The sequence below is a fragment of the Grus americana genome, chromosome 3 (assembly GCF_028858705.1).
Source record: "Grus americana isolate bGruAme1 chromosome 3, bGruAme1.mat, whole genome shotgun sequence".
Lineage (NCBI taxonomy): Eukaryota > Metazoa > Chordata > Aves > Gruiformes > Gruidae > Grus > Grus americana.
Window position 1 is genome coordinate 108790787 of NC_072854.1, and position 121896 is coordinate 108912682.

Consider the following 121896-nt stretch of genomic DNA (forward strand, 5'->3'; position numbering starts at 1 on the left):
ACTGAGCCAATGATTTCAGTGACCTGCCAGTGATGCCTGCAGGAGTCCTTTCCCGAGGGCTCTAACTGCCTGTTTTGAGCTCAGTATCACGTAAGCATGTCTTAGATATACCAACTATACTTTTATCTGCACTGAAGCATATCTGCCACCTTTTCGAGCCCTCACTCAGTTCCCCATCATCAGTGCATCGTTTGACAGCAAAATCTCCATGAACTCGGAGATTTTGCTGTCTGCCGCCCTCTCCAGGTCACTGACAAAGATGTTGAATGAAACCAGCCTCACAGACAGTTCCTGAGAGACACTACTGTTGACCCTTTTCCACCCTGAAAAGTGACAGTTTTACCTTTCCTTTTGCTCCTTATCCTGTAATCAGATTTCAGACCATGACAGGACCTCTCCTCCAATCCCATGAAAATTTAATTTCTTTAATAGCTTTTCATGAGGAGTCTTGTCAAAGGCTTTTTGAAAAGCCAAGCATATTATGTCCACTAGCAATCTTTCCTATAATTCACAAAATCCTCCTTGTCCTTGTAAATCATCAACATACGGAGTTACCACACGAGAATTAAGCACGCTCATCATTTGGCTTCGGAATTAAAAGCACCTTTAAGTTGTATGCTTTTATTCCTCAATTGCATTGTGCAAGGAATAGTCAAAGATCCTCTCCCATGTGATGTATCTGCTAGCAGAAGGTAAGTGATAGAGCCTAATTCAAGCTGCATTTTGTATATTGGTAGCTCAGAGCAATTTCTAAAATGAAATGTGAAGAAAGAAATATATTCTTCATTTAAATAAAGTAGCTGAACAAATACATGATTTTAAAAAGCTAATTGTTTAAGGTCTACTCAAAAGAGAAGTCTGGGGTTTCATCCTGATCAAAATAGAAAGTAACAATGATTGCTAGGTCAGACTAAATAGTTTTGAAATCTAATATTATTATCTCATTAGATTTTAATATACTTTCACGCCATCTTAAATAGTTAACTCAATTTTGAAATAAACCATTTTAAAATGAAGAAGTGGTACACCTCATTATAAAATATTATGTTAAAACAAACTTTCACATTTTAGGGCATTTTCTGTATTTGTTGGCTGAAGCTTACTGGCTAAATTCTGGTGTGAATTTGCAAGTAGTTCCAGTTGATCTAAAAGTGCATTATCAGCAAATGAATTTTTTGTATGAAAAATTTCAGCTAACTTTATATACCCATCTCTCCATTTGCAATCATAAATAAAATGTACTGCATGTACGACAGTATCATGTGTTCTATCTATTACTTGACTGAATATCAAAGTAGAATGTTGTAATTAATGCACAGAGAAGTCTAGTTTGAGAGTCATCCATACTTCTTACTCTCTAGACTGCATAAAGTCAGACTTTCGAACTGCTCGTCTCACATACTTGCTGACATATCGTTCATGTTGTTTCCATACTATTAAACAGAACTAAACTTGAATCTAACTTGGTAATTTGTGGTAATTGTCTCTCAGATATCAATCCTCCTAAAAGCAGAATGGCTTTATGCCATACCTTTCTTCCTGTCCTTACATCTGAAAAGGCCTAGAGTGTCACCTCTGAACATGCCTCATATTACATCCACCTTTTGATAATTTTTACTTGTAACCTCCTAGGTGTCCAAGTTACAAAAGGTTATTGTCAACATGCAGACCAAAAAGTCAGTCGGAAGGGGATTTGCACAGGGCATAAATCTGGTATGAAATCATGATCAACTATGTATGAATCACTCTTTCAAAAGACAAACGCAGGTACTTAATGATCTAACCACATGCCTCAGGGAAATTTACATGCCAGTGATGTACTCTTCAGAATTTAATAATGCATATGCATCGTTAATGATGTGCTACGTAGCAAACCTAGGGAATATCATTTATCAGTCAGGCAGAATTTCTCCTAGCTTCATTTTTTTCCTGTTACCTCACCCTACAATTCAAAACGAATAATCATCTAACTTTTACTTAATAAAAATACATTTTAAAAAAAGATCCTTAGTGTTGGTAGGGGAGCTCTTATTTATCATACAGAATTTTGGAGATACATTGAGCAGTAGAAATACTAACGGGCCTGCCATTCACCAAGAGCAATAAGACTAGGGAAAGCGGGGACAAAAAGTTAAGGGTGTCAAAATGTGTAAGACAATTTCACCTTGGCAAAAATGAAAAACATTTATAAGAACCTGCTACTGACTGTAGTTACTGGCAGGATCTGAAAATACTACCAACTACAACAGCCCCCTCCCCCCTTTTCTTTACAATCCTATGTAAACTTGGAATTTTCCTGAAAAGCGATCTTGTATTAGAGCTTTGTTCAATTTTACAAATGACCCCAAAGGTTACAAAATCTGCAATATTACTGGATTTTTTTTTGTTTGTTTTAACTTAACAAAAGCTCTGGAAGAGGGGAAATAATGAGCAATCAGGCTAACCAGATTCTGTAGTCTCAATGTATTATGTAGGGATATAAGAAAGTACAATTTATAAACTCAGGTAAAGGATCTCAAAATTCTAACATCTTTCTAGAAGTAACTTATTGTAAAAGTTAGGTTCAACACATAGCTAGTCATTATTTTTAAATTATAACATTGTTATCAGAACATAAACAAACTCACTGTATCCTGAATCTGCAGTGTGACTCCAGTGACTTAAGCTTTTTGTTTATATCATCTGATATACCACCTAAGATACAGTTATAATCTGTTGGTTTCATTTAATTTTTTAAACCCACATTATTTTCTTTTCCCTTTGAAAGTAAAATAACCATCCTGGGTCCAGTTTATCAAACTTTCAATCATAAAACCCAGAAAGTTGAAGTAATCTGAACTCAGTTATACTTTTAATGTTAGGAAAATATACTTCCTCCATCTCTTTGATATTGAAACAAATTAGTCCATCCTGTGCATTAAGCAAAAGTGAAAATCTAACAGCAATGACATAAAATAACATTAAAAAATAGAAAGTCTTGAAGCAATAACATGCTGCAACCTGTTTTTAAAATGCGCTTTTTTCCAGGCAATAAAACCAAACTCTAATAAAACCCCTTCAAGTACAATTTAAAAACATGTGAGAGACATGTAAGCCTAACCCTGTTTCCAGAAGCGAGTGGGCAGCCTTAACAGAAGCCCTTTAAGAAACAGATAGGTACAGATAGGAGAAAGCACCATTTCACCCTCCTGTTTGTATTCTTTGATCTTTAAATGCCTTTAGAATTCTGGCTCTTGAACATTTAAAAAAACCCCAACAAAACCACCAACAAACTTTTTTCCTGAAAATCCTATCAGGTCAAGATTCAGCAAGTAACTATGTTAAACTTTATTTGCTCTGTTGTAACAAAGCCATGATTAATACTGTATCATCCTGCCACAGTTGCATTCAAAGACAATAATGCCTGGTGGTGATGCTAAACCTTTACCACCTGGAGTTAGGAATCATTTTTCTAATTAGGTTATTTCTTTCAATTTATCTTACTGCATGAAGAACATGGAGGTATCCAGTGTCCTAACACGCAGAACATCATACTCCCGGAAGAGAAGAGATTAACCGAAAAATCGTTATCATAAAACCAATGCAAAGCATGTTGTGTCCTCTTGCAATTATTCCTTTTTCTTCAGAGCTTTGGTCATTGCAGCAGACATACATATTTACATAAACACAACATTGCTGGAAAGTAGTTGAAAAATGTATCTAACCTGTTAGCTGAGGTAAAGTGGCCCACAGCCATCTAACAGAATAAACCCTTTTGGGTGGGGTTCCGTGCACAGACTTTCCTCTTTGATTATGCTTCTTACTGGAATAGCTCTGATTTTGTATTGGTTAAATAAATTGGTCTTTTGTAGTGATTGAGGAGGCCTGAGCATTCAGTACACAATTTTTTCTACGGATCTTTTTCTACCCAAGCAAGCGAGAGTTCACTTGGCTAACAGATGTTCACGGAGGAGCAAGGTAAGTGTAATGTACTTACATTATCGATTATGGATGGTGATGATGTGGCTCCCTCTACTGCAGTATCCTAGATGGTGTTGCTGGTCCCTGCCAGGGTTCTCTGGCTTGGCTATGAGAAAAAAGAAACAGTCCTTTTAAATAAAAACAAACCAACCAACCCCAAAGACTACACTAATAAATTTGGCTCACTAAAAAATAGCTTTACAATTCTCTAGAGTAAGTCATGAAGATATACCTCATTTCAGATAGTAGAACTGGCAGAAAAACTAAACACACCACCAAAAGAGATACAGGTCCAGTTGGAGCCTTGGAGCTCCTTTTAAGGTAGGGAGGTGTCTAAAGGAGGTGGAGTGTTCCTCCAAAAGGGCTCCAGATACAGTCTCGTGTCTCTTAAGGTTCCTTTTCCTCCTGCTTCCATTGATTACTCTTCTCCTTTTTCAAGTACTTTTCTTTTTCTCTCCTATGCCCTGATCCTTGTTATTTCCTTTTGGCTTTTTTTCCTCCCCTTATTGTTTTGAGCTTATTTTCTCTTTTAGATCTTCTATGTCTCACCACTTCTTTACAAGGCAAAATTCTTGGAAAGGAGTTGTGGGGTTTTTTTCCTGACAATAGCATCGACCGTTGTCACAAAATCCTTAAAGTGGAAAAAAATGCACTGGCAGCCCAAAAAGAAACTGGTTCAGCATCCTGATGCTGCAGTATTACAGTGTACCAGCACCATGATAACTAAGCGTTAACCACCTTTTGCCACCCACACAACCACAAGAGGAAGTATGCTGGGGACCGTGGGGCAGATCTGTGCCCCATCTCAGACAAAGCTGGTCTGCTCTCAGTTAATCAAGTAGAACCAAATTACCGGGGACTGGGGACTACATTTTGAACTGATGTGGAACATGGTTGAATGGCCATTTGCACTTATTCTAAGCATACTTATTTGAAATCACGATGTAAATGTACATTTACTTTGCAGACACCTGGAATGACTGTGGTGCTTGCGCAGGAGGTCACCACCTGGTCCCTCAACGGCAGAGTAACGCTGTGTAAGTGTTATTCCTTTGTATCTTTGCAATATCAGTGAACATCTGTGACTTGATCTCACATCTAACTTTGCAGTGGGCTTATCTGGCACTGAAGTTTTCACGTGGTCGCCTCCATCTGAAGGAGATGCGGGAGGTAACGCCCAGCTGGTAGATGGCTGTGAGTACCTAGCTCTTGTGCCATTTTCAACCGCTCCAGCTAGGTCCATTAAAAAATGTACATCCCCCCCCTCAGACTCTGCCTGACTACTAACAGGTACTTTCTCCTTCTCAGTGGACAGTTCATGAAAACAGACTACCCTTCATGCACTACCGGAAAGATGATCACTTCAGGAAAGACAGCTTTCTGAATTTAGCACCCCGTGTCTGTGTGCATACCCATTCCCATGGGCACACGCACTAGATACACACTAGTGAGGGTGCAGAACTGCCCTGTTGTGTACCGGCAGCTGCACGCTGGCAAGTCCAGGGGTTTTTTCCGTGAAATTCAAAACACACGATACCTTTCGTGAAACCCCAGTTTACAAATCCCCAGGATTACATGAGAATTTAAGGTTTTTATTTGAAAGGAAGGCAGGTTCTTAGCTTTCATCCTTCCAGAGAATATTTGAAAATTAGACCACTTGGAGCTTGAAAAATCACAAGGCAAACTTAAAAGTTCATTACATTTTAAAAACTTGTTATTTTTTAATGCCTGAAGCTGGCAATAAAGCATAAGTCCTATCCTGCTGTCAGCTCACAGATTTTACTTAAATTAGATAGTAAAGGAGTTCAGCAGTCCTCACCAAAAAAATATGGGGCCATCTGTTTCCAAGAGTTTCTTCTAAAATTATGAATCCCTGTTGTGAGTGTTGCCCAGCTGTAATTGGCTGAGAGGTAAGTAAGCCACCGCCTGAGGGGAGAGAAGATGACAGTGAATGGAAACTTCACCCAGAAAATTAAAAAAATCTGTACTTCAGCTATTTAGTAATTTTTCAAATACAGAAGTGTTTCAAATTAATTAAGTGCATTTTCCATTCACGGAAAAATAAATATGTTTAAAAAGTGCACGAATTGGCTGAGCTAGTTTAATTACGAAGCAGGGTTTTCTCTAAGAGACCCTGTGTTAAGATTTAAGGAAGAATGTGGGAGGAGACAGCAGATGCTCCAAGACAAGTGAAAATTATTTAGGTGTACTTCTATTAGTACAAAAGCTGCACTGTATTATTACTATGAACGCAGGATATTCAAGACACGCGGTAATAGACAAGTTGAGCAATGATGTGGGAGTCTTCCTGCTGAATTTACCTTCCTGAAACTATGAAGAAAAGAGAATGTGTCAAACAGAAGACCATTAAATGTGAAACAAAAAAACAGTAATGAAAAGGTAGTGTGTAAAATGAGACCTGTCTCCTGGTAACCCTGTGGAAAAGTCAAATTTAGTGATAGAGATTATACCTTAAATTATGCATGAATGAATGTCACAGCTAGAAGCTTTGACTTCTGAAGTTCAGGCAGCACTGAGAGCAGACCTGCCGTGCAACCAGTCCAACCTCTCAACTGCTCAGTGTCAACACTGTGAAAATGCCAGTACCTACAGAATGAGCAATATAGGTATTTTCTGTCTGGCACAGGCACATGAACTCACATTTCTGGTGAAAATCACAGTTCACAGGTTATAGAGTCACACAGGCAAGATGCTTATCATTCATGGCTACAGTTCTGTTCAGAGATGGATAATTATTCCCCTGCAATTTGACAAAAACCTCTAAACCCGTGCACTTTTTCAGTGTCCCTTTAAAATCAGAACTATTTACTTTATACGTTTTTGACACCTGTGTTACATGTAAAAGGCATAGAGGTGGTGTCCATCATTTTTTAACACCCATCAATGTTCTAACATAAAGGTTAGTTGGACTTGGTTCTGCAGAGCAATGTAGGAAGCCCACGGGCAACGTAGAAAGCCCTTGGATAGCGAAGAGTACCACCAAGGTCATCCAGTATTTGAGGAGGGGGACCAGCTATGGGCAGCTTGCAAGTGCTCTGCATCACACAAAGGGGGTGATGACTGAACGTCAGTCTCACGATGAGCACATGATGGCTGGCTGCACATCCTTTCCATAACTCCATGCAGCCGGCTACCTGCTCCATCCTGGCAAAAAGCCTGACACGCATCTCTTCCAAATTCCCCACAGGAAAACAGAGAAGAAAATACTGCAGTGATCCTAAAAATGAAGCTTCAGATAACATTCTTGCTCAGTGCAGACCACCAGGGTTGCATAAAGCCCCACTGCAATCGGCAACGCAGGACTGCGGGGTTCCACAGCAATACAATTGCTGTCAGACCACGGCTGAATTGTTGGCTTTAGCAGGCAATTAAAGGAAGGGGTGGAGAAAGACATCTTTATATAGTAGCTTATTTTAGATATCAATAAATCTTAAGGTCTTTTAAATTAAAATAGAAACTTGCTTGAGAAAGGAAATGATTTTTAGAGCTTGACCTGTGGAAAGAATTAGTGTATTTGGCACTACCTCTAATTTGCGAAGATATACCTTTGTCCGTACCTGAAATTAATTTAGTTTTAAATCCCCTGCCTCTCCAAGGTATGGATGCCAGCTGCACAAATATATCTAATAATTCTGTACTGTAGGCAAATTGCCCTTATATCACTCCTTGCCAGGTTCTCCAGCCTGCTTAATTGCCATATTGTATCGTGAAATAGCATGCCATCCAGATACATTTAATGTACTTTTATTTTATTTTAACAACTACAATAGGAGATTACTAAACTGATTGCAGGTTATAACTTATCAGCAAACAAACTGTGTACCCAAACGATTATACTAGCAACCAATTTCAGTGATAACTATTAGGTACCCATTAGAAGACCAGTACCGGTTGTATTATTTGATGCTCTGATGATATTTTGCCCTAACTTTAAAGCAGTATCAAAAAATAACGAACTGGACTTTATATCCAAATGTGGTGATATTTGTCTGCAGGGTTTGCTGCTGTTTCTGTTCAGTTATGGTGGTCAAAACTTTGTAAAAAGTAGGAGGGGAATGAGGACAGATTGATAACCGCCTACAGATCGACACCTTACAGCATAACATTGCCCTTACGTATGTCAGTTTTGAACAGCAGCTTGGTGGAGCATATAATATTAGCACCCTGCATGGCTTCCTTCTCGAAGAGAAAGAAAAGAAAAATAGCACCAAGCAGAGCTCTTGGCAGGGAGTGGAGATGTCTGTAGAGAAAAGGAAGGCTTACAGGAAAAATAAAAGAATGGGAAACCACGTGTCCCCAGCATGTGAAGAGAGATATGATACACACAGCAAAAAAAGGAGATGACCACAGAGAGGGTCCTGAGCTTGTGAGGGATGGCAAAAAAGGTATGGAGAGGAGCAAGTGAGGTGACACAGAGAGCCACTGCCGTGTACGGGAAGGGGAACAGCACGGCACAGACAGTCTTTGCCATCACGGGGACGAGCGGGACAAGAGCCCTGGTAACCCCATGGAGAGCTCTCAACCTGTGTGTTTCCCCAGGCTTATATTCCACCACACACACCAGGGAGTGATCCCTGCTCTACCTTGGGCCACACACAAGTTGTTTCTCCGAGTTTAAGGAGAGGTCACTACTGACATCTCAGAGATCTCAAGCCCTGTCTCCCTGGAAGCTTCATGTTATGTGGCTCCCAAGTCTGGCTGCTGAAATATAAATTGATAGTGAAAACCAAGCTACATTAAAAAAGCAGTGTTCTAAAACTGAAGCGTCTTACAGTGTGAACTACTAGGTTAGAGAAATGTGCATTGAACCAGCTCTCTAGTGCAGCCACAAGCATACAGGCAGTGATTTTCATGAAAACAAACTCTTGTTAAACATTTGAATTCATGTTCTGAGCCCCTTGGGCCTTTTGCCCTTTGTGCTACTTTACAAGCACTAACCTGGCCGTTATGGGGAAAACTAATTTCTAGACTCACTTCAATCAATAAACAGTTGACTGTCACAAACTGAGTGTATGCACACTTTAAAAATAAATCCACATAAAGCTGCTAACAGACCAGAAACCTCAGGAAAGAGACCACTCAGAGTATCTGTATTAAAGAGAAGCCTGTAAAAAAAGGGCTCAGACTAGAAGCTATTAATTCCCAATATTATTTCAGAGGAAAAGCATACTCATTCAGCAAAGGTTCATAGTTAAACTACATCTCTCTCGCTATGAAAACCAGTTGTCAACTGAGGTCTGAGTCAGACAATACACGACTCAGTGGGACAACACTCCTCCCGTGTGGAACTCAGAGCAGAACAGACCACCTTGCCCCATGTCACCTCATCCTTGTCCCGATCTGCACCCTCATCAGATAAACAACTTTTGGAAGACATTTCCCAGATACGGTGCCAATGTCACTTGGCAGGAGATTAGCTCCCCATAAGGAACAAAGTTACAGATTTAAGAAGGAAATCAAGAAGCCTCTTCTTTTTTCCCCCCGCATTTTAATTAGTAGGAACCAATCTTCCTTTGGCTCTCCGAGCAGAATCTGGCAGGGATGCAGAACTGAAACATTAAATTCTCCAAGCAGTGACCGTACTTGTTCTTCATCTCCAGGCTGCTTTCCCTTTGCCTCTCTCACCCTTCATCAATGCCAACAGGTGATATCTCTGAAGTAAGAGAACACCAGCCATGCAAAAACCAAATTCTTTTTGCAACACCAATTGCTAATTCAGTGCTGGGAAAAAACCTGGAACTTGCTTCACCCTATCCATCCAGCGCAAATTTATGTTCCCTGCCTCGACAGCTGCAAATATCTCATGGTACTTAATTAACAAACCATTGTCATGATCTGTCTTTGCAAACCTTTAAATCAAAGCTGTTTGTTTTCCACAAGAGATTATCTGATTTAAACAGGGATCGATTCAGGGAAATCCAATGCCCGGTGCTATGCAGGTGAGACTGTTTGATTACAGTAGGATTTTTTTCTGGATTTATGAGTTATTTTTTCTTTGCAATTTGAAATTATTAAACTGTATCATTGAAAAACCCACAAGCATTCATACTATTAATAGAAGCACAATAAAACAGAAGGCAGGAAGCAGGATAACTGTGGGTGGCTACTACACTTTCAAAAAGCATCTTGAGCCCAACAAAATCAGATGATGAATGTTCCTGCTCTGTGGGAACAGGATGGAACCATGGAGAAGAGTTTTATCATCTTCAGTGCTGGCCCATTTTCCTTTTGTTTCCTGCTTTTTTGTTTTTATTTTTTCTATTTTTTTAGGACATTCTATCATTAGGCACGGATCTATACTGTATCACACAACAAACATCTGAATTGGAGATGCAGTCTGTCTGCAGTTTTGAGTGTGAATCAATTTCATGGGTTATGTTTAGACTTTTCTTGATTTTTGAACTCTTGTTTCTGGTAGTTCTGCTATTTGCCATTCCAGCAGCTCTCATCTCACTTCAGACCTGCATCTAAAAGAAGGCACAGTGTAAACAAAATAGCCTAAAATGTCATTTATTCAGAAATCTTACAGTTTCATCTCTTCTTTTTGCTACTTTGTCATGTAAGAAAAGCAGTAAAAAGGTTTTAGTCATAGACTCTGTAATTAAAGGGACCCTAAATAAACATGCATTTCTTGCTTCATTTCTTGCTGCTGTACAAGCTCCTCTAAAACTGGTACAAGGAAGCTGCATGTATGCAGACATGCAAAAAGCAAGCAAAGAGGAAATTAGTTATCTTCTGTTACTAAAATAAAGGTGGTTTCTCAACCCAATTACAGAACAATGAGCTACTGAATAAACAGTCTCTGACTTAGTTTCATACTCATGCTTAGCCCTTTAAGTATGGTGGATGCTGAGGAGGAAACTGGAAATCGTAAACTTCAGCACTGGGGAAAAAGTGCCCTTTAAACACATTTTTACAACACCCTTATATATTAATTTTTCCAAGCCTGCACAAAATTAGTATATTAGGGTATCTGATTCTTACCAGCCTACCAGATCAATTATATTTAGGTCAGAATGACCTCAGTACTCATTAACATTTTGTCATGGTTCTATTTTTCTTAAAACTTAACCTCTCACTGGCTACCTTATTTACAGCGTACATCTCATGCTTAAACTCTCCTTTGGGAGAATTTCTGAGAAATGTCTTCAGTCCTGTCTATATTAGCATGATGAAACTATTTCTGTAAATCGTTCCACCTCACAATCTAAGCTTGGTCTGGCACCCTTTATCACCAAGGTAAGGCCCATAAAGCATTTAGCGCTGCTTTAAGGTTACTTCTGACCATCTCACCTCTACGGGTATAAAAGCAGCTCAAGTCAATCTCAGAGAAAGGACACACAGTAATCGAATGAAGCCATGGACTCTTCTTTCCACCACCCATTAAGCTATTTGCATGCCAGTTATTTCACTTGGTTTTGATAGAGTTACTGGGTATTTGCCGCAGCCTCATAAAAAACAGTGAAGACTCACGATCTTCCTCCATAGTCATGTCTTGTGCCAAAAAATGAAAATAAAAGATATTTAAAAATTTTCAGAAAATGTGTTTATACTAAAGGGGAAAAGTGAAAATTGTTACATTTGTCCCAGTGGGACAACTGCAGACTATTGGAATGAGAAAATCTTACAGTTTTGTTCAAAATGGAAAAAACCTACCTATAATAGCCAGTCTTTTTTTTTCTCGCTTTAAGAGCTTTTTGTTAGCTCTGGAAGACAAATTTTTTACTTTGCTCAGCAGACACATAAAGAGGGGTAGTGCAAGTATCTTGTACTTCAAACACCCACCAAAGTGAAATTTCGCAGACTGCTCTTGACATTAACTATCAGAATATATAGCTCTTTTGCTAATGGTTTAGCAAATTTTGCCTGAAGAGCTTTCAGAAGTTTCTTATTAACTATTTGTTTGCCCTGGGCACCCAGCCCCTGCCTGAGCGATGCTTGCTGCAGGTGTGCCTGTGGTGGTGGGTTGACCCTGGCTGGAGGCCAGGTGCCCACCAGAGCCGCTCTCTCACCCCCCTCCTTCACTAGACAGGGGAGAAAAGGCATAACGAAATGCTTGTGGGTCGAGATAAGGACAGGGAGAGATCACTCACTAATTATCGTCACGAGCAAAACAGACCGAACTTAGAGAGGGAATTCATCTGATTTATTACTAGGCAAAACAGAGTAGAGGAATGAGAAAATAAAATCAAATCTTAAAACACCTCCCCCCACCCCTCCCATCTTCCCAGGCTCAACTTCACTCCCGGCTTCAACCCTCCCCCCCTCAGCGGCACAGGGGGACGGGGAATGGGGGTTACGGTCAGTTCATCTCACGGTGTTTCTGCCGCTTCTTCATCCTCAGGGGGAGGACTCCTCTCATCGTTCCCTTGCTCCAGCATGGAGTCCCTCTCACGGGGTGCAGACCTTCAGGAGCAAACTGCTCCAGCGTGGGCTCCCCCACGGGGTCACAAGTCCTGCCAGCAAACCTGCCCTGGCGTGGGCTCCCCTCTTCACGGGTCCACCGGTCCGGCCTGGAACTTGCTCCAGCGTGGGCTTCCCACGGGCCGCAGCCTCCTTCAGGTGCCTCCACCTGCTCCGGTGTGGGGTCCTCCATGGGCTGCAGGTGGAATCGCTACACCCCCTCATCCTTCCTCCATGGGCTGCAGGGGGACAGCCTGCTTCACCATGGTCTTCACCACGGGCTGCAGGGGGATCTCTGCTCCGGCACCTGGAGCTCCTCCTCCCCCTCCTTCTGCACTGACCTTGGTGTCTGCAGAGTTTCTTACATCTTCTCACTCCTCTCTCCGGCTGCAAAAGCTCTCTCTCTAAGTGTTTTTCTTCTTCTTAAATATGTTATCACAGAGGCGCTGATTGGCTTGGCCTTGGCCAGCGGCGGGCCCGTCTTAGAGCCGGCTGGCATTGGCTCTGTCAGACACAGGGGAAGCTTCTAGCAGCTTCTCACAGAAGCCACCCCTGTAGCCCCCCTGCTACCAAAACCTTGCCACGCAAACCCAACACAGCCTGCCTGCAGCCCTGCCTCCCCGATGGACCCTGGATCTGATCCATCCCCTCGCCTTGTCTGGAGCTGTTGTGGTTATCAGTACCCTGCTCTGTCCAAGTGGAAACCAGTAACAAGTGGTGTCCCTCAAGGGTCTGGACTGGGACCAATAGTATTTAATATCCTCATCAATGATACAGGCAGTGGGATTGAGTGCACCCTCAGCAAATTTGCAGACACCAAGCTGAGTGGTGCAGTTGACACACCTGAGGGACAGGATGCCATCCCCAAGAAGGATCTTGACAGGCTTGAGGAGTGGGCCTACGCAAACCTCATGAAGTTCAACAAGGGCAAGTGCAAGGTCCTGCACCTGGGTCAGGGCAACCCCCGGTATCAATACAGGCTGGGGGATGAAGGGAATGAGAGCAGCTCTGCGGAGAAGGACTTGGGGGTACTGGTGGACAAAAAATTGGACATGAGCCAGCAACGTGTGTTTGCAGCCCAGAATTGTATCCTGGGCTGCAGACAAAGAAGTGTGGCCAGCAGGTTGAGGTGATTCTCCTCCTCTACTCTGCTTTTGTGAGACCCCACCTGGAGTACTGTGTCCAGCTCTGGGGTCCTCAGTACAGGAAAGACATGGACCTGTTGGAGCAGGTCTGGAGGAGAGCCACAAAAATGGTCAGAGGGCTGAAGCACCTCTGCTATGAATAAAGGCTGAGAGAACTGAGGTTGTTCAGCTTTGAGAAGGCTCCAGGGAGACCTTATTGCAGGCTTTCAGTACTTAAAGGGGGCTTATAAGATGGAGATAAACTTTTTGCCAGGGCCTGTAGTGACAGGACAAGGGGCAACAGTTTTAAACTGGAAAAGGGTACATTTAGATTGGACAAAAGGAAGAAACTCTTTACTGTGAGAGTGGTGAGGCACTGGAACAGGTTGCCCAGAGAGGTTGTGGATGCCCCATCCCTGGAAGTGTTCAGGGCCAGGTTGGATGGGGCTTTGGGCAACGTGGTCTAGTGGAGGGTGTCCCTGCCTGTATGACGTGGTTTAGCCCCAGCCGGTAGCTGGGTGCCACGCACCACTCACTCACCCCTCCCCCGGCGGGCTGGGGAGGAGAATGGAAAAACAACGGCAAAGCCTCGAGGGTTGGGATAAGGGCAGTTTACTGGGACAGCAAGGGAGAGGGAAACAATCAACAACAGTGCTGATAACAGATATTCACAATGGGTGATAACAAAGAACAATTTACCGATCCGACGACCGACCGACCGACCGACCGACCGACCGACCGACCGCTCAGCCTGTCCCGGAGCCACACCAAACCCACCCCTGCCCGACCGGCCCCCTTTTATGGTGAGCATGATGTCACATGGTATGGAATAGCCCCCGGCCAGCTCGGCTCACCTGTCCTGGCTCTTTGTGAAATTAACTCTGTCCTTGCCAGAACCAGGACACTGTGGCAGGGGGGATTGGAACTAGATGATCTTTGAGGTCCCTTCCAACCCGAACCATTCTGTGATACTAGGATTCTATGATTCAGATGCTGTGGGTCTGCAACATGCTCAACGAGGGCACTGCCTGTGCCAGGAGCACCCTTGCTCCTGCTGCTCCCTAAGCCTCACCTTGGCTGTACCTGGCAACTTCAAGATCAAGATCCCTCACCTGAGGAATGACCCTTCCTGCAAAATGTTTCTTCCAAAGAATATCAGAGATAGCAAACACTACAGAAGAGAAACAACCAGGCACCTGGCCTCAAGTATACTTTGCTTTTCGGTTGTGGTTATTGTTCTAGGTATCTTTCTTGATTTACATGATTTCATTTTTCCAGAAAGACCTCAAAATTACCTGGTTAGCATTTTCCTTATTCCAGCATCTAACAAGATAGAAATGATTAACTCCAAACTCTAGAGGAAAGCCTAGGTATAGTAGAGAATCACTGCACTGCAATTGCTCTTGGATCCTGCATTGCTCTTGGATCCTGCTCTACCATTAACATCAGTCCATCATCCTTTTCTGGATCGGCTGTAGAGAAGGTACTGTATGATCTAGTAAACCAAGGTATACCCAAAGTTGTTTCAATTTAAAAAATGTTTCAAGATATTTTCTTGAAAAAAGCCAAATCCTTGCCATTTCCAATGTTCCTAAAATGGAAATTGTTCAGAATCACTTAGGGAGCTAAAAAGCACAGTTGAAGGCTGTGTGGGAGTATTTGCGTATGCATTGGCAGGGGGAGAGGGAGGAAAAGAATTAAGATAAATACAGCACTTTTCAGTGTTCATCTGAGCTTGGTGTAAAGTCTGCACTACAGCAACTTAACAATTCCCTATGGTTTTCTCTTCAAAAGAGGATATTCAAAAAAACAAGGAAAGATGGAATTGTTTATAATGTTTTCAGTAATGTCACCTTTTATAGCCTCCTATCAAACAACTTCAAAGACTGTCATGTTTTAATTTTTCTATAACCTACCTTGCTGAGACTGGTAGAAAAACAAGCAGAATTATATATTTTACTAGGGAGAAACTGAAGACCATGTCCTAAAAGCCCCCTCTGTGTGAGTTTGTGTGAATGGCTCTATAGGCATGTGTATGGAGAAACAGGTACCAGAAAACAGCAGGCTGAAGAGAGGGAAGGCGCGTGCCAAGTGGTGGCATGCGAAAGTCTGCCAAGAACTGATAAGCTCCAAAGTCTAGCAGTCCTGCTGAATCCAGGAAAACAGGGCGCCTGACATTGGATCCTGACTTTCTAAAATACAGACTTAGGTATGTTTCCAATGTGGCATTTCTTAAGTGGCTGTCACCATAAATGGAGGAATGCCCAGACCCAGGCATGGGGACACCACAGTCCTGGAGAACTCGTATCATTGCATGGGACAAATTAAAAAGCTGCAAAGTATTAATCTTCTCACAGGTGCATACTCCAGGCCCCTCGCTCAAGCTTCTGGACCATGTGGTCCGTAAGTTCCAAGGACCACAGTCTCTTCTTGAGACCTCGACAGTTGTGCCAAATCAGTAACATGCCCCTCTTCCAGCAGAGTCACCAGGACTGACTCACGTGCTTCTGCCAGCCTGGAGAAATCCCAGGGCTAGCAAAACCAACCCCAACAACAAAGTGACTTCTGAGGTGCTCATACCATGATGACTCAGGCCACCAAATTCAGATGACCCTTTGTGTTCTTCTGTCACCTCCATTCCTCATATGAACTGACAACAGTCATCTCCAGGGTGAAACTACCAGGATCTATCAGGAATCTGCTCAAAACAGGCTTCATCTTTGAAGACTGGACCTGCTTTCACAGCATTCTCCCAAGTTTTCCCCCTTCCCGCCTCAGCCCATCTCTCCGCTTCTACCTGCCAGATGGATGATCAGAGTGTAATTTTCCAGACAGTTACAAATTTAAATAGAGTTGCCTATTTCCTGAAAACAATTGACAAAAACGTACTACCCAAACGCTTGTGGAGGTACCAGTTCTGGCGAGTGTTTTTGATAGGAACACCAACCTGCCGAGGGGCTTATCCTGCAGCGTGTTCCACTTCCAAGCGCTTCGCAGTCTGTGTGCTTTGGAATGCCCTGGACTGTTCTCAGGAAACTAAATGCAGTTTTCTACTTCAGTTTGAAGTGTGCATAGCTGACGACACATCATATCGTTTATGAAAGCAATAGGTGATAAGTTACACGGAAATTATGCTTTGAAATTAAACGCAAATAATTCTCTTAGAAGGAACACACTTAAAATCCTTCAGTATCGTTTGGGTTTGCGTGACCTCTTGTGGTCAAACCCCTAACTTGCAGTTCCACTTTTCTACTCACGGTGGGAGTGCTCCTGTGACATTTTCGGCTACAGGTGTGCTGAACGGTAGGAGGTTTTGGCTTGCAATATTAAACGGCAATTTTAGGGAAAGAAAAAGATGCTAACAGGCATCTAGTGACAGTAAATAATTTTTCTCTGAATTTATGCTGATAAAAATGTTTTGATTTTTGCTCTGTAATACTGTAGCTTAAACACAACAGTAAAGAACCATGAAATGGATTATATTCTAATGCATTAAAAAATTGCTTCCAAAGGACACAGCCTCACATACAAATATGAAAAAAAAACATGTAGGAAGAGCAGAGGAAGAGATCCTATTATTTTAGCCGCCATTTCTTAGCTCCACTGCGCACCTGGCAGTAAAGCCAGGTGATGTGGCCTGGCATGACCACGTACCAGCTCTGTTCCCGCCACAATGCTGCTCTTGCCCTCTACTGCAGCGGCGGGAAGGAGGTTTTCCAACGGAGGTGCCACAGCTTCTCCTTCCCTGAGGGCATTTTTGTGGGAAGGCCCCAGCTCATCTCATCGCAACAATAATCATAACAATCACTGTAGCCTCACTGCAGACAAGGAGCAGAGCTTGAAGGGCTGTAGTTATTAAGAACAAACCAACCTTGCTACGAGCTACTGAACTCGGGGAAGGCCTGACTGGGAGACCGCGGCGCAGCAGGCCAGGAAGCCGCTACACGGTTAGGCCCTGAGGCTCCGCAGGCCCTCAGCCAGCGGCGGGGAGAAGAAAGGCGGGGCGAACACGGAGATGCCGGTGGGGCGAGCTCGGGGATCACCGCCGGGGCTGGGGCTGAGGCTGCCAGGGAAGCCGCGGGCGGGCGGCTGGCTGGCTGGCTGGGAGGGTGGGAGCCGGGCCACACCGCCGCGACGCGGAGCCACCACAACGCCCCCACAGCGGTTCCCGCCAGCGGCTGCTGGTAGCGCGCGCGCGCGCCGGGGGGGGCGGGGCCGGCCACGCCCGGAGGGGAGGCGGGCCGTGGCGGGTTTGGCGCGCGCTGGCGGCGGGCCGCGCTTCTCGCCGTGGCCATGTCTCGCCAGAGCACCCTGCTCCGCTTCTTCCCAAAGGCCTCCCCGGTACCGCCTCGGGCGGCTGAACCGGCACCGGCCACTCCGCAGGCCGGCGCGGAGACCCGCCGCCGCGCTTCGGGGGAACAGAATGGCCGCGAGGCCGTCACCAGCCCCGCCGGTGCGGCGAGCAACGGCGCACCGGGCAGAGCTGCGGCCCGGCGTAAGGAGGCGGGGGAGAAGGGCGGAGGGAACGGCGCGGCCGCCAAGGCCCCCAGGTAACCGGCGGGGGGGAGAGGAGGCCGCGGGAGCGCGGCCTGCCTGAGGGGAGGGTGGGAGCGGCAGCGCGCGCCGCGGCGGGCGGGTGGGGGGGGACCGCGCGCGCGGATCGCCGCGGGAGGGGGGCGGGGCGGGCGCTGTCGCTGGTGGCGGTTGGAGCGGGACCCCTCAGGGAGCGGCGGCGCCGGCGTGTGCGTCCCGTCCCCGGCCGCCCCCCGGGGAAGCGGTGGCCGCCCGCCGCCGCCGCCTGGGCCCGCCGGGGCCTTTCCGGCGCTGGGGTCCGGTTTGCAGCGAGCCCCGCGGTTTTGGCCACCTCACGCTGCGGCGGCTGGCGGTGGCCGTGCGGCTCGGGGCAGTCGCTCGTTGGGAAGTGCCGGAAGGTGCGTGTGCGTCGCTGCGGGGGTGGGTGTGTAACCTCCGCGCTGCAGGCCGGGCGTGCGGCGCCCGACAGCGGCGTGTGGCGGTGATGCAGGGCAGCGGCCTTCTCCCCCAGCCAGGGTTTGGGGAGGGGGGCGGGATAGCGCCGACAGCTGCAGAGAGGGGATCTTCTCTTTAGTTTCTTCCCGTTTTGAAATACGCTTTTGCATTCGTACCTAAATATCCTTTCCGCTCTGTATCATGAGGGTAAGTGTCTCAAGCGTCAGCTAGGCGACTGTCGCTGATTGTTTGGGTACAGCCTGCAGCAATGCCCGCAGCCATCAGCGGCAGAGCCTGGCAGTGGCTGGGTTGAAATCTCGGGGGAGAAGGACTGGGCAAGTAAAAGCTGCATCAGGTGCTTTGCAGTGGAGACAGAGGTTTTATTCAGTTATTTTTTGTAGCTTGAGGGTTTTTTTTGAAATCTTACTAATTTCTTTTAGGTTCTCTGTTGAGGATTAGTCTCCACAGGAAAACTTGTCTTGGTTATGTTGGTTGACTGTTCGTAATATGTAGCCTGCCTGTGATCTTTTAATTACTATCTGGTTGGACCCAGTTATTCTCCCCTCCCTTAAGAAATCTGCTGGGAGTCCAGTTACACATGGCTGTAGGTGGCCCTGCTTGAGCAGAGGGTTGGACAAGGTGACATCCAGAGGTCCCTTCCAACCTCAACCAGTCTCTGTGACTATGAAGCTCTGTCAGTGTGGGGATCTCGTAGAACCTGGAGGAGCAAATCAGAAAAGTAATTTTCAGAGAAGTATTGATAAGCGATATAAAAGGACTATATAATCCAGGTTGCACCACCTAGGAGCCTTCCAAGACCTTCAGTGGGCAAGCTGTTCAGAAGCAGTGTGGAGTTACGTTTATGAAGAGAGCTGGTTTAACTCCTTATGTTTATTTTCCTTAAATTACACATCTGTTGTCTCTGCAGTGTCTCCTGTGAGTATTCACCTGGTGACTTGGTGTGGGCCAAGATGGAAGGTTATCCTTGGTGGCCATGCCTCATATACAACCATCCGACTGAAAGAACAATAGTCAGAGGAAAAGGAAAATCCACTCGTGTCCATGTACAGTTTTTTGATGACAGCCCTACAAGGGGCTGGGTCAGTATTAAGTATCTGAGGCCATATAAAGGTAAGAGATATAAATAAAACTTTTTGAAATGGGAATATGCCACTTGTTTTGGAAAAATAGGGATGGAGTATAGGGTATGGTGCTCTCTATAGAGAAAGAGCAGCAAAACCAAGATTACTATTGAGGGGGAAAGCATGTTTTGTACTTTCTAAGTTAGGGAAAGCAAGTCTTAGAGGGTTACAGGTGCATTTATGGTTATACAGTTCTTTAAACATAAAACACTAAACCCTCTTGTTTATTAGATTAAAACACAAAGCTTACTTATGTTTTGAAGTTTTTTCCCCTATTTCTCCCATCAATATAAAAAAAGATCTAAAAGATAAATCCACTATTTCAATTTTTAGCCCCCAAATCCTTAAAATATTAGGAATGTCAAACACAGTTTTTAAACAGCTATTTGGGAACTGCAGTTTATCCAGAATAAAAAGACTAGGCACAGGATGCTAGGTAACTAAAGTTAATTCTTCTGTGGTGTCATTTTTTTTTAAGCAATGCAGTACAGTTTTGTTAATAAAATACGTAAATTGATAATTTAGAGTGTTTGTTAGGATCGTGCTTGTAGTTATAGAGCAGAGTTAGTGTCTGTCATCCTGAAGAAATGACTTAGCTAACTAATGAAAATCAAATGTAATCAAGAATTAAAACAACATTTTGCATAATAACTCACCTTATTAATAATCATGATCTGTTTTCCCCTTGGTTTATAATTTTACTGTTGCTGAAAACTATAAATCATTGGTTGTAAACTGTCATGTGTAAATCATGTTGCTGTTAACGGTCTTGTTAGTCAAACAAGTGCTTTGGGTGTAATACAGTATTTTTGATACACTGTAGGATTTGCTTATGGTATCAGTGAAACAACGGAGTTCAAACAGTTTCTTCCTTTTTACAGAGTTCCATCTTGTGATCGTGTAGTCATTTTTCTGGCTTGTTTATACTTAAATGTACTGTACTTAAGCCATAGTTAGTTTTAAATTAAAATCATAATGTTATTACCTTAAGTGTTAGCATAATTTAATGCAAGTGAATTGGTCCTTGATTTATATGCGTCTTTCCTGAAGGTATTTTAAAAGACTCAGATATCTTTTAACAGCTTGCAGTTGCACTTAGAAGTAAATACAGGTAAGGAGAATTGATTTCTTTACTTAAAGAAAATTGCTGAGAAATAAGAAGTATTCAAGATGTTTAAGCACAGAAACACTGGTCTGTCTAAAAGAAATGTGGTTAATGCAGAACAGAGTAAGAATATTTAAAATACATGCTTTGCTTTTAAATTCAGACAAAAAACATCTTTGTATACAAAGTAAGAGTGTTGGAGTCTTTGGGTAAGAAAATGGAGAAGTTTCTTACATTGTGTTACTGTTTGTAATTGAATATAGACAGCACAGGGCTAGACTTATAACAGTTGGGCATGAAGAGGTGGAGTTACGTACAAGTTGGTAAAGTGAACATGCGGGGGGTTGCACATCTGAGTATGCAGTTAAATTACACGATGAGATTTTTCTCCTGCCATTGTTAAATTGTCAATATTACACAAAATACTTTAGGTTGTTCACTGCAGTTGCAAAACTAAAATGGAGATCTGGTTTGTTAATGTGTTGCTTTTGTGCTGTAGAAGCAGCTACTTGTAACTCCATGCTTTGCTACTGCAAGCTCAAAGAACTGAATGTGAGAGAATTCTGGCTTATTTCTGAGATAGGTAGCCTCCTACAAGTTAGCTGCCTTTTGTCTACCATTGACTTAGAGCTGAAGCTTCAGTTAATAGCAGCGTATGAAGGGATTCGCAAGAGCCCACATTAAGGACCTATTTGAGCAGATCCTACTGTCGTATGCAGCCAGATAAACTTATAAGAGCAGAAGAAGGAATTGCCTTTCCCCATCTATAGCATACTCTTATGCCCCCCTTCTTTTCTTTCCACAAGTTGAATATATACTATGTTATATATACCATTCATTTCTTGACTATGGCATTAAGATGAATCTCAGCATCTTTGGGGACCCTTTCTAGAAATCAGTCTGTAGATTGGTTGGCTTTGTTTTTGTGTTTATGTACAGGTAGTGGAATGAGGAACTGTGGTGCTCAAGGGGTATGAAAGAGGATGAGAGAATGGTGGGGTTATTAATAGTAGGCTTTGCTTGATACCCTGCAGTGTCAGGGTGAGTCGCCAGTGTGATTGATGATCAGCTTATCTGGCTAATAGGTTGGTGTTGGGTCTGGACATCTTGCTGCACTTACAGGAGCAGTTTGAACGACCAGAAGAGCTTTAGCCAAGAGGTCTGTGTCTTAGACTACTGATGCCCGTAACTTGAAGCTAACTTTATGGTTGAACTTACCTGTCCTTGCTAAAATAGCTGTGTGGTCTCAGTCAGGTCTGCCACACTGCTAGTATAAAGTGTTGCTTTTCAATAGTAACTAGTTGGTGTGAGGGTGTTCAGAGCTTAGCTTAGAAGTATTCAGATGGGGTAATGAGTTACAGAAATAGAAGCAGTTCTTCAAGTGTTCGTGTGCTAGGTAGGCATTTCATTTGGGAGGTTTTATACGTTTTCTAGGGGTAGTTTATCAGGCCGAATGAGTGATGGGTTGCTATATTTAAGACATGGTGGAAATGACTGGTAACAACAAAGAATGTTAGCTAATTATACTAATTGTCCGAATACATTTTAAAGTGAAGTATGAACACTAACTAAAGGACTGGCTAAATGCTAGATTAATTTCAGTTTCTGGCAAATTATTTGTGGTTTTACAGGTTCATCAGATGGGGAGACGCTGAAGGGAGGTATGTTTTACAGTACAAAGCCTGAAATCAAAAGAGCAATGGTTCTAGCGGATGATGCAATGAATAAAGATAAGACTAAGCGGCTCGAACTGGCAGTATGCAGTGAACCTTCAGACACAGAGGAGGAGGAAGAGGAGGAAATGGAGGTAAAATTTTTCTCACTTGCTGTCATTTTCAGAAATAGTGCTAGAACTTAGAAGGTGTCTCTTGGAACTAAGCATGGAATATCCTGCAGTTCTCTGGAACAGTAATCACAGCTTACCTGCTCTTTAATCATGCATCCATATGTATCCGTATGTCTTTTTTTGTACTGCTTCTGTGTTGTCAGGTCATGCGCTGGTCTCTCACCTTTTCTAGTTGAAAAGAACAAGTCTAATATCCTTTTGGTGTTCTGTATGGTAAGGACTGACCTCAGAAGTTACTTCTCTAACTCTCTTCATTGATTACTCCCTGGGTAACCCAGGTGGCCCACTTTCTGACTCATAAAGTACTCTTTTTTTTTTTTTTTTTTTTTTTTTTCTGGTTCCCCCAAGTTTGATCTGAAGTTATAATTTGTCATAAGGTAGAAATTTTTAACTATTTGAGTATTCTTCTTAAGGCGTTAAATTGGAGTTTTTGTAGCCTGCCCTCATCTTGTAGAATGGCACTAAAATACAAGTTCTTTTACTGCTAACATCAATCTGTTGGTGGGGTAGCTAAAAAGAGCTCTTTTATTGTGTTGTATTTGCAATGTATTGTGAACGATTCAAATATTATTTCAGTACCACCATATATGCATTGGAAGAGATTTCTTTGGAAAGGAATGGTATGAGGGAACTGTGGATGGGATAGTGGTTTTCCTTACCTCCTCTGTCAGATGGCCCATCTCCTCTTTCTCCAGTGTGACATTGCCCCAAGGGACAGGTGCCACTCCAAGCATTGTATTATGCTGGTGGCAGTAGTGCAGTGGGTGCGGGCACTTTGTACTCATTACAGCCCCTCCACTGCTGATTTTCTCCAGTGCTGGTGCTGGAGTTCTTGAAGTTTCAGTCTGAGAAGGCAAATAGTGGAGTTTCTTTTCTTTCTCCTAGACGTGCACAATCTTCTTGAAGGTTACTGTAAGGTAGTATGTTTGTAGGTGGAAATAGGTAGGTAACTCAGGGGGGGAAAAAAAAATCATGGGCAAAGCTAGTACTGAAAGGCTGTAAAACCCAATCACATTTCTGACATAAGGCAGTAGGAAAAAATTACAGCACAGAGTTAGCTTATGGAGGTGTTTCTTCTTTGTGCTGAATTTCATGTACTTTTGTCCAGTGTAAATGTTTTGTTTATCAGCATCACTTATGCAAAGTAATGAATGGAGGCTGCAAAGACTAAAAGGAGGAGTAATTATGCCACTGGCCAGTAGCAGTTTGTTATGCAGAAAAAAAATAAATTCTGTGAAGGTAAACGGAATTGGCTTTGGCTCTGTTGCCTCTTGCTTGAAGTGTCATAAGTACTGCGTTATTGCGCAGTTTTGTGCTTCTTTTTGCAGCAGTGATGCTTTGCTTTGCAGCCAGAATCTTCTATAGGTAAAATAATTTATTTTTCCAGCAGATGAGTGAAAGTGCATCAGGCAACAGTGATGACTGCAATAGTGAGGAGGATGTGAAGAGTAATAAGCGGGTAGCAAGCAGGGAAAGTGCCGTAAAAGCAAAAAGAAGAAGAGTGTTGGATTCTGACAGTGATCATGATGGCTCTGACGTAGAGTTCAAGCCTGATGTGAAAGAAGCGGCAAGCAGCGAGGAAGCTAGTAGTGGGGTGGATGAAAATGAATCTACTGACACAGAGACAGATGCAGAGAGTGTTGCAGAAAGTCCTGTAAAAGTCCCCTCTAAACGAAAGAGAAGAGAGATAAGCAAGCCTGCTAAAAGGACTAGCTTAGAAAATGAACGTTCTGAAACACCCAAAAGAGCAGTAACGGTTTCTTTAGAAGCCAAGTCTAAGCTGACATCATTTGCAGCACCTGAAAGTTTTGAGTCTCAAGCAAGTGCTTGCAATGGAGGAGGCATCAGTGGCTTCGCAGCATGGGAACATGAAAAGCTGGATTGGCTGCAGGAAGGGAAAAAGAAAGACGCACACAGGAGGCGGCAGGGTGACCCTGATTATGACCCGTGTACTCTGTACGTACCTGAGGACTATCTCAACAAGTGTACGCCAGGAATGCGGAGGTGGTGGCAGCTGAAAAGTCAAAACTTTGACGCTGTGATTTTCTACAAAGTTGGAAAATTCTATGAGTTGTATCATATGGATGCAGTCACTGGTGTAAATGAGTTGGGCCTGATCTTTATGAAAGGTACTTGGGCCCATTCCGGTTTTCCAGAAACTGCGTTTGGCAGATTCTCTGATGTTCTAGTGCAGAAAGGCTACAAGGTAGCCCGTGTTGAGCAAACAGAAACTCCTGAAATGATGGAAACGCGCTACAAGTCAATGGCCCACCCAACAAAATTTGACAAGGTTGTACGCCGAGAAATATGCAGAATCATCACCAAAGGCACTCAGACTTACAGCGTTCTGGACTGCGATCCCTCTGAGAACCATAACAAATACCTTCTGTGCGTTAAGGAGAAAGAAGACTCCTCTGGACAACGTGTCTATGGGGTCTGCTTTGTTGACACATCGGTGGGGAAGTTTTATGTAGGCCAGTTCTCAGATGACCGGCATTGTTCAAGGTTTAGGACTTTAGTAGCGCATTACACTCCTGTGCAGGTACTGTATGAGAAGGGGAACCTGTCTGTGGACACACAGAAGATACTGAAAGGCTCGCTTGTTTCTTGCATTCAGGAAGGGCTGATCTCTGGTTCCCAGTTCTGGAACGCATCTAAAACACTAAAAGTCCTTCTTGAAGAAGGATATTTCAAGGAGAAACAGAACTCTGAAAATGGATGTTGTCTGCCCTCTGTAGTCAAATGTCTGACTTCAGAGAGTGACTCACTGGGATTAACTCCTGGTGAAAACAGCGAATTAGCTTTGTCAGCTCTTGGGGGATGTGTCTTCTATCTCAAAAAATGTCTGATTGATCAGGAGCTGTTATCGCTGGCAAATTTCGAGGAGTATGTCCCTGTGGATATTGATACTGCAAAAACTACAAGTTCAAGTAGTTTCTTTGCCAAAACTGACCAGCGGATGGTGCTGGATGGAGTCACCCTGATGAACTTGGAAGTCCTGCAGAACGGAACCAATGGAACCACGGAAGGTACTTTGCTGGAAAGGATTGATTCTTGTTGCACGCCATTTGGGAAGCGACTCCTGAAACAGTGGCTCTGCGCTCCGCTTTGTAATCCTAAATCCATCAACGATCGTTTGGATGCTGTTGAGGACCTTCTGGCAGTACCACATAAAATGTCTGAAGTCAGCGAGCACCTCAAGAAACTTCCTGACCTCGAAAGGCTGCTCAGCAAAATTCACAGTATTGGTTCACCGCTTAAAAGTCAGAACCATCCTGACAGCAGGGCCATCTTTTATGAAGAAATCAAATACAGCAAAAAAAAAATTGCTGACTTTTTGTCTGCACTGGAGGGGTTTAAAGTAATGAATGAAATTGTTGATGTCATGGAAGAAATCGCCAGTGACTTCAAATCTAAAGTCCTTAAGCAGCTGGTGACCCGCAAAGCCAAAAATCCAGATGGCCGGTTCCCAGACCTGAGTGCAGAGCTTAAAAGATGGGATACTGCCTTTGATCATAACCAGGCTCGAAAGACAGGAGTGATTACTCCGAAGGCAGGCTTTGACCCCGATTATGATAAAGCACTACAGGATATCAAGGCTGTTGAGGAAGATCTTCACAAGTACCTGGATAAGCAACGCAAACTGCTTGGATTCAAATCCATGCTGTACTGGGGGGCAGGCAAAAACCGATACCAAATGGAAATACCAGAAAGTGCAATATCACGTAATTTGCCTGAGGAATATGAGTTGAAGTCAACGAGGAAGGGATATAAGCGCTACTGGACCAAGGAGATCGAGAAGATGCTGGCGGCAATGGTTAATGCTGAAGAGCGCAGAGATGCAGCACTAAAAGACTGTATGAGGCGTTTATTTTACAACTTTGATAAAAATAGCAAAGACTGGCAGACAGCTGTGGAATGCATTGCTGTGTTAGGTAAGAGGTTTTCTTCATTCTAACATACAGTCAAAAAAATAATCTTTTATAGTAAATAATGAAATCTGATCGGGATAAGCAAAAAAGGCTTGTTGCCAGCTCTTAAGTAGTACTTTAAAAACTCTGGTTGTGATAACAGCATTCATTGATAATTAAACAGTGATCACTTGTTTCCTTCCAGACAGTAACTGGCAGAAGAGTTGCTGGGTCTTGATGTTTGCAAGCTCTTTCTTCACTGCCATTGTGTGATTGTAGGTGTGCAGCTGAGTGTTTTTCAGAGTTCAGCGTAGCCTGGTGGATCCCTCGCTGCGTCTTAGGATTCTTGCGTATGGATTAGTAGCTTCTTAATAAATGAAGGCAGTGATGCAGATGGAGGTATAAAAATCTAATCTGCTAGTCATCATCTTTCCCTCTGAGCAGGCTGCTTTCTCAGCAGCCTTTAAAAATAAACAAGTGGTCGTTGTCACTACTTGGAAGAAGGTAGTCTAGTAAGACTTCCCCAAATCTTCCTCCAATTTCTGGGGTAGAACAGTCTCCTGTATTCCCTTCTCAGGACTGACATACTCATGTACTATGAATTTTCTGCTAGCAGGGAAGCACTTTGGGATGTCTTTGCTCCAGGGAGAAATGAAAATGCCAGTGGGGCAGAAAAGGGAATACCACTGGGCAGCGAGTGTTGTCTTGGGACAAATTCTCTGAGTGGGCTGCGAGAGCTGGGAAGCAGTCACACTAGTCACGCCGCAGTACCAGGGCAAGCACTGAAAATCAAGGGAGACTGAGCTTTCAGGCTTAGCTGTAGTAAAGTCTCTAAAATGACGTAACATGGTGTCATTTTGTTGGAAATCAGCTTTTAGAACCTTAGAGATAGGCTAATTGAGGGGAGTTGTGCTGCTGCTTTCTGCTAGGCCAACAGAATTCTGATACTTGTATACATTTATTCTGGTAAATTTCAAGCAGCGTTGTGATTCTTAACAAAGTAATTCACTGTCACAGAAGCCGATTTCCTCCTTACTTACCATATTCCAAATCAAAAATCAGTGCAAGAGAAAGAATGTTTTATTTGTACATGTCCCTTTAAAAAAAATAGCTTTCAAAGTGAAATGATGCAGATTTTAAAGACTTACAAACTAAAAACTAGAGGGGAGGATTTTTAATCTGATATCAGAAATCTGGAAGGAATGAGGAAAGACATTGTGAATATCCCCACCCTTTACTTGTTCTTCTGGAGTACTTCTTGAGTGTTTCTCTTAAATGAAAGGAAAATTCCATTCCAGGAAAATGGAATGAAAATGCAAAATTGTGTTTCCAAAAATGATATTCAAGGAGTAAATGCACTCCAGTAAATTAATAAAGAAAGGTGAAAGCGTGACTTACTGGAATTTCTTTTAATCTTCTAGATGTTTTGATGTCCCTTGCTAACTACAGTCAAGATGGTGATGGACCCCTGTGCCGACCTGTAATTCTACTGCCTGTGGATAGTGCGCCTCCCTTCCTGGAACTTAAAAACTCACGTCATCCGTGCATTACGAAAACTTTCTTTGGGGATGATTTTATTCCTAATGACATTGTGATAGGCAGCAAAGATGAAGATGGCGGTAGTGAAGCTTCCTGTGTGTTAGTAACTGGCCCAAATATGGGTGGCAAATCTACGCTCATGAGACAGGTGATTGACTAGCTACATGAGCTGGAATGTTCCAGAGTACCTCTGTGTTTTACGTAAAGGAATTAGATCACTAACTGTTTATAAAGGTCGAAGGAGGTCCCCGCAGTAGTCTTCCAAGGTGTGCAGCACAGTACCGTAATTCCACTGTAAAGACTAAATACAATCTGGTAGAAAATGCTCATGTTTAGGTAGTAGATTTTCTACTTACACTTAGGTTAGTGAGGAATAAGTTTTAATTTCTCTTATGAGAGATGGTTGGGAAAAAGTGATGGAGTATCTTTTATCTTTGTCCAAGTGGCCTTACCCAGGACTTGGCGTCATCTGGCAAAAGATGCTTCTGCAGGTTGAACAAGATGAAAATAGAGATCGGCAGCAACTGGGAAAGCAACAGGGAGTTTGCTTTATAACCACTGCTTGCTGTGATAACTTGTGTTTTGAAGGCTTTCGGAGTAGTTTAGCCCTACTTGAGATTATGATTCTGCAGCCTGGAGCTGTTAAAACAGTAGGAAGCTTTATGTACTCTAGTCTTTGTTTTAGGGGAGATAGTTTCATTCCCTCGTTCTCTGTGTGGAACTGAAGCTCCAAGCATGTAGTAAAAATGTAAATGTTTTAATGTTTGTTCTGCAGGCTGGTCTCCTGGTTATAATGGCTCAACTGGGATGCTACGTACCTGCTGAAGTCTGCAGGCTTACACCGATTGACAGAGTATTTACGAGGCTGGGTGCCTCAGACAGAATTATGTCAGGTGAGTTTCTGAAATCCAGCTGTCCAAAGCGCTTTTGCCACAAAGTGAGTTTCTTGTCTTGCTTTGAGTGGCAAGTTGAAAGGGATAGTCCGTTGATTTTGCAGGGAGAGCTGGGCAACAAATTTGTTGTCTTTCAGTGTTCAGAGTAGAAACAGGATTGTAGTTCTGCTCAATTTGTTTGATGTGCATGTCCTACATTATTTTTGACAGACACATAGGATCACTTTTTAATGAGTTTTAATATTAAAAGCCTGCCTTCCATCTGGATGCAAATCTGAGGAATAACTTTTTGGATATTGTACAGTTGGTTGTGTTCTGTTTACACAGGTATCTTTTTCTAAGTGTTCTGGAATAGAGATGTTCAGGTAGGTATTGCAGAGGAGTTGTTTTTGTACCTTCTCGCAAGGAGTATAGAGAGGCCCTTGTTTCAGTCAGAATGCCTGCCTTGGGTCTGAAATCCGATTTCTTCAGACAATGAAGAGAGAGGCAGGCTTCATGCTTGGAAGCAGTAGTTGACAATTCTTGGAATATTTTTTCTTCCACGGAGAGGAAGACAGAAGGGGAGGATGACACAACAACTGGAATAGAAAAGTCTGCCTGTGGGGGTAGGCAAAGTGTTGTGGGGCTAGAAAAACAAAGTATTTTTTGTGGTAATAAGAGTAGTATCACAACTGATTTAAGGAGGGCGCAGATTTTCTGTGATCTTTCTGCTGAAAAATGTGGGTCAGTGAATATGAAAGGAGTTAAGCCTACTGAAGTTGTTGCACATAAGGAATTTGGAAATGAATTGTTCTGAGTTCTTAATTAAATATTTACACTTCCCCAAATAAAAGCTTTTATTTGCAGCTAGAGAATTTTATTAAGGCTTTCTTTGCCCAGCAATTTTCCATTTTGTTTAATTTCAGTACAAAAAGAACTCTTAAGAATGGAAGAGTGCTCAAGTGCTTATGGTAGAAATAAAACCTGCCCTTTCTGCAAGAGAGAGTTGGTCTAGAAAAATGTAGCATTTTCAACTTTTTTTTTTCTTTTCTGTCAACTGAGAGCTGTTCTGTTCTCTTCCAAATATGTGCACAAATTTTTTAACACTTCACATCATGAAGATGAATGCTGTATGGCAGAACTAGCTTTGAAATCTGTTCTTGCCGCATTAGTTTCCATACTGTGTAGAAATGAAAGCACAGCGAAAGTTGTTTCATGCCAGTAATTTTGTAATGGATTTCAACAGGGCTTCTATGAAGTAAATTTTAAACAATATCATTTTAAAATTGCCTGTGTAACTTTCAGGGTTTATTTTCTAAAGTGAATAAATGGTTATTCCCAAACATTGTGAAAAACATAGTCCTGGAAATTTCTTTAGAGAAATGCAGAAAATCAGGATTGCAAGACACTGCTTAGTAATTCATGTTGAGAAACTTTTTAGCACAGCAGTGCTCATGCAGCATGAGTACAGGAAGTAAATACTTCCCTGCTCTGAAACTACATTAACTGCTGCTGGGTGTGATTATTTGGGATGAACCCTACAAAGAACTAGTCAATCTGTACTTTGTATGTATGGATTTATTGTATGCAAGGGTCTGAACAATTGTGTACTTCTGCTTGTAATCTGCTAAAAAACAATTTCAGGTCTAAATTTCAGGCCTTGTATTATTGGGGTTGCTGGAACTCCTGTAAGATGTTCAGTCTGTAGCAGCAATATATTTCTTTTGTCGCACTTCACTCAAGTAGAGTACATATGAGTCCAGCCTTAATTCTGCGTAATTTATTACCTGTTGACATCAACAATCGAACAAGTAAGTCTCGTGTCTCAGTCTTTTTTAAGATTTTCTGCTTGCTTTTTCCCACTGAAAAGCCCCACACCTTTGGCTTAATGCAACTCATGTGCATTTAAGAGCAAGAAGACACTTTAAGGAGCCCTAAATGTTACTTAGTTATACTTGTGCCCCTGCCTGTATCCTTAAGGAACCAAAACTTGCTTTTTCTGGCAAATGGAACCCCACCATTTTCATGCTGGAAAAAAAAAGCTTTATGTTCCTGTTCATAGTTTGCTGTCAAGCTTCATTTTAGCTTGACAGTGGCTTGAGTGCAGATTAAATGGGGTTTCAGTTGTGCTTTTCAGATCCTTGACTAATACTTTGTGGCTCTCGTTTCTTTTAAAGGTGAAAGTACCTTTTTTGTTGAATTGAGCGAGACTTCCAGCATTCTCCAGCATGCAACAGAGCATTCCCTTGTTCTTGTGGATGAACTAGGTAATTAGTCTATTTTGTAATAGATGGAAATGAAATCTAAGATAAAAGACTGCCTGTTGGACTGTCTAAATGGCAACCAAGTACACAGGGGTAGCTGTCTTAATGCTGCTGATGTTTAACTGGTCAGTGCCTGTGTAAATATCTAAAAAAAATGTTTAGGTGCTCTGGGAACTAATACAACACCTTCCCATCTCCTAACCATTATTAGCTAGAAATAGGCTGTTTTCCTGCTTTCCTTTGCACAATTACTTGAGCAAGCAAGGAGCAAGGCTCGGGAGAGCAGAAACGTCTTTTTCTGCAGTACAGAAGAGTGCGATTGTTGTGGGGCAAACACTCAGGTCACTTCACACTGGTGGCTCTGGCTACTTGCTGCCATTTGACAGTCTTCTGCATAGTGGGGAGGGAGAAAACCCAACATTACAAATTGATACATGGCAAACAATGCATTGCATCTGTCTTTGCTTTTCAATTTCTTCTCCAGGCAGGGGCACAGCTACTTTTGATGGAACGGCCATAGCAAGTGCAGTTGTGAAAGAACTTGCAGAGAAAATCCAGTGTCGCACTCTCTTCTCCACACACTACCATTCACTGGTAGAGGACTATGCACACAACGTGGCTGTGCGGCTTGGGCACATGGTAGGTGAGAGGGTAGGGCACGAGGTGTGTCACTGGGGTACGGGGCATTTCCTTCTGCCTGCCAGGTCTCACGCTTCCCCCCCACACTCACAGAGGTGTCCTGAGAAAAGGATGCAGTGTTTCATGCATTCCTTAGTCTGTAGGTAAGTATTACGCACACTGACTTGTAACTTACTTTCTAGGCATGTATGGTTGAAAATGAGAATGAAGATCCAAGCCAGGAAACAATTACATTCCTGTATAAGTTCATTGAAGGAGCATGTCCAAAGAGTTATGGCTTCAACGCAGCAAGACTTGCTAATATTCCAGAGGAAGTGATTCAGAAGGGGCACAGAAAAGCAAGAGAGTTTGAAAAAACAACCATTTCACTGCGAATATTTAGGTAAGGCTGTGGTTTTCCATTTTTAATTTGCACATTTTAAAAATCTGGGCAGTGGCTTTTGCAGCAGAGGGGGAAGATAAAACCATTTTTGTGAATATCAAATCTACTTCCCAAGCAGTGAGGGAGGGAAGTACTACAGCCTGGCTACACCATGGCAGATATGCTGAGTAACACGGTATTTTAAGCCATGGGTCACTGCTGGTCTCTAGGGGTGTGAGCTTAATTTGCTGGCTGTGAGCAGAGCCAAACCGAAGGCAGATGCGTGTGGGTAAGGCAGGTGCTGATGGCTGCTGGGCAGGGCTGGGGGGCAGCGGGGGCTGGGCTCCATATCTGGCATTGTGAGTGCTGGCAGCCTCCACACCCACCAGGAGAGGGCTCTGCAGGTAAGGGGGTGCTTGGGCTCTGCCCCTCTGTGCCACGGTGGGTAAAGCTGACCTTGTTATTTCCCTTAGGTATCTGTGCCTGGTGGTGGATGGTGCAACGAGTGATGCCAATGCTGTTCAGAAACTTACCGCTATGCTTGAGCATCTGTAACACAAGTGGTTTTGTACTGGCGGTTTGTCAAAAAGGTGGTAACAGACAACATTATGATCTAATAAACTTTATTTTTTAAAAATGACCATTTTTCCATTGTCTTTCCTAGGAAATTAAACCCTTTAATTCTTATCTACCCTCTACATAATGGTTATTGAGTACTCCACAATATATTAAGTCTAGATGTTATGGTACATGCATACACTTTCAGGCTGTTGATTACCCACTGTCACCAATACACATAAATGGAAAAAAGCTATGAAACTGTATAGGGCTGTATATATACTTGTCTCAGCTTCATTAGAGCAGGAAATTGCTGTGATTTCCAGCAGGTTATGTAAGTAATGTCCAGACTGTTCAAAAAAAACTATGAACAGAGTAAAGTACAAGACTGTTTTGAGGAGACTTTCTACCGTGTACTTTAAAACATAGTAAAATTTCATTCACAAAACTCAGTTACATGGGTACTTTGTTTTATAGTGCATTATAGTCTAGGAAGTCTCATTAAAACACTTGCTTTTTCTTTTTTTTTTTTGTTTGTTGTTAGGGTGGTTTGAGTACAGACTATTGCTGGGGCAGGGAAGGAGATCATTCTAACTTCAGAGGACACCAGAAAAATTGCTGGATATAATTTAAGATTAGTGTTTTCTCTTTCATAGAAAGAACGTACATACTGGGACATGAGTACAGTTACAGCAAGTCTAGGTGTGCTAACAAAACAGGACACATTCAAGTACAATAAGGTTTTTTTGCTTGAAATTAGAAACAAACTACATGAGATTAAAGCATTAAAATCATATTTCTCAATCTGAATAAATGTTAAAAAATCAAAAGAAATGCAGAAGTGCTAGCTCACATTTTTTTACCATGTTACAAAAGCAATTGGTACCCATGTCCATAAAGGCAGCAACAAAGAATGCTGCTTGTCTACAGAATAGTACTACTGCAAATTGGACTGCGTTTCAATGCTACTTGTAAAAACACCAGCTTTCAGAAGTTGGTATCTGTACAAAATTGCAGCTTATTTTTCTTCACTTCTGTCCCTTCAAAGTCTTTGTTTACACAGTAATGCTAAAACGCCCAGTTCTGTTATCCTGAGTCAACATATTGCCACTTTCTTTTTTGGTAGGTTGAGCTCCATAGTGTCAACACCTCACACATCCGCTTTAATACAGTCTCTTTCTGCAGAAATGGGCAAGTATAACTTCCTCCAAAAAAAAAGTTTTAACAGTTATGATATCAGAATGGCAGGACTTTCTTTCTGAAAGGAATTCAGTTGTGCTGCAATGTATTAGATTCTATAGGTGGAGCAGAGTCATATAGTGTATCTGTATCATGTGTAGGCTCTCCAGCAAGCGTACAGGGATTAGACAGTGTTCCAGCACCACAGTCACAGAAAAACCTAGGGGGGGAGAGAGAGAGAGAAAGAGCTCTTTAGTTTCCGCTTCACTTACGTTGTTGAAATTGCCCAACGTACTCATTTGAAACGTACCTATCGTGCCTAATGAATTCTACGTCATGTCCTTGATGGCACTTCTTAATGCAGTTCACACATATGGCGTTACGGTCTGTGGTGTTACAGGTGTGACATCTGAAGCAAAACGCATCATGTTAGACAGGGATCAAAAACTGGTGAGCTGAGTAAAGCGCTCGGGGAGGGTGCAGGGGCTGAACAGCATGGCAGCGAGGCTGCGTGTCCGCCTGTAAAACTCGAGATTCACGTGAGCTTGGATGTCACGTGTGCTTTCTGCTGCTTGTTTTCACAAAGCAGTTCTGCTGTGTAACCCCTTAGGCTCAGGTTCACTGAGACAATACGTTCTCCTCAAGCTCACAGCAAATTCAAGACAACGGGAACTTGTTTAACCCTCCTCTGTTGCAGTTGGGGAAAAGCACACGTTTGTGTTTGTTAACAGACAAATGGCAACCAGTTTAGGGGTCTTTCTAGAAGAGAAACTGTTTATTTGAAAACTTTAAGTGACAGAGAAGAACCCATTACCTGTAGAAGTCATGCATCGGATAGCTGGTGTAACTTGATATCTTGTATAAACACTGGCCTCTACTGACAGCTTTTTCTATGGCATCTTGATTGTTCATTATTTTGTTATCTGTTGGGGGGGGGAAAAGCCAAGAACTAATCACAACTGGATCAGTGATTTTTTTTTTCCCCCTTCAGATATTAAAGCAGAGGCCCCCACCCCTTCTTCCCCCTTTTTAATTACTAAACCTATTAGCAACAGTCAGTTCTGCACCTGCGTTGTCATTTTGGCATTTAAAGCACATCACATCCTCGATGCCAGATTATATGGCAGATGCCCAGACAGTGCAGTGCACACCTCAGACCAGAAAGACCGCTCCTCTCTGCATGCATCGCATAAAATACCTGCTAAGCTTTCACGTACATACTCTCTGTGAATAAACAGTTAGAGAAACAAGCCTTCCTATTGGGCTCAAGCTTTCTGTTGAGCAGTCTGACACCCAAATGTCTGAAAAAGACTTTGCTGTATGGACTTTGGCAGATCCCTTGGAAAGCAGGAAAGCATGGCTCTTCCGGCAGGGGAGTTTAAGGCACCTTCCAACAAACCAGCAGAAGTGGGAACTGGGTCTGACCACCTCCAGCACTTAAGAGCTGTGTCCAAGGCACAGTGAATTTGATAAACCTCTCGTGTTACTCAGCTACTGGATCTTCCGTTGTGCCCCAAAGTGCTCCTCAAACTAGTTCTGTCCGTGCCCAGTAGCACCACAGTGCTGACTGATGCGGCCAATAGCCCAGCAGCTGTGAAGCGGCCACCCAGAGCTTCTGTTTTAAGTGGTGTAAAGAATATACAGGGAAAGGCATAATAGGTACAGCCAAGCAGGTAAGAATTCCACAAACTGAGCCTTTTTCTTCTAGAATAACCCCCTGGATTTGTCTGGCATTCAAACTGAAACTCCGGTCTTGCCCAAGAAGATCTTGTCTAATGCACACTTTCCCACTAAACATGGGGATTTTATGTATGTGAACTGTTTCTATTTTCTGAAAAAAGTGACTTGGGATTGTGAATATTCATGCTTTTAGATCCTAAAAGCCAGTGAGGCATGCTTCTTCACTGGACACTTGTTTTCAAATATGTGACAAAAGACTTTCCAATTCTAAGTGTAATAGAATTTGAGATGGGCCAAAGACTGATTCAGAAACAATTTTGAGATAGAAGAGCTAATAACAGAGTTTTAATACAATAAGAAAACCTTAAATTACCTTTGGAAGTGTCTGTCTGTCTAAAAATCTAAGATAGCTGAGTTTGGCTTATTACCTTCAGCCCAAACTCTTAGTTACAACTCAGCTTAAGGTGGTACCAAACCTGAGCCCAAAATGGAAAAAACGGTACGACAAACCCAAACCCCAGCACCAAATGAAAAAATGCAAAGTGAACACAGATGATAGAGGAGGGCTCGGGCTCACCTTTCATCGTGACGTTGACACCAGACGCTAGAAATAAACCTCCAAAGCGGTTGTTGAAAATCTGATTGCCTTCTAATGTCGCAGTTGCGTGATTTGTTATTTCAATACCTTTATTGGGTCAGGGGAACAAAGGAGAGAAAAGAAAGTGGGAAAGTTAAATTCTTAGTGACTGCACATTTGTACCTCTCTTGTGATCTATAGTTTATTCATTTTTTGTTTTAAACCATCATAAACTCAGGGGAAAAAAGGAAAATGACACAGCTAGAAATTGCACTGTAGTTTTGCTATAAAACTGAGGTTGAAATACTTCTGTTGAGTCCTTTCAAAAAGCTATAGCTGGCATGCATGGTTTCTGGTAGTAACAATACACTACGAGTTTATCTGATCATAAGATGGTACTATGACCACGTATTTTCAAGGGGGATATGATTTTTGGGTGCTTAAAGCTGTCATCTTCACGTATATTCCAAAGTTCTTGTGCACATACCTTACCCTTTTTAAAACACCTTTTAAAAAAAGTTCTCAAGATAGACACCTAAAATTAATTTCTTTAAATCTTAGCTTTTATCAGTAACCCGTGTCTTCCAAGTCATTTGTCCAGGACTGCTCTTGACAGCCACCTATCCTTCCCCCCCACCACACTGAAACAACACCTTTAGAGGCTCTTCTCAGAAAACTTGCTTCTTCTGAAAGAAAGATGGGAGAAAACTCAAGAATGCAATTTTAGTTGAAATGGAATGGAATACAAGACGTACGGAACTGCGATCATTAAACAGTAAATTGCACAAAAATCACTACTAAACATTCTTCATATCTTTTGGAGTAAGAAATGCTCATTGTAATAATTCCTCAAGTTTGTGGAGTGAGAAAATTGAACTTGAGATGCAATTCAAATCTCTTTAAAGTGTGTATTTGCTCTGTTTTCTAGGTTTTAAAGCAGTGATAAAATATTCAAACCAGCATCCAGCAGATCAACTATAAATATGTCCTAGATAACTTTATCGATTACTTCTAAAATAAGGTAATGAAAAAATATTTCACAGAAAAATGGGAAGGCAGAATACGTGTAGTTTCTCTACATGCGAGTAATTGTAGATGCTGCTGTAAAAATACCCTGGCTACAATTCTGAATTCTCAAATGATTTCTGAAGGATATCCCAATCTCTGTTAAAATGTCTAAATACTGTGGGTAAAGAAACTCAGAGTTAGCTTCGTGAAGAGCTTACTCTAAGCTCTAACACTTCAAAATTTGAACACCACAAACCTGCAGCAAATCCATCAAATATTCGATTTTTCCTTAGCACAGGGTGGCTATTAGTGCTGATAAGAACACCGGCTTGGGCATTCCTGAAGATATCATTCTCTTCCAGAAGACCTATGACACAGCAAACAGGACATTTGAGCTTGTTAACGTTTCCTTACCTGTAACCATTTTGTGAAATATTTTCTAAAGATCTCATGTATCATCATCCTGCTAATTCCTTCCATTTGGGGAATGCCCACCAATAGCACTGAAGTTAGTGATACAAGTTTAAAGTCACTCTCTGAGTATAATCACGTACGTGTATTTTTTCAGTATACAGAACAGAATTTGGGATGGTATGCACCATTACAGAAAACTGGTTTTTTTTTTGAGGAAACACTAAGTCTTTTCACTTTACAAATTTTTTGAACATATTTCTGTTCCTATCTTCTAAAACAAGCAGCAGAGCAAAGCTTAACTTGCATTTTTGTTATTGCAGGACAGGATGACTTTAAAATGCTTCACTTAAAATTAAAGCTTATCTACAGCGAGTGATTATCTACAAAATATCAAAAGCTGTTACTGGGACACACATCAGTCAGGGGATTTCAGAGGAGGACCACTTCTAAATTTACAAGTATACAAAAGATTCCTTGAATATGCGTGGGTTTTTTTCCCCAAAAATCTTTGACACTGGCAGAACCCGAACTGTTCAGATGCACGATTCTGGCTACGTGACTTGAATTCAACAGGGTCTTTCAGTCAAATAGCAAAGCTTACGAAAGCAAATGGGATAAAAGGACTGTCCTAAGCAGCAAGCTAACGGTCGTCTTGGATGAGATTAATTACCTCTGCCTCCCACAGATTTCAGTATTACTGATGTAATTAAGGCTAAAAAGCATCAGTGTATGTTCGTTTAAACTATTTTATTACTTCAGAAGACAAGAGCTAGGCTTCTAAAGAGCACTTTAAAAAGGACACTGCTTAATCTGAAATTAAACTCTTATCCAGAATATTCAGTATATGCCAGTAAGGGAAAAAACTACCTCTTCCCCCGTTAAATATACAGATGCCTCCATCTCTTCCATCATGGATTTTATTTCTTCTTAGTGTAGGATTACTGTCTGTTTTAATCCATACACCAGCCATCGCATTATCAAAAATTTCATTGTCTTCTATAAATCCAAGCCCTAAAATTGAAGGAAGGGTGGAAAAAAATAAAAATCAAAAAGGGTAACAAACGAGAAGAGATAATACTGCAGAACATAAACAATTCTGAATAAACGTGAAAACAAACCTACCAGAATTATAGACAAGAATACCACCATTCTGACCACCCCAGATCTTGTTGCGTCTAATTTTGGGGTTGCTTCCAGTTCTAGAGAGAAACATAAGCAAAGAAGTCATTTAAAAGAGTTTACTATCTCCCAAGGCCAAACGTTTAAAATGCCTCTACAGAATTACCCCACAGATCTCACGGCTTAAAAATCTCACTAAAACCCGATTACTTCCAAACACGCAAACAGACTTTAGCTTTACAGACTTTGCAGGCCACACATTCTAGTTGATATCCAGGCTGTATTAGTAATGCCTTTCTTATAAAAATTGAAGCAGAGAATATTTGGACATATTTGATTTCAAAGCAGTTATTTTTAGAAACAAAATGACAAGAACAGTTAAAAAGACACAAAACCCCACAAAACAAGCCACATCTGTTTTGACATAAAATCAGAATGTTTTACCTTATCTGAACCCCTGAGTACATGTGATTATAGATGTCATTGTCTTCTAACACGCCATGTCCATTGTCATAAAAATAAACTCCAACCTAACACATCAAGAATTAAATTATTAGTTCCAAAGTAATGAAGTATAAAACCACAGAACAACTTTCTTCTCTACAGCCCCCTTGTAACCACAGAGCAAAACCCACCTGCTTCCCACTGTGTATTCTGTTTCTCCTCAGGACTGGAGTGCTCCCCGTTGTCACCCAGACTCCAGCCAAAGTATTACTGTAAACTTCGTTTTCCTCAATCACGCCTTGTCCTTTTTCATGCTAAATACAAGACAATTTCAGAGTTGAGAAAACCTGCTAACTGCCAGTACCATTTTTCTGGCTGTTTTCCCTCCCCAGCATGGCTTCTTTACTGTAGCAAAGTAATTCTTTTCTATTTGAGCACATATTTTCTTCTTCTTCTTTTTTTTTTTTAACACTACATCCTAGTTTTGAGTGTTTGCCATGAAATGGAGAACCCTCTCCATGTAAATCATAGTATTTCAAGGCTCTGCAGTAGTATTTGCAAATCTCTGCTAGCTGTTGGTAGAAGAGGTACCTCCCCGACGCCACGGAATGAGGCAAAAGCTGTGGCACCTGGCACTTAAACCTACACCCAGCCCTGTCCACCAACTGACAAAAAATTGGTGTGTCTCTTAAAGTAACTATATCTTTACTACGTGTTTGTGCTTAAAGTAAAGCAACAGTATTCTTGGTCAGGGTAAGCTGTTCTGGTTAGATTTACAGAACGAACAGATGCACACTTGCAGCATTAGCTGAACCTTAGGTAACTTTTGGCAGAAAGATACAGAAATATTTCTTAATATCTGTATTGCTTAAGGGAACCTGACAGCTCTTTCAGTTCAATTAGCAGAGCCCTTGTACACGCTGGAAATTGCGCTTTATTCCTCACTTTTACAATACACGACCGTACAGCAATTGCAATGTATATCATCCTGAAGGCAGAAAAAAAATATTTTCTGAGGTTAGTGGTAAACACATTACACTCCAAAAAAGCCGAACAGATTTCTAAGAATATTATTTAAAAATAATGACAAACTACTATGAAAACTGAGCCTTTAAAAAGCTTTTAACCAAGAAATGGTGAAATTCTGTCATCTATCTCATTTTAAATTTTTTACTTTGTAATAGAAATAATTTAGTGACATTCATAAGAGCCTTCATCTTTTAAATATCCACACCAGCTTCACTCTATTATGATTAACCTTGTTTATAACGTAAGAAATTCAGTCATTCTAAGTACAATCAAACATTTTACATAGAGTACCCTTTTCCAACGTTTATATGAACAGAAAACAAGTTTGTATGTTTGTAGGCAATACTTACAACATAAATTCCACCATGCTGACCATCATGAATCTTGTTGTGTCGAACTATGGGACAGCTGTTTGTTCGAATCTGTATTCCTGCTAATGCATTACCTGTTAACAAAAGTGTTATTTAATATAACATATACTAATTTTTCCTCAGAATTCAAGATGGAATAAGCAAATTAGCTTACCATAAATGTCATTTCCTTCAATAAGGCCTCTTCCATCACCAAAGATATAAACACCACCTTGATTCCCATTAAAAATTGCATTGCCCCTAAGAAACAAAATTATCGACATTATGAAATGATTCTATTACACTGTACAATACTATACATGTCTGCACTGTCTAGGTCTGTACAATATTCAGATTTAAAATGGAGAATTTATATTCTATCGCTTTGAGAAATACCTACTTCCAAGTATACATGCAAATTAAAAATACAGTTCAACCACACACAGACAGCAATTTCATTTTTATATATACAGGAGTATTTACAGTTCATTATAAATAAATGAAATAAAATTGCACTTTTCCCCTCCCCATAAAATCTCTTAAGTAGTAAAATATCAATGAGGAAAATGATACCTTATTGTTGGGTCACTGTTTGAGGTAATCCAAACACCTGCAAAATTGTTTGCATAGATTTTGTTCTCTATGAATTGTCCTCTTCCTTTTTCATGAACATAGATTCCTCCAGTCTGGCCGTGATGGATTTCACATCGAACTACTGTAGGATTGGCGTATGCTTTCACTTCAAAACCTGCTATCCTGTTTCTATGTATGTTGCAGCTTTCAAAATAACCCTTAAGACACAAAACATACAGTTTCCTGTAAAAGTCTTTTTTAAAGTGAAGGCTATTCCCTACCCTCTCCCCCCCCCAAAAAATACAATCCTCATTTGAAAGGAAACAGTACATATCAGTACTTATATAGCTAATTAAAACAGCTACTGCCACTATATCACTTTTTTTTCCCTCAAAAATAAAATACTGTTCTAAAGACGCAGTGTTTGCATTGCTATTTATTACTACCTATGGACTACCAAGAAAAAATGGCAACTCTAGCACCTCGAAGAGGACTAAGTATCAGATTTCCTTAGCAGCTCCTAAGGATCACACTCCTTTCAAAGGCCCTAAAGCCCACAGGTCCAATATAAAAAGGATGGTGCTGTGGAAAAGCCTGCCATAGAACCTTATATATTTGGTAAGAATATGATTTACTAAGAAGTATCCTAAATTTCTTTGAAATAACTGGCCAGAATAATGTGTATACATGGATGTGGGAGATGAGCAATTTTTCCAGGGCTGGATTGTTCTGAGCAGCCAACTGGTGAACTTCCCCCGCCTCTTTTTTTAAATAGCGTACACTTCCATTATAGACACTGCAATAGTAGTGGTAGGCCTACAACAAAACTGCACTTAAACAAATGCCTTATAAACAGCATAGCTATGGGGAAAAAACCTGACCCAACCCAAGAGACATTCCACAAAGCCACCCTAGGCATGCTCCTCCTGCTATGCCGACACGCATTCATGTAGCAGCACAATGAATCGGTCCATCTGAAAAGTCATCTGGCAAAATGGTTGGTTTCTGCCCAGTGATTTCTCAGGTTCTAGTTCATTCCATGGCCAGGCAATGCAACTGCGTCGGTCCTTGCAGAGTATTTTTCTGATGTGGTTGTAGAACGTTTTGATACTAAAATTCAATCTATTTATTATATGCCCATTTTGCCCAACTAAACCAAACAACTGAAAGAGAGGAAGCATCTCTTAGTGATTGTCTACCATGTCCAATAAGTGATGTGTTTTAATTTGTGGATGGTTTGGGTGCAAGCTCATGAAAGCCCTAACCCAGACTATCTCTAGCAGGCAGCTGTGGAGGGCAAGACTAAGAACAGAGCACATGGCATTCAGAGCAGTACTCTGCTGCTGACAAACAACCAAAATTGCACTGTCCTTTACATCCAAGAACACACAGTTGGAAGATAATGTGAACCAATCTTTAGTTTGTTCTTTTCTCCTAGATGTCTGTCTCTGTGCTCTGCAAAGCCATCTATAGTACATAAAAATAAACCTGTGTGATTCCAGCTATACTTTTAGCAACATCAGTCCTCATCACGCAAAAGATTACCTGTTTAATGAACGGATAACATGTATATATGTAAAACATCTGACCCCAAAGGAAAAGGGCCTGACTCAAGTCAAATGCAAAAAGCCTATTTTTTGTAAATATTCAGAATATATGTTTTTCAAGGACTTCAGATTAGATTTCTTCAGAGTCAAGATGTTTTCAGAGTTCTCAAGGAAGCATCACACTAACAGACAGGGGAATCTGAAGGACATCTCCTCAGAAATACACCTTCACACCAACAGGCAGTCTTTGGGACTTTTTATCCCAAAAAGGAACCACCTTTTTCCCCCCTCATTTTCGCTTAAAAGGAAGCCCTCAGAGAAACTTAAGTAAGATGATAATTTGGTATGAAGTACAGCTTAATCCTCTTAATGGAATACATATTTTCAATTAAAATATTACTATACATGGTCTGCTATCTTTTTAATTACTTTACACATTATCTTCCCTTTGAGTGCCAAACACGTTGCAAGTACAGCAACACAATGAAGGAAGAGAGCCACTTCAGATGCCGTATAGAAGCTGCAAACAAGCAGAACCTTTATCATGTTGTCAGCAGTATCTTTGTGAGCTTTAGCAAGCACTGTTATTTAGCAATATGGAAATTTTGGTACAAATACTTTTAATTCTTGAAAACGATACCATATACCGCGTAACTTTTAAGCTTGCTTGGAAATGAAGTGAAAGAGAAGGCTCCTTCCCTTCTGCTTGTCCCCACTGAATCTACATAATATGCAACTTCAGAGAGGAACAGAAGAGGTACCTGTAGATTAATTGTACTCTGCCCACTATGTCCCAGAATACTGTAACACCACTAGATAGCGGAGTACAAGTGTCAGTTCTCCAAAAAGTAGGAAATGGAGCCTTCAAAATGATTACTCTTCTACCTTCTTGAAGAAAGTAGGACTGCTGATTCAGAAGAAACTGAGAATTAGCTGTAGGCCTCTGAAGGAAGTGCTCCTCAAAAGGGGGAGAAGAAAAAAAATAAATCTGTATCTCAGATTCCTTTATAAGGCTGACAGCTGGGTCAGAAAGTCAAGGCTTTCTGCTAAGTAAGATCCTATAACATTCAATATTCATAAAGAGAAACTGCATTAAGAAGTCCAGTTCACCTCAAGCAAAGTCAGCTTAAGCTGAACAGCTGACTGAGCTGATGCGGTTAAACCCAGTGTAGTTCTGCACTTGTTGAGGCCGTGTCTGAACGCCACCTGTGCACAAAATTACTAAACTGAATTCAGTTAAACCAACAGAATTGCTGTTTGTCAGATACACGTGCTCTTCCACAGTCCTGAGCAACCACCTCATTCCCAGACTGCCTACTTCCTAGCCGCCCGCTGCTGAAACCAACTTCTCTGGCCCAAATTCACCCCCTAGGGAGAAGGGCTAAACTTATCTCAGTCTTTAAGATGCCCCCCGGCAATCCCTGGAATCTTTTCCAGCCACCACAGGTGCTCCCCTTCAAAAGGCATTGTTGTGCCTTTGAACTACATCCTCTCAAAGGCATCTTCCCTTTTAATCTTTTTTTAAAGCAATGAACTTCAGGATCCCAAAAAATCACGTATGGATTCAGACAGCATTTTCTTCTTGGAAAGTTATCAAATACTTTGATAACAAGGAAATAGTGTATGGAATTAAATGATCTGTGATCCACAGGGCCCACTGATACTGTTGGCAAACTCAAAGCTTACTGCCAGCTCCACCGTTAGAAACGGCCTGTTCCTCTCTCACACTTCCGTCTAACAGCGCACGCAGGCTGCCCAACCTGCAGCTCTTAAGCTCCATCCAGCTGTCAGGCAGCTCAACCCCAGATCCTCGATGGAGACTCTGCCAGGCGGCTATTAATGTCAGGAAGGTCAAATACTCCTCTGCACGGAGGGATCGCCAGTGTTATATTGCCTCTACCTCCTTCTAAGAAGGATTTTTCAAGTGTGCTGGGTATTTTATTTGTGTTTTGTGATGGTTTCTGGTTATAATTCATCAACTAGCTGTAGAAGAACCTGGAGGATGCAGCACCTGGCAGTGCCAGGATTGCTTAGTAAAAGAAAGAGGCCCCTGTGATTAATAAGGAAGAAGATATGCATGTGGAAAAAAAATAAATTACAATCTTACACAAAAATACCAACTGGAAGGAGACAAAATACCTTAGCAGTAGCTTTCTGCTTGAAAAATCCTAAATATTAAAGAGTACTCTGCACACCAAATGTATTTAAAATACCAGGCAAAGCATTAGCTGTGGGCACAAGATGACGGCTACAGTGACAGAAAGTGTGGGCAAGAACACACTGCTGCAGCCTGTGAAGATCTGAGCAGAGAAAATAATCACAAACAGACAAACACCACAGGAATGGTAACACTGATGTTTCCACACACTACTTAGTGTACAGAAAAAGTTGATGTGATGACAAAGAAGGGTTCCTGTGCAGCTGGACAAGCTCAGAAGGCTTTTTACATCAAGACTAACTCTGTAATTGAACTTAGACTAGATAAAATACAGAAAGAAAAAAAAAAATCCAACAAATACTGCTTTGAAATGCATTAGGGTTAAAACTTGTAACTGATGGGATTTTGTTGACTCCTTTTCTTCTCAGAGGAATTTTTTCCCCATGTATTCCTAAAAGGGTTTTTTTCCTTTCTCTGTCTCAAAGATCACAGCGTTACAGAAATGCAGAGGTATTTCATGTTTGTTTGAACAATACAGGTATATAAAAAATAGAAAAAAATAATTGTGCAAGCTTTAACACTTCCTAAATACTTATTGACACTCATACTCCCAACAAAGGAAGAAAAAAAAACCAAACCAGGAGGCCAAGATAGAAAGAATTGCACTGCTAAAGAGTATCTGGCTCTGTATCAACTCAATTAAATAGCAATAGTAAGTGTGACCGATAGCATAAAAAATATGTTTATAAAAATGTGCCTCCCAAAGCCTGAAATGGTCTTCATTTGAGAGTTGGTGGATTTTATAAAAATCCAAATGCAGCATAAAGAAAACCACATTCAAAACGCAAAACCCTTTATTTTTGGTGCATAGGAAAAATTTGCTATTGCAGCAAAAGGCCAACTCAGTTTTTATGTAGCCTGTATAGAAAGTGGCATAAGCTTCACTTTTATTTTTTGGACTTTATATACACACTTCTTTAAAATTATCTGATTTGAAGTATTTAAGACTGAGCTACCAACTAGTCACAGCCACCCAACTTAGGCACGTGCTACTATTCTTTCATCAAAAAGAAAAACACAGAAGCAATAGTGCTACGTTTCTCATTTGGGAGCAACAAAAATGAAGACTGCCTAGATCTCAGCCTTAAACCATAAAATTATGCTTGTTCTTACAGTAAATTGGAACTTCTCTGTTGTTTGTACACAACCACTAAATATAATTTATGACAAATGTCTGGTAACTCATCTCAGACAACTGGCAAGAGAGGTCAGCATAGGGCACCGAGGGCTGCCAATGCCATGCTGCATTTTTAATGCCTGCTTGTTAAACATTTGGCACAAGTGCCAAGACAAACTTCAGAATATTGCCAGTTTAGAAATAAGAGGTTAAGTTTCTACAAGTATCAAAACACAAAGAACAGTCTGAAAGCATGAAACTGAAAAACAAAGTACTCTTGAACCTTTCAGAGCCAGCACTCCAGCACAGAAACCCACGGGAAAAGAACACGTAGCGTAGGAATTCAGCACTGGAATGTACTTATCCCACTTCACAGTCACAAGCAATGAAAAAAAAAAAAACAACCCCAAAACAACCCACCCCCAAAAATAACAGAAGGGAAGCAAAAGAAGTGAACATAGAAAATTCATTAGTTCATTTAGGTATGTAAGATTTGTATGTGAAAGATACCATGTCACTTAAAGAGTATGTAAATATTGCCAATGATGTAATTTCATCAACTCTATCACTAGCATGATACAGAAGAGAGGATGCTGCCAAAAGCAGACTTTGTGACGGAAGGGAACCTTTCACGGGAGTTCATGACTAAGAAAGATTTCAGTAATATTTGCAGCTGAGATAAATATTCACATGTTCTCTTTAATGTGCTAGTGTTTCCTTTAAACAAAAAGGAAAACTTTATTTCTATTCCATTTTGCTTGTGATATCACACTGATCACAGCATTGGAACAGACATTCCACTGGTAAGAAAATAGATCAAATACATTTTTATTTAAAATGAATCAAGTGAATTCAGTCTGGCTTTTAAATTTTTTTTTTATTTCAATACTCATATTTAATATTTATATTTCAGTACTTAAACAAGCAGCAGCTCCTAGCCAGACTTTCCAATTAACCCTCAAGCCTAATCTCCCCTCCAGGACTTATCAAAGCACTCTCCTTTATTAGCTTTTCTATAGCTGAAATCATTTCATTACATGGTTCCAAGCCTGTTTAAGTCTTGGAGGGATGTATGGATATATGTATCCACTGAGGCAGATTAGGACTGCTTATACAATATGTTAATACTGCTTCAATGAGGCAGTGGCAGCGTCCAAACAATGAGGTAATATAAAACACAGATGTAACATCTTAAGTCTGCCACCACTCTTTGCAAAATGGCCAAACAGCTACATCTCTAGAGAGTAAGATATAAAGAAATCTGTCAGAAGACTGCTAGAAGGGCATTCTTCTGGGCTGGTATAATCTTGCCCAACACAGAACAAAGATGCTCCTTTGGATGTAACAAAGAGAGTGGAGAAGAGGCACCTAACAGAGCAGAATCCCACCACGTTTGACCTTCCACTGGCAAGAAGATTTTATGCCAGTGGCAAAAATAACAGCACTGCGTGGCCTGTTTACCTTCCACTGAGACCAGGAAACTGCAAGTCAAACAGCTACACCTAGTACTGCATTGGTCCTTTATCCCTGCCTCTCCAGCAACTGCGGTGGAATCATAAAATGGTTTGGGTTGGAAGGGACCTCAAAGGTGATCTAGTTCCAACCCCCCTGCTGTGGGCAGGGACACCCTCCACTAGACCAGGTTGCCAAAAGCCCCATCCAACCTGGCCTTGAACACTTCCAGGGATGGGGCATCCACAACCTCTCTGGGCAACCTGTTCCAGTGCCTCACCACCCTCACAGTAAAGAATTTCTTTCTAACATCTAATCTAAATCGACCCTCCTTCAGCTTGAACCCATTACCCCTTGTCCTGTCACTACATGCCCTCATAAACAGTCCCTCACCATTTTTCCTGTAGGCCCCCTTTAAATACTGGAAAGCTGCTATAAGGTCTCCCCAGAGCCTTCTCCAGGCTGAACAAACCCAACTGTCTCAGCCTCTCCTCATAGCAGAGGTGCTCCAGCCCTCTGATCATCACTGTGGCCTCCTCTGGACTCGCTCCAACAGCTCCATGTCTCTCCTGTACTGGGGCCCCCAGAGCTGGACACAGTACTCCAGGTGGGGTCTCACAAGAGCGGAGCAGAGGGGCAGGATCCCCTCCCTCGACCTGCTGGTCACACTTCTTTTGATGCAGCCCAGGACACGGTTGGCTTTCTGGGCTGCAAGCGCACACTGCCGGCTCATGTTGAGCTTCCCATCAATCAATACCCCCAAGTCCTTCTCCTCAGGGCTGCTTTCAATCCATTCCTCGCCCAGCCTATAGTCATGCTTGGGATTGCACTGACCCGCGTGCAGGACCTTGCACTTGGCCTTGTTGAACTTCATGCAGTTCGCACGGGCCCACCTCTCAAGCCTGTCAAGGTCCCTCTGGATGGCATCCCTTCCCTCTAGCGCGTCGACCACACCACACAGCTTGGTGTCGTCGGCAAACTTGCTGAGGGTGCACTCGATCCCACTGTCCATGTCGCCGACAAAGGTGTTAAACAGCGCCGGTCCCAGTACCGACCCCTGAGGAACGCCACTCGTCACTGTTCTCCACTTGGACATTGAGCGGTTGACCACAACTCTGAGTGCGACCATCCAGCCAATTCCTTATCCAAGTGGTCCACCCATCGAATCCATGTCTCTCCAATTTAGACACAAGGATGTTGTGCAGGACAGTGTCAAATGCCTTGCACAAGTCCAGGTAGATGATGTCAGTTGCCCTTCCCTTATCCACCAATGCTGTAAGCCCATCATAGAAGGCCACCAAGTTTGTCAGGCACAATTTGCCCTTACGGGAGCCGTGCTGGCTGTCACCAATCACCTCCTTGTTTTCCATGTGCCTGAGCATAGTCTCCAGGAGGGTCTGTTCCACAATCTTGCCAGGCACAGAGGTGAGACTGACCAGCCTGTAGTTCCCTGGGTCTTCCTTTTTGCCCTTCTTAAAAATGGGGGTTATGTTCCCCCTCTTCCAGTCGGCGGGAACTTCGCCAGACTGCCAGGACTTCTCAAATATGATGGAGAGTGGCCTGGCCACTTCATCCGCCAGTTCCCTCAAGACCCGCGGATGCATCTCATCAGGTCCCATGGACTTGTGCACCTTCAGGTTCCTTAGATATTCTCGAACCTGATCTTCTCCTACAGTGGGCGGTTCTGCATTCTCCCAGTCCCTGCCTTTGCATTCTGCGACCTGGGCAGTGTGGCTCAAGCACTTGCCAGTGAAGACTGCGGCAAAGAAGTCGTTGAGTACCTCAGCCTTCTCCATATCCTGGGTAACCAGGTTACCTGTTTCATTCTGGAGGGGACCCACATTTTCCCTTGTCCTCCTTTTATCACTAACATACCTATAGAAGCTTTTCTTGTTGCCCTTAACATCCCTGGCCAGATTTATTTCTATCAGGGCTTTGGCTTTTGGAAAGGACCTTAGAAAAAAAAAACAAAACCAAAACCCACAAAAAAAACCCTAACAGCTGCTTCTCTTCCTCCTCTTACCCCACGATTAAACTACTTTTTTTTTTTAAAAAGCTTGCTATGTTATGTATTAGCTATAATTGCATTAATCATTCATCAAAATTATGGAAATTTATTTCCCCAAAGAAATGTCTTATTACAAGAGATTATTATTTTATTCAATAGACATCTGAGACCTAGCCAACAGTCCTCCAACACATAACACAGTATAGAAAATCCTCATGTAGAAGTTCAGTAGGAAAGCTAAAGCTATTTAGTACCTGAATTAATAAACATTTTATATGAAAGTAAGATTACTTTAAAATGGTGGACTATAGTTTCCTTGGAGGGAGCATCAAATGAATCTAAGTTTAAAATGAACGCCTACTGTAGTGAGATCTCTGAACATACCAAATAGGGAGGTGGGGGGTGACAGCAAGATGAAATACAGGAGGGATACAGAAGAAACAGTGGATCCAACGGTCAGAAGATAAAGTGAGAAAATTGAAATGAGAAAACAGAGATCCAGTCTATACCCAAGCTATGTCTGCAAACGTGTGACTTGGGATTCATCTTCCGCAGCTACCCAAACCCCTTAGTGTCTAATGCTTGCATTTTTGCAAGTATTTTTTACAAGTATTACTTACCTTTCTCAGGGACTAAAGATCTACCAGCAAAACTACTACTTAGATGATAAAAGCCATTTACTTACGAAGAACATTCGTGGATGTAACACACCAGGTCTAATTATGGTTGCCTTGCCAAAGAACAGGTCCAGCATATATTTAGCCATAGCTAGGCAAAAAGTGTGTCAGGTAGTACGACTAGGAACAAAATGTATGGAGGGGGAATATGCACTGGTATCCCAGAGTACGTGAAATGTGCACTGGTTTGGCTGACCTCATTCTTCAGCAGCGTTCTGTCTGTTACAGTGAGGTTTTCATTACAGTAGCAGCACGGCACCAGAGAAGAGGCTCTTATTTACCTACAGCACCTTTAAAAATGCAACCCCCAAAGGAAGCGACTATATAGTCTATTATTCCCCATCACCGAAGTTATAGGCAATCCACGTCCTGCAGTATCCAACACCTACAGCAAGATAATCAAATCCTGTGGGATCCTTGTAAAGGCCAGAGGGAATCTGAAATCATGTTGATTTTTAGCATTACACTTGATCTGACAGCGAGCAGTATTAACTTCAGCATCCCTTACTTAGTTTGACATTTAGTTCACCATACCCTGATCACATTTTGTACTTTTTATGAGTGTAATTAAGAGTGAATAGAAGAAAACTGCTCATTTTGCCAGCTGGGTGGTGGGAACTGGGACTTTGTCATTCAAGCAGGAAAACAAATGATGTGGCACTGTTTGGAAGACATGCAGAATATTTTGCTAAAACAAATCAGCAAATAATCATCTTTTACTTCAGTGGCAAAAATCCATTCTATTTACTTCAAGGGCCATGCAAACTCATTACTCACTACATGTACAAGTTATCACCTTCATCCCAAAGAAACAAACATTGTTATGAAAGAAGGCCTGAATTCTGAAACAAAATTCTGTGTTAAAATTCCACAGCTAACTCCATGCTAGAAAAGTCCTCTTCCCAGAGAAGTTGGACATACCCCCTTTCAGAGATTTAGCATTAAAAGAAGACTGATTAAGTCTCCACAGAGCATTTAATTTTTAAGTCTTCCAGCACCTTATTTTTTTTGTTCCATTTCAAAGGAAAAAGAATGAAGCGATAGTGTAAATGTAAGCCTACCATTTACATCCTATTTCAAGAGGCATTTTGTCACTGCAACATAATTCAATGTAACAGACTGCCAATCAACTGCAAAAAGCTTGCTTAAACCTCTTTCACCTGAAATTGTCTTTAAAGTGAAGTTGCCCACTGAAGGGCAAGAGAAGAACAGCAGGCATATTTTAAAGTATCTGTTCACATGTAAAAGCATGTTTTTTAAAATATTTCTTCTACAACAGGCAAAATTTGAAGACAGCTATGCAACATATGTATTTATTTCTTCAAAAGAAAACATATACATTACCATGCCATGGTCAAAAGTGAAAACGCCAACATCACGTCCATGGTGAATGTGATTCCGTCTGATAATGGGATTTCCATGGTTTTTAACCCAAATCCCTGCTAATGCATTATTGGAGATCTCATTGTCCTCATAGATTCCCTGGGAAATAAAAGTGTAAATTAAGACAGGAACCAAGAACAGTAAACAATTTTATCAAAGTGAAGAAATTGATATCGAAAAATACCTGTGCATGGTCTGTAATATAAAGTCCAACATTTTCACAGTCGCTGATGTTACAGTGTTTAATAGTAGGACAAGCTCCCTGGCCACTAACACATACTGCAGAGCCAACTGGAAGAAAACAGTACAGTTACCATAGCTTCAAAGCATAGTGTATTTATAAATAGTCTGGCAGTGCTCTTGCAAGAAAAGTTAGCTTGAACTGATATTTAAAAGAGATTCGACGTGCACAGTGCCAAAGCAGTGCAAGCCACAGGCAGAAAAAACACTCATGTCATCATTTTGCAGATGCAAAAAACCAAGGTAGGAGTTGCTTTAAAATCACCCTGCCAAGGTTACGCAGCTGTGTATGATTTCCAGCATAGACAATAGTTTATATAATAATTCATGCTTGTGAAAGTCCTCACTCATTTATTTCCCTGCGTTAGGCCCACTGTATACTGACTGTTCACAACAGACAAAGGACAACAGAAAAATAATAAAATTCTATGCTAATTAGTGCCTTATTTTACTGCCCTTTAAACTTTCATAATCCAGTACTTCAAAGAACCCAAACAAATAACAATTTTGTAGCATACAGAAGACACACTGTCTACCTAAAGATGAGCAAGAGACAAATGGCACAATCTTGAGTACAGAACTACACATCAGAAACCAAAAGGTCTCTTCCCAGCTGAATTACAAAGCTCCTTGCTGAAGCTCCTTGGATGATTTCAGCTACCATACCATAACCCAGATAACAAACTCTTTTCAGGGAACTAAGACTCAAACTGCTCAGGACTTGATCAGATCAGTTCAACTCCCTGAAGTACAAAAACATGAAATTCTGCGGCCACTAAAAATCAATGGCAGATTCACAGTGATTTCAGAAAGGTAAGACCTCATCTCCGGGTACCTGGCCTATGTAACACACACATTCCCTGCAATTAAACTTCACTAAATAAGCAAGCCAGTACATGCTCTATTAGTAAGTTTTTATATTACCTTCTAGCATAGTACCACAAAGACTATACTTTAATAATTCATAGACTCATTTACAGAGGGTTGTTTTTTTTTTAAAATCCTAAAGAAATTATTTTGATTGTCTAAACTGACCTTATGAATAATACAGGCTATAATAATTCCTTGAATTAATTCCTGCTTCAAGTCTAAGTAGCAGGAACTTCAACGCATATCTTTTAGAAACACATTTAATTTTGATTTGAATACTTCCAACAACCGAGAAACCATCATAAAGCTTGTTAGCTGGTTACAGGGTTGTTACCCTGTTAATTTACACTTTAATTGCTCATCTGAATTCCTCCAGCTTTAGCATCCACTTACTGGTTTGCTTTATACCAGTGTATGACAATGCATGCATGTATTTAGTGCAAGCACTTTACTCCTCCAGCCTTCTCCTTGATAAAGTAACAAATTATAGTCAGTATGTTTTTCATTACAACTGAATTTTTCTGCTTTATCTTTTAGTACTTTTCATTGAACCTTTTCTAAATTTTCAACATGTTGCTATGGACACTAGGAAAAAGCACTTTATTCTGAAGCAGGACTAAGCAGAGGCATAATACAGTCTCTCTACTTCTGCTCAATATCCCCACAGGTATAACTAAGGATCGCATTAGTTCTTTTGGCCACTCGACTGCACGAGGGTTCATACATAGCTGTTTACCCACAATGACACTTTTAGCTGTTCCCAGGAATCCGGCCTCCCAGGAGAGACGTTTATCACCTAAAACTAGGAACAAAAGCCAGTTGTGTGTATAACTTCGCACTTGTCCACACTACTGTGCATAGTATTTGAGAGGCCACCTTCCAAAAAGGGCGTAGCAACCCATCCTCCTGGTTACCTAGCCTAAGTACTCATTGCCTACAAATTTAATCAATACGCATTTTATTTCTTCTCTGCAAATCATTGATAAAGTGGCTTAAAGTCAAGAAGTCATCTTTGAAATAGCCACTAAAAAGCCATTTATAATTACCCTGCAAGTTATTTTTCATCTATTTAATGTGTGCTCTGGTAATTCTGTAAAAGTCTGATGTTTTAAGGTACTGTAGGTTGAAGTCAAATATTTTTCAAGGATCTATGTAATTATCCTCTGCTACCTCCTTTTAGTCAAATGAAGTCATCAAAAATGCTAACTGTGTGACACGACCATTACAAATTTCTGTAAATACACACTAATTTGCTTCAATCATAAATTTTAAATTCTCGATCACATCATTCTACCCAGGATCAACAGGCAGTACTACTTGCCATGCTTCATCCTGTTTCGGCTCCACCATCCCCCCCTCCCCAGGAACAGACACCACCTCACCCAGGTTTCAAGTTACTGTTGATACATAATAGGAGCCCAGAAGATTTCTTGGCCAGTTCTTTTTAAACTCCTGCATGATTTTAGAATGTCTATTTTTACAGCTGTTTAACCTCATCCACAGTTACTGTCAAGAGTGGAACGTATTTCATTATCCCTCTAGGGTATGAGCACATTTATCACTCCTGCCTATTCTCATTAAATATGGAACAAAAATTACACAACACTTTGCCATTCAAATTCTTCCATATCTATGATGGATCAGCATCACTGCTAAAAATCCCTTTGTTCCCCAAGTTAAGACAATCACTGTGTCTCTTCTAGCAGACGTTATATCTTCTCTTGCTTTTCAAGTTCTTTTGGGCAGGGGTGTTTTGGTGGGGTGTTTATATTGGGGGGGGGGAGGCTGGGGTGTTCCCACAGTTTCCAATTTATATTAACTGCTAGTAACTTCTGTTTTCTTACATTTCATAATTGCTTTCACTCCCCTTTCCTCTACCTCTTTTGGTAACACCGAGGAACCGTAGATTTTTGGGAACCCAGTGTGATGTTCTAAAAGCATACCTCTATCACATTTTGCTTATTTACACGAAAGCAATCTTTATTCTGACTCACTTCACTGGACTTCACTATTGATTGTGTGAAACTGGTCCTTTTAGAGTACCAAGCACGTGTATTACTGGTTCAGGCTTTATTTTGTTTCCTCAGAATATAGTGATTGCAAAAACTTAAGCAATACTTAAAAAAGGCACATTGCCATCCATCTCTTGTTTTATCTATCAAGGGGAAGGCTTAATACAGATTTCCTCTACAATGGATGCAATAGAATCTCTAGACTCAGGATCTTGCCATTTAAACTTTATTTTAAATTATTTCAAAGATGCTTTGGACTGGCAGCAAGAGACCTCCAGCTTAAATCACTCACACTTACATAGCTCCATCTTTACATATTACATACATTAAGAACTTTACATATGACATAATGTAGAAATATGCTTTAATGCAATTAGGAGATCTACAGAAAAGGTATCAAGCATGTGCTAGGGAAGAGATTTTGAATGCTTATGGATCAATATTTCAGATGTCATTGACTTGGAAACAGTAAATGCCTGTTCTGGCAGGCTGCCATTCTTCCTCCCTTTTTACACATGCTTAGTACTTCCTGAGTAGGTTATGGCAAGGCTTGGTAGGATTAAAAGAGTCAATAAAATTAATAATCGATAAGTGATGATAGTACAGCCTACACACAGCCTCCAAAATTGACCAGAAATTTTAACTTTGGAAGGAGAAGCAACAATACAACGCAGCAAAAATTCACAAGTCCAGAGTATCGAAAGGGCAAAAGTCCGAAATTCTCAGAAATAGTCTGCCATAGTGAAAAGTGGTCATGAAAAAAGTTAAAGCTTCATTTTAATAAACAATTTTCACCACTACATTAAGACCTACTAGCTTATCTACAAGCACATGTTTCAGTATGAAGCCATGCAGCTCTTCAAACTACTTTTGTAACCAAGCTGAACATGGTCCAAGAAATGAAACTAATTCCTCTCATTTGTTATCAGGGTCCCCAGTATTGGTATATAGGAACTTCCAGAACACATTTTCTTCGTATAATTCAATTTCCACCTATTTAGCATTAAACAAAGAAATCAAGATACTGAAAGCAGCTAGCTGTCCTTTGTTCCTCTTTTTTCATTTTTAACACTTCCCCACATTAGCTGATATGTCTCCAATGAAACAGATGGGGATGCAAAGCATAGAGCTGCCTTGATCAAAAGTGAAGTAGTGTTTTATAACCCAAAACCTCCAAGAAAAAGCGTATGTTCGTCTACAAGGTACATATACGTTCCCTGCAGAATTCCTTCCTCTATAGTTCATACCAGAAAAGCATAGTTTTTATATCTAGTTGAAGATCTCCTTGTTTCCTTGCCTTTACATTGAGCTGAGCAGCCTTTATGCACGGCCTGCTGGGTAGATCCACTCCATTTCACTAGCTGAATTTAGGTATATGAAGTTCATATTGCCATTTCCATGCAAAGACTCAATATCTGAATTCTCCTGTACCGCTTCTTTCTGACACTCCAACTCCATTTCATCTGCTTGTGTTCAAACACATTAAGCTTGCCATGTCTTATGCCTAGTGATCGTGAACTACCGCATCTTCCTACCAACAGCTGTGAACTGCCATCCAGCCTCTCACCTCTTCTTTCCTGAATCTAGACTGCCAATGTTTCCCAAATCAGGTGGTATAAATTCCTCATTATCTCTGATGGTAAAATGAGTCTAACCTTGCACAGTATGCATTTCTTCTGCCTGCAGAGCCAGGAACTCACACCTTGACTATGTCAAATCATTCCACTCATGACAGGAAAGTGAACTTAGCTTAGCAGTTACAGCTCATGACTGTTTTAATACCATCAATCCCAATACCGCACATTGAAATCAACCTCATGTAAAAGTCCCACGTGTGCCCCCTTCAAATGCTTTGTCCTGCCAGCTGCAACTATATATACCAAAACCAGGTAAGTTTATATAAACTGTCACTTTTCAGGTTTTAAATTAACTGCCCAGAGAGTCCAAACTGATTCAAACAGAAGACTAAGTATACATTATCACAAAGGTCTTGGACAGAAAGTAGTCACCGTAATAATGCCATTTCAAGACAAATAAGGCTTACAGGCCTGTATTAAACACCTGCACCAAAACCCAAAATATACCAATAGTGATCATAATCAATTTGTGTGCTGCTTCCATGTGCCCTGGTTAGTTAAGTAACTTTAAACAGAGTGTTAATTTCAAACAATGAAAAGCCCACTAACCCGTACAAGTACTTCGAATAATACAGTGATCTATAATTGGACTGCAGTTCACGGTAATCTCTAAGCAGTGGTGTGCATTGTGGTGCTGAGCAGATTTGTCATCAGGGTTGAACTGAAAAAGAAAGACAACACAGCAATATTGTATTTATTTAACTGCTAAGGCATTAAAATGAAATTATTAAAAGCTCTGCTCAAGTTTTAGATTCTTACCCTGATTGTCATATATCCAACATAGGCATCTTCAGAACCCTCCATAAAAACGAAGGTGGAATCTCTAGTGTTTTCTATTATAACTTTATCTGCTACTTTTCCAGGTGCTGTAAAGAAGATGTTTATTAAGTCTTAGTTTATGCCACTGAAAAAAAAAAATCCTCAGAAGACCTACAGAATTCTGTTCAAAGCCACAAAGGAAAATGAACACTATTCTTGGCACATAGTGTTCATGTCAGAAGAATCTTAAAACAGAAAGTTTCAAAGACGATAAAGAAACTAGTCTTTAACTAAGACAATCTTGCAGCAGTTTAATATCTGGTACCATGAGAAAAATCTTCTCTTGTACAGAGCTAGTTTTAGGCTACTACTTATTACAACCTGAATTAACAGTTTAAACATGGATTCCAGTCTAGAGACACTATAATTCTGTTACTAAGTACAATTTACTTTAATAAAAGGGTTTAGAATACCAAAGCTAAATACATACATTCCATCACTAATGTGAACCAATTTAAACAACTAGTTAGTAATCTGCTCATGACCTATGAGTGACCTCCCCACACTTCTCAAATATAAGATTCAGTTTTGAATTGCTATCTTCATTATTCTTTAGAACAAAATCTTGTAAAATTAGATTAAACTATACTGCTGAAAGTATGTACAGAAGGTTTCAAAATGGTTCATTCGCAAGTTCCCATAATCTGCAATTTGATTTCCTGTGTCAACAGCAAAGCTCTGCTCTATTCTTTATCCTTAATCCAAGGGAAGGAAATGTTTACATTGGTATGGCAACAGCCAGCAGAGGGAGCACAAGTTAACAACAGTCTTACATCGGTATAAATCCAATGATGCTCATTCATCACAAGCAAGATAGCTTGTCCAATTCATATCTGCACATTAAACATGCAAGCCAGAAGAAGCCTTCCTCAATACACAAAATGTAAATATGGAAGTTTCACATATTATAGCAGATAAGTTAATCTGATAGCAATTTCAAACCATTTCCAACTGAAGACACACGAACGTCACCAGATATTTGCCCTAAATTCTGTATTTTATTGAAGAGCCTACGCACAGGATTTCTCACCAGCAGATCTTTTTCTGCTGTCTGTTGACACTAGCACAGAGAAGTGGTATGTCCTGTTCTTTATCACTCAGGCAGAAAGGTGCCAGTCAGAATGAAGCAACATTTACATCATTATCCAGTTTGTTCTCACTATCTAAAAGCCAGATCTCTGCTTTCATTACTGCAGAGCTGCAAATATTTTAAGGTAGTCTAGCTCTTCATCATACCACTATTCACTTAGTACTAGATAACGACTAAAAAAGGCTTTGATGAAGACTGGCATCATCATACAAAATATTTTTCTGTGGCCCGGTAACATTTCTATGTAATTAAGTGGTTTTCACCATGATGTGAATGCACTGGCATATACACATCAGTACACTTCAGCATCTGAGAAAGAACGGCACCACAGTATTGCAGGTGAACCAAATCCAGAAAATAAATGGAGCCCTTAAGAAATAAGAGCACCAAAATTAATATCAGAATATGTTCCCCTCTTAGGGGGAGCAAGAAAAAATTGCACTTCACATTAGATGCTCTGAAACACTATCAAACAAAGCAGAGAGATTTGTGGAATGGTGCTCAGAAGTGTTTGCCATGCATTTGGATGATACTCTGTACAGACATCGCCTTCCTCTCGGCACATGAGTTACTTTGCAGGTCTCAGTTTGGGAGGTCCCAGAATGCCCATTATGGAACACGTCCATTAGTAAGAACACTGCATTTAGAGCCCCTTCAGGAAAAGGCTGAAGAGGGAAGGGGACTTGCTCAAGCACTGGCTTAATTCTAAATGCATCAAAGAAATTCTCTGAAACATCCTATTGAATCTTTATAAAAGAATTATCCAGAGAAGTATCTGTATTTCAGCTTTTGGCTTACACCACTTTAGAAGAGAGAAACCAGTATAAGAAAGGGGAAAGAAAGAAAGAAAAGGGCCACTAATTTCATAATCAAGCAAAACATAGCTCCCAAGAAGTCTATTCATGCTCAGTTTAAGGACCAAGATGAGACCATTTAAAATAATTTAACAGAAAGCCTCCGATAATAGACTGCCTAAAGAATTAAAAATTAGCTGGATGTTGCCTCAGAATTCTTTTATTCCTTTTGAGGAATAAAACAATTTCACTTTTCAGTGCATTAATAGAAAAATAACTGGATTCTACAGGAAATAATTGTGACCCTGTTCAATTGTGTCAGGCAAAAAATGCAGAGGCCCTTCTAAATCTTGCAGTCTGTAAAATCTACAGCAAAGAACACCACTCTAAACTAGTCTATAACATAATATTCAATTCAAAGATGCGGAATGGGTATTTAAAGAAGAGTTCAGGCATGTGAAAGTTCTCTTGCACTCAAAAGTAAAAGACAACTAATTATGATATTCTTTACCATTTTATTCTACCCTTAAAGTTACAATAATTTTTATTGTTTTTACTAATGTTTTTTCTTGATTGGAAAAATTCTTTAATAATCTCTTTTTCACTTACTTGCACATTGTTTAAGTCAAATGGAAAATAAAGGGAAAAAAATATCTCCTAAAATACAGAAAAAACACACAGTGAAGATTCTCAGATCAGGACACATGTCTGTGCAACTGCTGAAATTCAGCTATTAAGAGACTTCGTGTCTTGAGTGAGATGGAGCACTCCATGGAAGGCTTGTATTCCTGCAGTAATCTGACACACACACACACCCCCCCTCACCCTCCCCAACCCTGGAAAACAGAATTCTTTTAAGAAATTCATAGGTGTTTCTCTCCCCTCAACCAGATGCATCAATTTCCTTACAAGACCTCTAACTCTTGCTTTTTACTTGACAGTTCAGATAAGCCACAGTACTAATAATACCTCCAAAGGCTTCCTTCTGAACCTGACTCCTTCCTTTATTTCTTAAGGAAAGAAATAAATAACCCCAAAATTAAACAGAACAACAAACCTAGAATACCAGGCATTATTCTGTAAGAACATTTTGCCTATAGGAGAAAGCAGAAGGTTCTTGAAAGCTCGAAGTACGTAAAGCTGCCTTTCTAATAATGCTGTGCTTCTTCAGAAGTCAGCAAAAGAAACTATTAAAGAAATTTGAGTAGAATTGCAGAGAGATTTGGTGCTGCCTTAATCCTACCATTCTGAAAAGCATGCCAGACTGAACAGAGAAGAGGTAGTTCTCCAAGGCTTAGTGGTTCACTTTAATTTGTTTTCTTTTCCAGGCAAATGAAAATTGACTCCCTCTACAATGTCACTGACCATTCAGTGGAGAAAGTCTGAGGAAGTGAAGAGACAGCAGTGCCAGAAACTGAAATATATCTAACATTCCTGGATTCCTCTTGGAGGTTTTGTTCCCCGAGACAGCTATTCTGTTACAGAAATACATAATGCAGATCCCTTGCTTTTAAAGAACTGCAGTTAAGATAACCTAAGTTATTCAGAAAAACAGTTAATTCCAGTGGAAAGGAAAGTTGAGGGTCTTTCAAAACATAAAAGGAACCAGAGAACATGCAGAAACTTAACCAGATATTGAAGATTCCATTTCAAGAAGTAATGAAGAAATTTTGTATCTTAGGACAGTGCTGATCCAGTTGCTTCTGGATTTTAAACACTTCACAAATATGACTTGCCCTGTTTGTACTGGCATCTATTACTGTCATTCCTTATCTGAGACAGAAGCCGAGGGTATTCTGTTACTTGTCTAAGGCTACATCTGCATTAGCAAGCACTACAGCAGGACAGGAGTGGTGCTACAGAGAGAAATAGCGCTGAGAATCAGACATCGATACCACATGCGTTGCAGGACAGGGAGGGCAGAAAAGACTGTGACTTTGGATTAGTCCTAGCCTGGTCCCTCTGACTGAATGCACACTGACTATTAGAGTGCAGTAAGAGTATTCCAGGAACAAGTCTCTTGGATTAGTCTCATCTGAAAGGAATCCAGTTTGTGCTCCAAAACCTCTCCACAACACAAACCAAAGCACTGTACATGGGGACATTCAGGATGTTAGCTTCTAGAAATGTAGTCATGAACTCACAAACTAACGTACTAACACAGCTGCATCTTGCAGATCTGCAGGGACAAGTTTTAAGACTGACACTGGAACAATCTGACTGCATTGGTCAAAACCATTCTCACTGCCAAGGCTGCAAAACCCAGGCAAGAAGTGCCAGAATAGGTTCACTCGAGAACAAAACAGTTGGTATGCAGAACAAATAGACACCTGAGAAGAGGGGCTTTTTTTTAAAAACAAAACAAAACCAAAACCCAACCAACCCGCCCAGACAGACAGTATCTCAGAAAAAGCAGGCAGAAGGCAATTAATTTCTGGGTCACCACAGGAGTAAGAGGTTCGAGACCTCTTAACTGAGATCTCTACCAGACATTAAGACAGTCTAAATTCTTACCACTCTATCGTGCAACTGAGGATTAGCATGCTCACAGTAGGGACAGGACAAGCAAACAGCTCCACAAGCACTACAATTTGTAGACAGGTGTATTAACTTCCTAAACCTTTCCTATTCTGAAAGTCTTTATTTCCTTCTCCATAAAGGTTCTCCTTCAGAGGAACAGCTGGAGAGGTACAGTATAGAGAAAGAACCTCCAGTCTCACAATCTTTCTGCTTGATGCTCTCATTTCCTTCCTTGAGATGGAATTATGATGCTGAAGAAAATGGGACAGATACTAATTTGGGCTTGCTCCCACTGCTGGATTCTACTCTGGAGATAGGTTATATATAAACAAATTTCATAAGAACCACCTGAAAATTTCAACTGCAGTCATGTAACTGAGTATACTTTCTGACAAATTCAATTTTTTTCTCCTAATGAAATAAAAAGATAAATAAGTTATTCCAAGAAGTAACAAGCAGAGAACAGTACTTCAGTCTGAAGCATCAGCTACTTTTTAGTTAGTGACACTTCTACAGAAAATACTTATTTACTAGGCTGATGAAGAAAGATGGGCATTTATAGTGGATATTTAATACACCAGAATATCTTTGTAATTAAGGTGGCAATTAACACAAGTCATACTTTGAGAAAAAGCATCTCTGCTTAAATACCTGCACCGATCATGGTGATTGGAGATTCTATATATATCCATTCATCAGTATATATACCAGAGTGAACAAAGATAAGTCCATCAAAATGAGCTTCTTGAACTCCACCAAGAGCATCCTCAATGGTATCATAATACTAGAAGAAAAGGGACAGGTTTAGAGAGAAATATCCATGCAAAGATATATAAATATTCTTAAGAGCTGCTTTAGAAACGTACCAACATATTTTCTCTTCCTTTATATCTTGCAGGATTACTGTAGAAGTGTTCAGCAAAACCTGGCTTTACATGTGCTCCTTTGTACTGAAACAAGGAAAATAGTTTATGATAAACTTGCAGACAGGTAGATCTGAATGCACAGATAAGAGATCTTACTAATCCGCAGCCATTTGCTGATATCCGTTTGTTCCAGGAACTAAGGATCATTTTCTGACCTTCCATACTAGGCAATTTGAAATGGCAACACCAAAAAAATTCTGAGCATAAGAGAGTGAGCAAATAAACCAAGAAGCTAACCTACTTACACAGCCACAAGGCCCTAAAGTGACCGAAAAGCTTTGTGTATGTTTATCCACTCCACAACAGATGTTATTTCCATCTTTTGATTTTCTAGCAGCTTGCCACAAAATAAACTGCATTTATATGGTGAGGATAAAAGAATCCTATACCGTCACATTTGATTAAGTACTGAACAAAGAACTAAGTCAAGTATTTGTCCTCAACAGGTTTCAGAATTTCATTAACCAATTACATGCAACATTGTATTATACACTCACCTTGATATTTATTTCCTTACTTATATTTTATAAATATCATGCCCAGCCATTCTTACAATACCTTTGACATTTTGGATCAGAGATTCAATCACATGCCCTAAAGGTAATTTGTTTAGCTTCACTCAGTCAGCTGTAAATCACTATTTAAGCCCAAGTGATATTATCAATACACTGTTTGGTTTACTAGAGGAAGATGCATACGAATCTGATAACCAGCATGCACACTGGTTTAATAATATATGACGACAACAATATATTTGTGAGCAACAGACCATGACAATCTCTTCCATGTAATTTCAGTGATGCTAAAACTGAGGAAAACCCAAGATAGAAGAGCTGGATGCTCAAGTGCTCCACTTTACCATGACGTCTCTCCCTAAAGTGTGCCTTAAAACAGGAAATAACTTCAGACATTGCCCTACTGCATAACAGTACAGGGATCTCTCCCACCTCCTCAGTACCATCACCTTAAAGTCTAAAACCAAAATAATTACTATTGTCACCCACATTTCAGGAATTGAGGCTTTTACTTTTAAAAACCACCTTTAAACTGGAATATAAATAAGTACTACTATTACCAGTTGCTGAAAGCTTTCTTTCCAGGGATTTGGATGTTCATATTCTTCTGGATTAATCTGATAAAATTTACCAGGTTCAGGATGCATCATTGGACGAGTGTACTCAAATACTTCCATATACAATCTTTTCCTGAGCAGAAGTGGCAAGCAGAAAAGAAAATTAATGTATTTCTGATTACTCTTCCATTTTAATACAACACATGAAACGTTAAAAACTGGGGGTTTTCCAACAGCACTTGCCAGTCTGTGACAGTGAATTTCACCAAGATCAGTACCAACCACTTTAAAATACTTCCAAAACATTTTTTCCATTGGACTGACTTCTGTGTTTTTCTAAGAAAAATTTTGATATGTGTTTCATGATCCAAGTGACAGAGTTCTCAACATGCAATTTCCATGAAGAAATTCAAGCAGTTACAGTTTGTGCAATCAGAGTCTAATTGTTTTTAAATATAGCATTGCTTCAACACTTAGGAAGGCTAATAGCACAAGAATAACAAAACTTAAGACAAAGCGTGCTACCACCTCTTCCTCACCTTGCCAAAAAAAAAAAAAAAGCTGAAAAAACACATTCACAGAGAACAAATGATGCACTGTATTTCAAAGAGTTCATCAGTGAACAGACTACAGTGGCTTAAAAAGAAGAAAATAGCACACAAAGCACACAACAATTGGATTCTTTTTATTAGTGCCAGAATACAAATAATTGCAGTGTCTGAGCCTGGTGATATTAAGCCCAGACTTACAAGATGCTGCTGAAACCCAGCAGTTGCAATTCATCTAACAAGACATCCCCAAAACAGTCTTTTTTTTTGTGGGGGGAAGGCACTTTTGTGAGGTTATTTTAAAAAAAACAAAACAAAAAACCCCCAAAAAACCACAAAAAACCCCAAGAAACAAGAATAATATTTGAGTATAAAGACTAAAATAAACAGCCTAATAAGTGTATGTTATATTTTTCCCCTTATAAAATAATGCAGATATAGATCCCATTTATCCAAGCTCTCTAACTCAGGGGTAGGGAGGATTGATATGGGAAGAAAAACAGCCCAAGTATCCAACCACTAAACAAACCAAACAAAAATCAAACCAACCAAAAAACCCCAAACTAAGTAACAGTAGACAAAAATTGCATTTAACATTAAGAAATGTGTTTCTTCTTTTATGTAAAGGAATAGTCTCCACAGAAGCATGAAAAAGCTTAAAGAGGGGAAGAAGAAAAGGAGTGGCTACTGAAGGAATACCTCACTAATTTTTAACCCAGCCATTATTTAACTAGTATCTACACTACTAGAGAATCAAAAACGTTTTACTGTTTAACACATATAATCAGATATTCATAAGTAACAAATTATGCTTAAGCCAGACACATTAAAATACAATTGGTTTTAATTCAACTAATTGCAACCAACATTTCAATTTTTCTATTGTATTAGCATCTTGTGCAGTACTTCTAATATTTCTCAAGATAATGAGGAATAGCTTTTCACTTACCACAAAATTGGATCATTAGCCAGCTCACTGAAGCGTTTACACACACAAGCTGCTCTACAGAGATCCTGCTCCAGCAGGTAGGAGAAGATCTTTAGAACCACTTCATCTGGCAGCTTCTCCTGAAGATACTGTTCTGCAGGTGCTGCTATTAAACAGTAATCTATGTAAGATTATTGACATATCTTACCAGCCCAAATTCTGACCAAAACAGATCACCAACTAGCCATTTGAAAGATTCCCATTTAAAACACCAATGAACTCAAAGCCACTTTTTTTTTTTCTTAAGTACTTTTGATTTCATCTAAATCTAAAGGCAAAAGAGAGGTCAATGGTTGACTCTGGAATCAGGCAGAAGTTACAGTCTTCAAGTCCTCTTTCAAAACTTTGTAGTTCACCTTTTCTGTTGGAGGAATCAATCTGCATATAACTGCAGACGTTAAGTAGGCTACTGTGCATGTTCCAGATATACTGGCTCCTCACTGCTACTAGCTTCACTATGGTTCAATTAACCCATATTATCCATATAACAATAATAATAATATGATAATCACTATCATCCAGTCCCAAAGTAAAAAATCTCTGCAAATATTTACAAACACAAAAGAATTTACTCAGAAATATTCACTGCCTGGAAAAGCTCTCAGTAGAGCTTCTTTGTTCTCTCACAATTAACACCTTAAGAAAAAGGACATCTGGGATGCAGGATACCAGTAGCCAGCAGTAATTCCAAAGTCTCCTTCCACTTACTCCCATTTATGCTCCTTCTTTTAAAATGAAGGATCAAAAGCCAGGGGGTTCTGTTTGCACAGGTCACTTGTTTGGTTATTGTCTTTAGGATCCTTTCTCAGGCAGGACCACGCAAGACAGCTTCCAAAGCTTAGAGGATTTGTATGCAAGGCATTAAAAGCTTCTGCTGCATTCATAACACAGCTACATCCATGTAATGCCCCTTGCATTATTCATTTTAAAACTAGAACATCTGAACCTAGGGAGCAATGGGATCGTGATTTTGGCTATTACAGGAAGACTACTAAAGTGACCCTCAGAAAGATGACTTACTAAATTTGAGGGAATAATATTCTGAAAAAATAGTTTCCATGCAAGATTCCACACGCACAAAAAAGCATCAAGTCTTCCCTGGGCAAAGCAGCACAAATAGCTACGCTATTTCCAGCTAGAAGAGGGAAGATGTGGACTGCAAGGACTAGGACTGTGGCTTTTACAAAGATACTGAACTGTGGTCTACAGACCACAGCACCAGAACCTGTGTACTACGAGAGAACTGATTAAAGCTGTTTTTCCAGGGTGTCATGCTTACATCTGTGGACAGACCACTTATTTCAGAATTTCTACTACTACTGACTTTGCAGTGACTTTCCCTGAACTTGTTCCTTGTTGCACCATTGTATGAATGTCACCTTGGTGATTCACAGATACTGCTTTCCTCTAAGATGCTAGGAGGGCATTTATCCAACTGACTGATGGCTGCTCTCAACAGTAATACTGGTTACAGTCATAAACTATAGGTACATGCCACTTTAACCCACCAAAAATATACGCTGTACAAAAGGGATGAGTCTCACCATTCCACATGCCCATAGCTATTTGCTCCCAAAGTACCCTTGAGGTTTGTAGCACTGATCATGGACAGAATAAACTAGAATGTTTTCCTCGTTCTTACCCATCCTCCTCCAAAATAACTCTTTTATGGATCAGCTCCTTATTGTAGTTCATTGCAAGCTACAGAAATGCTAGCATGGGCACAAGAAAGGAGACCAGAAAGAATGTCCAGAAGCTGGCCAAGACAGTGCACTTCAGCAGCAGTATTGTTAATCCCAGATTAAAAAAGTTATTTTTATTCAAAAAAAAAAACAAAACCCAACAACAACAAAAAACCCACCAACTCACAAGCCAGGCTGAAGCTAGCAAGTTAACAAAACTAATAAAAAGCAGTCTGAAAAAGCCTGGGGAGCATATACCAGCAGTCCATAAGGTGAGCGTGGTTGGGCATCACCAAAAAGTGTTAGATGCACGATCAACGCTGTTTTTTAAAAAGGTTCTTTTCCACTGGAGATATAAAGGTTCTTTCCTGTGTCAGGCAACAGCAATTCATTCTACAGTCCTAATTACCCTTGAAACGCATCACAGGTTAATTGGACATTGCTTCTGAATTCATCTTTTTCTGGTAGCTTTCCAGTTAGATGTGGACATACAGTCTTTTAAGATGTGGAGATACAGTCTTTTACTGTCTTACAAGCTGAAACGCAACGTTGTGAATGCAAGGCAATAAATCCTCACAAGCCTTCCACGACCTGTCTTCTCCTTTTAACACACAAATCCCTGAGGCATATAAATTTTATCTTCTTCCCAAGACAATCAGTTACTTCCCTAAACAACCTGCAGAAATTTTTCTTCCTTTAAGTTTAAATATGCTAGGACCTTGACGATTTTGTTTTATTGAAGAGGGAAGTTCACTAGTGTAGTGTCTCCCATTGCTTCATACTCCCATTTTCCTCCCTAGGCCCTATCTCAAAATGAAAACTGAAATCCAGATGAGTTTCCTTACTGCAGGGGGCAGGGACCAACTTTGAAAGTGTCAAAAAAACTTACTGTGATAAAAAATAAAAAAGTTACAATAAACCCCTCCCACCCCCTGCAATTTTTCAAGTTGTATTTACTTGGAAATTTAGGTACTGCTTGAAAAATGAAGATGATGATTTTACAGGTGCTTGCTATCCTCACCTACCTTTATCCAAAATCCTGTAGAAGTAAGAGATTTAATTTAAATTGCCTTTCTACTCAATTAAGAAGGGGTTGATTTAAGATTTCTACATTCAAATCACTGATACAGTGATTACTAGGTGGAATTCTCCAGTATAATTTGAAAAAGTTAATTCGCTTCTTAATGTGAAGACTTAAATATCCTACGGGTCCAAAAGAGAACTCCATGCTTTTGTTTTATAAATTCACACTTCACATTTAGGGTATCTTTTAGTAATCTGTCAAAGCAAGCATGCATTCAATATGTTCTTCCTCCCAGTTTAGAAAAATAAGCTGAAACAGTTTTAAAGGTTTGTCCGACCACCAAATCAGAAACATTCGTGTGCTGCTCCTCCTGGCAGTTTTATGCCTATTGACAAAGTGAAGGTTAAGTATGAAATGCATACTCCTATAAAAAACCCTGACAGTTCTCTAAGTGTTAAAAATAGATGAGAATAAAAATAAAAACAAAGTGCAAGAGGTCATCACCAATCTTTCTCTTTGCCCTAACGTAAGTTGACAGTTGAACTATTTATGATTTTAATAAAGTGTTAATATACTAGACAATTGAAAATTAGAAACACAGCTGGTTATGTCATTCTGTTTCCACAGGATATGCGTGAAGCTAATTCAGTTTCAATTTTGATCATTTAGTAAATAGAAACTAGTATAGTAATACCAAGACAGGGAAATCAAGGGCAGGGAAAGCTGCCTGAAAGTGAATTGCCTTCTTTGTACAGAGACCAAGAATGCCATCCAATGAATCCCAAATTGTAAGTTATGTCTTGTATGGATACTTTTTTTGTCCATTTTAGTGAAGAAGATAAAGACAAATAGCTTTTGTTCCATAAGGAGGTATTTAGTAAAAATATTTTCTTGTTAAAAAGCAGAAATATGTCAGAAAACACAGCATGCAGTGTTCTTGGAAAACTGACTTATAAATCAATACGAAGAGTCAAAAATAAATTTTAAAAGGCAGCAATTTCTGTGAACTATGAGGTGTACATGTAGCTAGCGTATGGAACAATCAACGAGTGATCCAGGAACCTAGAGTCTTAGTTTCAACTGCAACTCCATTGTTAGGTGAAAAGAAAGAAGTTACTTGTCTCTGAAGTCTTCCAAAGATGGTTAAAAGTCAGCAAAGAACTGCCCAGTATAAAACAGATATGCAAATGCAGTGATCTTAAGGCAAGAGAGGAAGAAACCTACGCAGTAATAAACAGAAAGGAAGAGTATGTCAAATGATTAAACCCCTGGATTAAAATGGCACAATGAGACAAGAGGTACTGAAGACTGAAATATCCTGGTAAGTGGAAGCATGCATTTACAGTTGAGGTAACGTAAGGAAAATGTCATAATATGCTAAATTTAAATCGTACCATAAATCAAGAAATATTGTATTAGCATATGATACAAATATTTGAATCGGTAAGATCTAAAAGCTGTAAATGTTTTCTACAGATGTCAAACAAATGCTGAATTTGTAGGTTCACCAGTCTTTTGTGATGTAAGCAGCACAGCTCCATCATACCTTTTTCTTATCTAAATTTTTGGTTTTCTTCATTTTTTTGTATTCTACTTAAGAGACTAAGTGAAAAATTATTTATATATTTTCTATAATGTGTTACTTTCTCATCAAGATTCTTGCACATTCATTAACCTTTGTGTCTCAGGATTGTCCACTGCAGAGATGACTGGAGAACAGGGTTGCAAATAGTAGAAAAAAACATGTCAATTTTTCATTCTATTCTAATTTCATTCTATTCTAATGTGTTCTTCTCAGGTATCTGAGACTGATTTTTTTTTTTTCCCCTTACAATTTGAAATAGCAACTCTCAGCAGCATGAATTTTGAAATCAGTATTAAAATAAGGAATACTCTTCTCTTTTTCCAACTACTGGCTCCGCTCCAGTTGGAAACTCTGACTGGCATTTCTCCTTTCATCTCCGCCAAATTTCCTCAACTCAGAGTCCATACAAGAAGGAATGGTTCTCCACCAAGATATTTTCCTATATTTTTAGTCCCACGCCTTCATCTACAATTCTAAAATAAACAGCTATATGTTCCAGATGACAATATACAATCTCCACTGATGACAATCCAGAAAGTCTCATGCTTACAACTCAGTCGCAACAGCTATCATTATCTATGCTAACGAAAACCAGCAAAAAAATAAATCTCACCACAATCAGTACTTGTACAAATTTAGAGGAATATCTCAAAAACTCAAAGGGGAAAATAAAAAATAACCATCATCCATACCGGGAAAGAGATTAATAGAAAACGGGTTGAGAAGGACACTCCCTTGTTAGATTGCAACTGGTTTGAATACAATCTTAAGAGTACAATTACAAAATCATTGTTTACAATTCCTCTGGTAATTCCATGCTGGAAAATCCTCCACAATCCCTGTACTTTCCCCACATGGGCTCAAGAATGTAACAAAAGGAATGCACAGTGAAAGTGTGGAGAATTCCTTTGGAAATTAGTATCATTCATGCTGTAATTTGTGCCACGGGACTCAAGTAAAGTTACATACCTTCACTAAAACAAGTAGGCAGGTAAAAGTGTAATGAAGAACACATCAAAAGTGAATGACCTTGAAGAAAAACTAAGAACTGGCAAGAGAAACCGAGTCTATGACAAGATGACTTTGCGCAAGGCTTCAGATATCAAATCAGGAAATGAAACTGGAAGTAGAATGACACAGGTTGATATTCAGTTGGTTCTGGCTATTTCAAGGATATAAGTCTGAGGTTAAATGATTAACAGTTGCTGAAATTAGAAGAGTGAAGGTGGGGGGGATAAGAGACAGAGGGCTTGAAAGATAAAATCTACACTGTGGAGAAGGTGAGAAGCCAGAAAGGGCAGACTTCAACAGAAGCACTGAAAACTGACCAAAGCCTTGTGCCAGCTGCTCTGTTTTAATTCACAATGTTAAGGGAAACATGGACTAAAAAAACTCGAAGAAAAGCAACAGAAACCGCATCAATGGGAGTTGGCAAGCATTGGTGTTGATTTTCCAGGGAAAACTGACAGTGGATCTCCTGAAACTAAAGAGTGTGTCAGGATACAAAAATGGGTAGAAGCAGAGAGACTGAAAAATGACGTAGAAAAAAGAACAAGTAGGATGTGTGCCTACATATGTGTGCGCATGTACAAATAAAGAATACACGCACATTATATACATGTATTGCATGTATGTGTTTATTACACAATGTACATATACTGTGTATGTGTGTGAAATGTATGTACGTATATGCAAATTTTTTATTTATAAACACACACAAACTCTCTCCCTCTCTCCACAATGAAGTGCTTTAATGACATACCAAAACAACCTCTAAACAATATACTGGAACAATACATCAATATGAGAAGTGATAAATAAGCCCAGTCAGAGTGCCGCACCCTTGCAGCATTACTGCTTCTAACAGTAGGTTGGATACAACTACACAGCACTGAAAAGAATAAAAACCAAACCCAACAAAACCCTAACCAACATGCCTGCAAATGAGGCAGGCAGACTAAAGGACCAGATTCTAAAAATCAGATTAAAATCATGCTTCCTAATTTGAAGTTCAGAACAAGTTTGTGGTTGTTTTTTCAGTACTGTTTCTTAGAGATCCTGGAGATCAGACAGGAAAAAGAAGTTCGGGGTGGTGTGTGTGAAGTCAAAATGTCTCCACCCCTTTTCCCCCACCCCTGTTTTTTTTGTACAAAGAGTTATTACCTGATAAATCCTGGGATTTTCCAGATACTCTGGCACGTTTAGCTCGGTGACCAAAGTTTTCAGTAGCTGAAGTGGAGGCACCCTTTAATGAAATGAATAAGAATTAGTTCAGCCATTAGGTAACTTAGGAAAAAGTACTAATTAGCTCCCTATTGTTGAAACAGCAAGATTTATTTTACAATTAACAACAAGCAAGTTACCTCCATACTGCTCTTTGTAGGGCAAGCTGTTCTTTTAGGTAGAAGAGTTTTTCTGCGAAGTTGGTATGGACTATTTTGTGCACCAGGACCTGATTCTTCTGCAACCATATCTGCAGGTACATCATCATCTGTCAACAAAAAATGAAATTTCTCATTAGAATTGTAGCTTTGTTTTATACCAGAAAAATGCTACAAAAATTTTCTGATAAATACATCCAGTCAGGAGGGTAGGGAGAAAGTGCTAGAGCACAGAGAACTTTTAGTAAATAAATCATAATATACACAGCACACATAAAATTACATGAGAAAGTACACATGAATTAACTTAGGTTCTCCATGTGTACAGAGCGGCTATATGAAAAGCTGCTTAAAGAAACCCTCAAAACCTATGCTTTTGGTTTCTCTGCAAGTATATAATTCGCTGTGCTAATTCCATCACCTGATTACCTCAAATTTTTCACCTAACACTATCAGCATAACAAGGAACACTGGAGTTTCAATTATTAACTAGATGTTATCAAGAAATCCTTTAGTAAACGTGGCATTTAGTACAAAACTCAAGGCAGAATTTTCCCCAAACATTTCAGGAATAGCCCAGGCCAGCATACAAATCCTTCTGTAAAATGGAGGTAGCTTTAAAAACATACAATCTGTTTGCCTAAATTATACTTAGTAGTGTAAGAGTATGTTCTCTCCCTGCTCTTAAAAAAAAAAAAAAAAAAAGGCAGAAAGTGTGATGAGTATAATTTTAAAAGTTTTTGATTCATTAGTTTCAATTTTCCATGTTCATATATTCATGGAACATACTCAAAACAAGCAAGGAATAATTACTTATCCCTGTATGCCCTACAACTAGCATCACAGTTACAATAATTTAAAGAAGATCAGAACAAAAACTGTCTAGAAAATAAAGCCCAGCTCCACTTAAGAGGTATACTTCCTACAGACACTTAAATGTGAGAAAAGAATTTCAGACTTCCTTTCTGTTTTAACTTTTTCATTTTTAAACTGCATAAAACATCATGTAAAAGTGATAGCCAGAAAAGCAATACTGTAGAGTAAGCAGTTTTCCTGAATATATTAGAGTGAAGACAGACTGATGTCAGAAAAAACACCAACCAACCAAACATAACCCCTCCATTCAAATATTAAACCAGTGTGTTTAGAACTTTTAAAATTGCTTTTCTTTGTGTTTTAAAGATTCCCTTACATTTCAAGATCTTAATCTCATGATTTTCCTGTGGGTTTTTTCTGGAGGGATTTTTAAAAAAAATTACAAAACACTGCATTTCTATAGTATTATGCATGCTATTATAGCCCAAACTGCTACATCAGTGACAGCTAACCAATAAAATTCTGAAGAAAAAGCTATTTCAGTGTCCTCCTGCTCTTTTCTGGTCCTAGTTTTTCCTCTACCTCAGCAGATATTTATAACTTGCAAACCTTGCCACGTATCATAAATGTATCACAACGCTGCCAGGACATCTAAATAGAGGACAGAAGCTGGTAAAAAGATGAAGTTAACTGGTGGCATGTGCACAACCTCACGCAGTCAGCTCAGAGCCAACTAGGAGAGTGTCATCAGCTCCTTAATCCACCTAAAAACGAATCCTGGAGGAAGTACCTCCATGATCAGCCTTCAGCCAGCACAGCCACAAGGAGGGGACAAGACCCCATGACTGCGAAGAACCACCACCCCCTTTGCAGCAGCAGCGTGGATTTTTAAGGACAGAAGCCAACTGTGAAACTCTTACTAAAAACCCGCCACTTTGTAAAACAACAGAGAAACCTCCATAACTTCAGCTAGAAGCTAGCTCACTCTCCCCATCTGCTACTTACATGACGTACCTCACTAGCATCTGAGCACTTCTCTCCCTATGAAGGATAAATATTTATACATTATGCAAAAAGCCTAAAGGACATTGATAGATGAACTGCAGTGCATTTTCCTGTGAAAGAGCATCTGGCCCAGCATTGGCATTGTGCACCTGTGGGAGGTTACTGACCCCACAGCAGACTCCTTACATACTCATGATTCAGTTGCCTAATTTTACCTGTTTCTTTTCATCTGACAGAAAACACCCTGCCAAGTTAACAAGATATCAGCAAGAAGGGGGGAGAAGCTGCTATGGGAGAGTTCCCAGCCTTCCCTCACACACCAGAGCAGGAGAGGAGCTGCGGGACCAAAGCGGGCCCTGCCAGGAGGGATTCAGGCAGCCACCGCCAGCAGCCAGGCGCTCTCACAGCAAATCACCCCAATGTACTCCAACACTGCAGCATCTATCTACTTTGCATCACTTCTGTTTAAGATTCGATACAGTAATCACGATTTCTGTTGCTAATATCCCCCAGAAGCATGCTATTCACGGATCATCTTAAGCCCATTCCCCTATTTTGCACTGAAAACACAAAATGACTGTCAGAACAGCGGGGGGGGTGTGTGTGTGTGTCTCCCCTGTTCTGGATGGTCGGTACAATCATTCAAAATTGCCACATAGAACAAAGCAAAAGCATGATAAGCAAAGAAAACGGGGGGGGGGGGGGGGGGGGGGGGGGGGGGGGGGGAGGGAAAAAAAAAATCAAAAGCATAGAATAGTAGTATTGTTAGTAGAATTGTCAGTAGGCAATGAGAAGGGCAGAGACAAACCCCAATTAAGTCCTCAGCTGTGGAGGCCACTAAGGACAAAATGTATTACTGCTAGAAAGAGACGGTAGAAACCTGTGGGGGAAAATGGAAGCGAAGGTCAGTTTGGCTGAAACACTGAAGGACTGGCTAAGCAGGAAAGAAATGTATTCATTTTCTTGCAGTGAATTTCGGAGGATGGCAGGAGTCCCGCTCGAAGATCACTTTTCTAGCACAGATGACATTACGGGATATGCATGCATTCAGTCAGATTCACAGCATGTATCAGAAGAATTAAAATCTTCCTTTTTTCCATCCGAGCAGCAAGGAAGATGAGAGAAGGGCACCAGGGGAAAGCAAAAGTCACACAGAGCGTGGGAAGCAGAAGGGTGCCCAGGGCACTGCCCAGCAATACCGGTGCCAGTCTGTGCAGTGGTGCACGTGGAACATATCATGACAGCAGCTCACCTATCGTGAGAGCAGCTCACAGGGAGGAGAGTGCTTCAGGCAACAAGAGCCTCTGGCCTGGCCCTGCCATGAACCTGCTAATTGTGTGCAATTGATTTGCTGGCTATAGAAGGATAGTCAGGCAAGTTAGATGACTTCTCACCAGCAGTTTTTGCGACGTGTCTGAGGGGCTAGCCAGCTTCTGCATGGATTTCTAACATTTCAGGAACGATAACAACTGATAATATTTTTCCAAATGCAGTCTGTCATTACTGTCAAGTGAAACACTATCAGGAAACCTGAAAGTCTGAAGTGATCTGTTACAGAAGTAGCCTCAGTGCTTGTTTTTTGTCTTCCAAATGCTCCACTGTAAGCTCTGAACAGATTAAACCAGCCACAGTGCTAGCTTTCAGGTAAGTCTTGAAGTATTATTTCCCAACAACTGCGCATTACCCTTCCCTGAGCAATCTGACACCACCTGTAATTCAGACTGGGAACTAAGACCTGTATTTTGAAAATCCTTCTCAAAAAAACCCCACCAAACAACAAAAAACCCCACCACACCCAAAAAAGCCCCCACACTCACATAATAAACATACATCTGCTTTAAAAGCAGAAAAAGAACCTCAGTGCCTTCAAAATATTTTGAATAACCCTATTTTAAAACAGTATCAGCTAACAACATAAAAACATAAAATCTAACAACATAAAAAAGGCATAATAATCACATTTGTTGATAGTAGGAGTATAAAAAGTCATTAAACAAATTCAAGGGAGTGTGTGTAATATTAATACCCTCATTCAAACACCTGCTGAAATGAGTGCCAGATGCTGTCAGAGTTTTAACCAAGTCAATATACTTACAGTTTTTAAGAGATTAAATTAAGCTGAGTCTGCTCTCAAACATTTATCTGAATATTTTACACCAGTTACATATTAAGACAAAGTAATTTCAAAACAAAGTAATGTTTATTGAAAATTAAAAACCTTAGTGACACTGACAGGTCAAAATCTAAATTTAAGTTAAAAAAAGCTTTTTATCCAGTATTTCAAAGTGGTTCATGACACCTGAACCGTAACACTACAAGCTTTAGCTATCACAAAAATCAAGACCACCAGTAAGCACAAATAATTCCAGGAGATGAAGAAAATAAAATTAATCTGCCACTCTGTCAACTGCTATAATCAAGATGATCTTGTATTTCCACAAATGCTATGGAAGCGTGTACTTTTAAGAATGTACATTAAAGAGTACAAAATTAACTATTTTTTGTTTCATACAGACATTGCAAGTTACAGAGAAGTGACAAAGGACTGTCAAAATAATTGAAAAAACCCACACAGATCACTTCTAGAAAAAGTTTATCATGTCTGCACCATCTTCTTTAGAAAAACATGTGCATGTGGTTTCACTTCTACCTTACATGTGTTCAGGTAATATTTCCAGAAGTTGTCTTACATATTAACAACAACTGTTGTGAAGACAGTAAGGCTTATAAAAGCCTTTTTTTTTAAAAAAAAAAAGTATTTAAAACCCCCGAAATACACTCTTATCAGAAAGAAAAAAAAGAGAGAGGGTTTCAAGGGAGTAAGCTCATACACTAATCTGTAATGTTTAATCACTTAGTTTTAATATTGCAATTTCACTTTTTTGTGCTGTTTTTCCATACTTTCCAAAAACAGGCAAGGGAGGGTCGACAGGGGACATGGAGACGGAATGTGCACGACAGGACACAAGACAAAAAGAAGATTTTTTTTTTTTTTTTTACTATTTTTGTAGTAAAGAGATGTAAAATGCTGGGGGTAGCAGGTATTCCCAAACAGAAACAGCATGGAAATGGTTCCTGCAGACTAGGGTAAGAAAATGGTGATAATCAACTACTTTCAAAAATAGAGAAATTCATGTCAAATTGGGAGTAGGACCTAGAGGAACACCTCTGAAAAATAAGGTTAAACCATACTGAAGCTATATTATCATAATATATATCATTATATATAAAAGTGATAATTCATCTTGCCTATCAGGCAAATTTCAACAGTACCAAGAGTTCATCATACAGTGTCTTAAGTAGAACTGGTGCAATTCCAGAATGAAATAATAAACTATTTAGACAAAGAAATCCCAACACTGTCCATCTTCACAATTAGAAGAAAATCTGAGAAATGCAACTAAAATGTGAACTGATACAGCTCAGTTGCTTTAGGTGAGCGAATCTTGCCATGTATTTGGCAAAACATGGATAAGGCGTACTGCCAACCTGCGAGATGACAGCTCCAACTACCTCTCTGGTGGATTAGTTTAAAGCCACAATGGAGAAGAAAAGACGACACAAGTTTAAAGGGAGTAGAAAGAGAAGGTGCAGACAAAGGAGATAGCAATCAAGGCAAAATAACTTCCAGAACAGAAATACAAGGCATATCATCTGTATTTGCAGATACAATAACTGCAAAAACATGAACATCTCGGTAACAAATTGTCAACCCAAAACCAAGAACACACCCACCCACCATTTTTCTTCAAGTAGCAAAATCTCTGGGAGCCAGTTCTTAAAAAAAAAAAAAAAAAAAAGTATCATTAGTGTGACTGACACTTGTCGGTGCAAACACTCCCAACAAGCGGCTGACACTGAAAAGCAGACACACTACCAAAACCTGAAAGATACTGAGTACAGAAATGGTACATTCTACTCCCTAATCTCAGAGCAGAAAGTTCTCACATCAGTAAAAGCTTTCCTGTTGATGCAGGGCAGCATTTAAGGGTTAGTTTAAATTATGGATGGCTGGTTGCTTTTGAAATGGAGACCATTTTCTTCTTAGATCTAACTGAATATCTCTCTGAAGAGAAAGTGTAGCTAGGAACACTGCCGCTACTACTACTACAAAAACTCCACAACCAAAAAACAACCAGCCCCACCAAAAAAACCCACAACCCACAACAACCACCCCACCAAAGCCAAACAACTCAAAACCTGAGAAAGGTTACATGCAAAGTTCACTGAGCCCAGATCCAACATGTCCTAAAGGCAGGAGCATTTTGGTGGTCTTTCACTGTCAAGTTCTACTTCTCCAAAGTGGACTTTAACAAAAAAAAACCCAAAACCAAACAAAAAACCCCCAAAGAAACAGGAGGCATGCATACAGCAACTCCATTTTACATTCAATGTAAAAAAAAATAAAATTGATATTAACATAAGAAGTAGCTGCAGACTCATCTACTACTAACACAGAGAGACTTTAATAAATACTGTAATATATTTTAAATATCATTATGGAAAGAAACCCTGCCGTATTTTCCAAGCAATACCCAAAGCAGCTTGACTCAAAGATAAAATCTAAGAAGGTGTATTTTTGTAAGGCTCTGATGGCACAGGTCAACAAGAAGGATTAATTGCTGACAGGAGTCAAGGCTGTTTGGAACTGGAAGAGACCCGAAAAAAAAAAAAATATTCAGAGACAGACTCTCCACTGAGAGCAGCAGGCTTTCAGTTTGGAAAGGGGACAGACCTAACATTAAAAACGTACACTTTTTCAAAGACTACAGAAATATCAGACTTACTGAACACCATATGGAATAAAGAGATTCTGCCTTCTGGGAAGCAACAACTAGACACAATAACCATTACTGACTGCTAGAATATTTTAAATATACATACCATTTCTTACTGATAATAAACTAAAGATATATAACAATATGCAAGCTTATGGCAATTTGTAATGGTTTATTTGATAAACAAGAAGTATGTGGATTACTTAGAATTTTTCCTGTAAGGAAATTATTTCTTAAGAGAGGAAAAAAAAATTTATTTTTTAAGCTAAAAGTCTCAGTACTTGTATAGAGCAAAATAAAACCACATACCACACCACCCCAAGAATCAAACAGCACCCTTTTGGAATTTACATTTTAAGCTTTTAAACTTCAATACTCAAATGAGACAGCTTATTACTCTTTGGAAACAGGTCATGCAGCCAGGATGGCCTAAAAAGAGTAAGAATAGATCAGATGCTCAACTCTATCCGTATTTGCTCAAAAGCTCATGTTAGTTTTACAATGCAGCTGAATGTATTTTCTACAAGGAGAAAATTAACTACTACTACAACTATCTACTTAGAGAGTTTCTTAAGGCTCAGATTATTTTTCTGTGCTATTCTTAGGATCTAATGGAAATTAGCTTTTATCTAAGAATCTGATCTTTCCTCCTCCTCAGCTCATTGTGAAGCCTACTACAAAAATCCTTCTTACACAGGTCACTCAAATCAGACAGGAGAAAAAAAAAAACCAAAAAACATTCCCTCAGAGGTCTGTTAGGTCAACTAGCACTCTCAAAATGCTGCATACTAAAATACAGCTTATATACATGAGGCAAAAACTTAAGTTCTTAGAGCTGGCACAAAGCAGACAGAAAGTGAAAGGAGGCAACTGGGAAAGATAAACTGGCTGCAAGCCCAAAACTTGTCCCCAACTATACTTCTGTAAAAATTACCCACCGTCACAAACAGCTACTCACATCTCTGAACCTCGTTCACTAGGGAGATCACAGTCTAAAACTATCTAGCACAAAAACCATGTGCTAACACTAGTTAAACCCCCCTCCTTCCAAGTACTGTGAAGGATGTTTTCCTTTTCAGAAGCCAGGAGCAGAAAGTGATAACTAGGATTTGATGAAAAAAAAAAAAAAAAAAAAATATCGAGCTTCTTTCCAGAACTACCCCCCCAAAAAAGATATTTAACACCAGGTTAAAGACTGAACTTCTAAAATAAAAAAACCACCAACCCATTAACATGCACATTTTTATTAGACACACAGGGTAACTGTGCAAGTACCTACATACCTGAGCTACTTGTTAAATAACTCAGAATGTGAAGGAAAACTCTTTTTCTTAGAGCAAGCAGCTCTAATAATCAGCACTAGCAGGTTTCAAACAATGGAGATGACAAACTAGAATAAGGAGATAGTATAATTTAAAAAAAATACCAAAGGAAAAAAAATGTTTTCCCAAACTGATAACTATATTACAGTGTCATCTATAACATTTAGCAAACTAATAAACAAATCATCAGGTGGCTGCTTTGCAAGTATTTTACTAAGAGAATTTCCCTTCCTGCTTAATAGGCAGCTTTACTTTGCTCTGACAAGCTTTCATTGAGAAGGCACAAGGATCCCTTTTTGGGTGCATTCCTCATTAATAAAGCAATACTTTCAAAGCTGTGGCCTTGCTGCATGGTTCCTTGATGCTACAGCGAAAAAGCTGACCAAGTAGATTTTAAAGGTTCAAGAATATACAGTGTTTAAGGGCCTTTCCTATGTAGTGCTTAAGAGCCTTTCCTGATTACATTTCTGAGAGATACTAAAGAAAATAGACTTGATTACTACAAGCTGGTGGTGGTTTTTTTTTTTTTTTTCTATTTTGACTACTGACTCAAGTTTCCAACTCAGACCATTTAATTAAAATTTCTACCTGGTCATATTGTTTCATTTGTTGTAGCAGTCAAGTTACCAGCCTCGAAGGTCATCCCCCTCTTTGGCTGAAATACAGCAACTTCCATCTCATTAGAAAAGCATAGCTGGTGACAACAATAAAAACACACTGAAAGACATTCAAGTATTCCCATTTTATTTGGTCTGATCAACCACCATACTTTAATTTCAGGCAGTACTTCAAGGTGCCTGAATGCAGGAGAGAATGCAACCTTGTGACCACAGCCTTGGAGCTACTGTGATAGAAAAAAAAAACCCAACACACCAAGCAAAAAAACCAAACACAAACCCCTTCTTCCTCCCTACAAAAATCCCACCTTACCAGGAGCTGGTCTGTCAGATGGGAAGAAATGATAGATTCTCCAATAGCAACACCAAAGCAATCAGAACACATGCACTTTGGTGGCACAGAGGAATTGCTGAACCAAGCAGTCGACAGCACTTAAAAAAACCAAACCCAAAACCAAACACAAAACTCCCATCCCTGAATTATACTAAACTGTTAGTAAAACAGATGGACATTGATAGGATGAAAACCAGCCTCCAAAATTTTTGTATTGGGAAGAGGGCAGACTTTGGCTGGGGTCAGCAGGGACAATTAAGTAAATCAGTTTTATGGAACGGCCATTAAGGCAAACCAGTATTCCCACCTTGTCTGACAGCCTGGCTCAAGCTAGGTAACATTTTCCTGAGAAAAATGTGATAGCTAGCATATGTAAAATAAATTTGAGATATTTGTGAAGATAGATTATTTCTAATAAGCAGAGGGTAGCTGAGCTATGAAGCAGAAAGCTTACATTCTTTAGTTAAGACTAAGTCTGAATATTCTTGACACCCATAAACTCCAAAAAGAATGAATTAGAAGTTTGTAAATTCCTGGTTTTGTTAACTTCCAGTGGCAATTATTTCCAGCCTAATCTCATCCGGCATGAATAACTGCTGGAACCAAAGAATGAGCATGACATTACTAATTTTTTCTCTGTTTGAGTTTCTTGTACCTTTTTTTTAAAAAAAAAAAAAAAAAGAGGGGGAAACCCACAGTATAGCAGTGAGTAAATTCAATGAGAATGCAGAGATTCAACTTGATGCATCTTCATCTTACACTTCAAATTTTCTATGGCCCATAACTGATCCACTTGCAGAGATTTTCTGTGATGCATGGGAAGCTAAAAGAAACCTTGCTCAGAGAAACATGGCTCCCCTTGAAAGGACAGGAAAGTTTATGTGTAATAAAACAATCCACATAGCTAGAAGTCTCATTATGACTAAACACTATTGCAACTATTCAAGCATAACTCCTGTAAAACATAATCTCAGGGCGCAATCATTTCACCAAATTTTCAGGAAATGAAAGCCTCCCACAGATTCCTCTGCCATAAGCCACATCTGCAGAGTACTGTTGTAACACAGGCGGAAAAAAATTATCTATCTCCTGCCACTAAGAGTAGTAGCAGATTTGGAGATACTTGCCATGCATAGCCATCTGCCTTATAAGGACTCTACATCAGAAGTGACTGGCATCTATCAATACATTGGCCCAGCTGGAACCTAGTTATGTCAAGGAGCAGTTTTGATATACTAAACTAGGAATTTCCTAAGGTTCTTCAGAATTAAAAGAGAGTTTCCAAAATGCCTGTCATGACAAAAAGTCAGTCACAGATCTGTCTTGCAGTAGCAAAAAACCTAAAGAAAAAAGGCAACCAAGGTGAAAGGCCAAACAGTTCTTTCTGTGGGCTGGGGGTCTAGGAGGGTGCAGTCAGTTATTTCCTCCTAAGCAAGAGGAGGAAAAAGTACATTAATAGTACTTTAAAGATTACTGGGTTTGGCTGTCATTCTTCCCTCTCTGTATCCTACTATTATGTTACATCAGAAGAGGGGAATAAAATTAAGAACCAGGAACCATCAACTTAAGCATTTTATATGATTTAATATAACTATAGGAAAATAGAGAGTCACCAAGAAAACCTCAGTTTGATTCTTGACTTTTTATAAAATCCCAGATAACACTCTGGCAAAGCCTTCAGAAACAATACAAGAAACCTCTACTGGTATAGATGGGCAAATACATACTGTACCAAGCGAAGTTTCCAAGTCTTGTTCGGCTGCAGTGGCAATTCACATCAACCATTTAGTCCAGGAGGAAGCAGAGGGACACCAAACGGTCCAGAGGCAAAGAGCTAGACCTTGTAACTTTGACCGATAGCTGGGAGGAAGACACACCTTGAGCTAATATTACTCACGATTTTGGATATCCAAGAGCATGTCACTAGAAAAAGATAACTGTATGAACTGCAAAAGGTAAAATACGAATTCCACTATCTCTTTTGGGTATTTCCCCTAACTTACTATTAGAGTGATATTAAACATGCATCCTACTTCCCTCTCCTGACCAAGTATGACAATCAACACTTAAACAAGTATTTCAAATGCTACAACTGAAATGAAACAAACACCCCCCCCACCCCCTCCCAAAACCCCCATGAAATGCCACCATATATATTTTTCATATACAGTCATGTTGTTCATATATTGTCAGTATACTGAAAACCTAAATACACTACAGACTGAGGAAGGAAAAAATTAAAATACCACCTCCAAATTATTGTTCTTTTATTCACTAAAAATACAGACTCTCTACTACAGTATATAATTATTTTTAACCTGACTTTCAGCAAGGCTATTCAATTATAGTTATGCCAGAAACATGCACCTACAACAAAAAGCAAGCACTTATTATCCTTGGATCAGTCAAAAGTATGTTGTATCTAATGTACTTCGTAATAAGGCTGAATTTTACAAGACTAACTGTGGCAAGGTTTGCATGTACCGAGTCAGACTTATCTGATCATTATTTTCTCTGAAAACTCTTCAGAATGATTGTCCCTATTATTCTATTATTGAATTAAACACTGCAAAGTGCCTGACAAGAGCAGGATAGCATGGCTCTGTTTAGCTTCAGGGAAATGACTGTGAGAAAACAGCGCGTACAACTATAGTAAAACCAAACATTGTCAGGGCGCGGGAAGAAAATGCTTTGTTACTCATTGCTTATTTGCCAGCATATATGTTATTAAGATGGGTTAAGAAAACTGTCATCGAACTATAAGACACCAGTGTAGTAGACAGCTTCCAATTCAAATCTAAATTTAAGAGCTACAGTAAAAATAAATAAAAAAACCCAAACCTATCAACACTGAATACTGTAGTTAGTACTAAGGGCCAACAGCCTACCTAAACCCAAGCTGCTTTGAGAAAGGAAAGTAAACCATACACAGAGAACTACCCATATTCAAACCTTCTACTCTAAGAGATAAGGCTAAAAATGTTTTCTACCAAGTTTTACAATATTAATGCATTATATAAATATAAATTGGAAGAATGTTACTGTCTGTTTTCCATCACCAACATGTGTTACAAAACAAACGTTAGGAAACCTGGAAACAAGGTTTTGTATTATATGTTCAAGGAAATTGCAGCACAGGCAGGACACACTGTTCTTTCTTGCCCTGTAGAGTAAGGATCTCCTAAGCACCCCAGCCCAGCACTTATTGCTCTTGGACCTCTGGAGGGGGAAAAAAAATTACATGCTGATTTTATTGGAAAACCAAATGGCACAGTTTTCATATATCAATCCAAGTTTCTACCTATGTTGCTTGTTTTGTCTCCTTCCAACTAGAAGGTTTTTAAAGCATGTCCATCCTTAAAGACATATACTTTTTTTTTTAAACCTAAACATACTGTGTAAATTCCGTACACATTAGTTACCCAGCCCATTCCTCAGCACTTCATAACCAACCACCCTACAATGCTCACCTAATTTTAGCTTTCCCATTTTCAACTGCAATGGAAACATGCAGTCAGATGCAGACTGATCATGTATTTTTATCATTAAAAGCAGTATCATGCATGAAATGCCACATCAATGAACTTTAAAAGCTTTTTCTAAATAGTTGTAAAATTTCCATTAGTATTTTCTATTAACACTGTCTTCTTACATTATGAATAGCTCTTAGAGGTCTTTTCCAACCTTAAGATTCTATGATTCTACCCATGGGTTTATATAGCTATTGAAGTGTATTCGAACTTGAGAAAAAACCTACATTGTTAACACATAATACAACCGATTTTGACACAGGAACTCGGTTTTCAGTAAAACTTCAGAGACCAAAACACCAGCAGCTGCAACTGCTAAGGTGTGTGTGGGGGGGGAGAAAAATCAGTGTATTTGGCTGTTAATTATGTCTTTTGGCAACTAATTATACTAATTGCAGATACCTTTTTTTTCCTCTGAGAACTTCTGAAGTAAAACGTAATGGCAGCTTAATCTAAGAGTTTCCAAATTGAGACATGTTTGCAATGAATGCTCTCAAGTTTAAAACTGCAGATGACGCCCTGTATCTTGACGAACTATTTTCAACTACTTACAATTTAATTTTTAAAATAAATAAATAAATCTAGCTTCTTTTCTCAGCATCTCTCAAATGTTTTTCTCATGGTCTCAATTTGGCTAAAGCTCTGTTATACTAAGCAATACGGAAATATCATCTAAAAAAAGCCTTTTAGGTTTGTTTTTGGGTTTTTTTTTTTTTTTTCAAGTAAAGGAGATGTTTGCTATTTGCATTTCAAGTTTATTCTTAACAACATTAAAAGACAATAAAGTTCAAGCAGGCAGTGTAAACTTGGTTACCTGAGAGCAAGTGTAAGTCAAAGGAACTACTAATTTTTGATGTTGTCTATAATATCCAGAAGTAAGTGCTGAAAGTTTTCAATAGGGCTGTTTTTCCCCCCTCCACTACCTTTGACATCCAGTCTTTCTGTATACCTACAGCAGAAACCTGAAATTTTCCTTTTCTTAAACAGGTCCTCCTTCTCACACTCCTAATCTCCCATTTTATTTAGGTTCTATAGCTCTAGATATTCACCCATTTTAAGACCAGACAGAATGATTCTTCGTCATTTATTCCATACCCATTTTGGAGTCCTGACCCACTACACTTCCTACAAACTCCCTGTAATTTGTCATGCCTCAGTATGGTAAATTTCTATTTTAAAAATGATTTAAAAGTAATGTGCATGAACTGTAAAAGCTGTTTGAACATATGCAACAAAAAGCAATGGGGAAATTTTATGGCTGGAGAAAGAGTCCAATAACACAGCCCCTTCCAGGCTCTCAGAGCCCTTCACTGTACCCAGTAATCCCGTGTTGTGAGCCATTAAAATGCAGACTAAAACAGCTGTCAAAAATAGCCCTTATGCTAGAAGGCCACAAAGACCTAAAGAGGCTTTAAAATGAAGAAGTGTTCTTTATTATCATGCCAAAAATTTAAAGATTATCTAGAAAACTGATCATCTTAATATGCAACTTCTCCTTTCATGTCTGGATAATTCCATCACTATCCATCTGCCTCAGGTCTTTTCTCTCAGGCACATACACAAGGCAGAGTACTTAAGAGACCAAGATACTCTGGAGAATTGGTGGACAAAACATGCAGAAACCCCCCCCCAAATCATTAAACTCCTTTTCTGATTATTTTACCTACATTTCCTGACATATATTTTTTCAGAGAGATAATAGAAAACAAATGGAAAAAGACTGAGCAGAGAGTATTAAAAGATGGCCAGATTCCCCATGGCAGCTGCCCCATGGGAGGTTCCTCTCCATCCATCCATCCATCCATCCATCCCATGACTAGTGTTGACTCCACCTCTCCCCCCCCCCCCATATTCCCAACAAGCCTATGCAGTTTGATCCTGTCCCTTTTAGTACTACTTAGTGTTGATGAAAAGTTAAATACATACAGAATAGAAATGCAGCTGCTTGCATATGCATAGCTATTGAGACATTCTTCTGCAGACAATTCTGATATATATATACACACAAAAATACAATGCAAGAGAAGAGTCACAGGTGTACAGCCCTGGAACGGTTCCAAACATGCTGATCTACCAGAAGATATAAACACCTCTCATTTAGCCAAAATAATTTTACTTAGTACGTCAGACCAGGTCAGTCGCAATACCTTGGTTGAGGGCTGCCACTTCATAGTATTAATTTATTGTGGTTTTTAGGTCATCTGACTATATCCTTAAAAGGCTGCAGGAATAAAGAGTATTAACATTAAGAAGGAACATCATATTACAAACAAGACAGATGGCTAACAAACCTTCAGATAAATTCTGTATGACAAATAATCTTATAGATAATTATCTCTTCTGGAGAACAAACTGCTCAAATATAATTTGAAATAAAAACAAAGACTTTGGCCCGAAGCATTGCAAAACTTCACTTAGCTTACAACTCCACACAAAAAAGGTGAAAAAGCATTTAAGCACCGGAAGGATATCATTAAAAAAATTTCTATCTGAACACGGAAGAGACCTTTTTTTTTTTTCCCCCTTCTACTGTGAGGGTTACTGAACACTGGCATAGGTTGCCTGGAGATTTTGTGGAGTCTCCAAACTCTGTGATCCCTTTCCACAGCAACCATGGCTTTGCTAATATGGCTTATTTGAGCTAAAACAAGGTAAGAAGCAAAAGATCAGCTCAAAAGGCTGTTCCATCCATTTTTGAAGGACGACCTAAGTTAGGAGCCCAGGGTCCCCATGTAGTCGGTGAAGGGAGAAAGTGCTATCAGAGAACAATTCATTCATTGCTCAACTCCAGTATTCTGATCAGTCAGGTAACAGCTCTCCCACTCCTGCTTAACATACCAAGACTTTAAGTATTTACCCTCTAGATTTCCTATTACATGGCCTTGCTAGTACACTGAAGCTCCAGTCCCATTGCTTTTACCCCAGGAATGCACTGTTATAAAACATAAATTTGTCTGATGTTCGCGTCTCGAATGCCCATTTTCACTCTACTGAGCACTCCACAAACCCCAGATATCATGACATTAAGATAGAAAGACAGGCCATAGTATTTTTCAATCATACACATGTAAAACTACACAGCTTAACATAGTTTACACTGCTACATAAACATGTATATTTTTCTACACTGGCAAATGTTACCACATTAACAATCAAAGAATCTCTATCAAAATGTATTTTGTCAGCAAGAAACACATTATGAAGGAATATGAAGAATACTTTAGGTTAAACCAAAACATTCTCAGCACAGTAATTTAAAGATTTGATTAAAAGTACTAAAATATAACTTGTTAAAACATTCAGCAGTTATAGAAACACCCTTCTTCCTCTCTTAGATTTCCATAACACATACATTACCTCATTCCTTCCCAACTGTTAGACTGTTTCATTTCATCATTTTCCTGGTCCAGAGGTTTGAAGGGAAAAAACACCATTACCAAGCATTTTGACCAGGAGTTAGGTTGTAAAACATCATACGGTACTTCTACACAGTTGACCAGGCAAGTGAAACATCACCAAGCTTTTAGAAACACACTATGTTTATTTAATAACAAACAGCTAAAGGGCTAGCAACTGATGAGGTATTCACAACAAAAAGCCATCTTAGAGTGGTAGCAGCCTTTTTATGAAACTGAATGCTGATGAGTAACTGATCAAAACACTTTTGATTTCTTCAGTTATATCTAGAGGAAAAAAATACAGGTCAATCTCAAAGGTGATCTGCAGAAGTTTTAAACAAGAGGACTTGAGCTGCTTCCCTCCTTACCTTTCCCTATTAAAGACTTTTCTGAAAGGTAGAGAGATATTTGTGTTTACCCTGGAAGGCAGGCATGAAGACAGCCATGCAGAAATAAAGAAACTGCTGCCTGATTGTGTGAGCTCATCTACACTACTCAAACTTGGTTATAAGAAAAATAAAAGCTGTGATTACAGAGGCATAGGAAAAGATTTACCCCTTACCACTGAAGTTGAGAAACCAAGCAAGACAAAGTCCAAGACATCCAACAGGTCTTCCTGAAGAGAATTAAGATTTCAAAATTAAGTGCTCTGTTGGAACCAGAGCAGCAAAAACCTCCCACCTCTGTTCAGAAGTAAAGCCCTGTCGGGCACAGTGCCCTGAGCCAAGGCGCTCAGTCCCGCCAGGCACATACCCCTGGGCTGTGCATGCTGAGCTCCCCGTCGGCTCAGGAAGGATGGGCATCCAGCAGAGGTAACTGCAGCAAGCTCCGCTCCCTTTGCTCTCTTCCTATCCCCATCCCCTGCTCTTCCAGTCGTTTCTGTTTGTGCCAGGATGGATGACATACTTGAATTAGGAGTACCACCTACTTAAGGGTGATCTTCCAAATAATGTCTTTTCCCCCTCCTGTATCTTTCTCCTGGCACGAAATACTTACACTACTACTGTACCTCATCTTTGTACAAATCTGTAAATATCCTCCTGGTACAAAAAGAGATAATTCATTCTTTTTCCATATTATTGTTTTAGGCTCTCAATGTTTAAAACAAAAATAATCAAGAAGTGCTACTGTGCCAATTCATGGTTTCAAAGGATCTTTGCAACTGTAAATTGAAGTGTGCTAGAACACATGCTGGCTGAACACATTGAAAAACTCACCTGCTAGACAAGATCATACCAGCTAGAAAACTGAGGAATAATATATTCAACCTCCTACACCTTCACTCTAAATTACAGTCAATTTGCTAAAAGTGAAGCCTCACGCAATCACTCTCCTTACAAAGTATGTTCTCAAACTAATGAATCTACAGGCTGCACTAAGATGGTTATATAACATCAGCAAATTGAATTTATTTTCCAGGCCCTATTTTCCACCAGTCCTCGTAATCATCCTCTTTGTTTCAGTTTCCTTTATCAAGTCATCCTGTCACAGTTTCACCTGTTCTTAACTTACCAATCTGACACACCTGTAAACTACTCAGTTGTTCCACTGCTATTGATCTGCAGCAGCACCTAAGCAAGTTAGTCACTTCAAACACTTAAAGCAGGGGGGGGGAACCCCAAACTTACCTCGAAGAGCTCATGGATGTGGTTGCAAGCAAGGCGAACACAGGAGAAAGTAAGGCACAAAAAGTAATCACGTTGAGTTCGTTTTAGAAGCACAGAATGGTTTGGGTTGGAAGAGACCTTAAAGACCATCCAGTTCCAACCCCCCTGCTGCGGGCAGGGACACCCTCCACTAGACCAGGTTGCCCAAAGCCCCATCCAACCTGGCCTTCAACACTTCCAGGGAGGGGACATCCACAGCTCCTCTGGGCAACCTGTTCCAGTGCCTCACCACCCTCATAGTAAAGAGTTTCTTCCTAATACCTAATCTAAATCTACTCTCTTTTAGTTTAAAGCCATTACCCCTTGTCCTATCACTCCATGCCCTTGTAAACAGTCCCTCTCCAGTTTTCAAACACAACAAAACCTCCCTTACACAGGCTTATACCTGCATATTGACTGTGTAGTGTTCTGGGGTCATGTGAACAATGTTCACATCTCTCTGTCCCTGCTGGCTTGCTTACGGCCATCTCTTGTCCTAGTTGATGATCTGGGATGATGGCCACATAGTTTAAGAACTCTGCCCTCAAAGACTTGCTTGAAATTGATGGAGCCAATCCAGAAACAGCTGCTGCCATCTCAAGATGCTTTACCTGACCGATGAGCACATGAATAATTAATGTCTTCCAAAAGTAGGCAGGGAGGATTTAAAAGACACTGCTGCTTATATTCTTCCAACTGCTGCTTCTTTTAAACATCACTGCTATACAGCAGGGGTAGAATAAGTATTTTCTATGAACTCCTCTGAATTTAAATACCACTGAAAACTGCTGGTGACAATAAAGGAGCATCCAATGAACTACAGTTTCCAATGTTTGATCTGAATTACTTTACCTTGTGCTAATGCTTAGGAGATCATCTCAGTACCAAGAATCCTTAATTCATTAACCACATTATCTCACATTTTTCTTTACTGAACTTGCAAACTATACAGTCACACTCATTACTGTGCAACTGAAATTTTGATAGAATGGCCACGTTATCCCTCCACCCCAAAGATAACAAAAGCATCTTGATGCCATACAAGCATGCATGTGTTTTAGAAACATACCACCCCAAAATGGTCTTTGGGCAGCAGTTAAACTTGTGAAGAAAATACACGGCCCCTGGCTTCTCTATGCTCCCAAGTAAGGGCTGGACAAGTGGGCATTCTTCAAAAACTATGAAACCTAAGGTTTCCAGCCAGCAAGGATAGAAGGCAGGCTACTTTGAAATACAGATTACACCTTGAAGAACCCTGTCATTGTACAGTAGCTGGCTGACAATATTTCCCCCCCCCCCAGATGTCAGAGCATATGCCATCATTGATGACTAACAAGTAAGGAGCACAAAGAAATTTTGGTGCATCAGTCAAACCATGATTGAAAAACTGTGAAGCCTGACATCAAATCAGGCTGCTATCTTTGAAGTGTAATATTTAACAGTCAGTGAATTATTTCATGTCAGTGCTGTGTGCATTTCTGATACTGGCACAAGATGAGAAACAAACCAGAGACTGAACTATGATGGAATGAATCTTTATTTCCAGTTGATAGGCACAATGGACACTAGTAGCAGACAGATGCACTGCACTATCTACAGTGATATTCTGGGAAAATATGATGGTTATTCGAAGTGTCCAGTTATAACCAGAAATGAACAAGTAAACAGAACTGCAACATCGCCGTAAAGATTTATTTCCATTAACAGACACCCCTCAGATGTTTTCGAAGTATTAAAAAAATATTTCCAGAAACATCTCCAGGAAAAACCCCAAAACCAAACCAACTCCACTTTATCTCTCAGGGTCTCAGAGGACTTACAGGAGGTTCTGTCTTTGATGGAAGAAAGTTCGAGACCTTCTGGAAGGTCACAAAGTAAGAGCTATGTATGTGTGCCTACAGATACTAGATAATGAAAAAGAAAAAATCCCGGAGAACTGCAGTGCTCCAGGGAGCACTGGTCAATGCCAACAATTCAGCCCCAATCCAGTGCTAACCATTGCTTCTACAGACAAGAGGTTTTTATTGACCATCTCGCACCTTTACCTTGAAGAGAGCCTCTCTAGAGGAGACCTTGCATGCAAAGCATCTACGGACTTAGGATACTATCTTTTACGCACCCACTCCATATGCCACATCCACCTTCTTGGCAGGCCAATGCCTATCAGAGGATAGCGAGAGTATAGAGTGCAACCTCAGTATAACAGATCACAAGAAGTTTCAAATCCTATGTAGAACATATAGGACACTGTCCATTCAGAAGCATAAAAAGCCTCCATTACACACCTGCATTCATCAAGTCTGTTATATTATATCTGAAGTGCAAGTATAGCCACAAGCAGATTCAGTATCGCTCAATACTCAAAGGAAAAGAATCCTTCATGAGTTGTTCTTAAATCACAAGCATTCAAAATATTTTTAGCAAGTAAAATGTATTTTGTGCACTCAAGAAATGCCACATGGGTCATGAACACAGTTAAATCCAGCATACTAAGTAAGTGATGTTTTCCTCCACTGAACTAAAATATACAATACTTGTCAACTATTAATTATACTCCATCCAGAGCAGCTTCCTTAGATCTCTGTTCATTGTTTGGTTTTTCACTAGCAAAACTGGGATATTCTAGGTGTTCTAATATGTATCAAGGCTATTTTACAAGTGCATTGAGCTTTGCCACTTTTCTGCTTGTACTTTGGTGGAGCACATAGAACGTTAGCCATTTTTGTTATATTCATGCTCAACAGAGCCACAGAAATTGTCTTAAAATGTATTCTAAACAACTGTGAGATTGAATGCTTGAAATGTTTATTCTCAAACTATGGCTAATTTCAAAACCAAACTGTTCATATTCTATAGACTGAACAAATAAACATTTTATATAAAAAATACCAGTATATTTATTGAAGTAATTTGTTCATACATAATTTTTACGACTATTTCATACAGAATAATATTTTAAAGAATTATTCTTAAAATCTGTACCTTTCAGCATGCATCATGTCTTGCCATTCTGAGGTTAATCCAGAAGTTTTCTACAGCAATCTTTACTCTTTTCCCTCCACATATATCAATATTCACCCTATGCCCAGATGCTATAAATATGCCATTTGGGTTAGCTTTCTGGGGTTTAGCTGATTGCTGGGTTTTTTGTTGCCAACTTCAAAAACTAGAAATACTTGTTTCTACCAACATACTAAGAACTTTCTACCTCTTAAGGAGGAGCAGCTAGTATTAATTTACCAAGAATGATAAATCCCTTTCCAGAAGCCTCTTAAATTTTTGCAACATGAAAAACAAAGAATTCCACCACCATCTCCCCTCTTTCACATTTTCTTCATCTTTTGCTTACTTTCTCCTCAGATACCTTAACAGAAAGCTGTGAGAAGCAACCTGTCCTTTGTTTTTGAAATCTGAAATTTTTTTTCTATCTGATCTTTAATAACATACCAGTGAAAAATTATTAAAACAGGTAAGATTAGTTAATGCAAAGCTTCTGGAAACATTGAGGTTTTGGTGTTTTGGACTACAAATTTCACATGCAGAAAAAGTCACAGAAGGCAGCAAAGGAAGATTCCAAACTTACTAATCTGTACACAAAGTGACAAGCCACAGCGGCTGTGGCTGGTTGCCAAATATTTCAAAAAGTTTAAGGCATAAAGCACAAAAAAGAGGGTGAAGCCTTCACAGCACAATTCTCCAGTATATGCTACCTCTTTAAACATGACTTATTTTATAATCATTTAGGCAAATAAACAAAAACTCCAGAATACATACACCCATTTCTAAGATTCTCTCCCTTCAATACCTTGTCCTGGAAGCTTGATACATTTAGCCTTCAGTCATCCATCAGTAACAACAATATAAAACATTGCTAAGATCTTCTCTGCCTTTTCCTCTTCATCAGATTGCATTTGCATCACTGTCCCCCAGGAGGATGGCACCCAGCCACTGAACTACCTCCACTTTTTGACCACAAAGCAGACTTCTGCAAGTGAGGTTGAGATTTTTACAGTTCGTCATTCAGTTTTAAGGACTAAAAGAGGCTGCAGGACAAGACACCTCCCCTCGGTCAGTACACTTACCTGCACTTGTTGTCCTCTACTCCTACCACCCTTACCTGCAAAATTATAAACCTCTCCCTCCTTACAGTCACTGACTCGTCTCTGTAGACACCACCAGGAATAGATACACTAAGTCTTTTTTCAGCAGGAAAAAAAATAAAAATCATCTGCCTCACTTGCACGGAGTATGCAAAGTTTTGAATTTCCAAATACCCACCTACTTTTTATTATTATCTGAGTGTGCACATATGGTACATGAAAAATAAGACAGCTGTAACAATAAAGACAACAAAACCAAATACAATAGCATGGGGGGAATATGAAACAGGAGGGACACCAACCAAGTAAGCAACCCAACACAATCAAGGGAATCCATCACCAATACGAGTGTTGTGACACTTCCCCTCCTACTGAGGAGCAAGCGAGACCTAAATTCTTGCGCAAGACTAATATCAAACATAAGTTGGAAATGGAAAAGAAAAGTAACCAGAGTTTAGGTTACAGTAACAACAATAAACATAGATATTGACCTCTACACCTATTGCAATTAAAAATAAAGTTTAAGGAAGAAAAAAACCAACAATCACTTTTCTTTGTTCAGTACAAATGGGGGATGGAAGAAGAATTACTCAATACAAACGCATAAATTCCCATTTTCTAGTAACTTCTGTAGTTTCAGCTGAAGAAACTGCTATTCATACCTTTTTCCCCAACATCAACCCTCCCACCCTCAAAGAAAGAGCTCTGCCTGTGCTAGGTAACAAGTATATGTCTTACTAATGTCTTGAGATGTGGGCCATGTAGCAGTCCACCCTACTCAACAAAAAAAGTGCATACATGGCCACCATGTATGAGAAACAGTCCACAAGCAACTCTAGGCCTTGCATACAGGCAAGGGGCTGACAGCTCCTTAAAGCAATATACACCTATTACTTTTAATTAAATGTATAAAGAAGCAATTCAAATATATCGGGGCTCTCATCTGGTACTAAGTAAAGCATACAGCAGTAACATATTAGTACTTAGTGGATCAAGTGCACTAATCACATGCAGTTACAAGAATGAAAAAAAAATTAAACATTAAACATTTATAACAACCTAGACTGGGAGAGTAAAAGTCATATTTAGAGCTCCGACTAGATTTACTGCCAGGCAATAAACTGTTGAATACATATAATTAAGCATACACAAAACAGTATTATGCTAACAAGACTTTAAGAGCAGCAGTTAGGTATAAGTCTAAAACCATCTTTTATTGCAGCAAACTCTTCTCTATTCCAAAGGTGAGAACCATTTATGCTATATGTGGTGCCATCTATTAGTCAGAAAATGCCAGCATTCCTGCAAACAAAGTAAAGAGCTGTGAAATAACATAACAGGTTTTGAAAATGTTAGTCACATTTCATAGTTGAGAGCTAGTGCCCTCAAATTTAAAAAGTAAAATAAAAGTAGTCACATGCATTTCAAAACCAAAATCCAGTTTGGCTAATTCAGTGTATTGGGTCTAGCTGAGATGGAGTTAATTCTCCCCACAGCAGATTTTTAAGCAAAAGAATGCAGCCTTTTAAAAATATCTTTTGTGTTCTACGGAAAACAAATGGGAAAGGATAGAAGCTTTCCTTTAATGAAAAGTAATGGATTGTGGCTGAAGATCTGCAAACCTTCAGCTATGACAGTGTTGGGAATGGAAGAAAATCATACAAGGGAAAACTTCTAGAACCAACACAGCAACAAAATTGCCAATGACACCAACCACAAAAGATGTGGTTTGGTGCCCTTAGTGGATAAATACAGAGCTGCAGACATTTTGAGTAAAGAGCAGTTCACAATGAAAATTCATCTTCTACAAAGCCAAATCTTACTGTGAACTAGTTGCTCAGTGTAAATACAGAAGAGTTCTGGATTCCCAACAAAGAGGAGACTTGAGATAAAAAGAAGGGGAGAAAAAAAGGCAAACCACCACCACATTCTCCCTACTCGTCACCACAAATTACACTGGAGACAGGAGACTGATGTGTATGAACACACAAGCTAATAATCATTAAAAAAAAAATAATAATACCAGGGCTCCACAGCCTCTCCCTCCCCCACAATGGGACAGCCTCAGACAAGATAGCATGGTTGCCAACATAAAGTTGTCTCCAATGGTGCCAGAGTAAAGATCAAAATCAAGGCAACTAAGTCATGAATTTGAACATCTCAAAATACAGACAATATCAGGCAAATCCTTTATCAAAAATAATTACACTGGAAGTAATTTTGAAAGTGCCACTGAACTTCATTTTGCTAGTATAAATGAGTACAATACTTGGTCAGTGCCCTTTCTGGTGCTTACAGTTGTAACTTTTTATTCCAAGTCATTATAATATTTTTTTTTTAAATTAACTGTCTTTTTCAGATTGAGAAGTACAGAGAACTGGACATGCTAGAAAAGCGGGGAGAGTGCACGTATGCCAGCTATCATCTTCTTTATAAAGGTCCTTTTAAAGCAGCCAGCAGCTGGTTTAAATTGAGCACAATATCATCTGCACCAGTCCAGATTATGACTGAGGACTAAGAATCATTATAAAGTTATGCTGTTTCCTACCCTCTACCCCCAGCATATCAGCTGGCTGTACGGGATGAAAAAGTAATAGCAGTTAGACTTATGCAAGAGCCAATGTAAAATGCTATCCTGGGCTCACTGAGACTTCCCAAAACCAATAAGCTATCAATTCATTGCTGGTCTTGAAAAAGCAAAAACAAAAAAGCCAACCAACCAACCAAAAGGAGAGGGAACAGTACCCCCCCCTTCTGATAAAAATATTCAAAGCATTTCAAATTAAAAGCCATATATTGTTTGGCTGCCAACTGCAGTGTTTTCTCCAAATGCTTATTTTCCCAACAATTACCTTTCAGAAACCCATGTAGTCTTCCTCAGATAAAATGATGTTATTAATGGGGGTTTTTTCCTCTCTCTGTTCACAGCAATGTGCCCAAATGATCAATACCATTAAGAGTTCCCACATCCTTACTCAGGAGCCTGTAAGATAAAGTTTCTAAAGAACTAGTGCAAAATCTAAATGTTTGAATCTTCCCCACGATTCTTTCTGTAGGTTGTCTCTCAATGTATTTCCTTCAGTATTTCTGCTTTCACAATATAACACTGCATTTTAGTAAGAACATGTAATTTTCTTGTGCCATATGTATGGTTCAGTGCACACACAGGCACACCTATGGCTTCACAACTGTCACATTACTGTTGTATCTCAAAACCACAAGAAACAGTCTATAAGGACACAAAATGGAAGTTACACAAGTGTTATTTATTCTCACAGAAATGCCCACTGTTCCTCTCGGGATTTTTTAAGTTAATTGCACAAACAATTAAGGCAACCCCTACTCTCTTCCTTACCCACAAATAAGAGCTCTGACTGACATGCAGTGCCAAATTAAAAAAAAAAAAAAAAAAAAAAAGCCTGCCAGCTGAAGCAAGCCTCAACCCTGCCAGCTGCCCCTTAGAATACAAGTTGTTGCCCCAATGACAGATGGCCGTCCAGCTCACATGGCAATTCAAGAGCAGCTCCAGTTTTCAGCGTAGCATAATTAAACCAGCCAACTGCAATTCCCGTCTACCTTAATATGCTGCCCTGAAAGATTAAAGCACCACCGCAACCATCTTTTGAGCCGTTCAGTGATCCTTGCCTTGAACAGGGATCAGCTGGGAGCACAGGACAAATGACAACTGAGGGCAATGACTCGCAGTTCAACTATCCAGTTTTGATCCTGGGACAAGCTGAGCACTAAAATAAGACCAGAAAGATGACAAGTATTGTACCAAGAGAGACTGTATAGTTCAAAACCAGACCACCAATCACAGGAACCCAAGAGCATCATGTTCAATTCCATGCTTTGCCACAGATACGGTTCAATGAGGGAAATGCACCTGTACAATTACTGGCCATTGTGTGAGGGCGCTGGTGGAAAAAGGTCTGTACTCTCGTTTCTGGCAGTACTGTACTCTTAAATTGGTTTAACCACCAAGGAAATCCCTTTCGGTGGCCATCTGCAATTACACTGCTTATACCAATGGTGAAGCCATGCCTACAGACTTCCCTGGTGACTTTGGGCAAGTTACATATTTTCTTTACACTTTCATTACCCACTGCTTAAGTCAAAACAATGGTACTTCGTTACATCTCAGGTGCAATGAGGACAGCTACAGACACAGCTGAAAGCTTACAAGACACAAGAGTACTACAAGACAAATATTCAAATTAGTGAAACAAAGGGATCCTTTACCAGTACCTGAAATTAATGTAGGCCATCATTGGAATCACTGTAAGAAATAGTGGGATAAAAGACATTTCCCCACATTTACTGCAGCCCCAATGCAAGACCTTCAGGCAGAAGGGAAGGATTGAAGTTGAGTGCACTGATTAGCTCTTTCCCAAGTAAACTTTTAGCATATACAAAAATATGGATTTCTGTGATGGGATCGGTAAGTCAGGAACCTTCTGGACTAGAAATTGCTCCTTAACCTCACTTCACCCACTGCATTACTGTTACTAGAAATACTGAAAGAAGAAACAAACCACCACTGAATTACTCCTCTCACTTTAAAGAAAAAAGTTAAATATGCACACATACATATGAGTCTATTCTTAAAAGAAAAAGTCACTAAAAAAATAATTTCTTATTTAATATAAACTCCTAAGATCATCAAGTCTTTAACAGAGACTCTCATTAACAGAAATTTTATCTAGGTGGGGAGACTTTGCCAGACAGGTTTGGAGAAAGGGACACTTAAGAATTTTGTCTCCACATATGTGAAAAATATCTGATAGGAGGAAGTGGCATGCCTTGGTAGGAAATGTATCACTTATCTGTATTAATAAAAAAGGAGCAGGTTGATTCTATTTTTTTTTTAAACTGATCTACAAAACCAACACAAGCAGGATTTGCGGATAGCAAGTTCTCAAATCCTGCTATTCTGATCCGTCCCTCTTTGCCCCTTTCTCAAACCATATTTTGATTTCACAAACTAGAGGAATTAAAATTCATTTTCTGTAATATATTCACCCACTTCTGCAGTACTAAACAATTTGGGGGAAAAGACAAAATATATATCCCAGAAATCTTACAAAAGAAAACTTAACCAGGCTCAAGCAGTTCCCTCAGCCACCATAATGCACACGCAGTATTTATATTACTGAAAAATATAACCTTTCTGCCAACAGGACCCTACACACAAATATTAAGAAAAACCATAGTGAATATTTAACACACAGTACATACAAAATTTTAGTGACTATATCTGCATCAAAACATCACAAAGATACTGGAACAGACCGCTTTTTCTTACTGTTTAAAACTCGCTCATTAACTTGTTCATTATGAAAGTGATAATTATTTTCACCACTCAAGTGACAGAAACAGTTGAAAATTTCTGCCTTCCCCCAGCCATTACTGTTCAAGAGACTCTATCTGTTTGCTAATAGTGGTAGTCCAGAGCAATGATGGAGGACCAACCTTGCTGCTAAGGAAGAAACATTTGGGTGGCACCCAAAGTATACTTAGTCTGAAAATCACTATGCCCAACTCACTAGGATTTCAGCATGCTTGGTGTTTCAGCTACGGTTCTTGATTTCACATGATTGTATAACATTTCTAAATCTTACACACATACAAAAAATACGTTGGCAGCTCATAGCTCTCTTTGTGATCTTGGTCATTAAGATGACTGAAATAAATGAAACAAACTATGCAGTCAGGCTGTTGGGATTTACCCAAGAACATGGGAATGAATTCCCTCTAACAGCATCAGTGGATAGCAGGTATTGCTTGGCAGACCTTTCAAATAGAGAGGTTAAAAATCATGGGTTTTCCATACACTATTTCTAAATGCCACTGTATTAATCAGCATAAGAGCGACCCACAGCAGAGTGCATGCTCAAATCTTCAGTTTCTTGAAAAAGTTATCCAGAAAAACAGGCTGAAAGATTCGTGAAGTGAATGTGAAAACTGATCTTAAACTGGACTACCACATAATGTCAATATTGAAAATTTCAAATAAAAATTTGTTAAAATTCACTTTCCATTCTTCTTTTCCCTGCATTTTTACAAATACATTAACATTTCCTTTATACTCACTTTTTATTTTCAGCCCAATTATGGAAGCTATAGCTAGCAGCTATACTAAAGCAAGAAGCCCCTAAAAGATAAAGTGCTTATTTCAACATTAGCATGACCAATACATTTTCCTTTAAAATTACATATTAAGGTTATTTTGTTTATAACTGAAAATCAGAATAATTTCACCTTTCTTCTCTGATATTTCAAAAAAATAGGTTTAGATGAGACAGAGCTGTCAGAAAATATTACTTCCTGTTAACACTTCTAACATTAACAAGCTCAGATGTTCAAACATTGCTTAGACAAAATGGGAAATCCAGTATCACATCGATGTGTACTATGATGGCTTTATCTTCAGATCAGAGCTTCATTAGACACCCACTGACCCTACTCAGGTATGCCTTTTTCAGTTACTTAAACCTTTTAAATGAAGGTACAATTTGACAATGGCAAGCATCCATACCGATACCGTAAAGTGTATCAGCACATTATTGATCACAAGCTGCTGATCAATGAGCAGTGGCTGCTAAGAAATTTGGCAAGATATGAAAGGGTCTAAACTCGTTAACAAAGGCCACCTCAAGTCATTCAGATATTACCCACTATCACAGTCACACCCATTCTTCTAATCATCCAGACAGCAGCAGTAGCCTAAAGCATTTATCTCCTGCCTCCCCACTGATGCTCAGCTAGCCAAACAACTGCACAACTTGTGTTGAAGGAGGTTCTCTCAAGAATGATCTGAAGCATATGCCTTAGAGGCTCAATTACTATATGGCTTTGCAGAGAGTTAAAAATGGAGCCAGAGAGGAAGCTCCAAACGGATCTGAATAAAATGGTTCTCCTGCGACAGAAAACCCGCTACTCATTTTCATACACGGCAACCACCCTAGACCTTTGTTGTGGTTTAACCCAGCAGGCAGCTAAAACAACCACACAGCCGTTCGCTCACTCCCCCCCCCAGTGGGATGAGGGAGAGAATCAAAAAGATAACACTCATGGGTTGAGATAAAGACAGTTTAATAGGACAGAAGACAATAATAATAAAAGAATATACAAAGCAAGTGATGCACAGCAAAATTGCTCACCACTCAAAGTCAATGCTCACCTAGTTCCTGAGCTGCCCCATCTCCTGGACAACCCCCCAGTTATATACTGAGCATGATGTCATACAGTATGGAACATCCCTTGGCCAGTTTGGGTCAGTTGCCCTGGTTGTGTCCCTTCCCAGCTTCTTGGGCACCCCCACCTTCTCAGTGGCAGGGCAGTATGAGAAGCTGAAAAGTCTTCGACTGCTTGGCAATGACTAAAATACATGTTCTCAACATTATTCTCATCCTAAATCCAAAACACAGCACTGTACCAGCTGCTAGGAAGAAGATTAACTCTAGCCCACCTGAAACCAGGACAATCTTCAGTCTTGCAGCTTCCAAGGTCATATAGGATGGAACTCTGCTATCTCCTGTCCTCATCCATGATGTCAGCTTGTACTGACTGCAACTGCCCAAGTCAAAAATGGAGCAAATGAAATTCCAGAGTAAACTCCGGTTTATTTTGAATAACTGATCTTCAAGGACTGTTGAAGAAGGTAAAGGGGCAGAACCTTTGTGCCAAAAAAAAGATGGTTACAGATCTTACCATCTTCAAAGAAAGGTCAAGTGTCATATCTTGCCAAAGACTAATATAGCAACCATCTAAATAAATTTGTTGTCCTTCCTCCTTCAAGACAGCAACAACTTAAGGAAAAAGCAAACATTAATTTGAACAGCTACTACACACAATTTAAATTGATGACCCAACAGCATTTGGGTCATCTTTCTGGTCTCCTGCTTTCCCAATAGTTCAGGACAGCTAATTTAGCCAAAAAAGCATCCATTTTGTCCTCAGCTCTTCAAAAAAAGTTTTAAAATCAGAAGTTTTCCTATTCTTCTGCAGTATAAAGTTTTCTCTTTAAAGGTATGTTGACAAACTTTCACAACTATTTATTTCTCAGAGGACTATAGCAAGTCTGGACCAAGGCCTGTGTCTTAAGAAGACTGAATTCCAAGCAAAGAAAAAAGTTCTACTTTTCCACTCACTTTCCCAAATACAAGAAGCTTGGGAACGGTAAGTTTTATCCAATACCTCCTAAAAAACTCTCACTGGCCAAATAAGAATTAAAGATGGGGAGGAAGCTGTATTTATTTGTCATACATACATAGGATCAGTAGTGCACTAATTAACTAACCAGATTCATCTGTGGGAGAAGGGGAAATGAGGCAGATTCAAGAGGCAGTTCTGAGTTTCTCTTCGGGAGCCTTAGAAATTCAGTAAGGCAGCAAGACAGCGTGGCAATATCCGGCTGCTGAAAAGTATTTTTCTGTACAAATTTTAGTCATATTTTAGATTTTTAATAATTATTGATGAACCAGACTGGATAGCTATGTATTTACTGTTGCAAAAATCAAAATTTCAAATAAGAACTAAGCATGAAAAAGGAAATAAATTGTTTTACCTTTCATGTCATTTCAGACCAAATTCAAGTACCATTTGTGGTCAGTGGGAATCTTTCAGCTAGCCGGGATTGCAGTGGGCTTTGAATCAGAACATCCAAAAGCATTACTGCAGTGTTAGAATTATTTCAATTACCAAGCATCTTCTAGAAGATCGTGAAGTAAACCCTACTTCTTTAAAAACAAGAAAGAAGTATACCAAGATACTGTGAAGTAAGTGACTTAACTGTGGTGTTTTAAAATGCACTAATAAAGCTTTTGCAAGTTTTGCTAAACAAAAGCACACCTGGTAATTATAACATCTGACTGATTTTCAGGGTAGCATCTTTGTAGCATTCACTCCTTCAGCAAGGTATTGTCTCAAAACAGCAACAATACAGGAACCTGTGGGCACAGTCCTCATCTCACTGTAGTATAGATACACCCAAACTAGCTCGGGGACAGAAACTGCATTATTGTTTTAGCCAAGGCACTCCAGCAGGTCTAACAATCCACGTGGAGAAGGGAGTGCCTTGAAAGAGCGTAATGAAAGAGGGTCAAGCTAACTCAAATTACCTTCCATTTGCCACAGGCTAAGAGCATACACATGAACAATTACTGTGAATCAGATACCACAGATCAGCTGACATATGGTAACCTGTCATCCTACAATAACCTGTCCAAATACAAAGATGCCTTGAAATTTAGACTGGCTGTAGAGCTACATCTCACTCCTATTCAGAAAGGAAGGGGCTAAACCCTCGAACCTTTGCTTCTGGATGTATAAGCTGAAAATAAGCAGTAAAAGAGAACCCACAAATTGGAGCCCTTAAGGCAACAGGCTGTCTCCAAATACTACAAACTGGGATTACCAAAAGGAAATAGTTACTGTAACATGACCTATTCATGCTAACCAGTCCTTTGGTATAAAAGCACGCACACAGCACGATGACCATGAGACTGCAAATTCAGCTCTCCTGCTGGTCTGGACAGTGGTTATTTAAAACAAGTGTAATAATTCCAAGTACAGTTGTTAATTTTGCCTTGTAATGGCAATTCACAGTAGGAAAAAGCCAAGCTTTTGCTTCCCAATCTCATTCCCAGGAGTGCTTGTTTCTCTATGCCATGTTCAGGAACTAGGAACTAAAGAGTTCTCTGGAACATAAGGAAGACTATCCTCCCAGTGGCCTACAGCTAGAATAACCCACATATACTCTTACTGTTCAGCCCCAGTATTTTTCCCAGCCCAAGAGCAACATCTGATAAGAGGTTTAGTTCATTTTTAAAATCAGTTTTCACTAATAATTGCAAAACCCATCAAGCAAACAACCCTAATCCAAACACCTACCAAGCTGGATGAAGGCAGGACAGAAAAACTGAGGAAAAAACTTTATATACTCTATCAGCACTAGACTGGCACTCACATGGTAGAGTTATACAGCTGAATCAGTTTTTTGGCACACTGAACCAGTTGCGCAAGAAGATAAACACTACTATTATTCCAATACTGTAATACCAGTAATATCCGGTATGTATGGGAATGCTATTTCTATATACTCTTGCTGAATTAACTACGTAGAATCAAGAAAATGTAGCCGCTTATCAGAAACAAGCCTAGGAGCCCCAGCAACAACGTTTTAAGCAGAAAACAACTATGCAGCAGTTTGAGCTCCTGGAACAAAGCAGTGCCTGAACTCTCCCATTTAAGACATCAGGAGGGACCTGACAAACCTGGCAATGGAGTGGAAACTGCAGGTTTCTATTACAGCGAACAGTAGGTTTCATTGTACGTATCATAGCACATATCTTAGAACAGAGCCACAGCAGCATTTCGACAGCTTCTCTCAAATGGACAGGACCACCGCCAGTCACCGTGCAAGGCTCCAGGCTCACACAACAGCTAAACTGATCTGACGGTTAGCTGTGAGGACGAGGGTCTGGCCCACTTCCTTCCTCCCACTCCCAACTACGTACCTGATGACCACTTCTCTTACACACTCAAACTCTGCAGGCAGTTAGTTCAAAGAGCTAAACCAGCAGATAGCTGTTTGGGCTGTTTTGGAGGCTTAGTTTCCGTGGTGAGCTGGTTCAGGGAGCTACAAATGCTGACGCAAGGCGGGGGATAAGAACATGGGGCTAGAAGCAGGAATAATGGGATGACCCCTTCCTCTAGCAACCAAGCTCTAAAATTACTTGGTTATCTTGTCAAAATGCAACTAAAGTATCTCAGCATAAAAAAAAATAGTCCCTAAAAACCTGCTGAAAGAACTGTGTTTTATAAGTGTGTGTCTGTTGCTTGTCTGTGTCCTCCCAGCTTCTACATATGGATGAACAACACCATTTTAAGAACAGGCAGCAGTATAACCAGCAAAACTTAGTTACTGAGAAGAACCACAATAACCACTATGCAAGTTATCTTTTAAGAAGTATTCCAGATTCAGAGATTTAATCACCTCAAGAAAAGTTCACTAAACTTTCTAATAGGAAGTAAAATTTAAGTGATAGGAGACTCCTGTAGAGTGTCATCTTTACAGTCTACATCTAGATCGTGCTCTCTTTTTCAAGAATTTAAAAGTCTTTTCAGAAAATAGCAATATATTATAAAAGCAGAATTTTGATAGGTGTTCTATAATTTCACTGTATGTTTTAGTTTGCTTTCTTTCCCTCCCACCCCCGCTCATTGCATCAAGAACTGAAGGACTCAGACTAAAATCCTAGGCTATAGCTAGATACTACAGTTTAGAACCACAAACAATAACAAAAATCACCAAGTATGCTTCCCCTCCTATTCAAGTGCTGAACAGAGAAACACCACATAAGCAAGAAACAAACAGAAGTACTTAACAACCAGAAAACATGAGAGGATTAGGTAACAACAAAGTCAACTGAACAAACCTTTCATTTTCTCAATTCCTATTAGTTCAGTCATGTCTTCCTCTCTTCCTTGCCTTTATTGTGCACACATTGCACAGGTCTGATTTACTTTTCCTACACCATCTGTTATAATATAAAAGGCTAAATATATTTAATCAGCACAATTTAGAAATCTTAAAGAAGCACACTACCTCCTCTTCCCAGCAGGCCAAACAGTTCACAGCCACAGGCTCTAAGAGGAAGTTTAAGCTCTGCCACAGGTGTCCCACGTTACAATACATCTGGGGCACACTCACTCCCTTTACAGAAGTGACCCAGACTGGAGGGTGGGTCAAATGCGTTGTCCTCACTGCAGTGACAACGCTCTCTGGCTGCCACCTGGCCTCCCTGACGATACCACTGTGCATGTGCAGCGTAAGTGTGCTTAATGTGCCGAATAAACACACACACGCGCGCAGCAGTCACTCTATATGGCCACTGCAAATTCAGCATTCACTGGGCACACCAGATTTACCATGCTGGTGAGGAAACTGCCGATGTAAAGCAAGCTGCAAGCCTGACGTTCCCAGGCAGCTGCTGGGCTGACAAAGCATTCACAGTGCTCCAATTCTATGCATATACATTAAATCATCCATATCCAGTGTACATAATGTTTATTATGCTTAATGCTGTGCACACCTGCAGTAAAAGCCTGACACACGTTGGACAACCTTGGTCTACTCCATAACTGTGGTTCTCCCAGGAAGCACCAGAGCAGGAGGGAGGCAGGCACAGAGCCTAACCTTCCCCCAAAGCAAAGAGATATCAAATAGACTGATGTAGGAGACTTCACTACCTCTTTACTTAAACCATCAGGCTCAAAGTTTTTGTAACACAGAAACTAAATTAAAAAAAGATTTGGTATTTCTGGGAAACTGTAACAGATGTTAAATAGTCTTATGAGTGACCAAAATACACCGAAACTATGGGCAGTAACATTACTGTGTATACCAAGAAGAAACACACTTGATTTTGATCTCTCCAAATCAGATAGAACGCTTCAGCGTAAATTTAGGTGCTTGTCCTACATGAAGGACAACAGAGGTACCTAGACACTCCTTTGTAAATGTGATGCAAAATCAGGCTTTGGGAAAAGAAGTTGCACTTGAAGTACCTAATTTATAGATTATAAACTTTTATCTGTAAGGTAGACTTTGGAAACTTTTCATTGCAGAAATAAGGATTACATATCCTTATGGAAATACATCTTTTCCCAGCCAGCGACTCTCTTTTAAGGAATACAGAAAAGCCTCAATTAGATTTCTTTGCACCTGGAGCAACTGATGCCTGACTTCTTGACTTCTTGCCATAAGGGATGATCCTACAAAAACTGAAACAAATTTAGTTATTTTGATGCAAGTCTGGGCATTTGCTTCAGAATAAGAGTCATTTAATTCAGTTACTGTTACAGCCCAGCACACACCATTATAAGCCTTTCGGTGCATATATTAAATATATATATGTATATATAATCACATACATGTTTACACACATGCACTTGAAATAGGGCCAAATAAAGACTCCTTAACTTCCCTGAGATATTTATCTCAACATTACAAAATTCAAGCCTTGTGAGAAGAAATCTACTGGAGCTTAGTTTCTACATGTTTGTGTCTTACACAGCTTAACCTACTCTTTCTCCCAGTACTTCAAGCCCTCATGTCCCCTATACAGACAAATGACTAATTCATTTACCTTGTGTCCTGACAGGCCAGCTGGTTTGTGCTTCTTGGCATGGGTAGAGAGGGTAAGTTATAAATGTCTTTCCCTCATTGTCGTCTTCCTCTGCCCAGCCAATAATTTCCACAAAACTTAGGAACTTCGCATCCCTTCATCAAATCTGGATGAAATGAGCTGACAAGTTCAGAAGTTGCAGAGTGACAGACAGATGGACCGTATGGGTGTATAAGTCTTGTTTTCTTTGGAAATAGATTGGGGGAGAGGGGGAGAAGCAAACTTGCAAGGTAGATTTACAGGCTGTACATATTAAATATGCCCCAACTCCAAAAGTATTGACCCAGCTTAACCCAAGCTAAATCGGAGCTGCCACAGCCCCACCACACCCACGGCATTCAGTGTTATCCCTTCCCTTGTACCGGCACTTGTGCCAAAAATCAACCTAGGGTTTTAAAAAAAAAAAAAAAAAAAAAAAAAAAGAGAAAAAAAAAAAGGCAGTTAGCATTTGGCGCAGGCAGCTCTGGAGCCAGCTCACTGCCTTGTCACATGGACACCGCTACCACGTATAAGGAACGCACAGGATTGTGGCAGACGCAGCTGCCATGGTGCTACATGTTTGGTACTTAACAGCATACAGGATGCAGTCCTAAAAATGCTTAATATCAGACATAAAGCTCAGAACCTCATTAGTGCCATATCCAGTAATGTGCTGATGTTATAAAGAAGCACATATGCACTAATGTAGTTATTATTTTGAGAACAGAAACAACAAAAAAGAAAAAGTGACTCTGATGTTGACAATTTTAGCTGCATTCTGGACAAGATTTTTTTTTTTTTAAACTGTCTAACCTTGTCTTCTTCCTAAAACTGTAGCCAAACCTATACCCTCAAGGAAAAAAAAAATAGCACTATAAGCAAACACAGAAATATTTAAACACAGACATCACCCTGTCCAGATTTCCTTTTGGGTAGACCATTGTCCTAAAGAAAATGAAAGGGCCCATCTATTCTGTATCCTTCATGCAGAATTCCAAAACCACAGAATAAACCACTGGCAACCCCACTGGAGACTGGGGAGACATCAGGAGGGAGAAGGTAAAACAGAAGTAGCATAGTGTAGCCAGAGTGGCTAATTTAGATGGAGGGAGGTGTGAACAGCAGAACATAAGGCAAAACATCTTGGGAAGTATATCCTGATGACATCTTATCTTGGCTGTACAACACAGGGAGTTTGGAGGAGAAAAATGTTTTATCTGCAATCATTTATGATCTCCCTTCCCCACTAATCAGAATACAGGTACATCATCATTGTTTATCAATGTATAATATAGATATGCATGATTATGCATTCACTAGATCTATTCATACTACATATATAAAATACATTAAAATAAGAATTGCTTCATAGTATAAAACGCAGCTTTGTATGATTTTTAAACCCTTACAAGGAGCCTTTGATGGAGGAATTTCATAAAACCATTTTTTCCCTAGTGATCTATTTATTAATAACAGGAGTCATAACTTCATTTTTACCCAGTGGTGAAAATGTAACAGCTGTTACACAGTTACAAAACACTGTCTACTTACGCAGCATTAAATAATAAATAAAGCTCAAGACCTAGTACACGTTTTACTAAGCAATTCACTTTAATGATATGAAACAACAAGAAGTTCCAAAGATTAACTATGTGCTACGTTATCAACCCTGTTCCATATTTGTACTCATACTGTGCTGTAATATGAAGGAGGAAAGAAATTAATAATAACAAAGAATAATTTTCATTTAATCACAGCTGCACTCACATTATCTAATAACAATTTTTTAAAAGAAATTTAAAACTGAGTTTAATAGAAACCATTTCCTAATAACTTACACTGCTTCTTTTGTACAGTCTTTTTTAAGATGACCTACATTGCTTGGGAATAAAGGTGAAAACAGTCACCACTGATTGTGTGGTATAGCCTAACCCTAGTATATTGGCTTATAATTTAGTAGTGTTATTCCTCATCCTTTAAAGTAACAGCCCTGCACAAAGTGATCAAAGTCATAGGTAAAACTGGCATTAGCTTCCAGAGACAGTGGGTCAGATCTTGCAAGTTCTGAGATAGAACAGGAACTGCACTACAGACACCCCAAATGTAGATATAACACTAATAACAAAAGACCCTAATGCTCTTTATACATTTTTGGGGAAGTCAGACCTAGCGCAACTGACCTTCAAAAACACAAGGAAAAAGCTAGCAGTGATCCATATGGAACGGTAATTTCAGCAAACTGTGGAACTTGATTTTGTTACAATTTTATCACCACTGAGTGGTAAACGGACATGAACAATGTAAAATAAAAATAAAAATATGTGACTGTAGAGTTCCACAAAACATCAGAGTAATACAAATAAATTGCAGCCTCATATTTTAACAGAAAAAGTTTCTGCCTGTATCTTTAGCAAATTAATAACATATGAACAGTTTGAGACAGGCAGTCCAATGTAAAACTAAATAATCATAGCATTTAATCCATAAGCACACCTTTCCGGATGCTTTTTAGAAGTTATATTTTCATCTGTTTAAAAGAAAAAGTAACGTGTGGGGTTGAAAAAATTCTATATTCTGCATATGGAACATCAATGATGAAAATCCTCAGTGTATGTCATTGAGAGGAGGAAGTTCTTTTTGTTGTGTGGTTTTGGTTTTTGTTTTTTTTGTTTTTTTTTTTAAAATGTCAGTATACCAGAGAAGTCATTTTAATTATATAATTACTGAAGATTTTGGAAGGTTTACACAAGACCCATAATTGGGCATAAGACATCACATCCTCTGGTTATATACACAGCAATCTGGTCTGGGTAACATTCTTTGCTCTGACCAATGTGTGCGAGGGGGGGGCGGGGGAAGGAAGGGGAGGGAGGGGAGAGGAATGGAGAATTAAAAATACTTCCTCAGATTATATTTTCTTTACTTCATTTGCTTAAAATTTTTTGATTGCATAAAATGCACTAAAGTATTTATTGCGATGCACCTCCGTAGTTAAAATACCTTGCTCTCGATGTGATATCCTAGATACTCAAACAAAAGACATTCAGGTGACAATGAAGGCTTTTTTTTTAATTTTAAAAAGACATTTGTACATCTAAAACTGCACCACAGCTCAGTCTCCTTTATCATGCCAGAGTTGTGACAGCCAATGCATAAAAAATTAAAATCCAATCCACCAGATAAGACATGCAAAATGTCTCCTCCAATCCCACCCCCATCTCGCCTTCAAAAAAAAAAAAACCAACCCTGCACATACGGAGCACACGCACACTCGCACCCCCAAGAGCCATCACTGGGGCGACAGTGCCAGGTTTGAGGGACTGCCACCCCCCCACCCCCGTACCCCAGCACTAGCGACCCCGCTCCGGGCTCCATTAGGGGAGGAATCCCACCTCGCCGCTTCCCCATCCCCTCAGACAATGGTGCTTTCCCCCATTAGCTCCAAATTGTCAACATTTTTACGCTAGGCCCCGGCCCCACCGGCGCGGGCGGACCCGCCGGGCAAGGGCTGAGGCGCGGGGGCCGGAGCCCCCGTTCCGTTCCGGCCGGCTCGGGGCCGCCGGGTGCCGCGGCGGGGGCGGGCGAAGGTGGGGGGGGAAGGGGGGCGGTGTGGCTGAGGTAAATAAATGGCCGATCGGCCGCGGCCCGTGCCCCCCCGCCGGGCGCTGTAACCGAAGCCCAGGCGCCGAACTGCGCAGCAAACATTGCGCGGCGCGGTGGGCCGCGGAGGCTCGGCGAGACCCGGGCCGCCGCCCCCGGACACCATTTCGCCGACGGCGGCGGGGACTGTGTCGGCGCAAGTTGCCCGGCACCAGCTCCCCCCACCCCCCCCCCCCGCCTCGCAGCCCCCCGGGCGCCGGTCCCCCCGCGCCCCACGGCTCCCGGCGTCACCTCTCCCCTCCGCCGGGCCGGGGGCCCAGCCCGCCGCTCCCCGCGGGGAGGCACCGGCTCTCCCGAGCGAAGGCAGCTCGCCTCCCCGCAGCCCCCAGGGACGGGGCGGGGGGTTCGGGCGGGCGTTCGCCCCGTTTCGTCCCCAGGGGCCGGCGGCGATCGGCTCCCCCCCTCCCTGGCGGGCGTGGGAGCGCGGCCGGGAAAGGGGCCGAGCCCCCGCCTCCCTCCCGCTCGGCGGCAGGGCCCAGCGGCCCCGAGTCGGGGCAGAGCCCAAGCCAAACAAAGCGCGGCCTGAGCGGGAGCCAAGGGTGAAGCAGCCTGGGTTTTTCCTGCCGGTGCCCGGCCGGGCGCGGCGCGGCCCAGCGCGGCCGTCGAACCCCGCGCAGGCCCCCGCTCGGCGTGGCGGCGCCTGGCTTACCCCGATCCCCGGCGGCGGCGGCGGCGTTGTTCCTCTCCTGCTGCTGCTGCACCGGGCGCGGCCTGGACACTCGCCTGGGTCTCCTGTTGGCGGCTCGGACCGAGTTCATTTGCCGACTCGTGTGGGTGGCGGAGAGGGGAGGGGGGGAATCCTCCGGCAACCGGTGCCTCGTCGGGGAGGGGGGGAAGGAGGGAGCCCCGGGGCGGCCGCCTCGCAGCAGCGGGCAGCAGGGAAGGAGGGAAGGAGGGGGGGGGTCTCCAGGCGCGGGTCCCGCCGCCGCTGCCGCCTCCTCGCCGGCTCGCTCGAGAGGCAGAGGAGCCGCCGGCCGCTGGCTCTCCCGAATGCTGGCTGTGGGGGACGTTCGCGCCGCGGCCCCCCTCCCCGGCCCCCCCGAAAATCCCTCTCTTAAAGGAGCCCCGCGGTCCTGCCCGTCTCAAGCCCGTCGCTGCTCCGTGGCAGGAGGAGCCATTGACACTGCCAGAGACACACACACTCGCGGGAGGCAGCCACTGGCGGCCGCGCTCGTCCAATCGCCGCTGCCTAGACAACCGACTAGTAGCCGCATGGCCAATCCTCGCGCCGCTTCTATGGGGCGCGGGGTGGGGAGGGGCGGGCGAGCGAACGGCGCGGGGTGGGGTGGCGGAGCAGGATATAAGGGTCGGGGCGGCGGGCGCGGGGGAGTGTGTGTGGGGGGGGCCTAGTGGTGGTTGCGCGGGGGCCGGGGTGTGTCGCGCCGCGCGGGGCGGCGCGATGCGATGCGAGCGGCAATGGCGGGGCCGAGGCCCAGCGCCGGTGGTGGCGGGCGGCGTGAGGAGAGGGCACGGGAGCTGACCGCAGGCGCGGGGCCCGGGCCTGGTAGGGCCGCGCTGAGCCGAGCCACCCTATCTCACTGGATCTGGCCGAGGCCGGTGGGCTAAGGAAGGGCCGGCCGGCGGTGGGAGCTGGTTCTGTGAGGCTAGCGGGCTCTGTGAGGGCAGCCCGCGGGCCTGCCGCCGGCTGGCCCGTACCGTGGGCGCCGCAGGGACCTTGGCGGAGCTTACCCGCGGGCAGCCAGCAGGAGGGGGAGTGTGGACGGGCCCGAGCGCCCGCAGCTCTCCGCTGAGGCCGTGCGTGACACGGGAGGGAGGGAGGCTAGGGGCGGCTGCCGCCGAAAATGCCTTGTTGTGTGTACGGTGTGCCTTGGTAACCCTGCCCGGGGTGTGGGCTTAGCCCTGCTGCGGCTTGGGCTGGGGGTGCCGTCTCACTCGGTTTCCACGTACTGGCTACTTATTTCCTGGCTGTTAACTTTTTTATTCACTCAGGGAATGTATCAGTTCCTTGGTCGGTGTGCACGCTTGTGTTTGTTACCTTTTGCTAATACAGCAATGTGCTATTTATCTTGAGCTGGCAGCTTAGACAGTGTATGAGGCTTCTCCTGCTTCATTATATTTGTCATGTTGGTGCTCAGTCTGTGGCCTGAGTGCAGAAGAAAAATGATTGAAGTTAGTGTGCCTTTTTTCCTTTTCAGAAACCACTTAATAAAATGGATGGCAAAATCCAAGCAGTAAGGAAGATACCTTCTCTTTGCAGGGTTGCTCAGGAGTCTGCTTCTAATGCTGCAAAGGTGGGTTTGTGGGTAGTTCTACTTAAACTAAGCACTTGGAGTCTGTGGAAGCAGGGCCTGTGTCTGTGCCTGAAAAGCAAAAATGTGTTCTCTGGTATAAAGAGTAAATAAATGGTTGTAATTAAAAATACATTGGGTAGGAGCTTGATTAAAGCTGATAAATGAAGGTGTAATATAAACTTAAGAAATGAAAGCTTGAAAAAAAAAAAAGCCTTAAGAATGTTTATACTTGTGCTTCTAAAGTAAATGACAGTGAAAATGTACTTTTAAGATCATCTCAGACTGGAAATAAATGTATGAGAAATCTTACAGTAGCTGTTAAGGAGCATTTCTTAGACTTAGCATTTTGTTGCCTTGAAGAATGACTGGAGAAACAGTGGAGGATTGTTTCCATGCCTGTGAAAAGTAATTCTTGCCACCTTCTCTAATAGTAGAGAAAGAAATAATAAAGTTAAGCTCTTGTGAAAAGAACTTCATAGGGAAAGAAAATAAATGTTATTCTGTTTGGGGCCAGTTTCTGTCATAATAATAATCAGGCTAGTGTACTAAACATTCCATAGAGCTGTACATTTACATGTACATATCATAAAAGTATTTTTAATTCTGATAGCAGTATTGTGAAACTGTGCTTTAACTCTTGAGTGGGAAGAATGACCATATTCAAGAACTGTGCTGAACTTACTGTGACCGTTAAGGATTTTCACATTGTTAAAAACCTATAATTTTTAAATTATAGTATTTTAATAATTTAGAATCATAGAATGGTTTGGGTTGGAAGGGACCTTAAAGATCATTCAGTTCCAACCCCCCTGGCCATGGCCAGGGACACCCTCCACTAGACCAGGTTGCCCAAAGCCCCATCCAACCTGGCCTTGAACACTTCCAGGGATGGGGTATCCACAGCCTTTCTGGGCAACCTGTTCCAGTGCCTCACCACTCTAACAGTAAAGAATTCCTCTCTAACATCTAATCTAAATTGACCCTCCTTCAGCTTAAACCCATTACCCCTTGTCCTGTCAATTTAATTGCAGTTCTGCTCAGCTGTTCTAGTTGTGCTCTTTTCACCAAGACCTAGCAAATGAATTCTGAGTATCATGAGGTTACCTGAAATTGCTCAATATTGGTGTACTCCAAACTTTTAGCACTCTAAATGGTTGAAAAGCTGTTCAAGGGTCAAGATGGATGGCAAGCTAGTTTTCACCTAAAGCATGTAAGAATCTAAAACTTCTGATATTAAAACTTTACTGAAAATTTGAATTGGACCAGGCTTTAGACTTTAAGAAAGTCTTGAACTTGAACTAGTTTGAAACCCAATGATGTCTTGGCCTAAACACCGCTTTTTGTAATTGGCTTCTTGAGGTGGTAACTTGTGTTAGGAACGTGTTGGTGGAAGTCTGGCAAAACTTACTGTAAATGGGAAAAATGTAAGACTAAGTATAACTACTGGTGCAAAAAGTGGTATCTGTAAGCATTCATTTGTAGCTTACAAGGCATGGAGTAGAGAAATAGTTATAATGCTCTTGTCTAATGTTCTTGACTGCTTGAGAAAGCCAGACACTAGAAAGCCTGAAAACTCATCAAACAGTTTTGACTTGAACTCTTATCTCATAACAAAATTAAATCTATCCTATTTGATTTGTGATGACTAAGACTATCATCCTAACTTCAGTTTTGTAAGTGAATCTTTAAAATGTTATACTTGGCCATCCTGTGCCTCCATTGCTGCTGTATAGCCTCTGAGTGGAAAAACTGTGCTGTGATGAAAATGACACTGAAAGTCCAAACTAGTATTCAGACTTCCTTGTATTGATGACTGTGGAGATGCTTTAAGCCATCCTGTATGATGTGCTGATGAACCATTCCTGAATGTGGATGTGACTTAGACTGGTGAGGTAATTTTACCTTTGTCAAGACAGCTTTTTCTTTATTTAAATTGGGAAGAGAGGGAATGGAAAGTGGAACTGAACTATACTGTGATTTTTTTGCATAATTGTCTCTAATATAAATGCTTGCTAGACTGGTTATGTTGGCCACAATTCACCTTTTGGTGACCCATGAACCACTTCACATTATGAACAGAAAGGCATAAGACCTGGGTGAAGAGTTTACTTGGAGCATTTATAGCATAAGCAATTTGGGCAGAGTTGTCAAGCGCTAGCTCATCATATGAGACTACCTTCTTAACTGAATTTCAAATGTATATGTATCTCAATGTTGATATTTGTTTCTCTGTATGTATATGAAGAGTTGGCTGCTGCTTTGAAGAGATCACCTTCCTACATGGAGGAAGGGATGCCACAGAGTGCTTAGTGATAATAACAGTAATTTGTTAATTATGTTTTAACATAGAATAGTTAGAGCTTTGTAGCTAGTGAGGCAGCTTCACAGAGAAAAGTAGTGCAAATCGTAGTGAAGGAAACACTGATACAGAGCTTCCTATTTGTTTGTGAGGGTGATGTGCAGAGACAGAAGAGCAACTTTGATTCATCTGACTTCTTCTAAATTGAAGAAGACAGTTAAAACAACTTGAAGGTTTGATCAAGGTAATGGAACAGTTAAGTACTTTTCTAGAATCTCGGTAGAGAATACATGAGAGACTAGAGATGGTGGGGCCACAGAATAAGCAGGTTTGGGAAATGGGTGTGGGGCAGTGTAAACTGTTAAGTCAGCCAGGGTGATCTGCAGGAATCACCACTATTTTACTGCTTTTAATGTACATATCCACTAGCAACCTGAAAAGCCTTGCTTCAGACTGTTAGAAGTGCTTTGAATGTAGGACAGATTCATGTAAGTTATGATCCTTACTTGCCCTGAGGATGTGAGTATTGCTTTAACAGTTGATCAAAACAAGTCTAGGATAATAGATTTCAATGAATGGTGATCTGTGGATTACTTCTAAGGGGTTCACAAAAGGTAAGAAGAGCCTTCAACTTGATGGCCTAAAGCTCTATTGAAAAATTGTACAGAAACTGCAAATTGGAAAAAAACCTCAAACCACTGAATTGCTGGCTTGCAGTTAAGTGGAAAATGCATAGTATTCTCACTAGTTTTCGCTTCCTAATATTTGAAAGGGAACAAGAAATATTTTGAGAACACTGTTGCAGTTTGTTACACAAAGCCCACTGCAGTGTCTTTAGCTAGAGCTTGTGGATTTGAACAAGAAATACAAGTCAGTTTTTATCGTGCTCTTTAATCAGTTCAAATGGCTTGGCAAAGGAGCCACGTGTCTATCCTACTCCTTACAGATGAAAGTGAGGCAAAAAGGGCTGAAATGGCTTGCCCAAGAGCATTTACAGGCTATTAACAGGGCCAGGAATAGAACCCAGGGTACAGGAGTCCTTATCGAAGGCTTTCTCCAGTGTCACATTACTGCTTTCAGAAGCATAAGACTTTTGCTTATTATTTCTAACCATCTCATAAGCTGTTAATATATCCCTGGACTAAAAATACTGCATTGAAGATTTGGGACTGACTCAGTGTGGACTACTGACTTTAAATTCTTTAAAACTAGAACGTTGTTTCTTATAAGCTTGGAAGAAATGAGCCTTTTGGAAATAGTGATACCTAGAACTGGTTGAATGTGCTTGTTCTGCAGCTCAAAAATATTAATGTTTTACTGTGATTTCTGTGACCCTCTGTTCGTCTTAGATGGGATGTAGAACAATGAGACTACCTTCTTCACTGAATTTCAAATGTATATGTATCTCAATGTTGATAATGCAACTAAATCTTCCCACTCTTACAGAAAGACTCTTGAATCTCCTCTCCATTTACCTGGAATCTGTCTTCTGAAATGTAGCTTGATGTTAGCTGACCTTAGTGGGTTGCCTTCTGGGTGAATGTCTGTGGCTAGGATGTTTTCTGTAGCTGTACCAACCTGGTTTCTGCAGGAAGAATAAAGACCTGGGGGTGGGGAAATGTGTGGTGTTTCCTATAAGCTCACATGACTGTTGCAACATGTTTAGATAAACATGTTAACTCTGCCCTACCAAAAGCTCTCTGGAAGCTTGAATGGTACTTCAGTTCTCATTATGTTTTTTTAAATAAAATTAACTGCTGAAAAAAGTCCTGGAGGGATGGTGTCTTGAGTTTTAAAGCATTATCAGCTGTCCTGGTAGAAATTTTATAACCAGATGGATAATATACACGTTACCTGCCTTCTGGATTTTTTGGGACTATTCAGGGAATGGAGAAAGGTCATGAAGCTCTTTCCATCTGAGGGATGTCAGCTGATGGGGGACAGGGAAAGCACCCAGTTTCATATTGCTGGGTTGCTAACCAGGAGGGAGGCATGGGGTCGGGGTGGTCCTTTGGGCTGCTACTGCAAAGCTCTGGGTGTGGGTCTGCAGGACTGCTGCACAAGGGCTAACCTGTTGGCCCTTGAGTCAGAAGCAGGCTTGCAGTGGAGCTTGGTAACATGTGCGCTTGTGCAGCTTGATGTGCTGTATGTGGGAGCATGTGGGAAGTGGGCTCAGTAGCTGCCTTTGTGTCAATGAAATTTTGAGAAAATTATATGTTTGATTTCCCAGCTATAAATCAGGAGTGTAAGAGGTCTGGAGCTCAGAGTGAAAGGAGGCAACAGCTTATTAGAGATGAAGCCTGAACGACAACTTTAAGGTGGCATTGGGGCAGAGATGTGACTGTGCAGACCAGCCTACAGTCGATGGGAATTTATGTTGAGGTGGAGAGGCTGGCATCTGTTGCATGTGAAGGTGGAACTGTCTCAAGCATCCTATCTACATTTTCAGCCTTGTTTTTCCAGTGACATCTGCTGCTGTCCACTGAAGTCCCCAAGCTTGATCCTCTAGATTGTAATGAATTTAGATGTTTCAGATAATTTGAACCAATAGCAAGCTTCTGTGCTAAAATTAATTAAAATACATTGAGTATAAATCACACAATTTTAAAGGTAACCTGTCAAAATAGCATGATTCCTCCAAATGATCTGTCTAGATACTTAGTATAATGCTTAGATAATATTTTGACTTGGTGGTTGTCATTCATTCAAGGTTTGCTTTTCACTACTTCTTTCTCTGTGTGTACAGAGATAAAAAAGCATGGGCTACACCTTGTAGCTCCTTTCAAGTTGTGGCTCAGATTTAAGAAATTTCCTTAGCTCTTGCTATTAGTTTCTAGTTTCAAACTTGTCTTGGACTCAATTTTTATTTCTTGGAGTCTACTTTTTTGCTCATTGCATTAGCAGTGTGTGTATGTGACAAGTTCTCCCTTCAGAGCTAGGGTTTCGTGTCCCCAAATACAGCAGGTATGTGTGTTTACGTTGCTTTGGAGGAGATACAGCCTGACCAAATCTTTCAATGTAATGAATTGAGTCAGACCCCAAACAAGAAAGGCTTAGAAGTACCTTCAATACCACCAACTGAAAACAAACAAACAAAAAAATCAATCGTTTGATACCAGGAGACTGGAGTTGTATGAGAGCCTGCCTCCAGATTTAGACCTATCAAAGAAAAAAATGGCTTCTTTAGGGAAATTTTTGCTGGTTTGGGGGATAGTTCTCCCCACAAAAACCATCAGTAGGATTCTGAGCTCTCTGTTTTTACAAAGCACTTGTGCTACCTGATGCTAGAGTGGCAGGAGCAGTTAAAGACACTTAGTTCATCTTCATTATGAACAGCTAAATCTGAAATTAGCACCAGAAATCCAAGTCTTCATTTTCAACTTGTCAGACTGTTGGTGGCATTGTAGAGCACCTGAAGGGTGTTTCTTAAGTGGGATTTGCTATCTCCATGCATGTCAGCAGTGAGCAGAGAGACATACCCCTTTCAGTCCTGGAGATGAGAAACTGAAAGTACCTGTAGTCTTGCCATCAGCATGTGAATACATATAGTACAATTGCCTTTAAATCTTGAGAGCAGGTAGCTGTGGGTGCTATTGGTATTATCTCACTGTTTTACCCTATCAACAACTGATTTTGTTTACTGATGGGAACAAATTCTTCGTGCTGAAAAGGGAGAATATGAAGAATATTACTGGTTTTAACTTTGCTGCCTGGTAGGCCCAATGCCATTTTAAATCTCCTGCTCCAAAATTACCATTTTCTACAGAGAAGTTCTTTAAATACAGAAAGGTTGTGAAATTAATTCCCACAAATCCACCAACAACCAACCAGAAAAAAAAAAGGTGCAGCATGTTGCCTTTTGCTCTTTTTCTGGGTTGGGCAGCTAGAAGAGAAGAGTCTAAATCCTTTTTCTCCATCTCTCTACCTCAGTTGGATCTGTCAGTTGTGGCTTATCTGATGGGGGGCGGGGGGGGAAGGTCTAGTTATCCTTTTGTCTGATTCATGAAAGATATTTCCTCAGGAAGGGTTTTTGAATGCCCTGAAGAGTGTTTTGCAGTTAGGGTCTAAACTGTTGTTGCTGTTAAGAAGCAATCCTGCCCTTGACAGGCATCATTTTGCTGCTTCTACCCTGTCCCCTGTTCTGTCAACTAGCATTTACACAGCAGCACAGTTAGTCAGATCAAGGAGGTAATCTGACTGAAAACTAATCCATCTGAAAGCGCAGCTATTTTTCAGGTACAAGAGCGAGTGTTAGCGCAGAGAGGTGTTGGGAAAGGATAGCTCCTGTGTGGTGAAGGAAGCTGGCACACCAATTGGCTTAACTGTGATCCTGGAAGCATGCTTTTAGCACTTCCCTGGGCCTTCGGGTGAAAGTCACCTTTAATTAGATATGTTTTACTGGAATGCTCTCAGACATAGCTGCTCTGCTGTAGGATCTGTTTGGGCTGCTGCTGAAGCACCATGTTATGTTTCTTGATTGAGCTATCCATTTAAGCAGGGCGTTTAAGCTATGTAATGACTTTAAGCAGTTCATTTCTCTTCATTGCCACGTGGTGGTGATGTTGGTTGTTGCTTTCAAGGAGCTTTGGACTTCCACTGCTGAGGGTAAGTGGCAGATCAGTTGGCAAGGAATGTCTTACAGGTCAATCAATACCTACGATGACTTCTTCCAGTGCTGCATGGTTTTTCCGGTTATCCACATGGTGGGGATGTTTGTGCTCCTGTTTGTACTCCATTTTACATGTGAACATTCCTGACACCTCAGTAGGGTCAGCTAATCAACAACAGAAAGTGTTTTGCTAAGGATAACTTCGACAAAATATAATAGATTTTCAGGGTAACACACTGCAGGTATCTGCTTTTGAATCCTTGCTCAGCTGTCATCCTAGGTTATTCTAGATCTAGAAGGTTTGCCTATCCCATCTTTCTCACATGAATCAAAAGCTTGGTTGTGATCTTTCTGTCTCCCCAATGACCCTGTTTCTCTGGTGAGATCTGAACTCCATCCTCTCATCCTCAGTGGGTCAGCTCTCACCTTTTCCAAACATAATGTTCTCAATGCCTTACACTATGGTGTTGCTGGTCAAAGTGTCGTCCTTCAATTTCTGTACTTCTGGAGTCTGCAGGACTTAGGAAAAGGCTATTTTGTGTGGACTATTGATTTCTTTCACTTTCGAGGGTGACAATGTATATTTGCCACTAACTAGCTAAGCTGGAGATGAGTGTTATGTTTGCCAAGCTGAGTGGTGGAGTGAGCATCCCTGGAAGACTCAAGGATTTTTGCAGTTAAAGGGAACTCAGGCTTGCATTACATCCTTAGTAGAGTGTATGGTATATGCCCTATAGGTGTGTATTCTCTAGTCTTGAGTATATGTCACCCAGCGTATGAACATAAATACCAAAACATAGGTGGGCTTTTTACTATGCAAAGGACATAAACCCAGGAATTCACCCAAATTAACTGATAAAGAATAACTGTGCTATATATGGAAAATGCTCTCCTCTCTCTCTGTTGCCTGTAACTAATGTCTCGGGATCTCATCAGTTTTATGCTGACGAGCAGAGATGGAGAAGAGATCATCCATTCAGAAGAATGTGTGTGGAAATGAGATCGATAGCACTGTAAAATCCTCTCCACTGACTATTGGTGATGAACATCCGTGTGATCTAGGCCTTGAAGAAATTTATATAGTATAGGTAAATGCATATTCACCGTAAGGACAGCTTACAAACCAACTGGTTTAAATATGTTAAATAAAGTCTGGTTTTCTTCCACTTGTCTGTGTCCAGTACTACAAACTCAGATTTACTGAGTCACTGGAAGTCTTACATCCTCTTGTTCCTCAGCTTTTTCAGAAGTTTTTATGGATTTCTTCACAGCAAGGCAGAAGAGGAAAATGGAAAATCAAGACTATCATGTATTTTCAAGTCTCAGCTAAGATGAGAAGGAAAACTTAAGACAAGACTAGTCTAATATTTTAGAGAATTTCCCTATTAGGAATGGGATAAAGGGAAGTGATATGCCTATGGTGTTTTGTGTATACATGTTATTGACAGTAACTGCAAGTGTGTGTTTGAGATAAGTAGACTAGCTGTTGCTCTGGAAGTTTATAAATGTTCAACCTTTATTGTTTGTTTTGTAACCTTTGTTTCTTAACAGCTGATCTTTGTCTTTTTTATCAAACTGGTGATCTTATTACTGTGTATGATTAAATGGATGACTTTGTCTTGGAACGTGGCTTGGCAAAACCAGCCACATTTTGATCCAAGTTGGGTTTTTTAGATTTACATCTGTGTAGATAGCATTACTTCTGTGAACCACTTTCAGTATGGACTAGCATAATATTCATTCACAACAAAAAATTGAGTCGGGCATTTTACTTCATTTTTTTTTTCAGTGATATGTGATGTAGAAAACAACTGAGAAGGAAGGAAAGCATCAATTGAATTTTCTTTATATAAACTCTGTCACAACATGACATTAGTTGCAGTAGTCAGTGTTGGGCAGTTCTGGGCTGTGGCAGCCCAGTGCTGGGATTTTGCATCGCTCTGAACGTGTTTGGGTGGATAGGGGAGGTCCGGCTATCACAGTCATAGTTTCCACAGTCTGCATGAGTGTCTTGACAGCTAAGTAAGTTCTGTTGCAAGACACTGTGTTGGACAATGTGTACTTAATATTTCCATGCTCAGCCTGTGAGGTGTGGAAGAAAGAAGGTAGCAGTCTCATTTATGAGTCAAAAATTCTTGGAGGTGTGGAAGAGTAGTCAGTGGAGTAACATAAAAAGATGAAGATTGGGCAATGGAATGTTTGGCGTTGGTTTTAATTAGAATCATCCTGTTCATCATTCATATTGTGAGATAAAAAATATCCATTGCTATAGCACACTCAAAGAGGAAATATTTGTATTATAGTTAGTGAGCAATTCTAATTCACCTGCCAAATATAATTGTATTGAAATCTAGACCTTATTCCAGCAATATTCCCCTTATTGTAATGTAAGAGAGACACAACTGGCATTATATTTATCCCTAATCTGTCTGCAATCTAATGACTTTTGTCTAAAATTCATACTACTATTAATTCAGTATTAAACTTAGCAATTATATCTGTCAGCCAAAAAAATTAATAAAGTGCAATTAATAAACCTTTCTCAGACAAACCCAAGCCTTCTTGTGCCTCTCCCCTTAGAAAGGTAAGAAGATGGCCCTCATTTTGTGGCCTGGAAGAGCAACTCTTGTAAACCAGAGATGGAAGTTGATCAATGACTTTGAGAGCTCACAGCTGAAGGTT

At 40.5% G+C, this 121896-nt stretch overlaps 2 protein-coding genes across 4 annotated transcripts; one reads left to right on the forward strand and one right to left on the reverse strand.

Annotated features, from left to right (window-relative positions):
* Positions 1-17744: 17744 nt before the first annotated feature.
* On the forward strand, positions 17745-32792 carry MSH6 (mutS homolog 6). Of its 2 annotated transcripts, none has more exons than XM_054822249.1 (10): positions 17745-18058; positions 19405-19607; positions 22355-22530; positions 23960-26504; positions 27902-28167; positions 28795-28912; positions 31069-31158; positions 31640-31794; positions 31977-32176; positions 32629-32792. In XM_054822249.1, the coding sequence occupies exons 1-10, from the start codon at positions 17802-17804 to the stop codon at positions 32708-32710; spliced, it is 4092 nt and encodes a 1363-aa protein (XP_054678224.1). In that variant the 5' UTR covers positions 17745-17801; the 3' UTR covers positions 32711-32792. The 2 variants fall into 2 exon arrangements, with proteins under 2 accessions (XP_054678224.1, XP_054678223.1); XM_054822248.1 differs by having other exon boundaries at positions 17751-18058; positions 23957-26504.
* Positions 32767-111188, reverse strand: FBXO11 (F-box protein 11). 2 transcript variants are annotated; one of them, XM_054822251.1, is made up of 23 exons: positions 110704-111188; positions 71659-71786; positions 71459-71540; positions 64966-65107; positions 63472-63601; positions 62337-62420; positions 62122-62254; positions 57007-57113; positions 56797-56908; positions 51673-51779; positions 51450-51587; positions 41087-41304; positions 40689-40774; positions 40514-40608; positions 39326-39448; positions 39135-39220; positions 38694-38770; positions 38439-38582; positions 37414-37524; positions 36150-36257; positions 34707-34815; positions 34203-34301; positions 32767-34112 (listed from the first exon to the last, which is right to left on the reverse strand). In XM_054822251.1, exons 1-23 carry the CDS (start codon positions 110810-110812, stop codon positions 33983-33985), a joined length of 2658 nt encoding a protein of 885 aa, XP_054678226.1. In that variant the 5' UTR covers positions 110813-111188; the 3' UTR covers positions 32767-33982. The 2 variants fall into 2 exon arrangements, with proteins under 2 accessions (XP_054678226.1, XP_054678225.1); XM_054822250.1 differs by having other exon boundaries at positions 64966-65110.
* Between the last annotated feature and the right edge of the window lie 10708 nt (positions 111189-121896).

Bases quoted from the DNA above. Each gene is read 5' to 3' on its own strand.
- MSH6 (XM_054822248.1), top strand. From the start codon at position 17,802: ATGTCTCGCCAGAGCACCCTGCTCCGCTTCTTCCCAAAGGCCTCCCCG. The intron at 31,159-31,639 runs GTAATTAGTCTA...TTTCTTCTCCAG, and splicing joins TGTTCTTGTGGATGAACTAG to GCAGGGGCACAGCTACTTTT. The intron at 32,177-32,628 runs GTAAGGCTGTGG...TATTTCCCTTAG, and splicing joins ATTTCACTGCGAATATTTAG to GTATCTGTGCCTGGTGGTGG.
- FBXO11 (XM_054822250.1), bottom strand. From the start codon at position 110,812: ATGAACTCGGTCCGAGCCGCCAACAGGAGACCCAGGCGAGTGTCCAGG. The intron at 57,114-62,121 runs GTATTTAAGCAG...TCTTCTTTACAG, and splicing joins AATCACCATGATCGGTGCAG to CACCTGGAAAAGTAGCAGAT. The intron at 56,909-57,006 runs GTAAGAATCTAA...TTTCTTTTTCAG, and splicing joins TTGGATATATGACAATCAGG to TTCAACCCTGATGACAAATC.